This window comes from Salvelinus namaycush, chromosome 19, assembly GCF_016432855.1.
Source record: "Salvelinus namaycush isolate Seneca chromosome 19, SaNama_1.0, whole genome shotgun sequence".
NCBI classification, from domain to species: domain Eukaryota; kingdom Metazoa; phylum Chordata; class Actinopteri; order Salmoniformes; family Salmonidae; genus Salvelinus; species Salvelinus namaycush.
Genome location: NC_052325.1, coordinates 32,429,320 through 32,569,816, shown reverse-complemented (window position 1 = coordinate 32,569,816; position 140,497 = coordinate 32,429,320). Strand labels below are relative to the sequence as shown.

The 140,497-nt window shown below is 43.9% G+C and overlaps 2 protein-coding genes across 3 annotated transcripts in view; one reads left to right on the top strand and one right to left on the bottom strand.

The window, feature by feature from the left end:
• Positions 1–16,170, bottom strand: part of dgkh (diacylglycerol kinase, eta) — a 79,102-nt gene extending 62,932 nt beyond the window's left edge. The window contains exon 1 of the mRNA XM_039014858.1: positions 15,887–16,170. Coding sequence (XP_038870786.1) covers positions 15,887–16,165 — 279 coding nt within the window. The 5' untranslated portion in view covers positions 16,166–16,170. The remainder of the gene's footprint in view (positions 1–15,886) is intronic.
• Positions 16,171–22,795: 6,625 nt separating this feature from the next.
• vwa8 (von Willebrand factor A domain containing 8) lies at positions 22,796–114,844 on the top strand. 2 transcript variants are annotated; one of them, XM_039014856.1, is made up of 46 exons: positions 22,916–23,054; positions 23,503–23,580; positions 23,722–23,852; positions 25,169–25,279; positions 33,837–34,004; positions 34,103–34,267; positions 34,397–34,446; positions 34,650–34,758; positions 38,099–38,203; positions 38,388–38,531; positions 42,690–42,824; positions 43,152–43,229; positions 46,760–46,920; positions 51,682–51,795; positions 57,723–57,891; positions 58,080–58,157; positions 58,235–58,350; positions 58,503–58,600; positions 58,724–58,830; positions 59,724–59,795; positions 60,677–60,753; positions 64,457–64,532; positions 67,316–67,451; positions 68,010–68,129; positions 68,656–68,861; positions 70,948–71,099; positions 73,994–74,102; positions 74,437–74,575; positions 74,747–74,934; positions 75,872–75,994; positions 76,234–76,298; positions 76,386–76,511; positions 78,484–78,593; positions 78,958–79,109; positions 80,279–80,483; positions 80,634–80,715; positions 82,802–83,006; positions 91,082–91,190; positions 91,302–91,458; positions 103,109–103,217; positions 104,531–104,656; positions 105,484–105,642; positions 110,913–111,011; positions 111,479–111,717; positions 113,125–113,235; positions 114,568–114,844. In XM_039014856.1, the coding sequence occupies exons 1-45, from the start codon at positions 22,916–22,918 to the stop codon at positions 113,231–113,233; spliced, it is 5,706 nt and encodes a 1,901-aa protein (XP_038870784.1). In that variant the 3' UTR covers positions 113,234–113,235; positions 114,568–114,844. The 2 variants fall into 2 exon arrangements, with proteins under 2 accessions (XP_038870785.1, XP_038870784.1); XM_039014857.1 differs by lacking the exon at positions 110,913–111,011 and having other exon boundaries at positions 22,796–23,054; positions 113,125–114,844.
• Positions 114,845–140,497: the final 25,653 nt, after the last annotated feature.

Here is a 140,497-nt window from a genome sequence, read left to right as displayed (position 1 = left end):
AGCCCCTGAGCCCCAGATTTTTAGTTCCGACAGTAAACATAGGGCCCTATAAAATCAGAGTTGCTGAAAACACGGACAGAATCACGGAATCCAGACATTAAAACGGCATTCAACAATTTAAAAAAACATATTGAACTTAGTAGGACATTTAAAAAGTGTGATATTGAAAGTGAAAACCTGAAAAACCTGGAAAAAAACCTGAAACCTGGAAAAACAAAACAAGAGGAGACGGAATTAGGGGAAAAACGGGCTCTATAAACACACACACACACACACACACAACACACATGGAAACGCTGGGTGAAGAACAGCACTCTGGGGGCACACAGGGGAGGGGGCACACACACAGGGAGGCCTATTTTTAGCAGAGGAAATGTTCTCTCTGAAGGGAGAATTACAAACAGAGATGGAGGTTTGGAGCTGACATCCTGCCTGTCCACCAGCTGTGTCAACCTAAACACAGCACTCCATCCGACACACTGTCTCGCTCAGGACATACAGCCTTGGCTACGGCTAACTCAATGGCTCACTAACGTCATACAGCCTGGCTACGGCTAACTCACTGTCTTGCAAACTAACACAGCCTGGCTGTAGCTAACTCACTGTTTCGCTAACTAACACAGACTGGCTGTAGCTAACTCACTGTCTCGCTAACTAACACAAGCCTGGCTGTAGCTAACTTACTGTCTTGCTAACGACACACAGACAACGGCTAACAACACATACCCTCGCTATCACTAACTGCACGTTTTGTAAAGGACAGTATTTTGAGCAAATGACTTAAAAATGACTGATTTCCAGTAAATCAGTAATATTCCAGTAATACATAAAGAAACTCTGCGAACATTGGCAATGTGACCAGAGTTGAGCAAGGTTCTGATCCTAGATCTGTGGTTAAGGGTAGCTTCTACTTCTAGCCCATGCAGAGAGGCCCCAAGCCAAACACTGGCCACTCGGCTTGACTGTTTACATGCTTCAAATATTAATTCTCTCCCTTTATGTAGCAGAGTTAAAAGCCTAAATACCTCAACTGGATTAAGGTGAAATACCGCATTACGGACTACCGTATAAGGCAACCGTTGCTCGCCTGTGACGACTATCAAAGAACCAGCGCGTAAGGATTGAAATACCGAGGGACAGGCATGGCGTATGAAGTCATAGCCTTGTTATAGAACCACTAGGGGAGGTAAGTAGGTGGGCAAGTAATGTCTGCACTGGAAACTTCCTTTACAATGGGACTGAGGTAGGTAGGTAGGTAGGTAGGTCGGTCGGTCGGTCGGTCTTAACCGAAAAAGGGGTCTTGTCACTTCTGGTAAATGTGCTACACACACACAGACAATGGTCCTGACACTACATGAAGTAGCGTTTCTCCTCTCATAATGCGCTCAAATCACTCATCTAAAGGTCAGAGCAGGTCTACACAGATGAGCTCACTGTCCAATCAGCAGGCTGCATGGCTAATCCAATCAGAGACCGAGAGACATCATGAGAGCCACATGACCAAGAAAGAGGATAGGAGCATGAGGGTATAACTACCAGAACCACAGTACGATGACTACACGTTTAGAGTGCAAAGTTACAAACACCACTGTTTACACATTATACGTTGTGTAACATACTATACTTACTTGACTATAAATATTGGACAAGGCTGAAACAAGCTTTGCAGACCAGCTTGTACGTATTCTTCTACTATGAAAAGAGGCCAGAGTGGAGATGGGGATGCAAGACGGCTGCAAAAGTCCCTCATAATAAAGTCAGAAGTATAACTTTTATGCCAGGCGAGAGAAAAAGTAGCTTTGCTCCAGTTTGCTGTTCTATTTTCTAGTTTGTCCCTCTTTGGCCCCCATAGTTCCTCTCCTTGTCTCCATCTCCTTCCTGTGGCCAACTGGGCCAGAAGCAATCTATTATTAGCCTGTTCCTCTGCTACACACACACACACACACACACACACACACACACACACACACACACACACACACACACACACACACACACACACACACACACACACACACACACACGTTCCCCTGTTACTGGGGAGGGCAGGGCTGCCAGACAGAACTGAACTAACCTTACCACCAAGTAATGTACACGCACACACCTCTCCCTGGCCTGAATATTGAAACACACAATGGACAAAGGCTGAGCTCCAATGAGTCCAGCAGCTGTGCTGTGGGGATAAGAGCGGAGCAGGCAGGAGTTCCCTGAAAGGGTAAATGAAAAGAACAGGCCTGCATCCTGTCCCTGAGGATATCATATCCAGCCTCTAGTCTGCTTGCTACACTGCTACAGTTAGGACATAAACCAGCTCCGAACACCAGCCATATCCCCCTAGCCACAAGCCTGCTACAGGGCCACAAACCAGCTCCTATAGCTCCTAACGTCATGCCTCTTTTTAGAGGATAACCATATCCCTGAGCCCTCTGCCCTATTCAGTACCACACACATCAGTATTAGCCCTGTGTCTCTACTGTAAAAGGACTCTACTGTAAAACTGAGCTTAACAGCCATCGAGGTATATCTGATAAGCACCGGACATATATCTGATAAGCACCGGACATATATCTGATAAGCACCGGACATATATCTGATAACCACCGGACATATATCTGATAAGCACCGGACATATATCTGATAAGCACCGGACATATATCTGATAAGCACCGGACATATATCTGATAAGCACCGGACATATATCTGATAAGCACCGGACATATAACTCTGCTGCTTCTAACCTAACAGAATCCAGGGGGCTGGACAGAGATAACATGCGTGCACACACACATACACACACCATCCAAAAGGCTACAAGGGAACACATTCTGATTCTAAATTGGTCTCAGAGGTCAATTTATGGCCATGCTAAAAAAGGACAGTTCCATATGGTAGTGCTAGGTCTAAGAAGGGAGCTGTTTGGGATTCTAGTACAATAGTCCAGTTCAATGGACAGGTAGTGACATAGAATGATGAATGATTTTTTCAGGTTCAGAAAATCAGTCACTGAGCATTGTAGCTCGGATCCAAATACACAGTAGGCTACACTTCAATTCCTCCATTCATAAAAAGCCAAAAGGTTGTTTTTGAGCCGACCAGAGTCTGTATAACGAGACAGTTTTTCTGAAGGCCTGAGCTATGTCTTCATGGGGACACATGTTTCTGCTTTAGGCCTGTCAAAACCAGATGTAGGGAAAGGGGTTACCTGGTAAGTTGCACAACTGAATGCATTCAACCAACATGTGTCTTCAGCATTTAACCCAACCCCTCCGGATCAGAGAGGTGGAGGGGGCTGCCTTAAACGACATCAACAGCACCCAGTTGTTGTTGGGGGTTAACTGCCTTGCTCAAGGGGAGAACAGCAGATTTTCCCACCTTGTCGGCTCAGGGATTCAAACCAGCAACCTTTCAGTTACTGGCCCAATGCTCTTAACCGCTAGGCTACCTGCCAATTATAGTGGCCTTCTCTAAGAATAATGTAGCAAATTCACACAACATAGCTGGTTCGGCACATCTTCACGTCCAACTCTGTAAACCCTGGTTCAACCCTACAACAGAAGACGAGACAAGACAAAACTAGAAAGTTGTATAATTGTGTGTTGTAGAACAGCTGACTGGAGACCAGGCATTCAGATCAAGTTGACGAGACGCACAGTTGCGACCGTTTCCACGGTAACGGTGCTTCTTTCAATGACGTGATGAAACTTTGAAACAAAGTTGTCCCTTGTAGTAAGGTATTGTAGCAAACGAGTTTCATGAATGAACCAGAAACACTATACACTTTCTGACTTGTCAGAGAAACATCAGCAAGCTAGGCTAGCTACAGTATTACTGCTGCAAAACAGCTATCTAGCGTCTGCTTGGCTAGTTAGCAAGCTGCTTGTCTGAACACAGAACGTCAGTGAACTGTTCTCTGATTGGCTAAAGTGTCGCGTCTTCTCCCGCTCCCCCTCTCCGGCGCTCAACGGAGGATCCTGAGAAGACACCGTCAGGACCAGCAGGGGGAGTGGGCCCGATTCCTTCCCTGGGCGGAATACACTCAGAATTCATTGCGTCACTCCTCCACGCGACTCCCTTCCAGTGTGTTCTGGGTTATCAGCCAGCACTGGCTCCGTGGACCCCGAGCCAGACCGAAGCTCCTGCGGTGAGTGGTTCAGGCGCGCAGAAGAGGTCTGGAACAATGTTCTTAATTACTCCCTTGATTACTCACCCTTTATATCAGGCCTGGGCAACTCCAGGCCTGGGGGCCTGATTGGTGTCACACTTTTGCCCCAGCCCCAGCTAACACACCTGACTCCAATAATCAACTAGTATTGATCTTCAGTTAAAAATTAGTTTAAATCAGGTGTGTTTGCTAAGGATGGGGGGAAAGTGTGACACCAATCAGGCCCCCGAGGACTGGAATTGCCCAGGCCTGCTTTATATGGTACTCTTCTGTTAGTAGTCTTCAGGTATTATTGTTTATAGTTCCATGTAAATTATTATTAAACTCAATAACTGAACTTGTTTCCTGACTCCCTGCGCCTACGTTACATAAAGGACCTGTCTCATCGCAAGTCTTCAACTAAGATTTGAAATGTTGAATTTTGGAAACTCCAGGACTGTTCAGATCAAGCAAACTTTGTTCTAAAAGTCCTTAAGACCATTGTGAGTCTCGTCTCTTGTATCTGAACTGGGCTTTATACTCTTTTACAAAAACACACACCCCTTAGGGGAAAAAACACATGAATTTCTCATGTTATCACGTGATTTAATGTGAAGTTAATGTGACAACATCTGACAAATGTTTATTTCAATTTTTTATCAAAATGCTTTTTTTTGGCAGAAATGCCTTTTATATTTGATGTGCCTTAATAACAAATGTGTATGCCATCTGTAAATACAAATACAACTGTTAAATTACAAGATTAGTTGGTTTAGCCATGGAAAAATATTTTTTATCTGGTCACTTTCTGTTTACCTGAAATGTTTCCTTATTGTAGCCTATTACTTTTAGTCTTAATCTTTACCACACTACATGACCTTCAGCACATGACCTCACACACAACCTCAGGAGGCTGAAAAAATGTGTCTTGTCACTGAAAACCCTCACTAACTTTTACAGGTGCACAATCGAGGGCATCCTGTCGGGCCCACTACCGCAGGGTTCTCCAGAGGGTGGTACGGTCTGCATAACGCATCACCGGGGGCAAACTACCTGCCCTCCAGGACACCTACAACACCCAATGTCACAGGAAGGCAAAAAAGATAATCTAGGACAATAACCACCCGAGCCACTGCCTGTTTACCCCGCTTCCATGCAGAAGGCGAGGTCAGTACAGGTGCATCAAAGCTGGGACAGAGAGATTGAAAAACAGCTTCTATCTCAAGGCCACCAGATTGTTAAATAGCCATCACTAACACAGAGAGGCAGCTGCCTACCTACAGACTTGATATCATTGGCCACTTTAATGAATGGAACACTAGTCACTTTAATAATGTCACTTTAATAATGCCACTTTAATAATGTTTACATATCTCGCATTACTTATCTCATATATATATATATACTGTATACTGTATCCTACACTATCTATTCTATACTATCTATTGCATCTTAGCCGCTCTGTCACTGCTCATCCATATATTTTATATTTATATATTCTTATCCCATTCCTTTACTAGATTGTGTGTATTAGGTTTTGTTGTGGAATTGTTAGATATTACCTGTTAGATACGGCTGCACTGTCGGATCCAGAAGCATAAGCATTTCGCTACACTCACAACAACATCTGCTAACCATGTGTATGTGACCAATAAAATTTGATTTGACTCCTTAAAGAGATAGGTGGGGCTAAGGCTTAAGAGGGTGTGAACAATGCTGAATGGGTGTAGACAAAAGAGCTCTTCAGTAGGTGTACCAAAATATTCAAGGGCCATTTTTCTGGAAAAGTTGGGTTACAACTTTCATAGCAAAATTACTTTCCTATTGTTCCTCAAATGCAGTGTATGATATACCATTTTGTCTCTACTTTCATCCAATGTAAAAAAAATAATAATGTTTTTATTTTGCTACATAATACCGAATCAAGGCGGTCTGTCACATATGTGTATGAAGATACCTTATGTGTACCTTTGACCTTTTTATACACCAGGGAAGAACACTGTACCATAACGCAGTTATGCCTCCGACACTGCCAAAACACCAGCTATGCAGGTGTCGGCTATTGCGTGTTTACACTTGCTCTGATTGAATCTAGGCCTTAATGTCAAGTGTCCCTGAGCACTGCTACTTTTTCGTTGGTGATAATCGCACAATTATTGACTTGATTCTGGGAAAGTGCAGAAATGTATTCTTCCCAATAAATCCGTGGTCGGTCTCTGTCATGGTGATAGACCTAGTGGCAAAGCAGGATATTCAGGTTACTGGCGTCCAAGAGGTTGTGAGTTCAAATCCCAGGTGTGGTTGTATCTCAAGTGTGCTAACCAATGTTGAGTTAAAGTCCAGTCAATTCAGAAAGTAGATCATATTTTTCAGCATTGAAAATAATTGGATGTAGAATTGGATTTCCTGTCTATTTCCTGAATACAGTTTGTTGTTGTATATTTACTTTCAAAATACAGTTCAGCTGTAGAAATACATTAAAATGTATTCCAATATTTTCACTGCAACTCAGTAGCTGTTAACTTACTATAAAATAATAAGTGCATCTAAACTATACTTAAATTAAATGCAATTACAAGTAAGGCATGCCAAGTTAATTTGCAGGATGGACCAAAAAGTAACCTACCCAAGTGCATTGCAATTGACAGTAAATATATAGCAAAACACTAATACAGTATCCTATTACTGTAGAATTGTACCGTAAAATGCCAAAAATATTACACAAAATTAACAGCAATTGCTAACAGTGTAGTTTCATGTTATCACATGTTGAACCACATGATTTCACATTGTGGAAAATTACACGATTTGAAAACGTGTTTTTGGAACATTTCACATGATAAAATTCACATGACATGTCATATTCTTTTTGGCAAGACAGCATCAGATACATGGGCTACACATACTATGACAGAGGGTCGCTGTTTCGCTCTCTCGGATACTTTCTCCGGTGAGATTGATGAGTCTTGCTATCGGTGTGGGTCTTGGTCAAAATCATCAATATATTCAGAGATTCTGAATTTATGGGGGGGCCACTGGGGTTTCCAATCAGATTTCAGGGGGGGGGGGGGGGGGGGGGGGCGATTGGTGGCACCTTAATTGGGGAGGACTGGCTCGTGGAATTGGCTAGGGCGAAATAAGTTGAATGGTATCAAATAAATCAAACACATGGTTTCTTTGTGTTTGATGCCATTCCATTCGCTCTGTTCCAGACATTATTATTATATCCCCTCAGCAGCCTCCACTGGTGGCCACCCTGTGCCACCCCCTGGACACGCCACTGCTCTAGATTAAAAAAATAGACCTATCAGTGAAACCTTAAACTGAGGCCTTGGAGGGCGGTGGGGATTACACCTCGTCAGCGGTTGCTGGCTAATTTTCCTGTCTCTAACGACAGTGTATCGTTGTGTGTGAGGGGGAGGCAGAACAGAACACAGGCTTAGAATTACCTCCCTCCAGCAGAGGATGCTGGAGAAGGGCGGGAGAGGAAAAAAAACACAAAAAAAACAGCAAGCGACTGCACAGAGGAATGCTCGCAAGAGGAGAAGGAAGGAGAGAGAAGGGGCGGCGAAGGGGAGGAGAGACGCACTAACAACCTAATGTGTTTAGGTTGTTACTATCTCTAAAAGACGGTTTTGTCTCTACAATACAGACCTCTCTTAGCACCAGCACGCACACACAGGATGACTAGGAAATAGATGTGAATAAAGACCGGTCAGTGTCACCGAGGCCCAGACACTCCCTCTCTCTCTGTGCTTTCAATTACCAACGGTCAGCATGTATTACGACTCACACACACACACATTGTAAAGATTCAGCTCACTGAGCTCAGTTCACCCATCACAAACTGCCAGGAATTTTGTGTTTTGTGACAGTTGTTTCTAGGTTTGTCTGCTTAAGGCAGGGATTTTTGGATTGGAAACACACACATAAACACACACACAGTCATGGACATCTGAGTGACAGACACTTAGTTTTCCAATGGCAGTATCAGGTTCCCTTCATGCATGGACCATTAGTGCTTACAGAACAGGGACAATAAGGCAGCCCCCCGCACCTCTCTGATTCAGAGGGGTTGGGTTAAATGTGGAATACACCTTTCAGTTGAATGCATTCAGTTGTACAAATGACTAGGTATCCCTCTTTCCCTTTCCTTTCCCATCCACTCTCAGACTTTCAGGATAAGAAAGACTACAGTATACTTCTCATTATATTATAATCATCAAGTTCATCTCACTGTAATTATATAAATCAAATCAAATGTTATTTGTCACATGCACAGAATACAACAGGTGTAGTAGACCTTACAGTGAAATGCTTACTTACAAGCCCTTAACCAACAATGCAGTTTTAAGAAAAATAAGTGTTAAGTAATAAAATAAGTAAGTAAAAATAAATAAATACATAGAAAAATAACAAATAATTAAAGAGCAGCAGTAAAATAACAGTAGCGAGGCTATTTACACAGGGTACCGGTACAGAGTCAATGTGCAGGGGGCACTGGTTAGTCGAGGTAATTGAGGTAATATGTACATGTAGCTAGAGCTAAATACCAATCAGTGTTATTTACTCATGTTGATATTTTACTATTCCAGACATAACAAACTCTCAAAAACTATTGTTTAGATATCCAATGTAATAATAACCGACAGCTCTTAATGGGAATCAGATGCTCACATCCAGAGTCAATGGTAGTGTTAGCACAATTCTACAACGAGTAAGGTAGATCTGGTGGATGAAGAGCGAGCTGTTACTTCTCGCCCTCTGTCCCTCTCTCTCTTTCTCCATGTCAGTGGTGGACTCAAATCAAATCAAAGTGTATTGGTCATGTACACAGTTTAGCAGATTTTATAGCGGGTGCAGTGAAATGATTGTGTTACTAGCTCCTAACAGTAGAGGAAAATGTCAAACAAGTACACAAATAATTAATCATCAAAAACTAGAAACAAGAAATCAAGAATGTCAGAATGATATCCAATTAACAACCCAAATAACACTGTATCAGTAATCCAAATTCAATTTATGCTTACATAAACCAAACAGATATAATAAGAATGATATGTACAGCAGTAGATGTATTACAGTGAACTCTGTTAAGAATCTAGTATATAAATATGCATCTAACCAACTAACCAACGCATCTAACAGACTCAGCCCCAGGTGATGTGATGTGCTGTCCAGTTTTTGTGTGTGTGTGTGTGTGTGTCTGTAGGTGCGTGTGTTCGCCTGTGTTCTGGGCTTCTTTCCCTGTGCCTGTTAGATATCTTGTTGTCATGACACCAATCCAGAATCCGACCTACAGTTGGCAAAAAAAAAACTTGAATAAACTAAGCACAAACAGGCACTTTCACAGATCACTAGCTATAAGTACAACTCAGTTAGAAGCAAAAACCCTAGACAGTAAGTCCAAGTTGGTTAGATGTACGTAGTCTTTGCAACACCAGAGACGTGGGTCATATACTGAGGAACCATGGTCTTACTAACTTAACTTACTAACTGTATAGTACCTACTATGTACAGTACTTACTATAGGCTACTTATAGTATGGTGATTTGAATAATAGCATCTGCTAAAGCTAAATTACCATATTATCATTAGCTGGGTGAAACCTGGTAATTACTGTCTATAACACACGGCAGAACAGAACACCCATGGTACAATGTCTCTTGGCCTACCGAGGTCTTCCTCAGGCAGCGTTGCCATGGCGCCAGCCAATCAGGGGACAGGGATGTGGTAGTAGTCCTGGGCAACCAGAGAGATGGTGGGAGGAGAGGGGCAGAATCTCCTCAGACAGAGATGCAGGCAGTGAGCAAATACACACACACACACACACACACACACACACACACACACACACACACACACACACACACACACACACACACACACACACACACACACACACACACACACACACACACACACACTGCATCCATGGGTTGAGCAAACAACCAGATTCGGAACAACAATCAGAGCCAGCGTGCTGCTCCATTAATTCCCTTCTGTGCACACACACACACACACACACACACACACACACACACACACACACACACACACACACACACAAACCATCTACTGCCCTGGGAGTGGGACACACGCAGGTAGACAGAGATATATACAGGTCACTCATTCAGTCTCTCTCTCTCTCTCTCACACTCTCATCTGCCCATCTCTGACCATTTCTCTAGCTATTGTAAACATTCAAACTACATTCCACACACCATGTATACATCACACACACACAAACACACACACACACACCTTAAAATATAACAAAAAACCCTAAATTATATTTTTTCAACTTGAAATTTGATTACTTTTCCTAGAGTGACCCCAACATTAGAAAAAGTGAAACATCGCCTTTCTTCATATTTCCATGAAAGCTGTACACCACCAGGGTGCAAAGATTGTCTTAGGGTCATTTTTGACCCAGCAGTTAGAAAATCATTTACACACCACAAAAACCACAAAGACACACACACACACACACACAAAAGGAGAAATTGAAATTGTGTGCTACTGATTGAACTCAGACAAAACTAAAATGTTATTGTGCATGTGCAGCATCTCTCCTCCACGACCCCACACATGACTCAAGTTCACAGACAAAATGAAAACAATTTCAGACAAAATGAACAACATTTCAGACAAAATAAAAATTTCTTGAAAGCATTGTTTACTAATGGGGAATGCAGTCAGAGGCTATAAAGGTGCTGCAGATGACAGTCCCCCCAGTTCTTTCTTTGTTGAAGCCATGAGTGCATGGTTCATAGCCCAAAAGGTCTAGGATCTGATTTTTTCAGATGTCCAGGAGGAACAAGAGAGCAATGATTTAGAAGAGGAGGAGGTATCTGAAGAAGAAGATGGGGAAGAATACAACCCAGAGCAAGATGCATCATCTTCAGATGAAGAAGAAATTCCCCAAGCTGAAAGAGAGACATTTTTGTTAAAGAACAGCAAAATAACATGGTCCTCGTCACTATATGACAACCAGGGCAGGAAGGCAGCACAACATGTCATAAGGAGGCTATGATTTGATAACCGTGAGTCAAGACCTGCAGGACGTGTGAGAGACAAACTCTCTAAGAGAGGTCTGGGAGAAGTGGGTGGAGCGTCTGCCATCCATGTACAACCCTGGGCCTGAAGTAACAGTGGATGAGCAACTGGTTCCATTCAGTGGTACATTTTTATTTTCATACCTGTAATGTAAGTGATTTTCACTGTTCATTTTATTATGTATCGCTGTAATATCATTGATTTATGTGATTGTTTTCTGTGACACTGATACTAATTACTGATAGTAATCTCTTTTGTCAAAAGGTTGCTGTCCTTTCCAGCAGTATATGCCCAGCAAGCCAGCAAAGTATGGCATCAAGATATGGGTGGCCTGTGACGCACAATCCAGCTAAGCTTGGAAGATGCAAGTCTACACAGCAAAGCCGACCAGCGGAGGCCCGGAGAAGAACCAGGGGATGTGGGTTGTGCTTGATGTGACAGATGGACTGAGGGTGCACAATGTCATGTGTGACAATTTCTTCACCTCTTATGAACTCAGCCAGCAGCTCCTGAAGAGGAAGATCACCATGGTTGGCACAGTTAGAAAGAACAAGCCTGAGCTCCCCCTGCACTCCTCGCAACAAGGGAGAGAGAGGCCTTCTCATCAAACTTTGCCTTCACCCCCACCACCACTCTAGTTTCTAACCTCACAAAAAGGAACAAGAATGTGGTCCTCCTGAGCACACTGCACAAAACGGCTGAGATCAGTGATCGTGAGGACAGGAAGCCAGCCATCATCTTGGACTACAACCACAACAAAGGAGGTGTGGACAACCTGGACAAGGTGATTCGAACTTACAGCTGCAGGAGGATGACTGTCCGCTGGCCCCTGGTCATCTTCCATAACATCATTGATGTGTCCTCATAAAATGCCTTCGTGATATTGAACAAGATCAACCCTACCTGGATGCCTGATAAGCAGAATAAGAGGAGGGTGTTCCTGGAGCAGCTGGGAAAAGCACTTGTAACCCCACACATTCAAAGAAGGGAGCGCCTCCCCTGCACAGCAGCCTCTACAGCACTTGTGAAAGCAGTTCAGGGGGCTGAATCTTGTGCGGATCCACTTGAGGCTGCAGCTGGGGCAGGCAAAAAGAGGAGATGCCAATTCTGCCCCCGAAAGAAGGACTGTAAAACAAATACTATGTGCTGCACATGTGAGAAATACACCTGCAATGTCCATGCACACACACTTGCATACTGTCCTACATGTGCTAATTAGAGTTGATTGATTTATGTTCTTCACGTTTTTGTTTTGTATCTATTATCTTATTTTATAATTATTTATTGTTGTTGTCAATGGTTAAACAAATGGGAGAAGACTAGTATTTTGTAGTTGAATTCCTCATTGTACAGTATATAAGAATATATCACTATGTTGCCAAAAAAGTTCAAGACTGTGATTGTTTCCCTTGAATAAAATCCATTAAAAACTACTTTCTGCAGATTTCTGCTACTTTCTTAGGCTATACAAGTGCTATCTCTTTCTAAAAAATTGTTTACACCTATGCACCTTTTTTTTGTCACAAAAAACCCTGACAAACTTTTACAGATGCACAATCGAGAGCATCCTGTCGGGCTGTATCACCGCCTGGTACGGCAACTGCTCCACCCACAACTGTAAGGCTCTCCAGAGGGTAGTGAGGTCTGCACAACGCATCACTGGGGGCAAACTACCTGCCCTCCAGGACACCTACACCACCCGATGTCACAGGAAGGCCGAAAAGATCATCAAGGACAACAACCACCCGAGCCACTGCCTGTTCACCCCGCTATCATCCAGAAGGCGAGGTCAGTACAGGTGCATCAAAGTTGGGACCGAGAGACTGAAAAACAGCTTCTATCTCAAGGCCATCAGACTGTTAAACAGCCATCACTAACATTGAGTGGCTGCTGCCAACATACTGACTCAAATCTCTAGCCACTTTAATAATTAAAAATTGGATGTAATAAATGTATCACTAGTCACTTTAAACAATGCCACTTTATATAATGTTTACATACCCTACATTACTCATCTCATATGTATATACTGTACTCTATACCATCTACTGCATCTTGCCTATGCCGTTCGGCCATCGCTCATCCATATATTTATATGTACATATTCTTATTCATTCCTTTACACTTGTGTGTAAAAGGTAGTTGTTGTGAAATTGTTAGATTACATGTTAGATATTACTGCATGGTCGGAACTAGAAGCACAAGCATTTCGCGACACTCGCATGAACATCTGCTAACCATGTGTATGTGACCAATCAAATTTGATTTGATTTGATGCAGTACCTTTAGCAATAATAATAAAAATAACAAACCTCTACTTTAGTAAAGAAAACAATTATGATCCACTGTTTAAATGCAGTCTTTCTGCATTGTGAAGAGAGAAAACCCAGATATTCACAAAGTTTGTGATGAATGACAGGTTGTTTCTTTATGTAAAATAGATTTGGGGTTTAAAATTAAATTAATCTGCTTTATTTTATGGGTTTAGTGAAGGCGGGTAATTTTTTACCCTTAGGACAAGGGGAGTATACAGAATGTTAAGACTACACAAGGGTTAAAACGTTAGCTAATATGGTGACGACGATGTAGGCTGTGTGTAGCGGATAGCGAACATGATATGAAGGAAATATTTTTTTGCCTGGTCACAGACAGCTGATGTGTTGTGCACTGAAGTCAACAAGCGAAGGGAAAAGGTGAAGAGGAGAGCACGTAGATGTGAGAAGGAATTATCCAACGATCAAAAGGACCATGCTGTTTGTATGTGGCTGTTATGAAAGTTACCTGTGTTTGCGTGTGATCAGGGGTGTATTCATTCCACTGATTCTGTTGAAAAACGTTCTCAAATGGAAGTAAACGGAACGAAACGGGGATAAACATACCTGAATTTGTCCAATAGAAACTCTAATGATTACATCCTAGATCATCTAGATGCAAGCAAGATTGTGCAAGGCGGTATTGAACGTGTCAATGTCTGTCACCTTGATTACTCCAATTTTTCTCAACCTATGCACCTACGTCATAAACTTTCATTCATTGACTAGGTTGTGGCAACCTCATGATGGTTAGAGGGAAAATTTGAGTTTTTTTTAGCCTAAATCTACTGATGTTACATTGAGCTGGGTGAATGGATATGAATGACAGTCATCCAATATGCTGTAATAGAAATAAGGCCATGTTCATAAAAACAAAACAAAAATATTCTCTCATCTTAAACGGCACCAACCGCCACTGGTTCTACCACCACAAAACACCTTAGCTATATCTACAATTAGGTAGTGAACACTTGTTCATGAAAAAAAGTCTATATTAGCTACAGGTTTATAATTTTTGTTAAGATTAACTCTGACTCTTTTGAGGATAAAAGGGGGTTCAGTGGACTATGTCATCTTGGTAACATTTTAGAATGTTAGGACAGCATATTGTAGCCAAACTTCTTTTTAACTATCCTATGCGAGTTATAAGACAGATCAGTGGCCTAATGTTTACAGAACACAATATAGACAGACATCAATCTCTATAATACAATATATTTTCAACTCTAGCTGCAATATGGTGTGCTGTTCCTTTTTTGATATCTGTTTTCTCACTGGTTTCATTGCTCATATTTGATGATAAGATTTCCTTTTCATCTTTCTTTCATCTCTGTCTATTTTTCTTAATTCTTTACCTAGTGCTATTATACTGTCCCTTTTGTAGCCTAATGTTTGTAAACATTAGGCTACATTTGTTTACTATACTGTATGTAAAGCTACTACACCAGAGTTATTCTAAGGTCATTATAGTGAAGGGAACCCTGCACACTGTGTGTAACCTAAATGCATATAAACATTCCTTGAAGCACAACGTTTCGGTACTGTACATACAGTGGCCCTCATTTATCAAACAAACAATTTCACGCTCTTTTCTACAATCTTTTGGTAAATAAGGCCCAGCGTGCAGGAGTTTCTTCAACGATTCAACTTGAGACTCCTACGCACCTATGACAAGACGTTGGCCTACTTCAAGTGTTTGTTCTATTGTCAGGTAGGTATATAACCATAACAAAGCCCTATTCCCCAGCCCAGTGGGCCCTTATCACTTAAATATAAACACCTACTTTAATAATGAAGGTGGGGTGGAGTAGACCTGTCAATAACTGAGTGGCTCTTTTCTGCTTTTGCTTATTTGTAGGTTATCATGTAGTGTCAGTTTGAGTTGTTTCATGAAAAAAGTTCAGCTTTATAAAGCTTCCAATAAATAATTTGTATTTCTACAATGTGAAAGAAAATGGTTATAAGCTATTCACATCTATTTGAACACATGTACAGAATGGGGGTAGGCTATAATAGCAGAGTTCCTGATATCTCAAAACAAGTAGGCTGCCTGTAGAGCAAAGAACACTGGCTTTCCACAGCTCACAATGCTTTCCACATATTTTTTTTCAATATATATATTTTTGCGAATCTATTTTATTCTATGGTCAAATGTTGCATAAAATTACAAGGTATGACAGTCAGAATCATGTGCTGGTTGTCAAGGTGGGTGTCATTACCTTGTATTTGCTTCCATAAAAACAACATGGACTGGGCTACCGATACAATACTACAAAAAGACGCACAATACAAAATCGTGTCGCTTATTTTTCCAAAACAAGAATCAAGTCGAGACAGCGACCAAAAATAAAGACAGATAAGTGTATTTTCTTACCTTGCTTCTGAGCTGTCCGGAGGTCGACACTTTCCGGATGAGTTTCTGCGGGCCTTCTTGTTCTCCCTCGCTGTCTGAAGACTCATCCACGGCCCCGGAGCCCCCGACAGCCCCCACGACATGGGCATGGATCCCCGTTGTCGAATGGCCTTTCTCCGGCTCCTGTTGCGGGAAAGGATAAGACCAGTCCGGGTTAGTCTTCCCCCGGTCAGCCGCTCCCTTCCTCTCCGGGATGCGAGAGCTGGACAGTGGTTGGAAAGCGTCTTTCCTCGCCGTCATCTCGTCTCCCTTCTCAACCCTAATTAGCGCTGTAAGAACCGATATCTATATATCCAAGAACATACGTGCGCAGCTGTGCTCATGGGAACGTAGCATGTCTCGGTGCGGTGGGGGTTACTAGGGTAAAGCCTGGTTCAGGATGTGTTTGTGGTTCCATCTTACATGCTCAGACCAGACTGAGGCTAGAGACCGCCTAGGCTGCCTCCCTCACACACAGACGCACCAGCAACCAACAACTGGTGGACATGGAATAACCGGTGGACATCGCCATGGAATACCCTAGCGGCCGCAACATAAGCAGTCCAACTCATACTGTAACTATAACTGATTTCAAAATCCCTCTAAAAAATATGAGCAAATTGAACACGCAAACTATATGGGCAATGTTAACTGTAGGCCTATGTCTTTTGGGCTATAGGCAGGAAATAAAATGATATAGCAATAGCCTATTTTCCAGATTTTGACTAATGATATGTTATTAATTCTAAAAAGGCAATAAACAGTTAATAAACAGTTTGATATTGCACGGTTATAATAGGTCTACAGATTGTCAGAACACGTTCGACTCATGAAACAAAACTGATACAAATTAGCACTGGGGGTAGCCTATTCCTACTTTGAAAACGGAAAATGTAGCCTATGGGTAAAGGGTTACATTCTTGTGCTGATATAGCGATTGTATTGTAGAGAAACCATTCCATTGCTCAGGCTAAAGGTCACTTGATAGCCTACTTTGCGATAATGTAACAGGAGAAGCCGCAGTCTTACAAAATATGTGATCTAAAAACACCATCAAATAAATAGAATAGGCTATTGACATCGAAAGTGTCCGATTTAACAGTCGTCTATAATGTAGCTACGTGGATTAGGTTTGAACATAACATTGACCACTTGAATAGCAACTTCAGACAAAGACAACTAGCCTATAATCAGATACATTTTAGTTTTTCTAAAGACTAACTTTGTTAAACATCAATCTGACTGTTCTATTGTTTTCACAGCAAAAGACAATAGGTGTGGAGTTTTCAGAAAAGCAAAGACATTCGGTTCTCCAAAAACAATGACTGATCTGGATGGTGACAAGAAAATACTTAGAAATGATTCTAAAACGGGAGAAAAACGTCAGTCTTTAGTCTCGTAAACAAAAGGCATGACTAAGAAGACCACACTATCTTATTTCACTATAAATTATTTGGTAAAAGCTACTGACCAGTTCTTCCCATGCAGGGCTACGAGTATAATGGTATACATCTTCCATAGTCCCACTCAGTCCGCTCCGGGAAACCAGTCTAGAAATAGTATATGCAGATTAATGGATACAGCTGTCTGGTTACCGTAAAACCGGATATATATGGTTTGAGGTCCTGAACCAGGTAGGCCTCCTAGGCTATAATTCCGTGTTGCCTATGTAACAGGGTACCTATTACTCCACTCTACCACCTCCCCAAAAATCTTCTCTGCCGCTTCCCTCGCCGCTGGTTCAAGGGCTGAGCCTCGTCAACCACGTGATAAAGTCAAACCCGTATATGCCACCGAGGAGCACCGAGGGAGAACGGGGTACCTCCTCCCCAATCCTCTCTGCCTTTTGCATCGCCACTGGTTCAATAGGAGGGGGGTGACGCCATAAAAACGAAGACACTGCCTTAAACAATTTTGACAGAGTTCGGTTCACTCTCACCCATTACGAATAGAATGATTATGGATACACACAGTAGTTTAATATAAGCATTTTTCACAGAGGGTCGAAGAATGTTGAAGCATAGCAGGATTAATTTATGTATATTTACTTGTACACAATAGTCTCTAATGAGACAAAATAACAATATTTTAGGTATGTTTAGGTCTAGATATTTAATTAATTTTGAAAAATTATAGACTAACAATTAATTACAAAACAGAAATGTCTTAATGAATAAGTGGACCATCTTCCCTCAGCCTATACGAATTCAGAAGCAAAAATTGCTTTAACACAGTACCCCCTCTGCCTATAAGCAGATTGACTACACACTGCGTATAAGGCCCGCAGCCGCTAGGGGGGCCTCGACTGAGTTTAGGGGGTCTCAATTTACTTTTGGGAGTTAGAATAGTAGAACACAAAGGTTGCAATTGTCCATCACTGACAGTCAATTACCCATGTCAGCTAACATTTATAAATGTCTAGGTAAATTAGTCTAGCCAGCTATCCAAACCTTGTAGTAATCATGGCTGAATTAGGGCTACTGACCAGGCACGAAGGGCACGTGCCCAGGGGCCCTGACCTCCAGAGGGCCTCCACTGATTTTCTTTGTCACCCAGATATCTTATGAACATGGAATAGATCAAGGCAAAATATGTAGAATTACATGAAATCTGCTTTTAAACTGCAACATTTTCTCTCCACTCCTTGGCATGGGTCCTCAGATCCTCAAACACTTCTACAGCTGCACCATTGAGATCATCTTGACTGGCTGTATCACCGGTTGGTATGGCAACTGCCTGGCATCCAATCATAAGGCACTATAGAGGGTAGTGCGTACGGCCCAGTACATCAATGGGGCCGAGCTCCCTGCCATCCAGGACCTCTATACCAGGCGGTGTCAGAGGAAGGCCCTAAAAATTGTCAAAGACTCCAGCAACCCAAGTCAAACTGATCTCTCTGATACCGCACAGCAAGCGATACCGGAGCGCCAAGTCTGGGACCAAAAGGCTCATGAACAGCTTCTACCCCAAAGCCATAAGACTGCTGAACAGTTAATCAAATGGCTTTCTGGACTATTTACATTGACCACTTTTTTTAGCACAGACTTTCTTGCACTGGCTCTATGCACACTCATTGCACTCTACTCACACACTCACATATACTACGCTGACACTCCAACACACACATACACACACACACTACATACGCTCACACATAAAACACACACACACATCCACATTGACACATCTTTCATACTCTTCACATATGCTGCTACTACTCCGGTTTTTTATCTATCATGATTGCCCATATTACCTCAATTACCTCAACTACCTTGTACCCCTCACATTGACTCGGTACCGGTACTCATTGTATATAGCCTCGTTATTTTAATTTTATTGTGTTACTATTTCCTTTTTTTTTTTTACGAATTGTTTTTACTTTTTAACTCTGCATTGTTGGAAAAGCATTTCAAAGTGAAGTCTACACCTGTTGTATGCGGCACATATGACAAATATAATGGGTTTTGATTCAGCAAAAGGTGTAGAATTCCTGGAAATTATCTTTAAAATTTCATTTTTTTCTCCCGCCCCATACCAAGATGTAGGTTGACATTTATTGTCATGAATCAGGTGTGTGCCTTTCCAAATCATGTCCAATCAATTGAATTTACCACAGGTGCTCCAATCAAGTTGTAGAAACATCTCAAGGAAGATCAATGGAAACAGGAATTTCAAGGGTCTGAATACTTATGTAAATAAGGTATTTCTGTTTTTTTTTTAATACATTTGCAAAAAATTCTAAAAACTTGTTTTCACATTGTCATTATGGGGTATTGTGTGTAGATTGCAAAGGATTTTTTTCTATTTAATACTTTTTAGAATAAGGCTGTAATGTAACAAAATGTGGAAAAAGTCAAGGGATCTGAATACTTTCCGAAGGCACTGTATATATACATTCTAGTCATACTTTATCAAAAGCCTTTTCAAAATCTGCTATGAAGACCTGGCCTGGTTTCTTTGATGTTTCATAGTGTTTTATTGTTTTAAGTAATTGTCATATATTATATGTCTGATCAGAATGAACAATATCTGGTAAAACCTTATAATTCTATGCACTATGCATTTCGCCAGGATTTGTGCTTCACAACATTGAAATATAAGAGGCCTCCAGTTTTTTAAATGGATTTTATATTTACCACCCGGGTCCTGTTTCAGTAGTAGTGAAATCAGACCTTCTTGCTGAGTACCTGATAGTCTACCATTTTTATAGGAGAAGTTCAAACATGCTAATACTAGATCTTTGAGTACATAAAGACACGTCTGATATCAAATCAAATCAAATCAAAGTTTATTTGTCACGTGCGCCGAATACAACAGGTGTAGACCTTACAGTGAAATGCTTACTTACAGGCTCTAAACAATAGTGCAAAAAATGTATTAGGTGAACAATAGGTAAGTAAAGAAATAAAACAACAGTTAAAAGACAGGCTATATACAGTAGCGAGGCTATAAAAGTAGCGAGGCTACTTACAGACACCGGTTAGTCAGGCTGATTGAGGTAGTATGTACATGTAGATATGGTTAAAGTGACTATGCATATATGATGAACAGAGAGTAGCAGTAGCGTAAAAAAGGGGTTGGCGGGTGGTGGGTGGCGGGACACAATGCAGATAGCCCTGTTAGCCAATGTGCGGGAGCACTGGTTGGTCGGTCCAATTGAGGTAGTATGTACATGAATGTAGAACATGCATATGTGATAAACAGAGAGTAGCAGCAGCGTAAAAAGAGGGGTTGGGATGGGGGGGTTGGGGGGGGAACACAATGCAAATAGTCCATGTAGCCAGTTGATTACCTGTTGAGGAGTCTTATGGCTTGGGGGTAAAAACTGTTGAGAAGCCTTTTTGTCCTAGACTTGGCACCCCGGTACCGCTTGCCATGTGGTAGTAGAGAGAACAGTCTACAACATTCCACAATCATCTCCTTAGTCTTGGTTACGTTGAGGGATAGGTTGTTATTCTGGCACCACCCGGCCAGGTCTCTGACCTCCTCCCTATAGGCTGTCTCGTCGTTGTCGGTGATTGGGCCTACCACTGTTGTGTCGTCTGCAAACTTGATGATGGTGTTGGAGTCGTGCCTGGCCATGCAGTCGTGGGTGAACAGGGAGTACATGAGGGGACTGAGCACGCACCCCTGGGGAGCTCCAGTGTTGAGGATCAGCGTGGCAGATGTGTTGCTACCTTCCCTCACCACCCGGGGGCGGCCCGTCAGGAAGTCCAGGATCCAGTTGCAGAGGGAGGTGTTTAGTCCTAGGATCCTTAGCTTAGTGATGAGCTTTGAGGGCCCTATGGTGTTGAATGCTGAGCTGTAGTCAATGAATAGCATTCTCACATAAGTGTTCCTTTTGTCCAGGTGGGAAAGGGCAGTGCAATAGAGTTTGCATCATCTGTGGATCTGTTTGGGCGGTATGCAACTTGGAGTGGGTCTAGGGTTTCTGGAATAATGGTGTTGATGTGAGCCATTACCAACCTTTCAATGCACTGTCTGTAATAGTTTGCAAGCCCTGCCACATGATATACCTGTACTTGAATGTTTGTTTTCTAAAACTTTCATCATGTTGTCTCCATGGCAGGAGTTGCGAGGGGCGAATAGCAGGATGTCCAAGAACTGGGTGCGTTTTCAATGTATATTTTCAGTTTAGATTAAATTTAACGCTCAGCCTATTTGAAATTGAATTATGGTTTAATGAACATTTTTTATAATGCATTATACTACAATAATATTAATGTTGAAAATGTCTATCAATTTCCAGACTCACCATCTCTTGCAATATTCCAGGTTCAAGGTGAAGCTAAGACTACATCACCTCTCTGTCCTCTACCATGCATTAGATTTGTGTTTGTGATGTAGTGCTAGAGAAGTGTGGCCAAGGCCAAGGCAAGCTACAGGTCACTTATTTTGTTGAGTTCATCTTGTAGTAAGTTTGCCTCTCTGGGCATAGGCCCTAAAGTTCTGCAGTTATTTGAAGTCATCTTTATTTGATGTTTCAACTTATTTTACTATTCATATTTATTGTACAATGTTCCTGCAAACCTTTTCGCCCTGTTTCTCACTGGAGCTCGAAGAGAAAATAAAAGCAACCCAAACTTGTATCAAATCAAATTTTACTTGTCACATGCGCCGAATACAACAGGTGTTCACCTTACTGTGAAATGCTTACTTACAAGCCCTTAACCAACAATGCAGTTCAAGAAATAGAGTTAAGAAAATATTTACTAAATAAACTAAAGTGAAAAACGAAATAAAAAGAACACAATAAAATGACATGACAATAACGAGGCTATTAACAGGGGGTACAGGTTAGTTAAGGTAATTTGTACATGTAGGTAGGGGTAAAGTGACTATGCATAGATAATAAACAGCAAGTAGCAGCATTGCAAAAACAAGGGGGGGCATTTGTAAATAGTCCGGGTGGCCATTTGATTTGTTTAGTTGTTCAGCAGCCTCATAGCTTGGGGGTAGAAGCTGTTAAGGAGCCTTTTGGACCTAGACATGGCGCTCCGGTACCGCTTGCCGTTCAGTAGCAGAGAGAACAATCTATGACTTTGATGACAATTTTTTAGGCCTTCCTCTGACACCGCCTAGTACATATGTCCTGAATGTCAGGAAGCTTGGCCCCCGTGATGTACGCACTATGATTCCTGGAGGCACAACTCTTTCCTTCAGCTTAGGCCCTAGGTCTCTTTCTTTTTACACAATTTCTTACACTATTACGATTTTTGCCCTATCTGTGCTTTTACTTACAGTCCACGTTCATTACATGCTAATAGGCGGAGATACTAGTTTACTGTGAAATTAGGACCTAGGTAGTTGAAGTGGTAGATGTGATTCCACTACGGAAGACATTTCACACGGACGCATTTTGTTCATCATTTATTATCTTCCGCCATTTGAAAGGGTGTCGGCGTAGCTACATTATGAAACCAGCATGAGGGAATGTAGCTAACTGCTAAATAACAGTCAAAACGGTGCTGTATTTTTGGATTCTGACTTCGATAACTTCAGTATTTCACCATGCATTCGCAGATCCTGTGCAAAGGCACGGCTGCGGCTGTGGCTGCGAGGAGAATGCGTAATATTTTAGGTCCTGTCCTGGGCAAAGGCGGCTGGACATGGAATACTCATGAGGTCAAACTCCTCAACACATCGGCAGGTGACTGACCCTAGCTAACGTTAATAGTAACACTACAGGCTATTATCATAGTGTTCAACTATTGTTTTTGAGCCTAAAACCCCACTTTTGTCGTCTTTAAATGTATATTTAAAGTGTGCTGATGTAACAGGCTAGCAAGTTAGCTAGCTAGCCACACCATGGAAGTAACTAGATTGTTAGCTAGCTGTCACCTGTCACCTACATTTCGTATGTTGCTGGTAGTTAGCTAGCTAAGTGTTTTACAACTACTGTAATCCAAGCTATCAGATTACACTGTCACATTCACATAACATGGCACACTTCCCTAAACAAATCATCCCTAGTTAACGTTAGGCCTTCTCCTATTGGTTTTCACTTATGTGGCATTGGTTCCTGCAAACGTTGTATTCGTTTTTTGTGTGGCATCAATCACTGTATTGTACACAATCTTTTTTCTTCTGTGTGTCAGGTGACACAGTGAAGATAGGGGAGATCTCCTACCAGCTCAAAACACCCAGGAACCCAGAGCTAGTGCCCATCAATCACAGTATGTAGCACCAGTGATCTGCTCTACCTTCAATGGAATTTATTTCTGTGTGTGTGTTGTGTATGTGAGAGAGAAAGAGCGAGAGAATGAATGAGACAGTGAGTTTGTTTGCTTGTCCTTCCTTGTGTCTGTGTGTGATAGTGTCAGAGACCCTACCCCAGACTGTGGTCCAGCACCTGCGTTGGATCATGCAGAAGGATCTGTTGGGTCAGGATGTGTTCCTCATCGGACCCCCTGGACCCCTACGACGATCCATCGCCATGAAGTACCTGGTGAAAACAAACACACACACTCACTCTACTAGTCCACTGCGCAATCAAATCACATTTTAATTGTCACATTCTTCATAAGCAACAGGTGTAGAATAACAGTGCTTACGGGGCCTTCCCAACAATGCAGAATACAATAAAAAATATAATAATAGAAAAAGGAATTGTAACACTTATTACACAATGAGCAATGATAGCGAGTCGATGTGCAGGGTTACGAGGACATTGAGTTAGATATGTACATATACAGTTGAAGTCGGAAGTTTACATACACTTAGGTTGGAGTCATTAAAACTCGTTTTTCAACCAATCCACAAATTTCTTGTTAACAAACTATAGTTTTGGCAAGTCGGTTAGGACATCTACTTTGTGCATGACACAAGTACTTTTTCCAACAATTGTTTGGTCGCAAATGGGTCTTCCAAATAGACAATGACCCCAAGCATACTTCCAAAGTTGTGGCAAAATGGCTTAAGGACAACAAAGTCAAGGTATTGGAGTGGCCATCACAAAGCCCTGACCTCAATCCCATAGAAAATGTGGACAGAACTGAAAAAAGCGTGTGCGTGCTAGGAGACCTACAAACCTGACTCAGTTACACCATGCTCTGTCAGGAGGAATGGGCCAAAATTCACCCAACTTATTGTGGGAAGCTTGTGGAAGGCTACCTGAACGTTTTGACCCAAGTTAAACAATTTAAATGCAATGCTACCAAATACTAATTGAGTGTATGTAAACTTCTGACCCACTGGGAATGTGATGAAAGAAATAAAAGCTGAAATAAATCATTCTCTCTACTATTATTCTGACATTTCACATTCTTAAAATAAATTGACTAACTGACAGGACATTTTTACTTGGATTAAATGTCAGGAATTGTGAAAAACTGAGTTTAAATGTGTTTGGCTAAGGTGTATGTAAACTTCTGACTTCAACTGTAGGTAGGGGTAAAGTGACTAGGCAACAGGATAGATAATAGACAGTAACAGCAGCTTATGTGATGAGTGTGGAAGTGTGTAAGTGCCGCTCTTTATCCATGCTGAAGCCTATCTAGGGAGTGGTGCTGTATTACAGGAGTTGCCAAACCTTAGTGAATTTCCAAAACCTATGTTCAACAGTAGCATAGCGCTATAGTTACTATTAATAGTAATTTTAGTTACTATTACAATGCAATAAACTATCAAAAGCTGTGTGATAAATAATTACTATTAGTACAAGTATACACTGTAAAGCATTATTGAGTGTTTTCAAAGTGTTATGGAGTACTCTAGTATTAGGAAGTGTTCTGAAGTTTTGTGTTGACTTCCCTGATTGGTTAGGAGCTGACTAAGAGGGAGGTGGAGTATGTAGCTCTGTCCAGAGACACTACAGAGACAGATCTCAAACAAAGAAGAGAGATACGATCTGGAACAGCCTTTTACATAGACCAGGTGAGTACCGTTCATATGTCCGTCAGCCCATCCATCCGTCAATCTATCCGTATGCACTATATAGCTATCAATGTGAACTTCTGAAAAGGTGTTTTAAAACATTGGTCAGATATGTCAGTGGTGTGAACATTAAGACGTTTTGTATTTTGTCATTGCAGCTACATGCTGATGGTTATATGCTTTCTTGTTAAAAACAGCACTAATTTGTTGGTTTCCAATGAGAGCACCTCATTGATCAAAGCTCCACTCTCCAGCAGCACCAACTAACAATCCTATGTACTGGTTAGATAAGCTGCTGTCAATATAAAGACCCCTTTCCTGGTTGGTTTATTTGTGGCTTGGTACTACACTTGGGCTGGGAATTGCCAGGGACCACACGATACTATATCATGATGCTTAGGTGCCTATACGATATGTATTGCAATTCTATATGTATCACGATTTATCACAATTCTATATGTATTGCGATTCGATACTGCTATTTTATAGCGATTCGATGTTCCAAACATATTGCTCACTATGTCTGCTGCAGAGGGTCAAAAGAGAGCCATAATATAAAAGTTTTGATCAGTCATTGAAATAAAAGTGCTGAAAACATGTTCGCTCACCATTTTAAAAATAAGTTTGAGGCCAAGTTATAGGAGGAGAAATACCAACGTTTTGGTGCAGGTACAGCCGACTAGCGCTAGCCAACCTTAATAACTGCCTTTTTAGAGAATCGATACTTGTTGTCATAGAATCAATATAATATTGCAATACTCTACTGTATCGATTTTCCCTCCATCCCTATTCTACACTAACCATCTAATGATCAGTGAGATCCACCAGGACACAGTCCATTCTGTGAGCTGGTGAGCTAGCTAGCTGATACATCTGCGATCACAAAGCAGTATCAATGATTTGGCCAGCTAACATTCCTCAATATTTAAAAATAACTTAAATTCTATCCAATCTTTATGAAATATGATGTGGACATGTTATTACTGACTTATCACCAATGTTCCCGCTAAGCTGTGCTCAGGCGCGTAGCTCCCCAGGACTGCCACGCAGAAGAAATATCAGCCCGCGCAGAGAAGCACAAGATTGAACTTCACCCAACTTTCTAGTTTTCCCCCTTAGTTAACACTATCAACGTTTCCCTTTACTGTGGGAACTGTGATTGAATCAACACAATATTAGCCACTTTCAATGCAACATACTGAAACAGAAAAAACTATGCAGCACTTAGTATGCAAAACTATCTATGCAAGAGTTTTTGTTGTAGGCAGAACGCATCAGAGTAGGATTCTATTGCATTTACACACACGACTCAGCCCATACTCTACTCAGACCGGCACGGCATAACCAATCAGAGCTGCAGTGGGCCTATATGCAAATAGACCATTGCCATATATGGATCTATGCCATTCACTTTGAACTGGACTGTGTTTACAGCATGAGCGGTCGTAAAATGTTATGGAATGCATTTTCTCCATTGTTTTTGATGGTAGGCCACTCTGGTAGGCCTACATTATGATCAAGTAGGCTACTGTAACTTAAAGCGGGTACAGCCTCAGTGTTCACAGTAAACGCGCAACGTTCAAGTTTGCGCTCAGCAGACCTGAAATTTGCTCAGTTCAAATTATATATTTTTAGGCTAAACCAATGCATGTCCCTTATTATTTAAAAAAAGATGAATGTAATTATATCTCTCAACCTGACCCAAATAAGATGATGGTTCAATGAGTTCGATAAGAGGATGCATATAGACTTCAAGGCTTGACATTAACACTTGTCCGGGAAAAAATCCTTTGAGTTTTTAGTAAATGTAAAAAATATCTAGACAAAAATTATACGGAATAATTTATATATTCATATTTATAATAAAATAGTAATCATTTATAATAACAATAATCAGGATGTTGTGTCCAATGGGGTAAATGCAGATGGACGAACTCCATGCTGTTATTTAACCCATTTCTGGAGGTGGAAATTATATTTCAGATGGTGTCAGCATAATTTTATTTTCATGAATTTTGGAGTAGAATGTTCTTTTAAAAAGACACCAGAATTGAACTTCTGTCTTTCTACATAAAAATTCTCACGGGAAAGACGCCCTAAGCAATGGGACTGGAATTGGTCAAACTCAAATGTACAAAATTATCCTCTTTCACTAAAAGCATGATGGTCATGACTTTCTTACATGAAAGGGGAGGTTAACTTGGCCCCAGACAATCGCCCCTGCTGAGGCGCAGTTGATGAACAGGTGCCTTATTAAACCAATGCTACATAGGCCTACTTCGGTTGTAAAACCGTCTCTCCAGCGCTTAATATTGGGAACTGAGAAATAAATCTGACCTTTGGAAAGCTGGGATTCATATCTTAGTTAGTTATCTTGCTTTGAAGTAGCCTACTTTAGCCATTTGATCCCTGATTTATTGAATGAGGAATTATTTTACAAAGAAATAAAAAGTATATGGTTGTAATTGTGACGTTTTATAGGATATGAAGGGTGGCCAACCATCCTCCAGGAGAGGATTAAAGGGGCAGTGTTGTATTTTGAGACCAGCTTGAATATGCAAAAATGCCAATAGAAAGAGGGTAGCCTACATTTTAATGATAATAATACATTTTATTTTGTAAAGTGGTTCCTTGCATCATACAAAACAATTTTCAGTTACCTTTTTGGCCCATTTGTGTCACAGACCTTTTTTGGGGGGGAACACGTGACAATCAAAAGTGGCAAAACATGTTAATGTCAATCCCTGTAGACACTCATCCACTGGTCTCTACTCTGCCTAGAAACAGTCAGCTGCGTCACCATGGAGACAGGGTGTTAATAAACTGCAGTGATTCCCCCAGGGGGAAGCCCTCAGATCATCCCCTCCCTAGGGTTCAGATGATAGACCCTAGATGATTGATCCTAGGGCCATTCAATCAGGGAAAACATCATCCATCCTGCACTTCAATAATTCATTTTTGCGGCCTACTTTATTCAACTAGACAATATGGTAAATGTATAATTTGCTGCAAGGATCAAATTGCTGCAAGGATCAAATTGCTGCAGGAAGAGGCAGAGCAATGTTGCTTTTGGCCTACTCCTCTCCTCCTCCTCTTCTTCCAATGAAAACAAAGCAACCAGGATTAGTGTTTCCACCTCCTCTCCTCCCCCGCTTCCACACTGGCCACCATCCATCCCACCAAAGAGAAAACAGGTGTCCATTGTTCCCATGGCAACAGGTGCTGAATAGCTGCACCATTATGGATTGAGCTAATGACAAATTTGTCATTTACTTCAGCAATGGCTGTTTTGGCTAGATTTGTTCATGTGTGTGTGTGTGTGTGTGTGTGTGGATCGGGATGCATGAAACTGGTTTTCTGTCAGGATTGGGTACTAGCAGAAGGGTGTGTTGACAAGAGCATCAGTGTATTCCTGTGGGCCTTGCGCTCATTTGGAGACCTATATTCAGGCTTTGTGTGTCAACCCATCTGCTCTCCTCTCCTCTTCCCTCTCTTCTCTCACTAATAGACTCCTCCAATTCAACATCCTTGTAGTCAGCATCTAATATAGATCCAGGGCTGGAAATAATCACTGTCCTCAGAGATATTTCTGCCACAGAAATCCTTCGGCGGGCCGCATAAGCATTTTATTGGGCCCAATCGGTGTTTTCTTAGTGTTATTTTTTAAAATATATTTCCGGCATAAAAACGCTTTAAGGTATGTAGAAAAGATAATGGACTAATATTTTTTTTATAATATAATCTTTGAGAACTAACAATCACCAAAATAAAAACTAGACAGTCAAGGAGAATTGAAAATTCCCAAAATAATGAATTTAGCAGTATTGATTTTATTATGTTTGAGCAAAATAACACAGCATTAGCCATGACAAAATGGCAAAATGTATTTATATAGCCCTTCGTACATCAGCTGATATCTCAAAGTGCTGTATAGAAACCCAGCCTAAAACCCCAAACAGCAAGCAATGCAGGTGTAGAAGCACGGTGGCTAGGAAAAACTCCCTAGAAAGGCCAAAACCTAGGAAGAAACCTAGAGAGGAACCAGGCTATGAGGGGTGGCCAGTCCTCTTCTGGCTGTGCCGGGTGGAGATTATAACAGAACATGGCCAAGATGTTCAAATGTTCATAAATGACCAGCATGGTCAAATAATAATAATCACAGTAGTTGTCGAGGGTGCAGCAAGTCAGCACCTCAGGAGTAAATGTCAGTTGGCTTTTCATAGCCGATCATTAAGAGTATCTCTACCGCTCCTGCGGTCTCTAGAGAGTTGAAAACAGCAGGTCTGGGACAGGTAGCACGTTCGGTGAACAGGTCAAGGTTCCATAGCCGTAGGCAGAACAGTTGAAACTGGAGCAGCAGCATGGCCAGGTGGACTGGGGACAGCAAGGAGTCATCATGCCAGGTAGTCCTGAGGCATGGTCCTAGGGCTCAGGTCCTCCGAGAGAGAGAAAGAAAGAGAGAAAGAAAGAAAGAGAATTAGAGAGAGCATACTTAAATTCACACAGGACACCGGATAAGACAGGAGAAGTACTCCAGATATAACAAACTGACCCTAGCCCCCTGACACATAAACTACTGCAGCATAAATACTGGAGGCTGAGACAGGAGGGGTCAGGAGACACTGTGGCCCCATCCGATGACACCCCCGGACAGGGCCAAACAGGAAGGATATAACCCCACCCACTTTGCCAAAGCACAGCCCCCACAACACTAGATTGATACCTTCAACCACCAACTTACCATCCTGAGACAAGGCAGAGTATAGCCCACAAAGATCTCCGCCACGGCACAACCCAAGGGGGGGCGCCAACCCAGACAGGAAGATCACGTCAGTGACTCAACCCACTCAAGTGACGCACCCCTCCTAGGGACGGCATGAAAGAGCACCAGTAAGCCAGTGACTCAGCCCCTGTAATAGGGTTAGAGGCAGAGAATCCCAGTGGAGAGAGGGGAACCGTCCAGGCAGAGACAGCAAGGGCGGTTTGTTGCTCCAGAGCCTTTCCGTTCACCTTCACACTCCTGGGCCAGACTACACTCAATCATATGACCCACTGAAGAGATGAGTCTTCAGTAAAGACTTAAAGGTTGAGACCGAGTCTGCGTCTCTCACATGGGTAGGCAGACCATTCCATAAAAATGGAGATCTATTGGAGAAAGCCCTGCCCTGCTGTTTGCTTAGAAATTCTAGGGACAATTAGGAGGCCTGCGTCTTGTGACCGTAGCGTACGTGTAGGTATGTATGGCAGGACCAACTCGGAAAGATAGGTAGGAGCAAGCCCATGTAACGCTTTGTAGGTTAGCAGTAAAACCTTGAAATCAGCCCTTGCCTTAACAGGAAGCCAGTGTAGGGAGGCTAGCACTGGAGTAATATGGTCAAATTTTGGGGTTCTAGTCAGGAGTCTAGCAGCCGTGTTTAGCACTAACTGAAGTTTATTTAGTGCTTTATCCGGGTAGCTGGAAAGTAGAGCATTGCAGTAGTCTAACCTAGAAGTAACAAAAGCATGGATACATTTTTCTGCATAATGTTTGGACAGAAAATTTCTGCTTTTTGCAATGTTACGTAGATGGAAAAAAGCTGTCCTTGAAACAGTCTTGATATGTTCGTCAAAAGAGATCAGGGTTCAGAGTAACGCCGAGGTCCTTCACAGTTTTATTTGAGACGACTTTACAACCATCAAGATTAATTGTCAGATTCAACAGAAGATCTCTTTGTTTCTTGGGACCTAGAACAAGCATCTTTGTTTTGTCCGAGTTTAAAAGTAGAAAGTTTGCAGCCATCCACTTATGTCTGAAACACAGGCTTCTAGTGAGGGCAATTTTGGGGCTTCACCATGTTTCATTGAAATGTACAGCTGTGTGTCATCCGCATAACAGTGAAAGTTAACATTATGTTTTCGAATGACATCCCCAAGAGGTAAAATATATAGTGAAATCAATAGTGGTCCTAAAACGGAACCTTGAACACCGAAATTTACAGTTGATTTGTCTTGGAACAAACCATTCACAGAGACAAACTGATATCTTTCCGACAGATAAGATCTAAACCAGGCCAGAACTTGTCCGTGTAGACCAATTTGGGTTTCCAATCTCTCCAAAAGAATGTGGTGATCGATGGTATCAAAGGCAGCACTAAGGTCTAGTAGCACGAGGACAGATGCAGAGCCTCGGTCTGACGCCATTAAAAGGTCATTTACCACCTTCACAAGTGCAGTCTCAGTGCTCAGGATAATAGCTTTAAAACGGCAATATTTTATCTTAGCTCCATGGCAGAATATGTCCAATCACAGGAAATTTGTTTTAAAACTGCAAAAATATCTCTTGGAAGAGGGCCTCCCGAGTGGCGCAGCGGTCTAAGGCGTTACTACAGACCCGGGTTCATTCCCAGGCTGTGCCACAACCGTCCCATAGGACGGTGCACAATTGGCCCAGCGTTGTTCGGGTTAGGGGAGGGTTTGGCCGGGGGGGCTTTACTTGGCTCATCGCGCCCAAGCCAGTCCTTGTGGAGGGCCGGGTGCCTGTAGGCTGTTCACGGTCGCCAGTTGAACGGTGTTTCCTCTGACACATTGGTGTGCTGGCGGGTGTTAAGGAGCGTGGTTAGGCGGGACATGTTTCGCAGGATGCGTGACTCCACTTTCGCCTCTCCCGAGCCCGTTGGGGAGTTACAGCGATGAGACAAGATCGTAATTGAAATTAGGACATTTTTGGAAATGTGGAATTGCAGGAAATTGCCTTAAAATTGCTAACATTTCTCTACACCACCAAGATGGGGGCCTCTCAAATGTTCTCTAAAATTCAGCTGCGCCACATACCTCGCCCCCTGCCATGCCAACCACCTAAGTCCCTTTTTGATCCAATAAAAATCCTGGTCCTTTGGAATCAGGTCCAACTCTAATTATATTAAACATCCTCCAACCCAGGAGGCTAGTCAATCTGCAAATAGACGTCATTACAGTGATTGGAATCTCACCTTCAATAATGACCTAGTTGGACCAATGAATGCCCTAGCCTTGTGCTTTAGCTTATTCTATGGCATGACAACAGGAACGGAGTGTTATTGAGTGCTACCGTACCATACAGGTAACTGCCAAAATAATGGAAACACTTAGTAAATGAGGGATACAAAGTGTATTGAAAGCAGGTGCTTCCACACTGGTGTGGTTTCTGAGTTAATTGAGTATTTAACATCCCATCATGCTTAGGGTCATGTATAAAAATGCTGAGCTAGCCATTATTTTGGCTACCATGGCTATACTCCCATAGGATGAAAATGCCCCCATCCACAAGGCATAAGTGGTTACTGAATGTTTTGATGAGCATGAAAATGAAGTAAACCATATGCCATGGCTGTCTCAGTCACCAGATCTCAAACCAATTGAACACTTATGGGAGATTCTGGAGCGGTGCCTGAGACAAAAGTTTTCCACCACCATCAACAAAACACCAAATTATGGAATTTCTTGTGGAAGAATGGTGTCGCAACCCTCCAATAGAGTTCCAGACACTGGTAGAATCTATGCCAAGGTACATTGAAGCTGTTCTGGCTCGAGGTGGCCCAACACCCTAGTAAGACACTTTATTTCGGAGTTTCCTTTATTTGGGCGGTTACCTGTAGCTATCAAGTCAACTACAACTACTAGCTAGCCGGTTCTCTTGCCTCTTTTCTCCAGCTTCCAGGCCATATCCAACGCAAGGCAACAGTCCCATTGCTCTGTGGGGTTCTTATTATAAAAAGCCAGAGAAAGTATTTTGAGGGATGTTTTTCTTTCTCTTCCAACCATATCGTCCTCTTCTGTATCCAACCCAAACCCAGCACAACACACACACAACACACACACACGCACACACACATAAGGCCTGCTTATGGTTTTGCGTCCTCTTGCCATCCTGCGTCACTCCACATTTCTACCAATTATCTGATTACAGTGTCCTCTGGGCTGAAAATGGACCAATGGTTTATATATAGTCGTCTGGTTCCAGCTATAGTTTTTATGGTTGCTCTTCCCAGAGACCCGGGCCGTGTACATGTAAACCTAATTATATGGCAACATTGCTCTGTGGTCGGCCCAGATGGCTAAGGTTTCTTGCCTTTGACGTCAGAGCTGTTTGATTTGCCTACACACACACACACACACACACGGATGCACACACACTCACACAGTTTATCTTCTTAACACAATAGACCTATCACACGTCTGGTTAGGGTAGAATATAGCCTGTGTTAAAATAGACTATTTTGACCCAGAAGGACATTCTTAGGAAAGCATTATGGTAGGTCTGTGTTGTTCAACGAAGCGGGGCAGTTTGACTATAAGGGTAAACTTTTACGTAGTAATGTCGATATTGGAACATGGGTTGGGAAGGACAAGCAGAGGTAGTAGTGCTTGCAGATACACAGGGATTCAGGGAACAGTCCTGTTAGCCTGATGTGTGTCAATCAACTCATCAACAAAGCAGTCAATCGATCAACCAATAAAACCAATCAGTTCCTCACATGTAATTTGCGTAGTTTTACAGTGTCTAGTTTATGTGTAATGTATAACTAAAGTTGTATTGCAGTGTGCGGTGCGGGCGGCGACAGAGGGCAGGATCCTGGTTCTAGAGGGGCTGGAGAAAGCGGAGAGGAACGTTCTCCCGGTTCTGAACAACCTGCTGGAGAACCGAGAGATGCAGCTGGAGGACGGACGCTTCCTCATGTCCTACCAGCGCTACGACAAACTACTGACGGTGAGACCTGTGTGTGTGTGTCAGCTGTGTGTGGGTGCATTGAGCCATGTGTGCTGCTCCAGCGTAAAAGGCAGTTGATTTAACCTTGTCCCCTGCAGGAGCACACCAAAGAGGAGCTGGATGCGTGGCAGATTGTGCGTGTGAGCGAGGACTTCCGGGTCATTGCCCTGGGACTTCCTGTCCCCCGGTACAAAGGCAACCCCTTGGACCCGCCCCTCCGATCCCGCTTCCAAGCGAGAGACATCTACTACCTACCCTTCAAGGTTAGAGCAATGATCCCAGATCAACGAGCCTATCCTATGGGCTATATTAATTACCGATGTGGGTAAGAAGGAGAAACACTTTGAAGCACCAGTGTCGTGTTTGATTACTTCATATTTGTTTTCTCTTAGGATCAGTTGGAAATCCTGTACGTTGTTGGACCAAACGTGCCTGCCGAGAGGTAAAGACACACACACACACACACACACACACACACACACACACACACACACACACACACACACACACACACACACACACACACACACACACACACACACACACACACACACACACACACACACAAATGCTGTACAACTTTGAACAGAGTTAAAATTTCGTAATAGCCTAATACGTGTGCTGTGTTGTCTCTTTGTATCTCAGGGTATCCCAGCTTCTGTCGTTTGCCACCACTCTCTGTTCCCAGGAGTCATCCAACCTGGGTCTGCCTGATTTCCCTGTGGACAACCTGCCTCCTGCTCTCACAGTACTGGTAAGACCGATGGAGGGAGGGAGGGATGAGAGAAGCATGAAGGAGTGGGAGGAGAGGAGTGAGGGTGTAGGGCTAGCCTTGGTCTGCCTGACTTCTCTGTGGACAACCCGCCTCCTGCTCTTCCAGTACTTTTGAGAAACGTCTGGAGGGAAAATGGATGTAGAGGTGAGAGACAAGGGAGTGAGGACATAGAGCTGCTTGACAGATATCCTTAGTATAGGTCTACTCCTCCACGTTATTAAGAGTCAATTCACCCACAATCAATCAATTAGACAATAAGTCAACCAACTTATCAATCAATTAATTAGTCAATATACAGTACCAGTCAACACACCTATTCTTTCAAAGGTTTTTCTTTATTCTTACTATTTTCTCCATTGTGGAATAATACTGAAGACATCAAAACAATAACACATATGGAATCATGTAGTAACCAAAAAAGTGTTAAACAAATATACACTGCTCAAAAAAATAAAGGGAACACAAAAATAACACATCCTAGATCTGAATGAATTAAATATTCTTATTAAATACTTTTTTCTTTACATAGTTGAATGTACTGACAACAAAATCACACAAAAATGATCAATGGAAATCAAATTTATCAACCCATGGAGGTCTGGATTTGGAGTCACACTCAAAATTAAAGTGGAAAACCACACTACAGGCTGATCCAACTTTGATGTAATGTCCTTAAAACAAGTCAAAATGAGGCTCAGTAGTGTGTGTGGCCTCCACGTGCCTGTATGACCTCCCTACAACGCCTGGGCATGCTCCTGATGAGGTGGCGGATGGTCTCCTGAGGGATCTCCTCCCAGACCTGGACTAAAGCATCCGCCAACTCCTGGACAGTCTGTGGTGCAACATGGCGTTGGTGGATGGAGCGAGACATGATGTCCCAGATGTGCTCAATTGGATTCAGGTCTGGGGAACGGGCGGGCCAGTCCATAGCATCAATGCCTTCCTCTTGCAGGAACTGCTGACACACTCCAGCCACATGAGATCTAGCATTGTCTTGCATTAGGAGGAACCCAGGGCCAACCGCACCAGCATATGGTCTCACAAGGGGTCTGAGGATCTCATCTCGGTACCTAATGGCAGTCAAGCTACCTCTGGCGAGCACATGGAGGGCTGTGCGGCCCCCCCAAATAAATGCCACCCCACACCATGACTGACCCACCGCCAAACCGGTCATGCTGGAGGATGTTGCAGGCAGCAGAACGTTCTCCACGGCATCTCCAGACTCTGTCACGTCTGTCACATGTGCTCAGTGTGAACCTGCTTTCATCTGTGAAGAGCACAGGGCGCCAGTGGCGAATTTGCCAATCTTGGTGTTCCCTGGCAAATGCCAAACGTCCTGCACGGTGTTGGGCTGTAAGCACAACCCCCACCTGTGGACGTCGGGCCCTCATACCACCCTCATGGAGTCCGTTTCTGACCGTTTGAGCAGACACATGCACATTTGTGGCCTGCTGGAGGTCATTTTGCAGGGCTCTGGCAGTGCTCCTCCTGCTCCTCCTTGCACAAAGGCGGAGGTAGCGGTCCTGGTGCTGGGTTGTTGCCCTCCTACGGCCTCCTCCACGTCTCCTGATGTACTGGCCTGTCTCCTGGTAGCGCCTCCATGCTCTGGACACTACGCTGACAGACACAGCAAACCTTCTTGCCACAGCTCGCATTGATGTGCCATCCTGGATGAGCTGCACTACCTGAGCCACTTGTGTGGGTTGTAGACTCCGTCTCATGCTACCACTAGAGTGAAAGTGGTCTGTGGTCTGTGGTCACCACCTGCAGAACCACTCCTTTATTGGGGGTGTCTTGCTAATTGCCTGTAATTTCCACCTGTTGTCTATTCCATTTGCACAACAGCATGTGAAATTTATTGTCAATCAGTGTTGCTTCCTAAGTGGACAGTTTGATTTCACAGAAGTGTGATTGACTTGGAGTTACATTGTGTTGTTTAAGTGTTCCCTTTATTTTTTTGAGCAGTGTATTTTATATTTGAGATTCTTCAAAGTAGCCACCCTGATCCTTGATGACAGCTTTGCACACTATTGGCATTCTCTCAACCAGCTTCACCATATGCTGAGCACTTGTTGGCTGCTTTTCCTTCACTCTGCGGTCCAACTCATCCCAAACCATCTCGAATGGTTTGAGGTCGGGTGATTGTGGAGGCCAGGTCATCTGATGCAGCACTCCATCACTCTCCTTCTTGGTCAAATAGCCCTTACACGGCCTGGAGGTGTGTTGGGTCACTGTCCTGTTGAAAACAAATGATAGTCCCATTAAGCGCAAACCAGATGGGATGGCGTATCGCTGCAGAATGCTGTGGTAGCCATGCTGGTTAAGTGTCCCTTGAATTCTAAATAAATCCCTGACATTGTCACCAGCAAAGCACCGTCACACCTCCTCCTCCATGCTTCACAGTGGGAACCACACATGCGGAGATCATCCGTTCACCTACTCTACGTCTCACAAAGACATAGCTGTTGGAACCAAAAATCTCAAATTTGGACTCATCAGACCAAAGGACAGATTTCAACCAGTTTAATGTCCATTGCTTGTGTTTCTTGGCCCAAGCAAGTCTCTTCTTATTATTGGTGTCCTTTAGTGGTGGTTTCTTTGCAGCAATTCGACCATGAAGGCCTGATTCACACAGTCTCCTCTGAATAATATGAGATGTGAATGTTGAGATGTGTCTTACTTTAACTCTGTGAAGCATTTATTTGGGCTGCAATTTGAGGTTTAGTTAACTCTAATGAACGTATCCTCTGCAGCATAGGTAACTCTGGGTCTTCCTTTCCTGTTGCGGTCCTCATGAGAGACAATTTCATCATAGCGCTTGATGGTTTTTGCGACTGCACTTGCAGAAACTTTCAAAGTTCTTTCCATAATACGGACTTGGTCTTTTACCAAATAGGGCTATCTTCTGTATAACACCCCTACCTTGTCACAACACAACTGATTGGCTCAAACGCATTAAGAAGGAAATAAATTCCACAAATGAACTTTTAACAAGGCACACCTGCTAATTGAAATGCATTCCAGGTGACTACCTCATGAAGCTGGTTGAGAGAATGCCAAGAGTGTGCAAAGCTGTCATCAATGCAAAGGGTGGCTACTTTGAAGAACCTCAAATATAAAATGGATTTTGATTTGTTAAACACTTAATTCCATATGTGTTATTTCATAGTTTTGATGTCTTCAGTATTATTCTACAATGTAGAAAATAGTGCAAATTGAAGAAAAACCCTTGGATGAGTAGGTGTGTCCAAACCTTTGACTGGTACTGTATATTCCGTTTCAACCAACCAACCCTTTCCCTGTCCCTGTGTGCTTCCAGGAGCAGTTTCCCATGCTGTCGTCCCAGCAGCTAGTGCAGAGGCTCTACCCCTACCAAGCCATGTTGGGGAAGGAGGGCTGCACCTCCGTGGAGGGGGTTCTTAGTGTAAGAACACACATGGACAGGCATGGACAGTTACACAGACATGCACGTGCACACACACACACACACACACACACACACACACACACACACACACACACACACACACACACACACACACACACACACACACACACACACACACACACACACACACACACAGCTGACTGTTGTCGTCTCTCTCCAGAGGTTTGAGTTGCTGGACGCGTGTCAGCAGCCGGCTTCCAGTGCTGTCCTGATGGTGGCGCCAGCGAGCACAGAGCAGCCCGGCGAGGCGGGAGCCCAGGCTGACGTCACGATCCGCATCACAGACAAGGACATCACCTTCCAGGTAACACAACCCCTTTGTGATTGTGGACCATTCTGTAGAGAAAGCTGACTACTGGGGCAGTGTGGGGTTTGGAGGAATGACATACCAGAGTTGAAAGAGATGTTCTGGTCCACAGCCATCTACTAGACGGTATATGGCTTTTGTCCTCAGTTCTAAGTCGCCTGGTCAATGAGAATGGTGGCGTTATCTGCAGTTCTTTGAAAGCTCTTATTTGTTCTGTGTTTGAACTCTCATGTGGGACGCTGGAAGTGTGTGTGTTTGATCTTCTGTGAGGCCCCATATCTGCCGGATTATGAGAGAAAGGGAAGTACGTAATATGGATTAAAGATGGTGTGTGTTGATGTGTAACAAAATGGTGATATCTGGTTGTTTTTCTACCCCTCTGCAAAACATGACTTAGTACTTGGTGGCAAAACCCTTGTTGGCAATCACAGAGGTCAGATGTTTCTTGTAGTTGGCCACCAGGTTTGCACACATCTCAGGAGGGATTTTGTCCCACTCCTCTTTGCAGCTCTTCTCCAAGTCATTAAGGTTTCAAGGCTGACGTTGGCAACTCGAACCTTCAGCTCCCTCCACAGATTTTCAATGGGATTAAGGTCTGGAGACTGGCTAGGTCACTCCAGGACCTTAATGTGCTTCTTCTTGAGCCACTCATTTGTTGCCTTGGCCGTGTGTTTTGGGTCATTGTCATGCTGGAATACCCATCCACGACCCATTTTCAATGCCCTAGCTGAGGGAAGGAGGTTCTCACCCAAGATTTGACGGTACACGGCCCCGTCCATCGTCCCTTTGATGCGGTGAAGTTGTCCTGTCCCCTTAGCAGAAAAACACCCCCAAAGCATAATGTTTCCACCTCCATGTTTGACGGTGGGGATGGTGTTCTTGGGGTCATAGGCAGCATTCCTCCTCCTCCAAACACGGCGAGTTGAGTTGATACCAAAGAGCTCAATTTTGGTCTCATCTGACCACAACACGTTCACCCAGCTGTCCTCTGAATCCTTCAGATGTTCATTGGCAAACTTCAGACGGGCATGTATATGTGCTTTCTTGAGCAGGGGGACCTTGCGGGCGCTGCAGGATATCAGTCCTTCACGGCGTATTGTGTTACCAATTGTTTTCTTGGTGACTATGGTCCCAGCTGCCTTGAGATCATTGACAAGTGTAGTTCTGGGCTGATTCCTCACCGTTCTCATGATCATGATTGCAACTCCACGAGGTGAGATCTAGCATGGAGCCCCAGGCCGAGGGAGATTGACAGTTTTTTTGTGTTTCTTCCATTTGCGAATAATCGCACCAACTGTTGTCACCTTCTCACCAAGCTGCTTGGCTATGGTCTTGTAGCCCATTCCAGCCTTGTGTAGGTCTACAATCTTGTCCCTGACATCCTTGGAGAGCTTTTTGGTCTTGGCCATGGTGGAGAGTTTGGAATCTGATTGAGTGATTGCTTCTGTGGACAGGTGTCTTTTAAACAGGTAACACGCTGAGATTAGGAGCACTCCCTTTAAGAGTGTGCTCCTAATCTCAGCTCGTTACCTGTATAAAAGACACCTGGGAGCCAGAAATCTTTCTGATTGAGAGGGGGTCAAATACTTATTTCCCTCATTAAAATGCAAATAAATTTATAACATTTTTGACATGTGTTTTTCTGGATTTTTTGGTTGTTGTTCTGTCTCTCACTGTTCAAATAAACCTACCATTAAAATGATAGACTGATCATTTCTTTGTCAGTTGGCAAACGTACAAAATCAGCAGGAGATCAAATACTTTTTCCCCTCACTGTATGTATGTATGTATGTATGTATGTATGTATGTATGTATGTATGTATGTATGTATGTATGTATGTATGTATGTATGTATGTATGTATGTATGTATGTATGTATGTATGTGTGGCAAGAAAAAGTATGTCAACCCTTTTGGAATCACCTGGATTTCTGCATAAATTGGTCATCAAATTTGATCTGATCTTCATCTAAGTCACAACAATAGACAAACACAGTCTGCTTAAACTAATAACACAGAAATTATTGTATTTGTCTTGTCTATATTGAATACACCATTTAAACATTCACAGTGTAGGTTGGGAAAAGTATGTGAACCCTGAGGCTAATGACTCAGGAGTCAGCTAACCTGGAGTCCAATCAATGAGACGAGATTGGAGCTGTTGGTTAGAGCTGCCCTGTCCTATAAAAAAACACTCACAAAATTTGAGTTTGCTATTCACAAGAAGCATTGCCTGATGTTAACCATGCCTCGAACAGAAGAGATTTCAGAAGACCTACGATTAAGAATTGTTGACTTGCATAAAGCTGGAAAGGGTTACACAAGTATCTCTAAAAGCCTTGATGTTCATCAGTCCACAGTAAGACAAATTGTCTATAAATGGAGAAAGTTCAGCGCTGTTGCTACTCTCCCTAGGAGTGGCCGCCTTGCAAAGATGAATGCAAGAGCACAGCGCAGAATGCTCAATGAGGATAAGAATAATCCTAGAGTGTGAGCTAAGGACTCACAGAAATCTCTGGAACATGCTAACATCTCTGTTGACCAGTCTACGATACGTTAAATACTAACAAGAATGGTGTTCATGGGAGGACACCACGGAAGAAGCCACTGCTGTCCAAAAAAAACATTGCTGCACGTCTGAAGTTTGCAAAAGTGCACCTGGATGTTCAACAGCGCTACTGGCAAAATATTCTGTGGACAGATGAAACTACAGTTGAGTTGTTTGGAAGGAACACACAACACTATGTGTGGAGGAAAAAGGCACAGCACAGCACATCAACTTCAAAACCTCATCCCAACTGTAAAGTATGGTGGAGGGAGCATGGTTTGGAGCTGCTTTGCTGCCTCAGGGCCTGGACAGCTTGCTATTATTGACGGAAAAATGAATTCCCAAGTTTATCAAGACATTTTGCAGGAGAATGTTAGGCTATCTGTCCGCCAATTGAAGCTCAACAGAAGTTGGGTGATGCAACAGGACAACAACCCAAAACACAGAAGTAAATCAACAACAGAATGGCTTGAACAGAAGAAAATACGCCTTCCGGAATGACCCAGTCAGAGTCCTGACCTCAACCCGATTGAGATGCTGTGGCATGACCTCAAGAGAGCGGTTCACACAAGACATCCCAAGAATATTGCTGAACTGAAAGAGTTTTGTAAAGATGAATGGTCCAAAATTCCTCCTGACCGTTGTGCAGGTCTGATCCGCAACTACAGAAAATGTTAGGTTGAGGTTATTGCTGCCAAAGGAGGGTCAACCAGTTATTAAATCCAAGGGTTCACATATTCTTTCCACCCTGCACTGTGAATGTTTACACAGTGTATTCAATAAAGACAGGAAAACGTATAATTGTGTGTTATTAGTTTAAGCAGACTGTTTGTCTATTGTTGTGACCTAGATGAAGATCAGATCAAATTTTATGACCAATTTATGCAGAAATCCAGATATTTCCAAAGGGTTACACATACTTTTTCTTGCCACTGTGTTTGTGTGTATATATATATCTATATCTCTCGGTATCTCTCAAATTCAGTATGCTTTAATGGCATGAATTACAAGGTCAGTGTTGCCAAAGCGAAGTTAAACACATAAAAATGATAAAAACGGCCTCCCGGGTGGCGCAGTGGTCTAGGGCACTGCATCGCAGTGCTAACTGCGCCACCAGAGTCTCTGGGTTCGCGCCCAGGCTCTGTCGCAGCCGGCCGCGACCGGGAGGTCCGTGGGGCGACGCACAATTGGGCTAGCGTCGTCCGGGTTAGGGTGGGTTTGGCCGGTAGGGATATCCTTGTCTCATCGCGCTCCAGCGACTCCTGTGGCGGGCCGGGCGCAGTGCGTGCTAACCAAGGGGGCCAGGTGCACGGTGTTTCCTCCGACACATTGGTGCGGCTGGCTTCCGGGTTGGAGGCGCGCTGTGTTAAAGAAGCAGTGCGGCTTGGTTGGGTTGTGCTTCGGAGGACGCATGGCTTTCGACCTTCGTCTCTCCCGAGCCCGTACGGGAGTTGTAGCGATGAGACAAGATAGTAATTACTAGCGATTGGATACCACGAAAATTGGGGAGAAAAGGGGATAAAAAATAAAAATAAAAAAAATAAAAAAAATGATAAAAACAACATCGACATCAATAAGAATATTAGCTGTAATACTCTCTGATTACAGGTCCCAGCAGGCACCAAGGCACCCCGCCCCCCCAACAGTAACCCGGCGTTCATCAGCACCCCGAGCCACGCCCAGCTCCTGGCTGAGATGGTGCAGTCACACCTAGTCAAAGACATGTGCCTTATAGGTGCTAAGGTACACACACACTGCTGCTATATACTATTTATTCACCTGCTTGACCAAGACACTACTTAATTTATATTTGTAAATACAGTCATTCTTGACATAGTACATTCATTATCTATACTGTATATCCTATTGTGTCCACATCAGGCTATTACTCTGCATACTATACCTCTTCTATTACTTGTTATTTTTTACGTGACAAACATAAATTGATTGGGTTGTTTTATTTGACACATGCACGCTAGCCTCCATCTAAGATGCTTAGTTACGTTTAATGTGTGTTGGTTTGCTTTTGCTACTTGGACAACATTATGACCAAGTCTTGTATGTTTTCAGGGTTGTGGCAAGTCAGTGGTTGCCAAAGAGTTTGCTGAGATGCTGGGTTACAACATGGAGCCTGTAATGCTCTATCAGGTAGGAATACAGTACCTCCCAGCTCTCCATTTGGAGGCTGTGTGCCTGTGTGCCTGTGTGTCTGTGTGTGCCTGTGTGTCTGTGTGTGTCTGTGTGTGCCTGTGTGTCTGTGTGCCTGTGTGTCTGTGTGTGTCTGTGTGTGCCTGTATGTCTGTGTGTGTCTGTGTGTCTGTGTGCCTGTGTGTGCCTGTGTGTGCCTGTGTGTCTGTGTGTGCCTGTGTGTCTGTGTGTGCCTGTGTGTCTGTGGTGCCTGTGTGTCTGTGGTGTCTGTGTGTGTCTGTGTGTGCCTGTGTGTGTCTGTGTGTCTGTGTGTGCCTGTGTGTGCCTGTATGTCTGTGTGTGTCTGTGTGTCTGTGTGTGTCTGTGTGTGCCTGTATGTCTGTGTGTGCCTGTGTGCCTGTGTGCCTGTGTGTCTGTGTGTGCCTGTGTGTGCCTGTGTGTGCCTGTATGTCTGTGTGTGTCTGTGTGTGCCTGTATGTCTGTGTGTGCCTGTATGTCTGTGTGTGTCTGTGTGCCTGTGTGTGCCTGTGTGCCTGTGTGTGCCTGTGTGTCTGTGTGTGCCTGTGTGTCTGTGTGTGCCTGTGTGTCTGTGGTGCCTGTGTGTCTGTGGTGCCTGTGTGTCTGTGGTGCCTGTGTGTCTGTGGTGCCTGTGTGTCTGTGTGTGCCTGTGTGCCTGTGTGCCTGTGTGTCTGTGTGTGTCTGTGTGTCTGTGTGTGTCTGTGTGTGTCTGTGTGTGCCTTTGTGTCTGTGTGTCTGTGTGTGCCTGTGTGTCTGTGTGTGTGCCTGTGTGCCTGTGTGTCTGTGTGTGCCTGTGTATGCCTGTGTGTCTGTGTGTGCCTGTGTGTGCATGTGTGTGCCTGTGTGTCTGTGTGTGTCTGTGTGTGCCTGTGTGTCTGTGTGTGTGCGTGTGTGTGCCTGTGTGCCTGTGTGTCTGTGTGTGCCTGTGTATGCCTGTGTGTCTGTGTGTGCCTGTGTGTGCCTGTGTGTGCATGTGTGTGCCTGTGTGTCTGTGTGTGCATGTGTGTGCCTGTGTGTGCCTGTGTGTGCCTGTGTGTGTCTGTGTGTGCCTGTGTGTCTGTGTGTGCCTGTGTGTCTCTGTGTGTCTGTGTGTGCCTGTGTGTCTGTGTGTGCCTGTGTGTGCCTGTGTGCCTGTGTGTCTGTGTGTCTGTGTGCCTGTGTGTCTGTGTGCCTATGTGTCTGTGTGTGCCTGTGTGCCTGTGTGCCTGTGTGCCTGTGTGTCTGTGTGTGCCTGTGTGTCTGTGTGTGTCTGTGTGTGCCTGTGTGTCTGTGTGCCTGTGTGTCTGTGTGTGTCTGTGTGTGCCTGTATGTCTGTGTGTGTCTGTGTGTCTGTGTGCCTGTGTGCCTGTGTGTGCCTGTGTGTCTGTGTGTGCCTGTGTGTCTGTGTGTGCCTGTGTGTCTGTGGTGCCTGTGTGTCTGTGGTGTCTGTGTGTGTCTGTGTGTGCCTGTGTGTCTGTGTGTGCCTGTGTGTGTCTGTGTGTCTGTGTGTGCCTGTGTGTGCCTGTATGTCTGTGTGTGTCTGTGTGTCTGTGTGTGTCTGTGTGTGCCTGTATGTCTGTGTGTGCCTGTGTGCCTGTGTGCCTGTGTGTCTGTGTGTGTCTGTGTGTGCCTGTGTGTGCCTGTGTGTGCCTGTATGTCTGTGTGTGTCTGTGTGTGCCTGTATGTCTGTGTGTGCCTGTATGTCTGTGTGTGTCTGTGTGCCTGTGTGTGCCTGTGTGCCTGTGTGTGCCTGTGTGTCTGTGTGTGCCTGTGTGTCTGTGGTGCCTGTGTGTCTGTGGTGCCTGTGTGTCTGTGTGTGCCTGTGTGTCTGTGTGTGCCTGTGTGCCTGTGTGCCTGTGTGTCTGTGTGTGTCTGTGTGTCTGTGTGTGTCTGTGTGTGTCTGTGTGTGCCTTTGTGTCTGTGTGTCTGTGTGTGCCTGTGTGTCTGTGTGTGTGCCTGTGTGCCTGTGTGTCTGTGTGTGCCTGTGTATGCCTGTGTGTCTGTGTGTGCCTGTGTGTGCATGTGTGTGCCTGTGTGTCTGTGTGTGTCTGTGTGTGCCTGTGTGTCTGTGTGTGTGTGTGTGCGTGTGTGTGCCTGTGTGCCTGTGTGTCTGTGTGTGCCTGTGTATGCCTGTGTGTCTGTGTGTGCCTGTGTGTGCATGTGTGTGCCTGTGTGTCTGTGTGTGCATGTGTGTGCCTGTGTGTGCCTGTGTGTGCCTGTGTGTGTCTGTGTGTGTCTGTGTGTGCCTGTGTGTCTGTGTGTGCCTGTGTGTCTCTGTGTGTCTGTGTGTGCCTGTGTGTCTGTGTGTGCCTGTGTGTGCCTGTGTGTGCCTGTGTGCCTGTGTGTCTGTGTGTCTGTGTGCCTGTGTGTCTGTGTGCCTATGTGTCTGTGTGTGCCTGTGTGCCTGTGTGCCTGTGTGCCTGTGTGCCTGTGTGTCTGTGTGTGCCTGTGTGTCTGTGTGTGCCTGTGTGTCTGTGTGTGCCTGTGTGTGCCTGTGTGCCTGTGTGTGCCTGTGTGTCTGTGTGTGTCTGTGTGTGCCTGTGTGTCTGTGTGTGTCTGTGTGTGCCTGTGTGCCTGTGTGTCTGTGTGTGCCTGTGTGCCTGTGGGTGTCTGTGTGTGCCTGTGTGTCTGTGTGTGCCTGTGTATCTGTGTGTGTCTGTGTGTGCCTGTGTGCCTGTGTGTGCCTGTGTGTCTGTGTGTGTCTGTGTGTCTGTGTGTGTCTGTGTGTGCCTGTGTGTCTGTGTGCCTGTGTGTGTCTGTGTGCCTGTGTGTCTGTGTGCCTGTGTGCCTGTGTGTCTGTGTGTCTGTGTGTGTCTGTGTGTGTCTGTGTGTCTGTGTGCCTGTGTGTGTCTGTGTGCCTGTGTGTCTGTGTGTGTCTGTGTGTCTGTGTGCCTGTGTGCCTGTGTGTCTGTGTGTGCCTGTGTGCCTGTGTGTCTGTGTGCCTGTGTGTCTGTGTGTGTCTGTGTGTGCCTGTGTGTGCCTGTGTGTGCCTGTGTGCCTGTGTGTCTGTGTGCTGGAGAAAACAACCCCTTGGTTGAGGTTCAGTGGCCCAGAGCTGCATCACTGAGATGCCACATCTTCCTCTTGTCAAAAGACAACTGAATACATTATGTTCAACGGTCAGATAATGGAGTGTTGATTGAATAAATGATTGTCATGCTTTATTCCACATTGATGGACTTGATAACTGACTGAGAGAGAAGGATGTCTTTCTCAGACTACACACACACACACACACACACACACACACACACGCTGTTGTCCCTTCCATAGCAGACACACGGTAATGGGTCACTCATGGCTCTGTCCCAGGGGTTAATGTACTGTATTTCACAGGAGCACGTTCCTCACATAACTCACTGTGCTGTGTGCCATGTGTGTGAAAGCAAATGTTTTCTTAGTGAGAGAGAGAGAGATTGTGTGTGTTACAAACAGTATGTGGCTTATAGGTTGTCGGGATCTGTGTGTTTGTGAGACAGTGGCTATGATTACAACACATCTCATCTCTCTCTCTCTTTGTCACCTGTCTATAGGACATGACAGCAAGGGACCTGTTACAGCAGCGCTACACGTTAGCTAATGGAGACACAGCGTGGAGACCCTCTCCCCTGGTCACTGCTGCCCTGGAGGGCAAGCTACTGCTGCTGGACGGCATACACCGGGTTAACCTGGGAACCCTGTCTGTACTCTCCAGGTACATAGTCACTTACACGCAGTGGCAGGCACACACACACACACACATGCAGACAGGAACACGTGCACACTCTCACATATAGCATATCATCTACTAATAGCATGTCTACTGTATTACAGCTTAATGGCCACTGTGACTGGTCCTAGATCAGTCATCCGCTAATATAGAGGTCTTCAACCTTTTCTTGTCTAGGGACCCCCTCCCAGGCAAACCGGTGAACCAGGGACCCCCATCATATGTTGACAAAAACGTTTTTTCATCAGGTGAATGATAATGGCAAGGAGAAGTAATCAACATTTTAAAAGGAATAGATTTGGTGGTTAGTTTTTCATTATTTTGACCTACCCACATTATAATTGGAAAAGCAGGTGTGAACTCAACATACCCTATTAGCTAGAAAGGTAACGCCAAACCAGGGTTTCCATTAGGAAATTGTGGCTCTGAACATTTGACCGGCAGTATTTTAATTTACTGTACATTTGAGAAATGTATCGGAACCACATGCATTGGGTGCGTAACCTGATTGGGTCGTCCACCCACGGTGCTCAGAATGACAGAAACCACATTCAGATTATGGTAGTTCATATTTACAGAACATGCAAGGGACCGCAACAATGTACCTGATGCGCACTTTGAAGTTAGAATAACTGTCCTCATTTCCTTTTCCTCAACTAACAAGACAAGTAACGAACAGCAAAATCACTAACCTATGTCTACTATCCCCCATAGAAGGAAAGTTGACATATTGTATTGGTCAGCTTGTGGAGAAAGAAACAGCCAATTCCTAACAGACTCTGGAACAGTTGTGGGATGGTTGAGCCCAAATGCATACGATCAGTAGGCCTAAGCTACATAAAGATGTTTTTTTTAAAGCAATGAGTCTGATGCAACAGAACAGAACGTTTAGCTTAAAGTGTAAATAAACTATTATTTCTTCACATTATAAGAGCAGCAATGCGCATAAGGCGGTAGGCTACGTAATGGGAAAACACCATTGGGAAGAAAGAGGGGAGCTCTAATATGCAACAACTAGCATGGGTTGCTAATATGACTAGGATTGTGCCTTTGGCTGCTGGACAATGAAATCATTTGATATAAAATAATTGCCCCACGGATATGGTCGAGTTTGGCTAGGTTACTTTGAAGTGAGGTAGGCATGTAGTAAAGCATTCAGGTTTCAAACAATGAAGTTTATGTTTTCAAAATGCATACTGCCTCCAGCTCCTTGCAAAGTGGTGTGTGACTCGCTGATGCAGCCTTCCTTCTGTTGCCAATGTATTTGCTGTTTGAGTTGCTGTAGCATCAACTCTTGTGCTGTCTGACAGACTTTCTGCTCAAAGGCTCTGTATGCTGTAATTTAATTCCATAAAATTATGCAAATTCATCTGTAGACCGATAAGCATGACAAGTCAAATGTATTTACATCGACTGGTATTTCCATCAATGAATAGGCTAAAAAGAATTATTTTGCAATGGGATGTTTCTTCTCCTGGACAATTGGCCAGCTCAAATTTGATTTATCTACTTTTCAACAACAACAAAAATTGCGGCCAAAAGCTGGCTAATGGAAACCCTGCTCCAAACACATATTAGCTAAGAGCAGCTGTTTTAGCACGGTTAAAGGCCCAGTGCAGTCAAAAACATGATTTACCTGTGTTTTATATATACTGAGTTTACACATTAAGGACACCTGCTCTTTTTAAAAAAAAAATTATTTAACCTTTATTTAACTAGGCAAGTCAGTTAAGAATAAATTCTTATTTACAATGACGGCCTATCGGGGAACAGTGGGTTAACTGCCTTGTTCAAGGGCAGATCAACAGATTTTTACCTTGTCAGCTCAGGGATTCAATCCAGCAACCTTTCGGTTACCGGCCCAACGCTCTAACCACCTGCCTCCCCTTTTCTTACCAGGTGTATCCAGGTGAAAGCTATGATCCCTTATTGATGTCACTTGTTAAATCCACTTTAGTCAGTGTAGATGAAGGGGAGGAAACAGGTTAAAGAAGGATTTTTAAGCCTTGAGACAATTGAGACATGGATTGTGTATGTGTACCATTCAGAGGATGAATGGACAAGGCAAAATATTTAAGTGCCTTTGAACGGGGTATGGTAGAAGGTGCCAGGCGCACCGGTTTGTCTCAAGAACTGCAACGCTGCTGAGTTTTTCACACAACAGTTTCCTGTGTGTATCAAGAATGGTCCACCACCCAAAGGACATCCAGCCAACTTGACATAACTGTGGGAAGCATTGGAGTAAACATGGGCCAGCATCCCTGTGGAACGCTTTCAACTCCTAGTTTAGTACATGCCCCGACGATTTGAGGCTGTTCTAAGGGGGGAGGGTTGCAACTCAATATTAGTAAGATGTCCTTAATGTTTTGTGTGCTTAGTGTATATTTCCACACTGAGTTTGGAATAATACTGTGAAATTGAGAAAATTATGATAATGCCCTTTTATTGTAAGAACTGTTAGAAAAGACCGCCTGAAATTTCAGCCTGTTTTGGTGGGATGGAGTTTTGGCCATCCATGGTGACATCACCATGCGGTAAATTAGTTAATAGACCAATAAGAAAGACAGTTCCAAACCTCTCTGCCAATAACAGCACATTTTCAGTTTCCTCCTCCCGACTCAGACAATCCCAGTCAGTCCTAGCAAAATTTTTGCTTGAGAAATTGCTCTTTGCTAAGAACCAATTGTTGTTGCTTTTTGACCATTTTCATGATTAACCATCACAGTAAGGTACTTAATTGTTACCCAATAAATTATTTGATATTGAACTAAAAACAGCTGCTTTGGACCATTTTTAAATAAAGGTTAGTCATGTGTGGCCAAAATGTATGTAACGCTTTATTTAGATAGTCCATCTGTAGATTCTCTGCAGACGTTCAGTTACATTTCAACTATCTACTAATCCTGGCCCTAGCCCTAACCTTAGCCTTTATCCTAACCCCAACCTTAACCTTTATCCTAACCCCAACCTTTATCCTAACCCCACCCTTAACCTTTATCCTAACCCCAACCTTTATCCTAACCCCAACCTTAACCTTTATCCTAACCCCAACCTTAACCTTTATCCTAACCCCAACCTTAACCTTTATCCTAACCCCAACCTTTATCCTAACCCCACCCTTAACCTTTATCCTAACCCCAACCTTAACCTTTATCCTAACCCCAACCTTAACCTTTATCCTAACCCCAACCTTTATCCTAACCCCAACCTTAACCTTTATCCTAACCCCAACCTTTATCCTAACCCCAACCTTAGCCTTTATCCTAACCCCAACCTTAACCTTTTTCCTAACCCCAACCTCTATCCTAACCCCAACCTTAACCTTTATCCTAACCCCAACCTTTATCCTAACCCCAACCTTAGCCTTTATCCTAACCCCAACCTTAACCTTTATCCTAACCCCAACCTTTATCCTAACCCCAACCTTAACCTTTATCCTAACCCCACCCTTAACCTTTATCCTAACCCCACCCTTAACCTTTATCCTAACCCCACCCTTAACCTTTATCCTAACCCCACCCTTAACCTTTATCCTAACCCCAACCTTAACCTTTATCCTAACCCCAACCTTTATCCTAACCCCAACCTTAACCTTTATCCTAACCCCAACCTTTATCCTAACCCCACCCTTAACCTTTATCCTAACCCCACCCTTAACCTTTATCCTAACCCCACCCTTAACCTTTATCCTAACCCCAACCTTAACCTTTATCCTAACCCAAAACTTAACCCTTAAGTTTACCGTATGCTGCCCAGTCAAAACAGTTTGAGCATATAGTATGTTATTTTGTGATGTTTTGTTAGTTTTGGTGTTTTGCAGGGTTTTTTCTCCGGCTCTTCCAGCACACACATTTTTTTGGCCCCTTCGTTGGTGATTTGTAGGGACTATAAAAAAAATACTGCACCAAACATCTTAGTTAGATGTAAAATTGCGCGACTAAGACCTCTGCAAAAATGTCTAAATTAATGACAGATGTCTTCATTTATCTTAGATTGATTCTGACTATTTAGGGAAGTGTTTTTGTGTTAATGCCTACGCCTAGCTGAGTTCTGCTAAAAGCAAACCCGAACCTATGTATGCGGACGCCTTTACCCTAGCCCTAACTCTAACCTTAACCCTTATCCTAGCCCTAACCTTAACCCTAACTCTAGCCCTAACTCTAACCCTAATCCTTATGCGAACCCTAACCGTAACCTTAGCAAGCAGTTGCTTATCAACAAATAGTTTGTTTAGAGTATCTACAGATGGACTTTCCAAATAAAGTGTGACCAAATGAATGTCCAAGTCAAGAAAGCTTACCAGCAGCCAGGGGGATTTGCAGCAGGTGCTGTTTCAAAGCCTATGTCAGATACTCCAGGGAGTGTAAATTACTCAATATTTGAGAAATAAAGTTGACATCATTATAAAGATATTCTCCTCTTTTCTTTTCTACTGTGGGTGTGTTGTTGCTAGCGATATTCATAAAAACGTTGGGGGGGCAAAATGCACAAATTGTTTTAAATATTCTTTTTATTTTCTGGGGGTCCGCGTGTCCTCGGTTGAATTTTTTTTGGCCCCTTCGTTGGTTGAATACCCATGCACTAATACTATGTCTACTGTATTACAGGTTACTGGTCACTGTGGCTGGTCCTAGATCAGTCATCCATTAATACTATATCTAGTTTGTCCAATGTGTTACAGGTTACTGGCCACTGTGACTGGTCCTGTATCAATCACCTACTAATACTATGTCTACTGTAATGTAGGTTACTCCATGACAGAGAGCTGTCTCTGTATGACGGGTCCAGACTGCTGAGGTGGGACAGATACCAGGCACTCAAGGAAGAGCTACAGCTTACAGACGAACAGCTACACGAAAGGTACACACACATACACGCAAGTAGGAACACATATTCCGAGGCATGTATGTTCGCTAGAGCTGGTGCCAAAGTGTCACACCAGTGCTGCCCTGGGGAGCAACCTGTTCACCCATTATCTCCAGCTATGCAACTTCCTGTTTGCCAGTCTGTGGCATCATTTTGTGTGCTGCGTTTTTGGCCAGGTCTCTTGGAAAATAGATTTGTAATGAGTCTAACCTGGTAAAATAAATAAATCAAATAATAACTGCCGTTTCTCTTTCGATCTCCCTGTGGCAGCCTGGTCTCATAGATTAGACGTAACATAGTAAAAGTAAATCCAGGACACTCAAATTAGTACGGTGTGTTTCGTTTGGTATGGTTACATAAGACAGATGGGTACTTAAGGCAAAAACGAAAGGAGGGTGGATGGGTGGGTTTATAACGCGAACGTGTGCTTGTTTTTGTTTCCAATGACTCATTCTTACCTGTTTCCTTTCATTAAGGTGAACCCAATGGTTGCGTTTTCGAATCTCATTACGGACAACTTTTGCATTTGAGCTAATTAGCAACTTTTCAACTACACTGAACAAAAATATAAACGCAACATGTAAAGTGTTGGTCCCATGTTTCATGAGCTGAAATAAAAGATCCCAGAAATGTTCCATACCCACAAAATCTTATTTCTCTAAAATTGTGGACACAAATTTGTTTTCGTCCCTGTTAGTAAGCATTTCAAGTGTGGCATTTCAAAATGCTGATTAAACAGCATGATCATTACACAGGTGCACCTTGTGCTGAGCACAATAAAATGCCACCGCAGACCACGTGTGACCACGCCAGACCAGGACCTCCACATCTGGCTTCTTCACCTGCAGGATTGTCTGAGACCAGCCAAATGGACAGCTGATGAAACTGGGTGGGTTTGCATAACCAAAGAATTTCTGCACAAACTGTCAGAAACTGTCTCAGGGATGCTCATCTGCGAGCTCCTCACCAGGGTGTTGACCTGACTGCAGTTTGGTGTGGTAACCGACTTTAGTTGACAACTGCTCACCTTCGATGGCCACTGGCAAGCTGGAGAAGTGTGCTCTTCACAGACGAATCCCGGTTTCAGCTGTACTGGGCAGATAGCAGACAGCGTGTATGGCGTTGTGTGGGCGAGCGGTTTGCCTATGTCAACATTGTGAACAGAGTGCCCCTTGGATGTGGTGGTGTTATGGTATGGGCAGGCATAAGCTACAGACAACCAACACAATTGCATTTTATCGATGGCAATTTGAATGCACAGAGATACCGTGACGAGATCCTGAGGCCCATGATCGTGCCATTCATCCGCCACCATCACCTCATGTTTCAGCATGATAATATATGGCCCCATGTTGCAAGGATCTGTGCACAATTCCTGGAAGCTGAAAACGTCCCAGTTCTTCCATGGACTTCATACTTACCAGACATATCACCCATTGAGCATGTTTGGGATGCACTGGATTGACGATTTCCACCAATATACAGCAACTTCGCAAAGCCATTGAAGAGGTGTGGGACAACATTCCACAGGCCACAATCAACAGCCTGATCAACTCTATGCAAAGGAGATGTGTCGCGCTGCATGAGGCAAATGGTGGTCATGCCAGATACTGACCGGTTTTCTGATCCACGCCCCCAAATGTTTTTAAAGGTATCAGTCACCAATAGATGCATATCTGTATTCTTATCCATAGATTAGGGCCTAATTTATTTATTTCTATTGACTGATTTCCTTATATGAACTGTAACTCAGTAAATACTTTGAAGTTGTTGCATGTTGCGTTTATATTTTTGTTCAGTGTACTTACTAGCATGTTAGCTCACCCTAACCTTAACCCTTTCAGCTAACCCTGCTCCTAACCCTAAGCTTAACCTAACTTTTAACCCTAACCCCTAGCCTTGCTAACATTAGTGTTAGCCACCTATCCAACATTAGCCACAATAAATTGGAATTTGTACATTTGCAAATATGTAACATATTGTACGTTTTTGAAATTTGTAATGTATAGTGCCTTCAGAAAGTATTCACACCCCTTGATTCTTTCCAAATGTTCTTGTGTTACAGCCTGAATTTAAAATTGATAACATTGAGATGTGTCTCTGCCCTAACACAATCAACCCATAATGTCAAAGTGCAATTATGTTTTTAGAAATCCTTACTACTTGATTAAAAATGAAAAGCTGAAATGTCTTGAATCAATAAGTATTCAACTCCTATGTTATGTCAAGCCTAAATAAGTTCAAGAGGAAAACATTTCTTAACAAGTCCGCCTGGGGCGGCAGGTAGCCTAGCGGTTAGAGCGTTGGGCCAAAGTTTGGTGGATCGAATCCCCGAGCTGACAAGGTAAAACTCTGTCGTTCTGCCCCTGAACAAGGCAGTTAACCCACTGTTCCTAGGCCGTCATTGTAAATAAGAATTTGTTCTTAACTGACTTGCCTAGTTAAATAAAGGTTAAATAAAATAAAAAAATAAGTTGCATGGACTCACTCTGTGTGCAATAATAGTGTCTAACCTTATTTTTTATTGGCTACCTCATGTCTGTACCCCACACATTCAATTATCTGTAAAGTCCCTCAGTCGAGCAGGGAATTTCAAATATAGATTCAACCACAAAGACTAGGGAGGTTTTCCAATGCCTCGCAAAGAAGGGTAGATGGGGAAATAAAATAAAAAAGCAGACATTGAATATCCCTTTAAGCATGGTGACGTTATTAATTACACTTTGGATGGTGTATCAATACACCGTCACTACAAAGATACTGGCGTCCTTCCTAACTCAGTTTCCGGAGAGGAAGGAAACTGCTCAGGAATTTCACAATGAGGCCAATGCTGACTTTAATACAGTTAAGAGTTTAATGGCTGTGATAAGAGAGAACTGAGGATGGATCAACAACATTGTAGTTACTCCACAATACTAACCAAAATTGCAGAGTGTAAAGAAGGAAGCCTGTACATAATAAAAAATTATCCAAAACATGCATCCTGTTTGCAATAAGGCACCTAAGTAAAACTGAACAAACAAATTGGCAAAGAAATGAACTTTATGCATTAGGTTTAGGGCAAAACCAACACTCACAGCTGTAATTGCTGCCAAAGGTGATTCTAACATGTATTGACTCGGGTGTGAATACTTATGTAAATTAGATATTTCTGTATTTCATTTTAAATAAATTGCAAAAATGTCTAAAAACATGTTTCTACTTTGTCATTATGGGGTTTTGTGTAAAGATGGGTGAGAAAAAAACACATATTTTATCCATTTTGAATTCAGGCTGTAACACAACAAAATGTGGAATAAGTCAAGGGGTATGAATACTTTCTGAAGGGACTGTATCGTACGAATTGCAATTTGTAACATATTATACGAAATGGATGATGGACATCCACAAATTACTACATATCATACGAAACATAACATGACAGTGTGTCACGAATTTATGTACAGAATAATATGAAATGCTCTGAGACCAGGTTGCCTGTGGAGATGGCAGTTCTGCTTGTAATGTGTTGTGATGGTGGCTGTATGTGTGTGATGAAGGGATACAACACCCTATCATGTTAATTAGCGTGCCATCCATTTAGATATTACAGTGTGTGTGTGTGTGTGTGCAATTTTTTATTTTATTTTACAATGACTCATCCTTCCTGTGGTTAGTCATTCAATAATACCTCCTCTCAGGTGTCATACCACACACACAGACTTTCAGGTGTCAGACAGAACAGTGAAGTTATGGGCTGTGTAATGTCGGGTGTTGATTAAGCCTCATTATTAACCCTACGAGGTTCGGAGTCTGCTGGTTTTCTGTTCTACCTGATCATTAATTGCACACCTGGTATTCCAGGTGTAAATCAGTCCCCGATTAGAGGGGCACAATTTTAAAAATGCGGTGGAACTGAATTTGAGGTCCAGAGTTGAGTTTGAGGGATCTAGGGACATGAGCTATGAGTTACGGTTTGACAGACACACACACACACACACACACACACACACACACACCACTGACACACACCTCAGGACGTGACCTTGCAGCCAGAGGCAGGTCAGTCAGTAGACAGTGTAGCAGTGGAGGCTGCTGAGGGGAGGATGGCTCATAATAATGACTTGAACAGAGCGAATGGAATGGCATCAAACACATGGAAACCATTCCTCTAGTTCCGCTCCAGCCATTACCACGAGCCCATCCTCCCAAATTAAGGTCCCACCAACCTCCTGTGCAGTGTAGTATTTAAATATCTGTGTTAGCGTCAGAAGTGAAAACCCTGACAATGACTGCTTTCATCTCCACCACCATAACAGGAAATTAGTAGGAGAGAAGGGGGAGGGATTAAAAGAGAGAGAGAAAGAGAGCGGGGGAGAGATATAGAGGAATAGAACTAGGATAGAGGAATGTGGTGGAGAGAGGGGGAGGGAGAGAGAGCGGGGGAGAGATATAGAGGAATAGAACGAGGATAGAGGAATGTAGTGGAGAGAGAGGGGGATATTTTTGACAATGTTTGTCTGCTGACTGTTGGCAGGACAACTCTTTCTGTTTATCTGCCTTTCACCCTCTCATTTAACTCTGTATTGTTTCCACCTTCTCTTCCTTATCACAAATGTCCGATTTTACATCATCCAACAGACAACATTTAAGCATAGGAACTATGTGATAGAATGACTACAATTTCTCCGTAAATGTTCCCTTTAATAGGTTTCTTCTCCAGATAGAAATGTAGTCCATCGGTCGGGATTCAGGGTTGTTTCGTTGGGAATTTGAGTGAACAAAATGTGTGTGCTTTTGCGTGTGTGTGTGTGTGTTTGAGCTCCACCTAGGCTGGCAGGAAGGATGTTTGTGGTAGAGCGTCTGGGCTGAAATTAAATCACTTCCCCTTTGTTTTTGCGGCTCAGACGTGTGTGTGTGTGTTGTGTGTTGTGTGTTGTGTGTGTGTGTGTGTGTGTATCCTGAGTTTCCCGCGGCTCACACTCTTGATGTGATTCCACCCAGGACTATGGGCCAGGGCCACTATACAGTTACAGTATGTGTAGTAACACTAGAGTTACCATAATTGCAGACAAAAAGTCACTACTACAGTACTATTACTATTACTACAGTACTATTACTACAGTAGTATTACTATTGCTACGGTACTATTGCTACAGTACTATTACTATTACCACAGTACTATTACTACAGTACCATTACTACAGTACTATTACTACAGTACTATTACTATCGCCACAGTGATATTACTACAGTATTATCACTACGGTACTATCACTATTACTACACTACTATTACTACAGTACTATTACTATTACTACAGTACTGTTACCACAGTACTATTACTATTACTTCAGTACTGTTGCTATTACCACAGTACTATTACTACAGCACTATTACTACAGTATTATTACTATTACTACAGTACTATTACTACAGTGCTACTACTATTACCGCTGTACTATTACTGCAGTACTATTACTACAGCGCTATTACTATTACTATTACTGCAGTACTATTACTGCAGTACTATTACTATTACTGCAGTACTATTACTACAGTACTATTACTATTACTGCAGTACTATTACTACAGTGCTACTACTATTACCGCTGTACTATTACTGCAGTACTATTACTACAGCGCTATTACTATTACTATTACTGCAGTACTATTACTGCAGTACTATTACTATTACTGCAGTACTATTACTACAGTACTATTACTATTACTGCAGTACTATTACTACAGTGCTATTACTAATACTGCAGTACTATTACTACAGTACTATATGACCTGTGGTTTTTACTGACTACATACCTTGACTAAGGAAAACCCCATGCTATAAAATAGTACTGTAAACAAGTATTTCTGGACAACAAAAAATGTATATGTCGTGATTCACACTCGGTACAAGCTCTAAAATGTGTGTGTGTTTCCAGGTCCATCTTCCCCGTCCACCCTTCGTTTCGTGTGTTGGCCCTGGCAGAGCCCCCTGTGGCGGGCAGCAGTGGTCAGCAGTGGTTGGGTCCTGAACTACTCACCATGTTCATGTTCCACAACATCCAGCCTCTGGCACGGGCACAGGAGACCAGCCTCATACAGTGCTTGGTGAGACGCCCACTCACACACACACACACACACACACACACACACACACACACACACACACACACACACACACACACACACACACACACACACACACACACATATCCAACATATTGATTCAGTCATCTGTTTCCTTCATATCATCCTCCATTCATTCTCTCTCTTTGTCTCTCTTTCTTTCTCTCCAGACTCCCAACGTTCCGAAGGAAGCAGTGGAGCAGCTCCTCCACCTCACACACAACCTCCGACAGACCAACGACCCTACTGTAAGTGTGCGTGTGTGCGTGTGTGTGTGCGTGCGTGCTAGTGAGTATGTGTACTAAACTGCCTGCTGTGTGTCCAGGCCCAGTCTCTAGCGTCGTCCCTGTCCACCAGACAGCTGTTGAGGATCTGTCGTCGTCTCTCTCAGTATCCAGAGGAGAGCATCGCTCACGCTGTCAACAAAGCATGTCTGTCCAGGTACACAGAAGCGCACGCACACACACACACGGACTGATTTGTTAGACAAATGTTGATTGAACTATTCCTTGAACTGTACGTTGCTTGGGATTAAATTGTCTGATTTAATAACCTTGTTATAATTTGCAATAATATGCTTTATGTTTGATTAGGTTTCTACCCAGCCTGGCTCGTTCCTCTCTACAGAAGGGCCTGGCTAACTGCTCTATACAGGACACACAGCCTGATGCTGAGGCACATGAGCACAGCTGTAAGACACACACACACACACACACACACACACACACACACACACACACACACACGCACACACACACACCACACACACAAACATGTATAATCTATTTCACCCCTCCCCCCTCTCTCCATCCAGGCACTGTAAAGGATGGTGTGTTGACCATAGGCAGCGTGTCAGCTCCCGTCTATAATGCTGGGGAGAAGATGAAGGTGCCTGACGTGCTCTTCTACGACAACGCACAAGTAATGGCCTCCACACACACACACACACAAACACTGATTGTAGTTGTATCAAGCCCCTGGACTGAGGGGTTCTGACTCCTCTCTAGAATACTGAGTGGGACTGCCCCAGATCTATCCATCTCTCTCTCCTTCCCGTCTATCTTTTTTTCATGCTCCCCCACACTTTTCTCTCGCTCTCTCGCTCTCGCTCTCTCTCTCTCTCTCCTCTCTAGCTCTTTGTCGGTTCTCTCTCTCTCTCTCCTCTCTAGCTCTTTGTCGGTTCTCTCTCTCTCTCTCCTCTCTAGCTCTTTGTCAGTTCTCTCTCCCTCTCCCTCTCTCTCCTCTCTAGCTCTTTGTCGGTTCTCTCTCACTCTCCCTCTCTCTCTCTCCTCTCTCTCTCTCTCTAGCTCTTTGTCGGTTCCCTTTCTCTCTCTCCTCTCTAGCTCTTTGTCGGTTCTCTCTCATGTCTCTGTCGCGTCTCTTTCTTGCTCTTGCTCTATATCTGTCTTTCATCCCTCTCACGCCTCCTTCTCTCTCACTCCCTCCTTTCTCTCATTCCCTCCTTACTTTTCAGCGCCGAGAAAGAGTGAGCTAGAGAGAGGGATGGAAAGAAGAGGGTGAGAGATGATGTTCCTGCCTGCCCCACTTCTGAAGAACCTGCTCTCTGTCCTTTTTTGAGAGTAGAAAGGGAGAGAGGAGTAGAGGGGATGGAGATTGAGGGAAAGCAGTGTTTAAATGAGGCCAGTTCATTGGACACCTCACCCCTACTATCTAGTGTCTTGAACTGTCAATCAAACTACTGAACACCTCACCCCTACTAATGTCTTGAACTGTCAATCAAACTACTAAACAAATGTAACATAATTTACCCTGGATTCATTCTAAACTTAAACTGTCTTTCTCTCCCTCTACAGCATATGATGGTGATGGAGGACATGCTGAAAGACTTCCTGCTGGGAGAGCACCTCCTATTGGTAGGAAATCAGGTGAGTTACAGGGCCAAAGACCAATCACAGCTTTTGCATGATTGAAATGGCCATTTAAAAATGGCTTTGGCTGCAATCCAAAGAGAGCAGTTGGCTCCTGACCCATCATTAGGGAACCACTTTATTGAGCGATCAATTAAAACCAATCGATAGCCATAGCCAAACTCAGTTAGGTCCATTGACAGCCGTGAAGAGAACTGCATAGAGTTGCATATAGAGAGATCTTAATACAGTGCTGGGCCTGTATTTGAAAGGTATGCCCTGTCTGGGTAATCTCATTCATTATGATCTGAAGGAAAAACTGATCTTAAATCAACATTCCTACTCTGAAACTGTTTTGATCACAGGTCACTGTGAAGTAGGTCACAGTAGACAGCTGTGGGTGACTGATTACAGGGACTTTATGACCCCGTCTCTGTCTGTCCCCATGGGCCATCCATCCTCCACCCTTCAGCTCTGTCAGCATGGACACTCCGTCCGCCGCCCACACTCCCTCCGTAGTGGACATCATGTGCCCTCTGAAGGGCCCTAGGGTGTTAGGGGAGGGAGGGAAGGAGTGGGCGAGCTTGGGAATAGAGCCGTCTCACAGGCACACAGCACACGCTCTGGGCCTCAACAGATATTTTAGACATGTTGGAGTCAACTGCAAGACTGATGGTTAGGAGTTGTGACAGGGATGTTCTTTAACAATAACTGGATGTGAAATACTCCTCTTTAGATGAGTTCCCTTGGAAGTGTGTGAAGAGAAATTAACTCAGTCCTGTATTAAGAATGATGAAACGTACATTATTTCGGGCACTTTATACATGAAATATGTGCTGACTTTATTGCGTTAATATTATACTGTATATTGAATACAATATTTGTGTGCTTACTCACAGGGAGTGGGAAAGAATAAGATTGTGGACAGGTTCCTCCATCTTCTCAACAGGCCCAGAGAATACCTGCAGCTCCACAGGTGAGAGGTTGAAGGTCAGAGTGTGTGTACCTGCGTGTGTTTGGCGAGGGGTACAACGACCCTATCCCACTATCCAGGATTGTTTTCGAGTGTGGGTATATTCTTGCCATCTGTAAACTGCATCCCTTTTCTAATGGACCATCATGGAGTTTTAGCTGACACACATGTGGTCGTGTTATGTCAAATTGAGTGCATTTGCGCACAATTGAATCACCCAACATTTAAATTTTTAGCATAACAACCAAGCAAATAAGATTCCCATCCTAAATAGCGGGAGTGTTTTCCACAGCTAAATACGACTTGTCTTGTATATGTGACAAACAAGTCATTTATGTATTTTTAACAACCCGAGAAAAGGGTATCTGTGAAAAGCAGAGTGTGGGTAGCACTCTCTGTCGCTGCTCTCCCTTGGCTCTGCCTCTATCTGAGGATGTTACAGACTATTTTGGTCCCGGAGAAATCAGGACAGCAGTGTTCAGGCCAAGGGGACTACAATAGAGCTGTTAGATAGAACACACACCTATAGGTCTTTCTCTTTTTTCCCCCTTTCTTAAAAAGAAATATTTACATTTTTTTCCTTTTTTTATTTTCACTACAGATACAAACATATACATATGAACCACAGCTTACAGACCCATACAAACAAAGACTACATCTCATCTGCCCAGACTCGCATGCTCACATTCCTAGTGCCAACATTCTTTTTTGCCACAATCATTCGATTTTTCCATTTTGTTAAGGATGGCGGATTGTTTGATTTCCACGTTTTAGTATATATTTTTTCAACATGAGAAGAGAATCGTCCACCCAATTGGGTATCTCCCTACACCCCCATATGCCATGTCTTGAAATATGCAGACAGACGGATTAAAAGTAAGTTTACATTGTAATACTTCTGACTGCCAACTTTCGAGCTTTGCCCATTCGTTTTGCACTTAAGACATGACTCTGCCGTTATGCTGTAGAATTTGTGATTTAAAAAAATCTTGTATAATAAATGCTATACAGTGCATTTGGAAAGTATTCAGACCCCTTCACTTACCACATTTTGTTACGTTACAACCTCCCACAGTTGACAGTGCATGTCAGAGCAAAAACCAAGCCATGAGGTCCAATTCTAAGGAATTGTCAGTAGAGCTCCGAGACAGAATTGTGTCGAGGCAAAGATCTGGGGAAGGGTACCAAAACATTTCTGCAGCATTGAGTTCCCCTGTAGAGATGGGAGAACCTTCCAGAGGGACAACCATCTCTGCAGCACTCCACCAATCAGGCCTTTATGGTTGTATGGCTTGGAGTTGATGAAACCTGCTCCAGAGCGCTCAGGACCTCAGACTGCGGCAAAGGTTCACTTTCCAACAGGACAACGACCCTAAGCACACAGCCAAGACAACGCAGGAGTGGCTTCGGGACGTCTTTGAATGTCCTTGAGTGGCCCAGCCAGAGTCCGGACTTGAACCCGATCAAACATCTCTGAAGAGACCTGAAAATAGCTGTGCAGCGTCGCTCCCCATCTAACCTGACAGAGCTTGAGAGGATCTGCAGAGAAGAATGGGAGAAACTCCCCAAATACAGGTGTGCCAAGCTTGTAGCGCAATACCCAAGGAGACTCGAGGCTGTAACCACTGCCAAAGGGGCTTCAACAAAGTACTGAGTAAAGGGTCTGAATAGTTATGTAAATGTGATATTTCAGTTTTTTATTCTTAATACATTTGCAAAAAATTCGAAAAACCTGTTTTTAATTCGTCATTATGGGGTATTGTGTGTAGATTGAGGGAAGAAACTATTGAATCCATTTTAGAATAAGTTTGTAACGTGGAAAAAGTCAAGGGGTCTGAATACTTTCCGAATGCACTGTTTATGCTGGATTAAGTGTACATTTTAAGTGTACATTAGTTATGCTCTCCCTCCATCATGTGCCAACATCAGTTCTTTTTAAGTTTTGGTTCAAATATGTATATGTTTTTTCTAAGAGATTGGAAGCTGGATAGGCTCTCTGCAAGGTTTTGTATATCTTCCCTATCAAATGAAAGATTGTTTCATAAGGTTGCTTTTTAGGGAGTGATATTGTTTCTTGTAGAATACGTTTAATTTTCATCCATATTGTTATAGTGCTCTTACCGATGAAGTTGTAAATGTTCTTAGCTTTATCCTTTGACAATAGACACGTAAAAAGATTTTGGGGATGAGCATTCACATCTTCAATATGCACAAGTGCTTCTCAGGGGCTTCTATAATTAGCCCGCTACGTCACCTTGATAGAAACAGAACATTGGTTGCGGCTGGCCTGATTTCAGACCACACACATTGATATTAGTTATTGATGTAAGTTAGCGATGTGCTCTCATGCCAAGTATAGCCTTCAGGTGGTTCAACATGGAAAATATATCAAACAAGGTTGCCCTGATGGGGTACGCAAACACTTGTATCCAATCTGAATGACAGTAAGTGCATCGAGGTAAGGAAGATAAAACAAACCAGAAAACACCTTAATCACAGGTAGAGTCTTCACAACAGAATGATCCTTGGTAGAATAACACATGAACCGTTATGTATTGAAAACGAGAGCATTTAGTTCCACACAGCGTGATAACATGAAGAAAGCTACATTTGTAAAAGATTCTGTAAATCAGGTCGCGGTAGCTTCAGTGTTAGACCACCTACAACATGGTTATTCATATAGACACACTTGTAGAAAGGCTGTTTCAACAGAGGCTCTGAATAGGATTGTAGTTTACCTGGCAGTGATATAGAGAGAACACAGGCACGTGTCAAAGAATATATACACGCACACACACACGCACTGCTCTCTCAGTTACAAAGAGACAGGAGACCGGTCTCACTATGCTCATCATGTGAAAACATCCATAGGTGTGACAGTCAAAGGATCAGTCTATTATATATAGCACTGGGACAGTCAGACAGATAGACAATAAGGTCAGGGGTCCCCTAGTAATCATTCTGCTTGACTGGACAGCAGCAATCACACAATAGCCTAGTCTAGAGATAAGATGCAACCATCAAGCTAGACTTCAGTTTCCAGGGGAGAGACAGGAGTTCAGTTGATGGCTTTTCCTTTGTAATCTCCTCAGCTCCCACTCCTGTGCTTTGCAGAGCAATTTGACTGTAGGCAAGGTTTTACCCTTCTGTCTTACATGAGTGAGGTGGGGGAAAAACTGCAGTTTACGTGTACGTTTAGTTTTCATGTCAGATTCCTCCCCTCGCGGAGTGTCTCTAATTACTGAGAGAAAGTAGAGGTTGTCTGGTGAAAGTCGTCTGAAAGACAGAAGCAGACAGGGACAGGGCTGAATGTAGATGTGACCTAGTTAGCTACTATAGCTGTGTGTGTGGGTGGCCTGGTTAGCACTAGCTAATTTTAGACCAAAATCATGGCTTTGGGGAGGCAGCCTGTCATGAAGTGTACTGAGATGAGTGTGTGGGTGTTGGCATGTGTGTATGTTTGCGCACGCATGTGTGTGTGGGTGCGTCCACTGAGCGGTGTCTCAAAAAGATGATTGAGAAGCAGCCTGTCCATGAAACAAAACCGGGGCATGCTGTATAGGTCACACATTGACAGTGAGCAGACTCATGTGTTTTTGATCTTAAATGGAAACTGGCCTGGATGGGGAGAACCGTTCCATCTCTTCTACGTTTGTTATTGACTGTAAAGTGTGTAACCCACCCTTCCGTCCTCTCCCCTTTCCAGGGACACTACAGTTCAGACCCTGACCCTACAGCCTTCTGTTAGAGATGGAATTATCATATACGAGGACTCACCGCTGGTCAGTATGACTTCTCTCTCTCAAATCCAGTATGCTTTAATTGCATGAATGCCAAGGTCAATGTTGCCAAAGGGAAGTGATACAAAAACAACAGTAAGAATAGTAGCTATAATACTAATGGAATACTAATGGAAAAAAAGTGTGTAAATACTGTATATACACTGAATATACAAAACATTAGGAACACCTGCTGTTTCCATGACAGAATGACCAGATGAATCCAGGTGAAAGCTATCATCCCTTATTGATGTCCCTTGTTAAATCCACTTCAGTCAGTGTAGATGAAGGGGAGGAGACAGGTTAAAGAAGGATTTTCAAGCCTTGAGACAGTTGAGACATGGACTGTGAATGTGTGCCAGTCAGAGGGTGAAAGGGCAAGGCTAAATATTTGAAGTGCCTTTGAACGGGGTATGGTAGTAGGTGCCAGGTGCAAAGGTTTGTGTCAAGAACTGCAATGCTGCTAGGGTTTTCACGCTCAACAGTTTCCCGTGTGTATCAAGAATGGTCCACCACCCAAAGAACATCGAGCCAATGCTTGACACAACTGTGGAAAGCATTGGAGTCAACATGGGCCAGAGTCCATGCCCCGACGACTTGAGGCTCTTTTCAGGGCAAATGGGGGGTAGTGCAATTCTATTAGGAAGCTTTTCTTATTGTTTTGTACACTCAGTATATTATATTATACAGTCAGTACACTCAGTATATTATATTATACATTCAGTACACTCAGTATATTATATTATACATTCAGTACACTCAGTATATTATACATTCAGTACACTCAGTGTGTTATATTATACATTCAGTACACTCAGTGTATTATATTATACATTCAGTACACTCAGTGTATTATATTATACATTCAGTACACTCAGTATATTATATTATACATTCAGTACACTCAGTATATTATACATTCAGTACACTCAGTGTGTTATATTATACATTCAGTACACTCAGTGTGTTATATTATACATTCAGTACACTCAGTATATTATATTATACATTCAGTACACTCAGTATATTATACTTTCAGTACACTCAGTATATTATATTATACATTCAGTACACTCAGTGTGTTATATTATACATTCAGTACACTCAGTATATTATATTATACATTCAGTACACTCAGTGTGTTATATTATACTTTCAGTACACTCAGTATATTATATTATACATTCAGTACACTCAGTATATTATATTATACATTCAGTACACTCAGTATATTATACATTCAGTACACGCAGTGTATTATACATTCAGTACACTCAGTATATTATACATTCAGTACACTCAGTATATTATATTATACATTCAGTACACTCAGTATATTATATTATACATTCAGTACACTCAGCATATTATACATTCAGTACACTTAGTACACTTTCATACTAATGCAATTTCTCAGAGAAGCAGATTTTGTTTAAAAAGTAATAATTACAGTAAAATAAATATTTTGACACCCCTGTTTTCAGTACTCCAGCACCCTACCCTTGTGAGAATAATGACACTGAGCCTTTTTCTAAAATGTTTTATGAGCTTGGAGAACATGTTGGGAGGGATTTTAGACCATTCCTCCATACAGAATCTTTCCAGATCCTTGATATCTGTCGTCTGCTCTTATGGACTGGCCTCTTCAATTCAAACCACAGGTTTTCAATGGGGTTCAAGTCCGGAGACTCAGCTGGCCATTGCAAAATGTTGATTTTGTGGTCATCTAACCATTTTCTTTATGGATTTTGGTATGTGCTTGTGGTTATTGTCTTGCTGGAAGATCCACTTGCGGCCAAGTGTTTTTGGCTAAAATGTTTTGGTACTTGGTAAAGTTCACGATGCCGTTGACCTTAACAAGGACCACAGGACCAGTGGAAGCAAAATAGCCCAGTAACATCAAAGATGCACCACCATATTTTACCGTAAATATGAGGTACTTTTCTGCATATGCTTCTGTTTTTTGTCTCCAAACCCACCACTGGTGTGCGTGGCCAAAGAGCTCTATTTTCATGTCACAAATAAATATCCAACACAGAAATGTTATAATGTTCAACGATCAGAATCTAATTAAACTTTTTTTTTTTATGAAGGTGGTACTTATATTGTCTATTACTTATAATACATGGAGAAAATAATACATTTAATGTTTCCTCCTTTAGCTTGTGGCAAGCTGTGACATACTGTGCTGCTAACTCTATAACATCAGACCTTTCCCCCAAAAGTATACACAGTTTATTTTTGTTTGATTGTTCTGTGAATGTAGAACTTTTCATTTTGAATTTGGGGAAGAAGGACTCCTTAATTAATATATATTTGGGGCAGGTGATTAGAAAGTGTTCTTCAATTTCTATCTCTCTTGGCCCACAGTGATGACATAGTCTGTCCTCTCTGTTCAACCATGTTTTTTGGTGTGTCCTGTCAGTTGCCAGTCTATGATCACTACTTCTGTATTTGGTTCAGGTTTTTATTTGTTTGGCGTCTTTTACACGGGTTAAGTATTCAGCTGAAGGCTTTTTCCCCCCAATGTTTGGTAGCATTCCCGTCTTCCTCTGACCTTTGGCCTCACTCCGGTAATAGTCGATGTATGTGTTCTAGTTATTCACCTCCAGCTGTGAACATTTTACTCTTGGGGCTAGATCACTTGTTCATTTCAATCTTGTGTTTCTGGGTTTTGTTAAGTGTTGCTCTCCATCTCTCTCCCTTACTCTCTCTCTCTCTCCATCTCTCTCTCTCTCCTACTCCCTTTAACACTCAATTATGGTATTTACACACTCTGTGTGTAGGTGAAAGCTGTGAAGATGGGCCACATCCTAGTGATAGACGAGGCAGACAAAGCCCCCACTAACGTCACCTGTATACTGAAGACCCTGGTGGAGAGTGGAGAGATGATCCTCGCAGACGGACGCAGGATCGTCTCTGGTACACACACACACACACACACACACACACACACACACACACACACACACACACACACACACACACACACACACACACACACACACACACACACACACACACACACAGACACACACACTCACATGGAGTGCCAGACACACAAACACAGTATTGTTTACATTCCTCTGTGAGGCTAGACTATTCAGCATAGTGACAGTCTATTAGGTACGTTTAGTTAGAAGTGGAAAGTAAAACCAAGCGTAAACAGCCTACGACTCTAAGTCTACTGGTACCTGTCCATAAAGGCTTTTATGCTAACCCCTGTGAGTGGCTTGGATGGCCCTGGATTGTATATCATAGATCTGTTTATCTTTGTTGTCATTCTATCTTCTATTTATCCCTTCAATTATCCCCCCGTCTCTAAAGAGTACCTGGGACACTTCTTTGTCACCTGCCTAAACCACTCTTTGTTCTGGCTGAAGAGAGTGTGCTCGTGCGAGCATGTGTGCGCGTGATTGTGAGTGTGCGTGTGTCTGTGCATGTGTGTTTTGTACTTACAGTGTGTTGTGTCCTCATTAGACCCATTAGAAGCAGAGAGGAGACCTAACACCATAGCCATGCACCCAGACTTCAGGATGCTGGTCCTGGCTAACAGACCTGGCTTCCCCTTCTTGGGAAACGACTTCTTTGGCTCACTGGGTAAGACTCAGCTTTTGCAGTAACACTTTATGTACCTACATAAGGACTTCATAACACATTCATAAGCCATAGTGGATAGCATTTGTATGTCTCTGTGTCCAGTCTGACAGAATTTAGCGGTAGTTTCGTGAGCCAATGCTAACTATCGTTAGTGCAATGGCTGGAAGTCTGAGCATCTACTAGCATGCTAGTCACTGCGTTAGCGCTAGTTATCAACTTCCTTCAAACTGCTCGCAGAGACGAAAACATGGTATCCACAAGTTCATCTGACTATGGGGAAGTAGATTAACGGCCTCATTGCCAAAATCCCAAAGTATTCCTTAAAGAGCGGCAACACTTTAGTCAAACGGTCTCTACATAAGGACTTGGAAAACACATTCGTAAGCCATACATAACACGTTCATAAGTAGCACATAAGCATTTACGAATTGCCTGGTTAAAAAAACCACCAAATTGATGTTCTCAGCAGCTATGTCACGGTCACTTATACGGCACATTGACATATGTTGACATAACCATATTACAGGTGACATCTTCAGCTGCCACGCGGTGGACAACCCCAAGCCGCAGGCGGAGTTTGCCATGCTGAAGCAGTACGGGCCAGCGGTTCCCGACGCCACCCTGCACAAGCTGGTGGCAGCCTTCGGAGAGCTACGTGCCATGGCAGACCAGGGCACCATCACCTACCCCTACTCCACCAGGGAGGTGGTCAATATAGTCAAACATCTGCAGGTATGCTACAGACACACACACACATACAAACACATATACTCGTGCCAGAACAGTGGTTTGATGCTTTAGTGGGTCACAGAGTTCTTTTATGAATAGTTAATAATGTAGTGTTTAATTCATGGGGGGAATGTCCTAAGGGTGTCCTTGTGTCTGAGTGACCATGTTACCCACCGCCGGATAACTCCCACTTCCATGACCTCAGCCTGCCTGGAGAGAAACATGCATGCGTACACTAAAGAGACCGACATATACTGTATACAGAAAGTATTCAGACCCCTTGACTTTTTCCACATTACAGCCTTATTCTATTTTTTTTTTTTTTTTTTTTACATTTCTCTCTCTACACACAATACCTCATAATGACAAAGCAAAAATAGGTTTTTGAAAATGTTTGCATATTTATAATAATAATAAAAAAATGGAAATATCTAATTTACATAAGTAATCAGACCCTTTACTCAGTACGTTGTTGAAGCACCTTTGGCAGCGGTTACATCTTCGAGTCTTCTTGGGTATGACGCTACAAGCTTGGCACACCTGTATTTGGGGAGTTTCTCCCATTGTTCTCTGCAGATCCTCTCAAGCTCTGTCAGGTTAGATGGGGAGCGTCGCTGCACAGCTATTTTCAGGTTTCTCCAGAGATGTTCAATCGGGTTTAAGTCCGGGCTCTGGCTGGGCCACTCAAGGACATTCAAAGACTTGTCCCGAAGCCACTCCTGCGTTGTCTTGGCTTGTGTGCTTAGGGTCGTTGTCCTGTTGGAGGGTGAACCTTCGACCCAGTCTGAAGACCTGAGCTCTCTGGATGTAGTTTTCATCAAGAATCTCTCTGTGCTTTGCTCCGTTCATCTTTGCCTGGATCCTGACTAGTCTCCCAGTCCCTGCTGCTGAAAAACATCCCCACAGCATGATGCTACCACCACCATGCTTCACTGTAGGGATGGTGCCAGGTTTCCTCCAGACGTGACGCTTGGCATTCAGGCCAAAGAGTTCAATCTAGGTTTAATCAGACCAGAGAATCTTGTTTCTCATGGTCTGAGAGTCCTTTAGGTGCCTTTTGGGAAACACCTCCCTGACAAAGGCCCTTCTCCCAGCTCTTCAAGAGTCTTGGTGGTTCCAAACTTTTTCCATTTAATAATGATGAATGCCTCTGTGTTCTTTGACCTTCAATGCTACAGAAATGTGTTGGTACCATTCCCCAGATCTGTGCCTCGACACAATCCTGTCTCTGAGCTCTACGGACAATTCCGTCGACCTCATGGCTTGGTTTTTGCTCTGACATGCACTGTCAACTGTGGGACCTTATATAGACAGGTGTGTGCCTTTCCAAAACATGTCCATTCTATTGATTTTGCCACAGGTGGACTCCAATCAAGTTGTAGAAACATCTCAAGGATGATCAATGGAAACAGGATGCACTTGAGCTCAATTTCAAGTTTCATAGTAAAGAGTCTGAATACTTATGTAAATAAGGTATTTCTGTTTTTTAATTCTTAATACGTTTGCAACAATTTCTAAAAACCTGTTTTCGCTTTGTCATTATGGGGTATTGTATATAGGTTGATGAGGACAATTTTTTAAGTTTAATCTCATTTTAGAGTATGGCTGTAAGGTAACAAAATGTGGAAAAGGTGAAGGGGTCTGAATACTTTCAGAACTCACCGTATAGGCCAAGCTTGTCCAGTGGCCTGATGTGTGCAGTGGTGAGGGGTGAGAGAGTAGAACGCTCAGAGAGGCTCTTTTGGTACATCACCAGTATGTTTACATTGACTAACCATCTCCCTCATCCAGACGGCTGCTGCATATGACATGCTTCTATTTTTACCTCTCGTATCATTAATCATCGGGGCACAGAGGAGAGGGGATGCGCGCTTGTGTGATTTTCAGTAAGTCCCCATGGCAACACAGAAAGTGAAGTTAGTGTAGGGATAGTTAGCAGGGAAAGTAGGGAGGTAAGAAGAGAGTGATGAGCTGTGTATTGTCCTCACACTGACCCTGCTGGTTACACTTACACTACTGCTGGGTGTTTATTCTCTCTCTCGCCATTGCTCTCCCCCTTCTTTCTCTCCCCCTGTCACTCACCATACAGAGATTCCCAGATGAGGGTTTGGCCAACGTGGTGCGGAACGTCTTTGACTTTGACTCGTACAACAAGGACACGCGGGAGGTACTGATCGAAGCGCTGCACAAGCACGGCATTCCCATCGGAGCCAAGCCCAGCAGCGTCCACCTAGCCAAGGAGTAAGACCGCCGTGACCACCGGAGAATCACACACACACAAACACACACACACACACACACACACACACACACACACACACACACACACACACACACACACACACACACACACACACCCTGGCCTCTAGCATACACTGGCACCCTGAGCCGTTATACATAGAAAGAGGGAGAGAGGACAGAAAGAAGTGTGTACGGTCACATGAGATGGGCATTGAGTTGTGGTCAAACACTCTGACTGTGACACAGTGTGCCTTGCTACGGTGAGGCTTGTTCAATAGGCCACTAAAAAGACACTAATTGGACAAGCCACTTGCTGCTAGCTGTTTGATAAGATTAATACCCCCCCCAGACATGACCATGTACTGACAGTGTACCTCCCCCAGGTCAGTGAGGATAGCATGGATAGTCCGTTTACTTTTCCCTACACACGTCTGGTATCGTAGATTAGTAACAGCCTACTGTGGCTCGCAAGCATAACCACTCACTACTGGCCACCGTTGATGGTCGGTTATACAGTATGTATATACTGTTATGTATCTACCTATACGGTTGTACAGTTGTGTGTGTTACTTAGCCTTTTTTATATATTAGAATGTTTTAGGTATGAATGTATGCTGTTTTTACCATCTCAATATTCCGATTAAATGAAGTATTTCCTAATTTCATTAGAAAGACAGGTAAGGATTAATTTAAGATTATATTCCACCTCATCATATATGTATAGATTTTAATAAAGGAAAATATTTGTTTCTTCTGTCTCCTGTTTTTCATTAAAAACCCTGTTTTTGTGAAGTTTTCTTTTATAATCCTCAAGTAGAACAATCTTGAGGGCCAAACAGGGAAGAAACAAGTATTTTCCTTCCATGATGAGTCTTTATGAGTCTAGATTGGTATGACATGATTATGTTTAATAGACTAGGTTAGATGTGCTATTACTAAGGCTGTCTAGTAAGGCAACCTGATTCCTAGCATGGCAACTTAACACCAAACATGTGTACCATGGTTGGATTCAATTCAGAATTGAATTGAGAATGCATCTAAATTCATATTCAATTCTTGAATTGTAATTGAAGTATACAGAATTGCAATTTGAATTAAATTAAATATAATTTAATTTGGTGAAATTCAATGAAATTCAAACGCCTCATTTTTGGTGTAGTCTATACAAATATACATATTGTACAAAAAACATCAAGCATGTTGTTATATACATGCATTTAAAATATTGTTGAAACAATTGATTTTCAGGACAAACTCTTAAAATGAATGATCAAGGGAAACAAAACCTGTATGCAAATATTCAAAGTTATTATATTTCATTAAACACTTTCCAGAATGCATTAGTTTGACACTCAAGTTGACCCTGAGGCCTTCAAAAAGAAGCCAAACAAATTAAATGGTTGGTGGAAATATAATAGGCTATTCTAAGCACGAAGGTTAAAAGAGTAAATGAACATTGTTTCCAGAGAAAAGTGATATATTCTTTGGTATCTGGAAGTGTGACCTGTCCGATTCAATGAAACTCATGTTCTATGACTGAGTGAAATTTCTTTGAATTGCACTGAATTCAATTCTAGTTCCTATCATTCAAATTCTGCATCCTGTGGGGTGGGGCTAATTCAATTCCAATTTATATTCATGAGTTGATTGGGAGTCAATTCCAAAATGTCATTGAGCCCAACCCTGGTGTGTACCGCATTGTCCTATTCAATTTCCAATATGTATTAAATAGAAATGCTTTGGTCACAATCTAAAATGGGATTTAGCCAATACACGGAATAACCTTCCACAATCTGTTTTGCCCAGTTGTATCAAAGTAAATATCTCTACTCTTTGAACTCGAGCAGTCCAAATTGGGCCAAACCGTTACTAGACACGTTGTATAATTCGTTCAGAATTTCTATTTTTAGGGTGATTTCTATTGAGTTGGACAGTTCCTGGTGGTTTGGTATATTGTGGTGTTGTTTCTTACATCCCACCTGCGACCTATTACACCGTGGCCGGTGGCCTAAACCCAGCAGTGAGTCATGGGAAAGTGTGGGTTTCCATAGAAGATCTGGACAGACACAACAAGGGAGGTCAGCCAGATACACACCCAGATACATACACACAGTATTTATACACAGACCACACAAAATGCTATTTATTCACAGACCACACAAAACGCTAAACTTATTGATATCCCCTAGTCTGTATTTTCAGATTAGTGCAGATGAGGGAGAGAAGACGATGAACGTTTGATTGAAATGCACCCCATATCTTTTTACTCAAATCCCATACGATATGGCCTCACGATTGGCGCAGTGGTCTAAGGCAATGCATCGCAGTGCTAGCTGTGCCACTAGAGATTCTGGGTCCAGGCTCTGTCGCAGCCGGCCGCGACCGGGAGACCCATGGGCCGGCGCACAATTAGGGGAGGGTTTGGCTGGCAGGGATGTCCTTGTGCCGTTGCGCACTAGTGACTCCTGTGGCGGGCCGGGCACAGTGCACGCTGACACTGTCGCCAGGTGTACGGTGTTTCCTCTGACACATTGGTGCGGCTGGCTTCCGGGTTAAGTGGGCATTGTGTCAAGAAGCAGTACGGCTGGTTGGGTTGTGTTTCGGAGGACGCACGGCTCTCGACCTTCGCCTCTCCCGAGTCCGTACGGGAGTTGCAGCAACGAGACAAGACTCTAACTACCAATTGGATACCATGAACTTGGGGAGAAAAAGGGGTAAATTTAATCCCATACGATACTGCACTTACCCTATATACATGTAGTGCACTTAGTTTTAGTCAGTCCTAGAGCCCTATTTGTACTTGAGATGTATCCTAAGAGTCCTTCGCACCTTTCTGATAGTGCTGTGTGTGGTTGTCATGGTAATGCCCTGTGACCTCTCCCCCTCCCTCCTAGGCTTCCCCTCCCAGAGGTCAGGATGTCTGGCTACTGGACCACCAACCAGGAGGGGAACGCCCGGCGCAAACTGCTCTGCCCTACCGAGACGCACCCCATCGATATAAAGGTAATAACACACACACACACACACACACACACACATTTTAAAGGTACTAACACACACACACATTTTAAAGGTACTAACACACACACGCATTTTAAAGGTACTAACACACACACACATTTTAAAGGTACTAACACATACACACATTTTAAAGGTACTAACACACACACACATTTTAAAGGTACTAACACACACACACATTTTAAAGGTACTAACACACACACACATTTTAAAGGTACTAACACACACACACACAGTTTATGAAGTGCATAGGGGCTAGAGGTTTCTAGACAGGGCCGTCATTTTGCGTCCTTGACTTTGTGCACTGTGTTTGTAGGGGCCAGTGTTTCTACGTGTGCAGGGCTACCCCTGTGAGAGGCAGGAGTCCAGAGCTCTGAGCTTCACCGAAGAGAAAGCTACCTGGCAGATCCCCATGAGCGAGGTCAACATCATCTGTGACGTAACCACCAACAACGGTAGGAGATACATACACATGCCACACGCATGCATTTAAACACACCTCACACACACACATCGCAAACTATGTGGCTACATGTAACCCAGTGTGTCTGCACGCAACGAGAGGACAAGAGTACACAACAGCCCCCACCTCCTCCACACACTAACACACTAACTTCCTGTTTCAGATGCGATCTACATGGCTACGTGTAACCCGGTGTGCCTGTTTGCAATGAAGGAGAGCGGAGACACAGTCCAGTGTATGGAGCTGTATGATGTCTTCCCCAGGACCATCAGTGGAGTCTGGCAGCCCTTTGTGACTGTCGCTGCCCTGGGCAGCCCACTGGAGGGACAGGTGGTGCTACATGAGGAACAGGTAGGGGAGACCTCAGAGACGCACACACCCACCTCATATAGCTCCAGACTATGAGAGATTACTTAAAACGGCTAAATATGCACATACCGTGCACTCTTTCATAACCCAAATTATTATACAGCTTTTACGTATTAGGAGGGAAGAAATAGCCTTTGTTTTGGAGAGGACAGGAAAACAGAAATAGAGAGAGAAAGTGAGTGATTGTATATAATTTCTCCTGTCCAAACAAATAGAACTCCAGATATCATAACAGAGGTTATGCAGAGGTCATGGCTCTCTCAGGGGAGAAAAAAATAAAACAAGAAAGAAATGTTTTTAATGGAACACTGTCAGCTAGCCAGAACACACACGCATGCATGCATACACACAGACGTGCGCACATACACACACGCACACACACTCCAGCACCAACTCCCAAAGAGTGACAGTTGGTTTCTATACATATATATATATCTCAGAGTTCAAAGAGCTAGGCCATAAGGAAGCTATTACAGTATGGTAGAGGGAGGGTTAGTCCTGGGATAGCTGTTCCCCTGCCCCTTGGCTTTCCCCATAAAAAGTGAACTGAAGATTTAGCAGTGTGCGTCATGAATAAAAGCCTTGGCTTAGCTGAGCGAGACACTCTTACACGCACGCAGACACGCATGCACAGCGACTACTGACTGTAGTGGAAGATTAACACTGGATAGTGGCGCCCTCTGGTGACTGGGGTGTGAAGGGTGGAATGAATCTATGGTGCTTTAATGTCCGTCAAGAGGAGACCGCTCATCGCAGTGCTAGCGGTGCCACAGACAAAATGCTTGGTCCTTCCAGATGTAGCCTACCTGCATAACACAGCTTAGTCCTGCAGATCACTGTGGCCTGATTCTCCCCCAACTGCTCTTTCTAACCAAGTACGCTCTCTCTCTCTCTTTCTCTCTCTCTCTCTCTCTCTCAGAGTAACACAGTATTACATCTAGACGTATTAACAGGAGCGGTGAGGAGACTCATTCTGTCACAGGAGCCAGAACAGCCCGCCCCTAAAGCTTCCAGTTGGTGGAGCAGCAGCAAGGAGGCACAGGTCTCATACCCACTGAAACTCCATTCGGCCATCTGACCACTTCCTTTATACCACTTGTACAACAAAATCCACAAAATAAAGTCATACATGATATGCCACATACACAAGATACAGTATGTCATACATGCGTAGAGGTTTTTTTGTGAATATTCTCTTTAACAGAACATTGACTCGAGACAACGAAACAGGTTGTCACCTGTGTACTGTACACTACGTAATCCAGAATGTTTTTTTTTTAGGGAGGTCATAAGATGTGCCGGGAGTTTGCCTACAAGAACTGGCTCCTGTTCTACAAGGAGGGCGGGTAAGCTCAGCTCATTGCTACACTACCTCCTTCCCCTTTGCTTTTTCAAACTGTAAAGTGAAGTGTGTCCCTCCTGTGTTGCTGTAGTAACCAGTTGGATGTGCTGGATGTGCTGGAGGGCCGGGTTCACACCATCTCCCTCCCCATCAACCTCAGCAAGGTATTTCTGGTGGCAGAGGATCGCTGGCTACTGGTGGAGAGCAACACCAACAAGTAATTAATCCTCTACCCGCCTCTCCTTTACCTTGCTCTTCTCCTTTACTCTGCTCCTCTCCTTTACTCTGCTCCTCTCCTTTACTCTGCTCCTCTCCTTTACTCTGCTCCTCTCCTTCACTCAGCTCCTCTCCTTTACTCTGCTCCTCTCCTTTACTCTGCTCCTCTCCTTTACTCTGTTCCTCTCCTCTCCTTTACTCTGCTCCTCTCCTTTACTCTGCTCCTTTCCTCTGCTCCTCTCCTTTACTCTGCTCCTTTCCTCTGCTCCTCTCCTTTACTCTGCTCCTCTCCTCTCCTTTACTGTGCTCCTTTCCTCTCCTTTACTCTGTTCCTCTCCTCTCCTTTACTCTGCTCCTTTCCTCTCCTTTACTCTGTTCCTCTCCTCTCCTTTACTCTGCTCCTTTCCTCTCCTTTCCTCTGCTCCTCTCCTTTACTCTGCTCCTCTCCTTTACTCTGCTCCTCTCCTTTACTCTGCTCCTCTCCTTTACTCTGCTCCTCTCCTTTCCTCTGCTCCTCTCCTTTACTCTGCTCCTCTCCTTTACTCTGCTCCTCTCCTTTACTCTGCTCCTCTCCTTTACTCTGCTCCTCTCCTCTCCTTTACTCTGCTCCTCTCCTTTACTCTGCTGCTCTCCTCTCCTTTACTCTGCTCCTCTCCTTTACTCTGCTCCTCTCCTTTACTCTGCTCCTCTCCTTTACTCTGCTCCTCTCCTTTACTCTGCTCCTCTCCTTTACTCTGCTCCTCTCCTTCACTCAGCTCCTCTCCTTTACTCTGCTCCTCTCCTTTACTCTGCTCCTCTCCTTTACTCTGTTCCTCTCCTCTCCTTTACTCTGCTCCTCTCCTTTACTCTGCTCCTTTCCTCTGCTCCTCTCCTTTACTCTGCTCCTTTCCTCTGCTCCTCTCCTTTACTCTGCTCCTCTCCTCTCCTTTACTGTGCTCCTTTCCTCTCCTTTACTCTGTTCCTCTCCTCTCCTTTACTCTGCTCCTTTCCTCTCCTTTACTCTGTTCCTCTCCTCTCCTTTCCTCTGCTCCTTTCCTCTCCTTTCCTCTGCTCCTCTCCTTTACTCTGCTCCTCTCCTTTACTCTGCTCCTCTCCTTTACTCTGCTCCTCTCCTTTACTCTGCTCCTCTCCTTTCCTCTGCTCCTCTCCTTTACTCTGCTCCTCTCCTCTCCTTTACTCTGCTCCTCTCCTTTACTCTGCTCCTCTCCTTTCCTCTGCTCCTCTCCTTTACTCTGCTCCTCTCCTTTACTCTGCTCCTCTCCTTTACTCTGCTCCTCTCCTTTACTCTGCTCCTCTCCTTTCCTCTGCTCCTCTCCTTTACTCTGCTCCTCTCCTTTACTCTGCTCCTCTCCTTTACTCTGCTCCTCTCCTTTACTCTGCTCCTCTCCTCTCCTTTCCTCTGCTCCTCTCCTTTCCTCTGCTCCTCTCCTTTCCTCTGCTCCTCTCCTTTCCTCTGCTCCTCTCCTTTACTCTGCTCCTCTCCTTTACTCTGCTCCTCTCCTTTACTCTGCTCCTCTCCTTTACTCTGCTCCTCTCCTTTACTCTGCTCCTCTCCTCTCCTTCACTCTGCTCCTCTCCTTTACTCTGCTCCTCTCCTTTGGGGCGGCAGGTAGCCTAGTGGTTAGATCGTTGGGCCTAACCGAAAGGTTGCTGGATCGAATCCCCGAGCTGACACGGTAAAAATCTGTCGTTCTGCCCCTGAACAAGGCAGTTAACCCACTGTTCCCCGGTAGGCTGTCATTGTAAATAAGAATGTGTTCTTAACTGACTTGCCTAGTTAAATAAAGGTTAAATAAAGGTTAAAAAAAAGTAATTACCTGCTCCTCTACTCTGCTCTTCTATTCTCCCTCATTCACCTCTCTTCTTTCCTCTTTTCATCTTTTCTCTTCTCTTCTCATTTCTTCTCTTCTCCTCTGCTCTTCTTCTATCTTCATTCATCGGGGGGGGGGGCTCGGGGGGTGTTTTGTTTACAGGAAGTTCCTGCTGACCAAACCCATGCACATGGGAGCAGAAGACTCTGGGGTGTGTCAGCTACATAGCATCAGTGAGGATGGCGTCAGCACCGGCCATGGAGCCAGCTCAGGTAACACAACAGAGCACTCAACATATAAGGACATGAGTCATTTAATGTCCCTGACACTATGTCCATACCCATCCTCAACTTTCTTTCTCCTCCCCATCTCTCTTCCTCACTCTTCTCACCTCTCGCTTTTCTTCTTTCTTCACCCCCCCCCATCTCCCTTTCTTACCCCATCTACCCCCACCTGCCCATATAAATCTATATCTCTGTCTGCCTCCTTTTCCCTACCTCGTTCCCTCTCTCTCTCCCTCCTTTCCTCTCTCTCTCTGCTTCCCTCATTTCCTCTCTCTTTCTCCCCCCTGCCTCTCTCCCTCTGTCCCTCCCTCTCTCTTTCTTCCTCCCTCTCTCTCCCCCCTCTGTCTCTCAGATGAGATGTGTGTACCCCAGACAGTGGGTAGTGACCAGCTGCCTAATGAGAACCTGAGTGCAGCCCTGGGTCAGAAGATAGTCTCTCCCAACCGACTCCTCTCTGACACCTCCTCCTACGCACGCATCATAGTGGGCTTCCCTGACCTCATGGTGAGAGACCAGTGTATAATGATCAATTACTTTTTATTATAGCTATCAAGACTTTTTGATGAGAAATATCTTGACTTTTGGTTAGAGAGGTACAAAAGTATCTATATCCACAGTAAAACGAGTCCTATATCGACATAACCTGAAAGGCCGCTCAGCAAGGAAGAAGCAACTGCTCCAAAACCGCCATAAAAAAGCCAGACTACGGTTTGCAACTGCACTTGTGGACAAAGATCGTACTTTTTGGAGAAATGTCCTCTAGTCTGATGAAACAAAAATAGAACAGTTTGGCCATAATGACCATCGTTATGTTTGGAGGAAAAGGGGGGAGGCTTGCAAGCCGAAGAACACCATCCCAAACGTGAAGCACGGGGGTGGCAGCATCATGTTGTGGGGATGCTTTGCTGCAGGAGGGACTGGTGCACTTCACAAAATAGATGGCATCATGAGGATGGAAAATTATGTGGATATATTGAAGCAACATCCCAAGACATCAGTCAGGAAGTTAAAGCTTCATCGCAAATGGGTCTTCCAAATGGACAATGAGTCCAAGCATACTTCCAAAGTTGTGGCAAAATGGCTTAAGGACAACAAAGTCAAGGTATTGGAGTGGCCATCACAAAGCCCTGACCTCAATCCCATAGAAAATGTGTGGGCAGAACTGAAAAAGCGTGTGCGAGCAAGAAGGCCTACAAACCTGACTCAGTTACACCATGCTCTGTCAGGAGGAATGGACCAAAATGCACCCAACGTATTGTGGGAAGCTTGTGGAAGGCTACGCAAAACATTTGACCCAAGTTAAACCATTTAAAGGCAATGCTACCAAATACTAATTGAGTGTATGTAAACTTCTGACCCACTGGGAATGTGATGAAAGAAATTAAAGCTGAAATAAATAATTCTCTCTACTATTATTCTGACATTTCACATTCTTAAAATAAAGTGGTGATTCTAACTGACCTAAAACAGGGAATTTTTACTGGGATTAAATGTCAGGAATTGTGAAAAACTGAGTTTAAATGTTTTTGGCTAAGGTGTATGTATACTTCTGACTTCAACTGTAAATCCTTTTAATAAGAGATATCATGACATTTGATTAAAGATGTCATGACTTTTCGATTAGAGGTATGAAGTTAGAATCGCTTTGTTGTTTCTCTCTCCCTGCACTGTAGTCTCCTAATGAGGTGTACAGCTTTAAGAGAGATGTGGACCTATCAGAGATGAGTGGCGGGGACTCGGGAGGTCAAATGTTCTCCCGGGGCGGGCTGAAGTCCAGCGTGGCCAAACGGACCAACTGTGTCAGTCTGCTGTCGGCCAATCAGGTGGTCCGGGCCCTACCACCTGGACAGGTGCCCCTAAAAGATATCTTCCCCCCAGGTCAGAGCCTCACTGTACAATAGCATAGCTGACTTTGGTGTAGAGACACCCGAGTCTGATTCGTACCCTTAACCTGGGATACTCAATCATTTGTTTGTTTGTTTGTGCGTGCGTGCGTGGGTGAGTGTTTTTAACGTGTGTGTCACACAGACGTCACACCCCCGATGACCGCTGCCTACCTGGAGGTGACTGACCTGAACTCTAAGAAGCTGAAGTATATTCCTGTCCCAAGGTATATCTGGACTCTGATAGCACACTAACCCAAATCCACCCACATATAGCCCCTACCTCCCTATACACATACAGTGCATTTGGAAAGTATTCAGACCCCTTGACTTTTTCCACATGTTGTTAGGTTACAGCTTTATTCTAAAATGTATTAAATCTACACGCAATGCCCCATAATGACAAAGCAAAAACAGGTTTTTAAAAATGTTTGCAAAAAAAAAACTATTATCACATTTACATAAGTATTCAGGTCCTTTACTCAGTACTTTGTTGAAGCACCTTTGGCAGCAATTACATTCTTGAGTCTTCTTGGGTATGACGCTACAAGTTTGGCACACCTGTATTTGGGGAGTTTCTTCCATTCTTCTCTGCAGATCCTCTCAAGTTCTGTCAGGTTGGATGGGGAGCGTTGCTGCACAGGTGTCACCAGAGATGTTCGATTGGGTTCAAGTCCGAGCTCTGGCTGGGCCACTCAAGGACATTCAGAGACTTGTCCCGAAGCCACTCCTGCATTGTCTTGACTGTGTGCTTAGGATCGTTGTCCTGTTGTCCAGACTGAGCGCTCTGGAGCAGGTTTTCATCAAGTATATTTCTGTACTTTGCTCTGTTCATCTTTGCCTCGATTCTGATTAGTCTCCCAGTTCCTGCCTCTGAAAAACATTCCCACAGCATGATACTGCCACCACCATGCTTCACCTTAGGGATGGTGCCAGGTTTCCTCTAGACGTGACACTTGGTATTCTGGTGAAAGAGTTGAATCTTGGTTTCATCAGACCAGAGAATCTTGTTTCTCATGGTCTGAGAGTCTTTAGGTGCCTTTTGGCAAACTCCAAGCGGGCCGTCATGTGCCATTTACTGAGGAGTGGCTTCCGTCTGGCCAGTCTACCATAAAGGCCTGATTGGTGGAGTGCTGCAGAAATGGTTGTCCTTCTGGAAGTTTCTACTGTTTTCAACGAGGAACTCTAGAGCTCTATCAGAGTGACCATCGGGTTCTTGGGCACCTCCCTGACCAAGGCCCTTCTTCCCCGATTGCTCAGTTTGGCTGGGTGCCCAGCTCTAGGAAGAGTCTTGGTGGTTCCAAACTTCTTTCATTTAAGAATGATGGAGTCCACTCTGTTCTTGGGGACCTTCAGTGCTGCATAAATTGTATGGTACCATTCCCCAGATCTGAGCCTCGACACAATCTTGTCTTGGAGCTCTACGGACAATTCCTTCGACCTCATGGCTTGGTTTTTGCTCTGACATGCACTGTCAACTGTGGGACCTTATATAGACAGGTGTGTGCTTTTCTAAATCATGTCGAATAAATTAAATTTACCACAGGTGGTCTGAATACTTATGTAAATAATAATAATATATATATTTTTTTTTATACATTTGCAAAACTTTCTCAGAACCTGTTTTCGCTTTGTCATTATGGGGTATAGTGTGTAGATTGCTGAGGATTTGTGTTTATTTAATCCATTTTAGAATAGGGTTGTGAATGTAGCAAAATGTGGAAAAAGTCAAGGGATCTGAATGCTTTCCAAAGGCACTGTATGTGGATCTGAAAGGATTGGATAGGTATAAGCAATATGGTAAGAATTCCACTTACTCTGTCAGAGGTTAAGGTTGAGCTACGTGTGTTGCTAAGTAACCAGGAAGTGACTGCCCCTCAGCCTTGTTGTTTTTAAACTTTTTTATTTAAAAAAAAAAATGGTTTTCAGTGAGCGCAATGTTCTTCATGTGAAAAAACTTCAGAAAAACTTCAAAGACGAATATAATTGTATATATCTTAAATGACCGCTTAAGTAATTTAATGAATTTGATTATATAATCGTGAAGCCTGTTCAAAACAGTGCTGTATGGGGGAAGCATAAGGAAGTAAAGCGGAAGTGGCCTTCACTTTCACAGAGTATACCTATCCAATCCCTTCTGATCTACGCAAGTGTCTCGGGGCTAGAGTGGATTTGGGATTGGGAGTAGTTGAAATTTGAAAGAATACTGTGTCTGAACACACCATCCTCTGATTGGTTTACTAGAACTCTCTCATCGGATTGGTTCGTTGTCTCGCACCCTCTCTCTAATTGGTTGTTTCATCTGATTGACAGGTCTCTGAGTGTCTCTCCTTACACAACGTGGATTTCAAAGGTGTCCGACTCTGACGTGCTATTGGCCGGTCTGGGTTCGGGGGGCGTGGTCACGGTGGATATGGGCGGGTATGTGCGGCTCTGGGAGACAGGATTGGAGAATCTGCAGCGCTCCCTGCTGGAATGGAGGACCATGATTGGCTCAGAGGACGGCAGGCCCATACAGGTAGGACCGGGATTGGTTTAGTGAGGTTAAATGTTATGAACTTGTAGATATTTAGAAATATAATGACTAGAGTTGACTTTAAGATTGTACAGATCCTGTTAAATGTGGCAGTAGTAGCCTGTATCTGTGTCCTTCAAAGTTCTGGAAAGTAATACGGCAGCCTACATCCTGTAGTCCCTATTGTCACCATCGTGAGGCAATGTTGTGTCACAAATATTCACCCTTATACACTGAGTGTACAGCCTCAATTCATCTGGCCCATGTTGACTCCAATGCTTCCCACAGTTGTGTCAAGTTGGCTCGATGTCCTTTGGGTGGTGGTCCATTCTTGAAACTGTTGAGTGTGAAAAACCCAGCAGCGTTGCAGTTCTTGACACAAACCGGTGCGCCTGGCAACTATTACTATACCCTGTTCAAAGGCACTTAAATCTTTTGTCTTGCCCATTCACCCTCTGAATGGCACACTTACACAATCCATGTCTCAATTGTCTCAAGGCTTAAAAATCCTTCTTTAATCTGTCTCCTCCCCTTCATCTACACTGATTGAAGTGGATTTAACAAGTGACATCAATAAGGGATCATAGTGTTCACCTGGATTCACCTGGTCAGTCTATGTCATGGAAAGAGCAGCTGTTCTTAATTGTGTACACTCAGTGTAGCGTGTTGCTGAACCACCAACAGTCCTGGAGTCTGCAACGCTGTGTGGAACACTAGTTAGAGAGCTCTGAGGAAAATGTCTACTTTCTCTCTCACATTCCTCCAGTTGTAGTCTTTGTGAATGAGAGACAGGTCATCACTGGTCTTTCTTTGTTAATGGGTATAATGTAAAGTATGTTAAGTATAATTGTAGCACTGATGTAATGGAGTTGACCCTAGCTAGGGGTTATTGTGTGATGTAATGGAATTGACCTGAGCTAGGGGTCATTGTGTGATGTAATGGAGTTGACCCGAGCTAGGGGTCATTGTGTGATGTAATGGAGTTGACCCGAGCTAGGGGTCATTGTGTGATGTGATGGAGTTGACCCGAGCTAGGGGACATTGTGTGACGTGATGGAGTTGACCCTAGCTAGGGGACATTGTGTGATGTAATGGAGTTGACCCTAGCTTGGGGTCATTGTGTGATGTAATGGAGTTGACCCTAGCTAGGGGTCATTGTGTGATGTGATGGAGTTGACCCTAGCTAGGGGTCATTGTGTGATGTGATGGAGTCGACCCTAGTTAGGGGTCATTGTGTGATGTGATGGAGTTGACCTGGCTTGGGTGGTGAGTATTGTCAGGGACGCAGTGGCAGGTACTGTGCAGTGTGTATGACATGGTTATGTCATAGACTTGAGTCAAAGACAAGTCAAATACTTTTTGTACAATTGGATCGTACCAAAAGTGGAAACCTCGTCGTATGGTCTTGAAGGCTGGAGTGAATGCACAATCGCACACCTGATTAATTAATGACCAGGTAATGAAGAGCACTAGTCCAGACTTATGTTTGCTAATGCAATCGAAATAGATACAGAGTTTCTCTCAGGTCACAGGTGCACGCACACACACACACACACAAACAGGGCCCCTCTGATGTGAGAGCCCCTCTCTCAGGCTCGATTCCTCCATCTATGGGTGTTCTTTGATGGCCACCTTGAGCACACACAGCATGGCCCTTCAAACATACTCTCTCCCTATGCTCTCTCTCTCTGAAAACGCTGTAAGCTTACCTTCACACTCACACTACTAATAAGGCCCCTGAAAACCCTTACACACATACCTACACACACTGACTCACTAAGCCTTCTGAAAGTGCACACACACATGCAGCCTCACTATACTTGAGGCTCACTATGCCGTCTGCAAACAGCAGGCCTCCTCTTAAACATGGCTGTTTGAGTTTCTCTGTAATATGGCTGAGAGGTATTTTATCTGTCTACACACATGAAAACTCTCTTCCCCTGTGCTTACTCAAACACATTTTTCTATAACATGGCTACACACACATTCACACACACTATCAAATGTTTCTGGCCGAAACATACACACTCACAGTCACACACACACAGTCACACACACAGTCACACACACAGTCACACACACACACACACACACACACACACACACACACACACACACACACACACACACACACACACACACACACACACACACACACACACACACACACACAGCTGGAGTGAATGTGAGCCCTGTGTCCCTACAAACCAGGATCAGGACGTCCTGGATTAGAGCCACAAATCTGAACTCTAACCTTTAACCCTCTCCGGTCACAATGACAATATCTGTCCAATGACCACATAGCTGTGGAACTCTATAGCTACCAGCTCAGGTTCAAATGGCCATTTTAACAAGGCTAACTAAAAGGGAAAAGGAAGTGAAGTAACATGATCAGACACTGTTAATACTGTATAAGAGATTCTATGAATTGACTACAGTTATCAATGGATGGCCGCCATATCAGTGGCTGCTAGTTGGTATGAGGACAAAGGCTGACATTCCACAGCTTTGATGTATAGGTGCCGAGAGACAGATACTTGCGCACACAGACACACACACACAGATAAACAGTGTTTAATTAGGGAAGAGCACTGCTGTTTTTCATTGATGGAGGAGAGATAGATGCGGTGAAGAGGTCAATGGAACACAGACCGTGAGGCATAAAGTATTACAAGCCCTAGAAATATCCAAAGGACGAACAATGAGACACTTTTTATTATGAGACCAAGCGAGATGGGTATGGTTACTGTGGGAACATGTAGGTTTGAGCTACTATGATGTCATTGTTGAACTTTACCTGCGTCGGTGTTTTTTGGGGTGTTTGGGTATATTTGGCTGTTTTCACTGCACAGCATTTAGAAATGGTCCCTTTTCAGGTTTAAAAGAAGTCTGCTACATGCTAACTCCTGTTCGTATAAGCTGGTAGCATAGTTAGCATATAGAAATCAGTCATGGTAGTCAAAGTAGTTTTGAACTGTAATGCAGTTGATTGGTGATGACATGAACATGTGTTGGGGTTGACATCCATACACGCATTATACTCTGATTTCTACCTCAACATAGTATGAAATATACATATAAGCAATCTGCCGATGTGCCCTTGAGCAAGGCATTTAACCCTAATTGCTACTGTAAGTCGCTCTGGATAAAAACTCCTTATTTTATCCAAATGTAAAATGTCAAATTAACAATAGCCAAAATGTAGGCACATTTTGCTAGGGGGCACTGAGGAGATTGGGGATCTTTTCCCCCACGACATCTTTCCCCCACGCGTTTCCATGGCACTTCCATTGTTTTGGTCAAGTTCCATTGACCTCTTTGCCGTATCTATAGCTCACTATGACCTCATAATGGCCCTATTGTGTGTATGTGTTCTCTGAAGCATCTGCTGCTCATGTCCAACCACGCCGTAGTGAAGATGGTGTGCTGTCTCTTTCGGACATTTCTTCGTTACACCATTCCTGAAATCACCCATCAACACACACACTTACATACATCAACACTATACCGGACAATGATATCTGTACTGATCTTATGTTCTCGCTACAGTTCTGCTTGGCCAAGCCAGTCACACACTCACTCACTCTCACTCACTCTCACTCACTCACTCACTCACTCACTCACTCACTCACTCACTCACTCACTCACTCACTCACTCACTCACTCACTCACTCACTCACTCACTCACTCACTCACACACACACACACACACACACACACACACACACACACACACACACACACACACACACACAGAGACAGAGAAAGACTCTCAACACCCACCCTTAGCAAGGAATTCCCCCATGCCAGGGATGTTGACTGGATACTGGCGACGAATGGAATTCGACCATCCCTCCCTCTCCTCAGAGATCCCAGTCATTTCAATGTAGAACAAAATGGTTTCACCCAGTAGTCTCTATAGGAGTAAACAGAGGGGTTAAAGGGTTGTTTGCTGTTGCTTATTAACCTTTCTCTAATCTGTTAGTCAAACACACCATACCTGGCAGGGGAGAGGACATACACAAGCAACCTATGGATAAGGCAACATCCTTACTGGCTAATACACACGTGCTACCGAAATGTCTATATCTTAAATGTTTCTTAGCTTGTGCTGGCACTGCATTTTGGTAGGAATGCTATAGTGTAGGTTTGGTACAGGTCCAGATGGATCAGATATATTTTGGGCCGGTACCACCTGTGAGGCTGTCTTGGGCTCTCTCTCTTTCGCTTGGCCAGCGGGTAATGTGAGCAGTTGAAGTGAGGGGAAGTGACCAGACACACACTGCAGCTGTGGCCCAGTACCCTACTGATTCACGCCTTACTCGCAGCAGCGGGGAGCCGGAATGGAGACACGTGTCAGCCTCTACAGGCACACACAACCCAAGACGGAGACTCATGCACCATCAGTCGCCCTTATACGGGTGCTAGTGATTTACTGTATGGCGTCTATAAATCACGCATGTCACTTGTTTACTGACACTGGTGACTCAACATGAGTCATGCTCGGACACATTTTTTACTGACACTCATGAGCCAGAATGGAGTCCCAGTCAGTCTCCCTTTACAGGTGCTGATGCATCAAAATGGAGACACGTGTTCGCCAACTTTCACCTCTTCACCTCTTCCTCTGAAGGTTTCCTCTGAAGTCTAGTTCCTCTGAAGTCTAGTTCCTCTGAAGGTTTCCTCTGAAGGTTTCCTCTGAAGTCTAGTTCCTCTGAAGTCTAGTTCCTCTGAATGTTTCCTCTGAAGTCTAGTTCCTCTGAAGGTTTCCTCTGAATGTTTCCTCTGAATGTTTCCTCTGAAGTTTTCCTCTGAAGTTTTCCTCTGAAGGTTTCCTCTGAATGTTTCCTCTGAAGTCTAGTTCCTCTGAAGGTTTCCTCTGAAGGTTTCCTCTGAATGTTTCCTCTGAATGTTTCCTCTGAAGTCTAGTTCCTCTGAAGTCTAGTTCCTCTGAAGTCTAGTTCCTCTGAAGTCTAGTTCCTCTGAAGGTTTCCTCTGAAGGTTTCCTCTGAATGTTTCCTCTGAAGTCTAGTTCCTCTGAAGGTTTCCGCTGAAGGTTTCCTCTGAATGTTTCCTCTGAATGTTTCCTCTGAAGTCTAGTTCCTCTGAAGTCTAGTTCCTCTGAAGTCTAGTTCCTCTGAAGTCTAGTTCCTCTGAAGGTTTCCTCTGAAGGTTTCCTCTGAATGTTTCCTCTGAAGTCTAGTTCCTCTGAAGGTTTCCGCTGAAGGTTTCCACTGAAGGTTTCCACTGAAGGTTTCCTCTGAAGGTTTCCTCTGAATGTTTCCTCTGAGGTCTAGTTCCTCTGAAGGTTTCCGCTGAAGGTTTCCTCTGAAGGTTTCCGCTGAAGGTTTCCACTGAAGGTTTCCTCTGAAGGTTTCCTCTGAAGGTTTCCGCTGAAGGTTTCCTCTGAAGGTTTCCACTGAAGGTTTCCTCTGAAGGTTTCCTCTGAAGGTTTCCGCTGAAGGTTTCCTCTGAAGGTTTCCGCTGAAGGTTTCCGCTGAAGGTTTCCGCTGAAGGTTTTCCTTTCACACTGCCACCTCTAGCTTTTTATGGGTTTAGGGTCGGGTTGCTTGAAAGCACTTTGTGATAAATGTGTCTTGCAAAAATACATTGAAAATGTACCTTGCCAAAGAAACTGGGGACCTGATGGCACAAACTTCCTGGGTGAAGGACAAATAGCCACATGATGAATATGAACTGTGTGTGTGTGTGTGTGTGTGTGTGTGTGTGTGTGTGTGTGTGTGTGTGTGTGTGTGTGTGTGTGTGTGTGTGTGTGTGTGTGTGTGTGTGTGTGTGTGTGTGTGTGTGTGTGTGTGTGTGTGTACACGTACACGTGTGTGGCACACAATGCATCCATCTCCATGTATGGGAGCAGGTATGCAGGTCTGCTACAACCATGTGAGTGCGCGCACACACACACACACACACACACACACTCTCTCTCTCTCTCTCTCTCTCTCTCTCCTCTCTCTCTCTCTCTCTCTCTCTCCTCTCTCTCTCTCCTCTCTCTCTCTCTCTCTCTCTCTCTCTCTCTCTCCTCTCTCTCTCTCTCTCTCTCTCTCTCTCTCTCTCTCCTCTCTCTCTCTCTCTCTCTCTCTCTCTCTCTCTCTCTCCTCTCTCTCTCTCTCCTCTCTCTCTCTCTCTCTCTCTCTCTCTCTCTCTCTCTCTCTCTCTCTCTCTCTCTCTCTCTCTCTCTCTCTCTCCCTCCTTCTTTCTTTTTCTTCCCCCCCCCCCCTGCAGTTGTCTATACGCACACTCCTGTGTCTCGCTCCCTCTTCCAGTTCTCTGCTGCCAGTGACTGGAACGAATTGCTATTTGAGCAGTTAACCGATCACTGCAGCTGTACATAACCCATCTGTAAATAGCCCATCCAATCTACCTACCTCATCCCGTACTGTTTTTATTTACTTTTCTGCTCTTTTGCATACCAGTATCTCTACTTGCACATCATCATCTGCTCATCTATCAATCCAGTGTTAATCTGCTAAACTGTAATTACTTCGCTACTCTGGCCTATTTATTGCCTTACCTCCTCACGCCATTGGCACACACTGTATATAGACTTTCTTTTTTTTCTATTGTGTTATTGACTATACGCTTGTTTATTCCATGTGTAACTCTGTTGTTGTTTGTGTCGAACCTGTTCTCAACTGGCCTACCTGGTTAAATAAAGGTGAAATAAAATAAAAATATCAGGCTTAGCTGTATATATAGAGATCAGCCTATAGACTGAACCAAGGGCTCAGCCCACAGGGCTCTGCTAGAAAGTGTGTCACATTGTAGAGCCTCTACCCCACAGCAGACTCCATGTAGCTGGATATTTCATGTCATATTGGCAGTCATAATATATGCAATTTAGCAAGCGCTTTTATCCAAAGCGACGTACAGTCGTGCCGGCACACATTTTACGTACGGTGGTCCCGGGAATCGAACCCACTATCCTGGCGTTGCAAGCGCCAGGCTCCACCAACCTGAGGTAGACATTCAGACTCCTTGTACACAGAATGACAGGGTCGGAACTTGATGCCATAGGGACAGTTGAGAAGGTGGGGTCCGGCCAGGGGAATGTTCCTCTCAGATTAGGCTGAATTAACACATTCAACGGCTCACTCCATGATACAGCAAAAAACACTACAACAACATCAAAACACATCACAAACACAAAGGGGAGTAACAGTCAAATCTTCACTTATTCAAGGAAAACTTTGTGTCAGATTATATGAGAACATTTTAGTTGGACACATCAGGGGTCAAATTGCTCTAAGATTCTGAGTTGAATCCACATCTTAGTCCGTGTCATGGTGCCTGGCTTCCAAGACTGTGATCTTGACTTAGCCAGAGTGTATGTGTGATCTTGGCAGAGAGGAGAGTGTGAATAAGAGAGAGTATGTGAGCAGTGCACAAGTGTGTGTGTGTGTGGGATCTTGGCTGAGAGAGTGTCACTGAGCGGGAACTCAAATGCTAGGGGCCCTGACCTCTCTCCTGCTCCCCCTCTCTCCGCTGGATGGATACAGAGCCTGATCTGTCCATCCTGTCTTCAGTGAAAGAGAAGAGAGAGAAATTGCACATTCTCTCCATATCTAGCTGAATGAAAGAGAGTACTCTGAGATGTGGAGCTGTGTGTTGCTGTGTACTGCATACTGATAGAGCTCTGGTGGAAAACGTCTACAGCTGAAGAGGGTTTGGGATCGTTTTTTTTTTTTCACCGGCCATAAGAGTACTCTTCCCCCTCTCTCATTCTCGCTCCTTCTCTTCAATACCCCTTCTCTGTCTCTCTGTCTCTCTCCCTCTCTGTCTCTCTGTCTCTCTGTCTCTCTGTCTCTCTCCCTCTCTGTCTCTCTCCCTCTCTGTCTCTCTCCCTCTGTCTCTTTCTCTCTCCCTGTCTCTCTCCCTGTCTCTCTTTCTCTCTCTGTCTCTCTTTCTCTCTCTTTCTCTCTCTGTCTCTCTCTCTGTCTCTCAGATCATTTGTAGAAACAATAAAGGACTACTAATTAACTGAAATACAAACTGACATCTCCTTTCTTCTTTTCCCTCTCCTCCTCTACCTCTCTCTCTCTGTCGCTCTCTCTCTCTCTCAGATTACCGTCCAGAGGGACAGTGGTCTGGATGTGACGGCCCCCAAACACGGCAAGGTAGACCCCAAAAACGCCCCCCATGTAGGGGGCAATCAGTGGGCCGGGGGTACAGGTGGGTCGACACTTTGGGTCAGATGATAGTAATAACAGGCAATAAAATGTGCAATAAAATGTGTGTGTTTCCGTGCGTCTGTGATGTGTAATACTTCTGTTTGTCCTGTAGGGGGCAGAGACACAGCTGGCCTAGGTGGCAAAGGGGGACCCTACCGTTTAGATGCGGGTCACAAGGTGCACCAGTTGTCCAAGGCTGAGATTGATGCTATCCCTGAGGATGTCCGCAGAGCAGCCAGAGAGATGGGAGAGAAGGCCTTCAAAGCCAGGTGTGTGTGTGTGTGTGTGTGTGTGTGTGTGTGCGCGCGCACGCGCGTGGGTGGGTGTCGGTAAACCTTTGCCTGTGCCTCTGTGATGCACAGTGTGTGTAACTGATAGGCCAAGTATAAAGGAGAGCTCCAGTAGGGCTTTATGTTTGGACACCCAGAGGGGCTCCTCCTGAACAGCTATCCCTGGTATGTGGCTCTAACCTGGGCTAGGATGGAACGGAGCTGGGGCCTGGATGAATGCTGCGATTGATCCTCCTGGCAAAGGGTCTGGATGGTTGTGTGTGTGTGTGTGTGTTCAGGATATGGGGTTGAGAGGACACAACTTTCAACAGCAATGAAGGCTCCCTCTGTTCTCTTCCTCTACTTTCTCTGCTTTTTCCCCCCTTTTTCTCATCTCTTTTTCGGTGCCCCTGCTCCAACACTGGCCGCTTTTACCCTAACCTGCTCTCTCTCTCTCTCTCTCTGGCTCTCTCTCTCTCTCTCTCCCTCTCTCGTTCTCTCCCTCCCTCTCCCTGCCTTTCTCCCTCTCTCCCCGTGTCCTTCTCTCTCCCTCCCTCTCTCGTTCTCCCTATAGTGTCAGTGACAGGCCTAGTGTAAGCCATGTTGTTACATGCTGATAGTCACGTTCCAAATAGCTGTGACAGTAGAACCATTTCTCCATACTAGATCATCACTCATGACTAGGGTTGCAAAATACAATAAATTCCCTGCAATATTCCCTACAATTCCCTACAATAAATTCCCTGGTTTTCTGAAATCCTGGTTGGAGATTTCCCGGAATCAGGAGGGAATAAGTGGGATTTCTTTAAGACCAGGGATTTAATTGAAAGCAACATGTGAAGACGAGTTTTCTCGGTGCTCAGATCCAGGGCGAACAATTTACTATTAACACTTGACCAACACCTCCCCCACCGTGTTAATTTTGTAACATTTCATTGGCTAAGGTGGAGTCAATATCCACTGACCTATCCACACAAATATCTATTCTCACAACCGAGGTCAACATAAAGATCGACTCCGTTAATGAAGACTTGGCGAGACACGACACCCGTCTGAATAGCCTGGAAGAAGGCGCCAATATTTACTCCGACAAAATGGTGACACTGGAAGAGCGAGTCACCCGGCTATCATCAGATGTCGTCAAACTCACTTCCAAAGATGAGGACCTCGAGAACAGACAGCGTATATATACAGTTCAAGTCGGAAGTTTACATACACTTAGGTTGGGGGGGAAAAGGCCATGGTGGTGAAGTAAATACAAAATAGCAAGTAAAACACTGGAATGGTTGATTTGCAGTGGAAGAATGTGCAAAGTAGAGATAGAAATAATGGGGTGCAAAGGAGCAAAATAAATAAATACAGTAGGGAAAGAGGTAGTTGTTTGGGCTAAATTATAGATGGGCTATGTACAGGTGCAGTAATCTATGAACTGCTCTGGCAGCTGGTGCTTAAAGCTAGTGGGGGAGATAAGTGTTTCCAGTTTCAGAGATTTTTGTAGTTCGTTCCAGTCAATGGCAGCAGAGAACTGGAAGGAGAGGCGGCCAAAGGAAGAGTTGATTTTGGGGGTGACCAGAGATATATACCTGCTGGAGCGCGTGCTACAGGGTGGGTGCTGCTATGGTGACCAGCGAGCTGAGATAAGGGGGGACTTTACCTAGCAGGGTCTTGTAGATGACCTGGAGCCAGTGGGTTTGGCGACGAGTATGAAGCGAGGGCCAGCCAACGAGAGTGTACAGGTCGCAGTGGTGGGTAGTATATGGGGCTTTGGTGACAAAATGGATGGCACTGTGATAGACTACATCCAATTTATTGAGTAGGGTATTGGAGGCTATTTTGTAAATGACATCACCGAAGTCGAGGATTGGTAGGATGGTCAGTTTTACAAGGGTATGTTTGGCAGCATGAGTGAAGGATGCTTTGTTGCGGAATAGGAAGCCAATTCTAGATTTAACTTTGGATTGGAGATGTTTGATGTGAGTCTGGAAGGAGAGTTTACAGTCTAACCAGACACCTAGGTATTTGTAGTTGTCCACATATTCTAAGTCAGAGCTGTCCAGAGTAGTGATGTTGGACATGCGGGCAGGTGCAGGCAGCGATCGGTTGAAGCATGCATTTAGTTTTACTTGTATTTAAGAGCAATTGGAGGCCACGGAAGGAGAGTTGTATGGCATTGAAGCTCGCCTGGAGGGTAGTTAACACAGTGTCCAAAGAAGGGCCAGAAGTATACAGAATGGTGTCGTCTGCGTAGAGTTGGATCAGAGACTCACTAGCAGCAAGAGCGACATCATTGATGTATACAGAGAAGAGAGTCGGTCCAAGAATTGAACCCTGTGGCACCCCCATAGAGACTGCCAGAGGCCCGGGCAACAGACCCTCCGATTTGACACACTGAACTCTATCAGAGAAGTAGTTGGTGAACCAGGCGAGGCAATCATTTGAGAAACCAAGGCTGTCGAGTCTGCCGATGAGGATGTGGTGATTGACAGTCGAAAGCCTTGGCCAGGTCAATGAATACGGCTGCACAGTATTGTTTCTTATCGATGGCGGTTAAGATATCGTTTAGGACCTTGAGCGTGGCTGAGGTGCACCCATGACCAGCTCTGAAACCAGATTGCATAGCGGAGAAGGTATGGTGGGATTCGAAATGGTCGGCAATCTGTTTGTTGACTTGGCTTTCGAAGACCTTAGAAAGGCAGGGTAGGATAGATATAGGTCTGTAGCAGTTTGGGTCAAGAGTGTCCCCCCCTTTGAAGAGGGGGATGACCACAGCTGCTTTCCAATCTTTGGGAATCTCAGAAGCCACGAAAGAGAGGTTGAACAGGCTAGTAATAGGGGTGGCAACAATTTCAGCAGATAATTTTAGAAAGAAAGGGTCCAGATTATCTAGCCCGGTTGATTTGTAGGGGTCCAGATTTTGCAGCTCTTTCAGAACATCAGCTGACTGGATTTGGGGGAAGGAGAAATGGGGAAGGTTTGGGCGAGTAGCTGTGGGGGGTGCAGTGCTGTTGACCGGGGTAGGGGTAGCCAGGTGGAAAGCATGGCCAGCTGTAGAAAAATGCTTATTGAAATTCTCAATTATAGTGGATTTGTCGGTGGTGACAGTGTTTCCTATCTTCAGTGCAGTGGGCAGCTGGGAGGAGATGTTCTTATTCTCCATGGACTTTACAGTGTCCCAGAACTTTTTTGAGTTTGTGTTGCAGGAAGCAAATTTCTGCTTGAAAAAGCTAGCCTTGGCTTTTCTAACTGCCTGTGTATATTGGTTTCTAGCTTCCCTGAAAAGTTGCATATCACGGGGGCTGTTCGATGCTAATGCAGAACGCCATAGGATGTTTTTGTGTTGGTTAAGGGCAGTCAGGTCTGGAGAGAACCAAGGGCTATATCTGTTCCTGGTTCTAAATTTCTTGAATGGGGCATGCTTATTTAAGATGGCGAGGAAGGCATTTAAAAAAAATAACCAGGCATCCTCTACTGACGGGATGAGATCAATATCCTTCCAGGATACCCCGGCCAGGTCGATTAGAAAGGCCTGCTCGCTGAAGTGTTTCAGGGAGCGTTTGACAGTGATGAGTGGAGGTCGTTTGACCGCTGACCCATTACGGATGCAGGCAATGAGGCAGTGATCGCTGAGATCTTGGTTGAAAACAGCAGAGGTGTATTTAGAGGGCAGGTTGGTTAGGATGATATCTATGAGGGTGCCCGTGTTTACGGCTTTGGGGAGGTACCTGGTAGGTTCATTGATAATTTGTGTGAGATTGAGGGCATCAAGCTTAGATTGTAGGATGGCTGGGGTGTTAAGCATGTTCCAGTTTAGGTCGCCTAGCAGCACGAGCTCTGAAGATAGATGGGGGGCAATCAGTTCACATATGGTGTCCAGAGCACAGCTGGGGGCAGAGGGTGGTCTATGTGGCTAAGGTGTATGTAAACTTCCGACTTGTATGTATGTGTGTGTGTGTGTATATATATATATATATATTTTTTTTTTTTTTTTTTGATACACTGCCGATTTTGCAGGTTTTCCTACTTACAAAGCATGTAGAGTTCTGTAATTTTTATCATAGGTACACTTCAACTGTGAGAGACGGAATCTAAAACAAAAATCCAGAAAATCACATTGTATGATTTTTAAGTAATTAATTTGCATTTTATTGCATGACATAAGTATTTGATCACCTACCAACCAGTAAGAATTCCGGCTCTCACAGACCTGTTAGTTTTTCTTTAAGAAGCCCTCCTGTTCTCCACTCATTACCTGTATTAACTGCACCTGTTTGAACTCGTTACCTGTATAAAAGACACCTGGCCACACACTCAATCAAACAGACTCCAACCTCTCCACAATGGCCAAGACCAGAGAGCTGTGTAAGGCCATCAGGGATAAAATTGTAGACCTGCACAAGGCTGGGATGGGCTACAGGACAATAGGCAAGCAGCTTGGTGAGAAGGCAACAACTGTTGGCGTAATTATTAGAAAATGGAAGAAGTTCAAGATGACGGTCAATCACCCTCGGTCTGGGGCTCCATGCAAGATCTCACCTCGTGGGGCATCAATGATCATGAGGAAGGTGAGGGATCAGCCCAGAACTAGAAAGCTGGGACCACAGTCTCAAAGAAAACCATTAGTAACACACTACGCCGTCATGGATTAAAATCCTGCAGCGCACGCAAGGTCCCCCTGCTCAAGCCAGCGCATGTCCAGGCCCGTCTGAAGTTTGCCAATGACCATCTGTATGATCCAGAGGAGGAATGGGAGAAGGTCATGTGGTCTGATGAGACAAAAATAGAGCTTTTTGGTCTAAACTCCACTCGCCGTGTTTGGAGGAAGAAGAAGGATGAGTACAACCCCAAGAACACCATCCCAACCGTTAAGCATGGAGGTGAAAACATCATTCTTTGGGGATGCTTTTCTGCAAAGGGGACAGGACGACTGCACCGTATTGAGGGGAGGATGGATGGGGCCATGTATTGCGAGATCTTGGCCAACAACCTCCTTCCCTCAGTAAGAGCATTGAAGAGGGCAACTAAGGAGTGGCTCCGTAAGAAGCATCTCAAGGTCCTGGAGTGGCCTAGCCAGTCTCCAGACCTGAACCCAATAGAACATCTTTGGAGGGAGCTGAAAGTCCGTATTGCCCAGCGACAGCCCCAGATCGTACTAACATTCATTTCTGATTACTATGACTATGACAAATTCACATAATCTAGGCTCCACATGCTCTATCAGCTGGAACGTGAAAGGAATTAACCAGGTGGTCAAGCTTAGCCGAGTGTATGCTCGTCTTAAGTCTTTAAGTCCAGACATTGTTTTTCTCCAAGAGACCCATCTCCGGTCCAGCGACCAGCGACCATGATAAACTAAAGAGAGGATGGGTAGAACAAATATTTCACTCCAACTTCGGTGCTAAGGCCAGAGGGGCAGCCATCCTTATCAGAAAAGGCACCCAGTTTGTCTCCTCCAAAGTAATTTCAGATACTAATGGCAGATATATTATAGTGATGGGGAAATTGTTTAGCACATGGGTTATTCTGGCTAACCTCTATGGTCCTAATTGGGATGATGCAACAATTCATCAACAACTCATCGCAACAATTCCCGACCTTAACTCTCATCATTTGATATTGGGCGGAGATTTCAATTGTGTATTACATCCAAGTCTAAACAGATCCAGACCGAAGCCCAACAATGTGACTTTTTCCTGCTGGACAATAGAATTCTTCCTTTTGTAAGTAACAGCTAATATACAGCATCGTTTTCTCAGACCATAGCCCTGTCCAGCTAGATATCCGCTTTCCGGACATGTACTGTGTCACAACACGTGTGGCGACTTGACCCACTACTACTATACAGGACAGTTGCATATTCAAACACATCTATTGCTAGCTGGTTTGTATGCTGTTGTATCGAAAATGTATTGTACAATCTGCAATGTTTGAATTTCCAACTTTAATTACTGAACAAGTAATTACATTATTGCCACCAGCCAGCAGTCTAAATGGCAGCATTGTGAGACCGTGTATAGCTTCCTGAAATGTTCGGCTTAACGTGAGAAAATTCCGACCAAATAGGCCTCCCAATAAACATTTATCCATCAGCTAAAGTAAAGCTATAAGCTACATGGCACCACAGAAAGCCCATCATCGATTCGATGGGCAGCCGCATAGACATGTCGCAATTTCAGCACCATGGTCAGCGATCGGTAGTCTATACTTGGTGAGTGGCTGTCTGGCTGACGCATTAAAAAAATATAGATATTTTAGGGGGGAGGGGTATCCAGAGAAACTGTGTTACGCCAGTGGCTAAGATGCAGAGAGTCAGTGCAGGTGGTTAGTCCAGTTCAAGTGTTCAGCAGTCTGATGTCTTGTAGTTAGAAACGGTCTCTGTAATTTCTATATATATATATCTATATAGATATATATATCTATCTATATAACTCTTTAATTTCTCTTAAACCATTATATGGTCTGTCTACTAGAAACTCATGGAAAATAAGGACACAGATATAAAAAATGTATACTATATAAATTACCCAAGTTACCATAGATTGCCATTGATTACCGGTTAATAATCCAAATGACTGATGATTCCGGTAACTTTGGTCAACTTTTACCGGTAGCTTTGCAACCTAAGTGAGCCACACCCTGGGTTCTTGTTGTTGTCCTGAAAAAGTATTCAGTATTCTGTCCAGTATTCAGTTTTTTTCACCCCCCTTTTTGGCCATAGCTGGGGATAGCTGTTCTCTGTCTGGTCTGTGGAACGTTCTGGAGGAAGTAACCGTGGCTGCTGGAGAGTCACACAGGAATGTGTAGAGGGAACCATATCACCACTGGACTGCATAATGCTATGTGCCGTGTGAGAGTATGGGACTGTTGTGCAATATTGATTGTGTACCTTAAATAAAACTAACCAAATCCTGCGAGGAAATAGCAACAGTTTACATTCAAATCAAATTGTATTGGTCACATACACATGGTTAGCAGATGTTAATGCGAGTGTAGCAAAATGCTTGTGCTTCTAGTTCTGACAGTGCAGTAATATCTAACAAGTAATCTAACAATTCCACAACTACCTAATACACACAAATCTAAAGGGGTGAATGAGAATATGTACATATAAATATATAGATGAGCGATGGCCGAGCGGCATAGGCAAGGTGCAATAGATGGTATAAATTACAGTATATTCATATGATATAAGTAATGTAAGATATGTAAACATTATTAAAGTGGCATTATTTAAAGTAGCATTGTTTAAAGTGACTCGTGATCCATTTATTAAAGTGGCCAGTGATTTGGTCTCAATGTAGGCAGCAGCCTCTCTGATTTAGTGATTGCTGTTTAACAGTCTGATTGCCTTGAGATAGAAGCTGTTTATCAGTCTCTCCGTCCCAGCTTTGATGCACCTGTACTGACCTCGCCTTCTGGATGATAGCGGGGTGAACAGGCAGTGGCTCTGGTGGTTGTTGTCCTTGATGATCTTTTTGGCCTTCCTGTGACATCGGGTGCTGTAGGTGTCATGGAGGGCAGGTAGTTTGCCCCCGTGATGCGTTGCGCAAACCGCACCACCCTTTGGAGAGCCTTGCGGTTGAGGGCGGGTCAGTTGCCGTACCAGGCTGTGATACAGGATGCTCTCGATTGTGCATCTGTAAAAGTTTGTCAGGGTTTTGGGTGACAAGCCAAATTTCTTCAGCCCCCTGAGGTTGAAGAGGCGCTGTTGCGCCTTCTTCACCACACTGTCTGTGTGGGTGGACCATTTCAGTTTGTCTGTAATGTGTATGTCGGGGAACTTGAAACTTTCCACCTTCTCCACTACTGTCCCGTCGATGTGGATAGGGGGGTGCTCCCTCTGCTGTTTCCTGAAGTCCACGATCATCTCCTTTGTTTTGTTGACATTGAGGGAGAGGTTGTTTTCCTGACACCACACTCCGAGTGCCCTCGCCTCCTCCCTGTAGGCTGTCTCGTCGCTGTTGGTAATCAAGCCCACTACTGTTGTGTTGTCTGCAAACTTGATGATTGAGTTGGAGGTGTGCATGGCCATGCAGTTGTGGGTGAACAGGGAGTACAGGAGGGGCTGAGCACGCACCCTTGTGGGGCCCCAGTGTTGAGGGTTAGCGAAATGGAGATGTTGTTTCCTACCTTCAGCACCTGGGGGCGGACCGTCAGAAAGTCCAGGACCCCGTTACACAGGGCAGGGTTGAGACCCAGGGCCTCCAGCTTGATGATGAGCTTGGAGGTTACTATGGTGTTGAAAATGTGCAGTCCTTGTTAGCGGGTCGGGGGGCACAGTTCTTGTTAGCGGGCCCGACGGTGGCACTATATTACCCTCAAACCAGGCAAAGAAGGTGTATAGTTTGTCTGGAAGAGTGACGTCGGTGTCCGAGAAGTGGCTGGTTTTCTTTTTGTAGTCCGTGATTAACTGTAGACCCTGCCACATACATCTTGTGTCTGAGCCGTTGAATTGAGACTCCACTTTGTCCCTGTACCAACAATTTTGCATGTTTGATTGCCTTGTGGAGGGAATAACTACACTGTTTATATTCTGCCATATTTCCAGACCTCTTTCCATGGTTAAATGTGGTGGTTCGCGCTTTCAGTTTTGAGCGAATGCCGCCATCCATCCACGGTTTCTGGTTAGGGTAGGTTTTAATAGTCACAGTGGGTACAACATCTCCTATGCACTTCCTTATAAACTCTGCTGGTGTCTGCTTGAGGGGGAATGTACACAGCTGTGATGATAACTGACGAGAATTCTCTTGGGAGGTAATATGGCCGGCATTTGATTGTAAGGAATTCTAGGTCGGGTGAGCAGAAGGACTTGAGTTCCTGTATGTTGTTATGATTACACCATGAGTCGTTAATCATGAAGCATACACCCCCGCCCTTCCTCTTCCCAGAGAGGTGTTTATCTCGGTCTGCACGATGCATGGAGAAGCCCAGTGGCTGAGCCGATTCCGACAACATATCCCAAGAGAGCCATGTTTCTGTGAAACAGAGAACGTTACAATCTCTAATGTCTCTCTGGAAGGCAACCCTTGCTCAAATTTCGTCTACCTTGTTGTCAAGAGACTGGACATTGGCTAGTAGTATACTCGGTAGTGGTGGAAGATGTGCACGTCTAAGGAGTCTGAGCAGGAGGCCGCTCCTTCTGCCCCTTCTGCGGCGCTGTTGTTTTGGGTCGGCTTCTGGGATTAGATCTGTTGTCCTGGGTGGTGGTCCAAACAAAGGATCCGCTCCGGGAAAGTCATATTCCTGGTCGTACTGTTGGTAAGTTGACCTTGCTCTTATATCCAATAGTTCTTCCCGGTTGTATGTAATAAGACTTAAGATTTCCTGGGGTAACAATGTAAGAAATAATACATAAAATACTGCATAGTTTCCTAAGGACTCGGAAGAGAGGCGACCATCTGTCGGCTCCATTTTGTCATACTTGTATATAAAGACGACATCTGGCCCTAGGAAGATTGAATTCTAGGCTGCAGTGAGGGCAGATTGAAGCTGAATGCTAAGCTAGCAGTGAGGGCAGAAGTTAGCTTTTTTTACAACTAAATCTCTATTTTTGATGTAAATGGCATGTTATAGAAGGGTCCAGACACTTTTTTAGCAATTTCACTTGTTTTTGAGAAACTTACCCTAACCAGCGATTCACTTCCTCATCCTCAATGTGCAGTACGGGGATCTGAAAAAACATTAACAAAATGCTCCAAAAACACCCAAATATGTCCTTTTAGAAATGGAAATGCTCTCCGCATAGTGATGCAGGTCTTTAGATGTTGTACACAATGTGTCATTCCAAACATTCTATTTTGTGCGACTCGAGCTGTTTCCCCTATCTAACTGTTCCATTCTCCGTGTAGCCTGCTGCTAGAATGGACGGAGCGATATTGCTTGTGTCGTAACAAAATGGAATATAGCGTTGCTGATAAAGTTCTGAAGGACACAGTTTTATGTGTACAACATCTAAAGACCTGCATCACTGTACTGAGAGTGTTTCTGTTTTTTTTAATGACATTTTATTTATTTTATTTTTTTAGCATTTGTTCATGTTTTTTCAGATCCCCGTACTGCATAACAAGGATGAGAAAGTGAATCGCTGGTTGAGTTAAGTTTCTCAAAAACAAGTTAAATCACAAAAGTGTCTGGACCCTTCTATAACATGCCATTTACATCAAAAATAGAGATTTGGTCATTAAAAAGCAAAATTCTCCTTTAATGCCAGGCTAGCAGTGAGAGCAGATTGAAGCTGAATGTTTGGCTAGCAGTGAGAGCAGATTGAAGCTGAATGTTTGGCTAGCAGTGAGAGCAGATTGAAGCTGAATGTTTGGCTAGCAGTGAGAGAAGATTGAAGCTGAATGTTTGGCTAGCAGTGAGAGCAGATTGAAGCTGAATGTTTGGCTAGCAGTGAGAGCAGATTGAAGCTGAATGTTTGGCTAGCAGTGAGAGCAGATTGAAGCTGAATGTTTGGCTAGCAGTGAGAGCAGATTGAAGCTGAATGTTTGGCTAGCAGTGAGAGCAGATTGAAGCAGAATGTTTGGCTAGCAGTGAGAGCAGATTGAAGCTGAATGTTTGGCTAGCAGTGAGGGCAGATTGAAGCTGAATGTTTGGCTAGCAGTGAGAGCAGATTGAAGCTGAATGTTTGGCTAGCAGTGAGAGCAGATTGAAGCTGAATGTTTGGCTAGCAGTGAGGGCAGATTGAAGCTGAATGTTTGGCTAGCAGTGAGGGCAGATTGAAGCTGAATGTTAGGCTTGTAGTAAGGGCAGATTGTAGCTGAATGTGCACATCTGTCCCAGCAAGCAGGCTGGGTCTCTCTGTACCCTCTAAACTACGTAGTTGCCAGTGATATGGATTTGACCCGTGGGTTAGCAGTGTGTTTGAAACTGTGATACGTGATAGGACAGAGTCAGGCTGATCGCATGGCTGATTCACACTCAGCCGCAATACCACCTTCTGAAAACACACACACCACACACCATCTTGTCACGCTCTGGTTCTCAGCTAAGACTTCAAACACCTCATAGACAATACCCCAGCAGGCATTCAGGGAGATAGCTGGTCTCATATCTGCCTTCCCCTATTTACCTGGATTAGACGTGTGTGCGTGTGTGCGTGTGTGCGTGCGCGCTCCATGGTGGAAAAGGATTAAATCTGCCAGTCAACACAGAGATTTAGATATGCTACCCTTACCTGGAGGGTACAACACACCTGCCCTGGGCTACACAGGTGTGTGTGTGTATGCTTGCGTGGATTGCTAACGTGTGTGAGGATCAGGGGCTGGCAGCACTCCAGTCAGGCATCAGTCAGCCCACCTGCTCTCACACACACACACACACACACACACACACACACACACACACACACACACACACACACACACACACACACACACACACACACACACACACACACGCGCGCGCCTCCCACTGGCCCTTATTAAACAGGACTGGCCCTTCTCCTTTGCTCCTCGGGTGTGCTGAACTCATGGAAACATCCCTTATACACTTCTCACACACTCTAACATGCTTGTCAACACCCATTACCTTTAATTTAGGATGAATGTTGTACACATTGCCTCTGATCTCGGTTGTATTTTTCCTTTTAGAATAATGGCAACAGTGGCTCACTGTTTCTTTCTCTCCCTCTCTCCCTCTCTTCTTTCCCCAGGCTGAAGGAGATAGACATGAGTGAATATGATGCATCTACATACGAGCGTTTCTCTGGAAACGTCAGAAGACAGGTCCAGTCTCTGCGCATCATTCTGGACAGCTTACAGGTAACAACACACACGATATGTCCCAGAATACTGTTCCCATGTTGGTAATACCAGTCCTCAGTGGGTTAGAACTAGTGCAAACTGTGCGCACCTTGGGTGGGAAATAGGTAGAGAATCAGACTGCATTAACGTTTTTGGTGACATTAAGATAGCCACCATGTGACATGAGCACAGTCACCCCATACTGTATGTGTGAAAATAATAGGAAGGAGTGGGCGCTGGCCCCAACGGACACTCTGATTGGTTGTCCAGATGAGGGCCCCTGGACAAGGGGTATGGCCAAATCTCAGGAATGTGATTCTGTCTTTTTATCTTTTCCTAGGAGAGGTGGGTAGCTGTACGTGTGTAATTGTGTTTGTGTGTATGGGTGTGAGAAGAGTGGGATTTTTTTTGGTACTTGACAATGATTACAGTGTATGAGGCCAAGCGCTATGATGCTCCAGGGTTGGGTGTGTGTGTGTGTGTGTGTGTGTAAACATTTTACTATACTTGTGAGTACCAAAAGTCCTCACAAGAATAGTAAAGCAACAAAAAAAGTGAGGACATTTTTCCAGTCCGCACTTGTAAAAAGTCTATTTTAGGCGTTTGGGTTAGAATTAGGGTTAAGGTTAGGGAAAATCTGATTTTGAATTGTTGGTCCCCAAAAAGTCCTCACAAGTATATATAGTGCATGCGTGCACTCCACGCCAGGTGGAGCTGGGGTGGGCTGGGCTGGACTAGGATGTTGTGGGCTTGGGGTGTGCATAGGCTACATACATGTATTATGTGATATCTCATAATGTATCTCTTATCTCTGTGTGTGTGTGTGTGTGCGTGTGTGTGTGTGTGTGCGTGCGTGCGCTCAACTGTGTAGTAGTATTAGCTGATAACATCCTCTACTGTGTCTGCTAGAGCTTGTCAAGTCTGTGTAGAATCTAAAGTACATGTGTGAACAGTGACCCGTCCTGCTGTTACATGTTATGGACCGTTTAGGAAATGATCTACCCCTATTCAATATCACCTTTTTCTGGCTATCATACTTAATCAGTCTTTCTTTGTTTGCACTGTCAAATGCACAGAGAACATTTTGCATTTGTGGAGGTTTTTAAGTCATCTCCTAAACATAACTGAGGGTCAGTTTCCCAAACGCAGACTAAGCCTCTTCCTGGACTAAAAACACTTTCAAAGATCCTCCATGCTTTTCAGGAGTAGGCTTAATTTGAGTTCAGGATACTGGCCCCTAGATTGTTCTGATTGTTTGGGAATTAGTCTATCCCTATCAGAGTTGATTAGTGGGGGATATGTTGACAGTGTTTCTCTGTCTGTGTCCCCAGGCCAAAGGTAAGGAGCGTCAGTGGTTGAAGAATCAGTCACTGGGAGAGCTGGACGATGCTAAGATCATAGACGGACTGACGGGAGAGAAGGCTATCTACAAACGCAGAGGAGAGCTGGATCCAGAGGTGGGTGGGTGGATGGGTTTGGGCGGGCGGGCGTTGTTGGACTCCTGTTGTGTGTGTGATTATTATAATTGCAAATCTATGGTCTCGATCACACACATTCTCGCACACTAACTAGGCATTAACAACACACACAATGTTCCCACACTAAGACATCCCAACCATACGCACGTGCACCCAAACAAACACATACTCATGGAACAAAATACACATGTTTTAATCTCATTTAGCTCCAAGTGTTGAATATTTTTGGTCGGTCTAGAGAGGACAGCCGTCTATGGTAACATAATGAAAGAGAAACAAAAGAAAATGTTTCTCCCACTATTAAATCAGTTATTTCTAGGTGATGTGATTGAGCAATGCCATTTTCCAAAGATGTCCACATGAAGTTATCTGAATGAAAGGGTTTCCCCTAGCGTTTGTTTGCTGATGTTAAGAAGAGTGATTAAGATAATGTACCTCAGCTTGTCTCTGTGAAAAGAATATTGTAGTAGGGATTCTCACATAAAACATAGTTTTTTGTTTAGAATATTATTCTGTTCCAGTTCTATACAGTAGCAGTTCCCCTGTAATATTCCATCCTACAGGGAAGTGTGTGTATAATTAAGCTATAAGGCACCTCGGGGGTTTATGGTATATGGCCAATATACCACGGCTAAGGGCTGTTCTTAAGCACGACGCAACGCGGAGTGCCTGGATACAGGGCTTAGCCGGGGCTTATACCATGGCTTTTGGCCAATCAGCATTCAGGGCTCGAACCACCCAGTTTATAATATCTGTTTAACCCTCTGTGTTCTGTTTCGTGTGTTCGTCTGTGTGTGTGTGTATAGCTGGGCAGCCCGCAGCAGAAGCCAAAGCGTCTGCGTGTGTTAGCTGACGTGTCAGGGAGCATGTACCGTTTCAACGGGGTGGACGGCAGGCTGGAGAGATCCATGGAAGCTGTGTGTATGGTGATGGAAGCCCTGGAGAGCTACGAACAGAAGATCAAGGTGAGACACACACACACGCAGTAGTTGCCCATCGGTACAAAACTAGGATCAGCTTTGATAACATCTTCTAGTGGCTGTGTTGATGACACATTGACAGACAGGATATGTGTTGGTTTGTCCAGACTGCAATATCAGTGAAATATATATATATATATATATATATATAGAGAGAGAGAGAGAGAGAGAGAGAGAGAGAGAGAGAGAGAGAGAGAGAGAGAGAGAGAGAGAGAGAGAGAGAGAGAGAGAGAGAGAGAGAGAGAGAGAGAGAGAGAGAGAGAGAGAGAGAGAGAGAGAGAGAGAGAGAGAGAGAGAGAGAGAGAGAGAGAGAGAGAGAGAGAGAGAGAGAGAGAGAGAGAGAGAGAGAGAGAGAGAGAGAGAGAGAGAGAGAGAGTCCGTGTCAGACGTGTGTGAGGAGGGGTGGAGTGGCAGACTTCATGGCCCCACAGCGTTCTCCTCTACACCACCTGACCTACCTCTCACATATCAGTGTTACACACACGTGCGTTACCCGCCTGCATCTGAAAACGCGCACACACCTGTGCTCTACACTCTGACAGGTGCCACCTGCTCATACACATCTAAGATAAGACGTGCGTACACAGACACACATACTAACACACGCCAGCCTGTATGCAAGTTCTAAAAGAGAGGACACTAGATGACTTCAGTGTTGTATTCCAGAGCATCATAAGGTCATGTTTAGAAGAAGCTAAGGCCATATTTAGTCAACACATACATGCATAAACACACACACACAGGACCATGCACACACCTTTCAGGGGGCAGGTGCTCAAAATAAAAAAGGGCACCCACTTGACTGCCTCTGTAGAGAAAATTGTAACATTTTTGACCATAGGCCTATTTATTTCTGCAACAACACACTCATCACAAATGTGAAGCAAGCTAGTTACAGTGCCTCCTAAAGACATGATTGACATCGGGAAAAGAGGGTAGGCTGTCAGCTTATTTTTTATTAGCCTAGGGTCCGGGAAAAATGTGGCCTTTCATGCAATTCCACGTCATTTTACATGACTGTAGACTTTGACAGAATATTTTATTAATACCACACAAATATCGAAATGACAGACTACTTTGACACTGACAAACTGAGAATCTGAGATCAATAAAAACGACCTTGTCTTGAATCCATCAATACCCTAGGCCTAGGTGTGTGGAGACACACATATTGTACAATATGAGGAGGAAATGATGCTCAGCTCACTCTCCGGCGATGGCCAATGTGCTCGTGCCGAAAGCCTATATCTCGCTCTTGTTTTACTTTGTAAAACAATGTTCGCTCAATAGGCCTATTTAGAAGTTGATAAAATATTTTGGTTGCCTACAGCAGACAGATTAGAGTATTTCATTTTCAGCTGGAGCCATTTGCTTTCCAACCGGTGTTTTCCCACGATTGTGTTTGAAATATTGCGAAAGATGGTTTGTCATGCTGTTCACTGACAGATTTGCCGCTCGTTCCGGACTGTAGGCTATGTCTTCTTATTGGGCCCCACACAATAATGTTTTTTTGAAAGAAGCTATTAATCCTTCCTCTGTGGCTAAATTATAAGTCTACTCATAGTGTAGTAGGCTATTCTGAATTGTTTCATTTCTTTCTGAACAGACAGCAGTAATTCTGTAACTTTGACAAAGTATTGTATTTACATTCATCAGTGTTGCTGCAGAACCTCCACAACCCTTCCCGCTGCTATGATTTTATAAGGAAATAAATGATGAATTGCTTCTGCCGTAGGCTATCAGCCAACCAGACCAAATATTGATGATGTATATCAAGTGTTAACAAATGTTATGCTGCTGTCACAGTACTGTTGCTAGCTTGCTACACACACAGTGAGCACATCTCGCCATTCATTTATGGAATCCCGGGAGCACGCAATCTCGGTACAGGGCAGACTGAGAAAAAGGCACAACCAGGCGCATGTGAGCTCCATACAAGGCAGACCAATGGACGGGTTAGGGGGAAACAAACTTGACGATGTCGCGACGACTTGAGGGCAGTGGGTTCAGAACAACAATGACAAAAACTGTATACAAAAAAACACCCAAATGGGCACTTGGCGAGTGGGAGGGAAAAGGGGCAGGTGCTCGGGCACAGGTAGATCCCTATCTGTGCACGTGCCTGCACACACATACACACGTAACAGTGAGACACACATACAGTGCCTTGCAAAAGTATTCATCCCCCTTGGCGTTTTTCATATTTTGTTTCATTGGAGTCATCATGGGCCAGCATCTCTGTGGAACGCTTTTGACACTTTGTAGTGTCCACACCCCTACAAATTGAGAAAAAAGTTATAAATTATACAATTATACAACATTGAGGTCATTGAAAATTACAATTAAGTGCTTGAAAAAGTTCCTGAAAGTCCTTGACATTTGCTCACCAATGTCTGTATAAACCCTGCTTAAAGGATGTACAGTGCCTTGCAAAAGTATTCATCCCCCTTGGTGTTTTTCCTATTTGTTGCATTACAACCTGTAATTTACATTTATTTTTATTTGGCTTTCATGTAATGGACATACACAAAATAGTCCAAATTGGTGAAGTGAAATTTCTTTTAAAATTACTTGTTTCAAAAAATAAAAAAAACGGTAAAATGGTACGTGCATAGGTATTCACCCCCTTTGCTAGTAAGCCCCTAAATAAGATCTGGTGCAACCAATTACCTTCAGAAGTCACATAATTAGTTGAATAAAGTCCACCTGTGTGCAATCTAAGTGTCACATGATATGTCACATGATCTCAGTATATATACACACCTGTTCTGAAAGGCCCCAGTTTGCAACACCACTAAGCAAGGGGCACCACCAAGCAAGCGGCACCATGAAGACCAACAAGCTCTCCAAACAGGTCAGGGACAAAGTTGTGGAGAAGTACAGATCAGGGATGGGTTATAAAAAAATATCCCAAACTTTGAACATCCCACAAGCACCATTAAATCCATTATTAAAAAATGGAAAGAATATGGCACCATAACAAACCTGCCAAGAGAGGGCCACCCACCAAAACTCACAGACCAGGCAAGGAGGGCATTAATCATAGAGGAAACAAAGAGACCAAAGATAACCCTGAAGGAGCTGCAAAGCTCCACAGCGGAGATTGGAGTATCTGTCCATAGGACCACTTTAAGCCGTACACTCCACAGAGCTGGGCTTTACAGAAGAGTGGCCAGAAAAAAAGCTATTGCTTAAAGAAAAAAATAAGCAAACACATTTGGTGTTTGCCAAAAGGCATGTGGGAGACTCCCCAAACATATGGAAGAAGGTACTCTGGTCAGATTAGACTAAACTTTAGCTTTTTGGCCATCAAGGAAAACGCTGTCTGGCGCAAACCCAACACCTCACATCACCCCAAGAACACCATCCCCACAGTGAGGCATGGTGGTGGCATCATCATGTTGTGGGGGATGTTTTTTTATCGTCAGGGACTGGGAAACGGGTCAGAATTGAAGTAATGATGGCGCTAAATACAGGGAAATTCTTGAGAGAAACCTGTTTCAGTCTTCCAGAGATTTGACACTGGGACGGAGGTTCACCTTCCAGCAGGAAATTGACCCTAAGCATACTGCTATAGCAACACTCGAGTGGTTTAAGGGGAAACATTTAAATGTCTTGGAATGACCTAGTCAAAGCCCAGATCTCAATCCAATTGAGAATCTGTGGTATGACTTAAAGATTGCTGTACACCAGCGGAACCCATCCAACTTGAAGGAGCTGGAGCAGTTTTTCCTTGAAGAATGGGCAAAAATCCCAGTGGTTAGATGTGCCAAGCTTATAGAGACATGCCCCAAGAGACTTGCAGCTGTAATTGCTGCTGAAGGAGGCTTTACAAAGTTTTGACTTTGGGGGGTGAATAGTTATGCACGCTCAAGTTTTCAGTTTTTTTGTCTTATTTCTTGTTTGTTTCATAAGAAAAAATATTTTGCATCTTCAAAGCATGTTGTGTAAATCAAATTATACAACCCCCCCCCCACATAAATCTATTTTAATTCCAGGTTGTAAGGCAACAAAATAGGAAAAATACCAAGGGGGTGAATACTTTCGCAAGCCACTGTACCTCAGTCGGCAGCCGTACATGCCCTTATCAGGAGTGATGCCATGTGACACTAGATATGGGGTGTTCCACTGTAGGACACTTTATCTGACCCTGGGTTATGTGACAACTAGTTTATAAAAGAGTATTGATGGCACAAGTCTGTGACCAGGCGGACATACTGGGCTCTGGCAGAGACAGGATACCCTTGACCCTTCATAATGAGCCCTAACATCACTGGCTCATCAGGGCCAGTGGACCAACATAGCAGCAGGGGGAATGCTTGACTTACGAGACCTTTCCCAACAATTCAGAGTTAAAAAGTGAGCAAAGTTAGCAAAAAATGTAATAGTAACACAAAATAATAACAATAACGAGACTATATACAAGGAAAGGGGGATACCTAGTCAGTTGTCCAACTGAATGCATTCAACTGAAATGTGCCTTCCGCATTTAACCCAACCCCTCTGAATCAGAGAGGTGCGGGGAGTACCATAACCGAGTCAATGTGAAGGGGTACAAGGTAGTTGAAGTAATTGACGTAATTGAGGTAATATGTACATGTAAGTAGGTATAAAGTGACTAAGCAATCATGATAGAAAATAAACAGAGTAGCAGCAGCGTTGTGAAGGAGTGTGTGTGTGTGTGTGTGTGTGTGTGTGTGTGTGTGTGTGTGTGTGTGTGTGTGTGTGTGTGTGTGTGTGTGTGTGTGTGTGTGTGTGTGTGTGTGTGTGTGTGTGTGTGTGTGTGTGTGTGTGTGTGTGTTGGAGTGTCAGTGTAGTATGTGTGGGTAGAGTCCAGCGAGTGTGCATAGAGCCGGTGCAAGAGAGTCCGTGCAACAACAAAAAGGAGGGTCAAAGAAAACAGTCAGGGTGGCCATTTGATGAACTGTTCAGCAGTCTTATGGCTTGGGGGTAGAAGCTGTTCAGGAGCCTTTTGGTCCGCCGTGCGGTAGCAGAGACAACAGTCTTTGACTTGGGTGGCTGGACTCTTTACCATTTTTTAGGGCCCTACTCTGACACCGCCTGGTATAGAGGTTCTGGATGGTGCGGTACGCACTACCCTCTGTACCTCTGTAGTGCCTTGCGGTCGGATGCCAACCAGTTGCAGCCCCGCTTGGTATGCTGTCAAATGCCGTCAATGGTGCAGCTGTAGAACTTGCTACGTATAGGTCGTAAGTTATTTTACCTCCTCCTCCCCCTTTCTCTCTTTTCTCCAGTATGACATTGTGGGTCATTCTGGTGATGGTTATGACATAGAGCTGGTCAGAACAGACAAGGTCCCCAAGAACAACAAACAGAGACTGAAGGTCCTCAAGGTACGGACCCAACTCCACTTCACTCAACCTCACATTACCCTCCTCAACCCCACACTACCCCACTGACTCTACCTCACTCTGCCACTACCCCAATCAACCTCACACTACCCCACTCAACCTCACTCTACCTCACACCACCCCACTCAACCTCACACTACCCCAATTAACGTCACTCTACCCCACTCTACCTCACACTACCCCACTCAACCTCACACTACCCCACTCAACCTCACACTACCCCACTCAACCTCACTCTACCCCACACTACCCTACTCTACCTCACACTACCCCACTCTATATCGCAATACCCCACTCAACCTCACTCTACCCTACTCTATATCTCACTTTACCCCACTCAACCTCATTCTATCTATTTTACCTATTCTACCCTACTCTACCAATTCTCGTCTCCTGTCCTCTCTTCCCCTGTGTGTGTGTCCTCACCTCTCTCTCTCTGCCCCCTCCAGAACATGCATGCCCACTCTCAGTTTTGTATGAGTGGAGACTACACCCTGGAGAGCACTGAGGCTGGCATCAGGGAGCTGGCACGCGAGGAAGCTGACGAGCGCTTTGTGGTGGTGTTGAGCGATGCCAACCTGGAGCGCTACGGCATCACGCCCGAACGCTTTGCCCGCGCCCTGACCTCCGACCCCCAGGTCAACGCCTTTGCCATCTTCATCGGCTCGCTGGGCGACCAGGCCGACAGGTGAGAAGATGGAGGTGGGGGGTAGTGTGCATGTCAAGACGTGATGATTGTTTATCGTAACAGGTGGCTCAAGTGAGTAGGCTCCTACATCAAACACTTCCTGGAGGAGAGAACAGTATAGTTTGATCAGTACTTTAGCCTACCCACACAGTGTGCTGCCTGCTGCTCAGTAGTCCTTTGTAGTGTTTGTTCTCAATGAAATCCCAGTTTAAAGAGATTCTAAATGCAGGACCAAGAAGGATGTGCTCTCTTAAACCTAATTATCCTTCTCTCTCTGTCCCGAACACATACACACGCACAGTGTTGTCTGGCCTGTGTTATGGCTTGTATGGTTGGCGTCGCGTGTCCTTTGAAGTCTGAATTGTGTGGGCCATATTGTTTGTCGTTCTGTCCCGGCCTCAGGCTAGAGAATGTCTATGAGTGGCTTTAACCTCCGTCTCAGTCTCTCTGTGGTCTCTCTATAGCTTAGAACCCAGTTAGAGAGAGAGAGGGAGGGAGCAAGGGGGAGAGAAGACAGAGAGTTATATGTGGCAGTATATTCCTCCCTGTCTCTGTGGTGTCTCTAAGCTGGTCACTGCCATGACCTAAAAAGCAGTGATCATCATGACATAATGACTGGAATAAAATAGAAAAGAAAGAGGGAAGGGGGAGGGAGGGAGGGAGGGAGGGAGGGAGGGAGGGAGGGAGGGAGGGAGGGAGGGAGGGAGGGAGGGAGGGAGGGAGGGAGGGAGGGAGAGAGAGAGAGAGAGAGAGAGAGAGAGAGAGAGAGAGAGAGAGAGAGAGAGAGAGAGAGAGAGAGAGAGAGAGAGAGAGAGAGAGAGAGAGAGAGAGAGAGAGAGAGAGAGAGAGAGAGAGAGAGAGAGAGAGAGAGAGAGAGAGAGAGAGAGAGAGAGAGAGAGAGAGAGAGAGAGAGAGAGAGAGAGAGAGAGAGAGAGAGAGAGAATCTTACTGACTTTGCCCACCACATCTCCCTCTTCCCAGTTCTGCCTGTCAATGACAACTATTGTCTCGCATTCATTCATTGGCTCATGGAAACATCTGGAACATTTGTCCTCGGAAAGTGGGGTTTCTTTCTCATTGGAGTATCCACATTCAGCTACTGAACACACTGGGTTGAATCTTGCCATCTATTTCTGTTCAGACATTTGACAGTAGAAGGTCACTATCGCTCTCGCTCTTCTCTCTCTCTTCCTTTTTGTCATTTTTCTCCTCTCTCTCTCTCTCTCTCTCTCTCTCTCTCTCTCTCTCTCTCTCTCTCTCTCTTCCTTTTTGTCATTTTTCTCCTCTCTCTCTCTCTCTCTCTCTCTCTCTCTCTTCCTTTTTGTCATTTTTCTCCTCTCTCTCTCTCTCTCTCTCTCTCTCTCTCTCTCTCTCTGTCTCTGTCTCTGTCTTTGTCTCTCTCTCCAGGCTCCAGAGAACGTTGCCGGCTGGGCGGTCCTTCGTTGCCATGGACACCAAGCACATCCCTCAGATCCTGCAACAGATCTTCACCTCCACCATGCTGTCCAGTACCTGAGAGTGAGACATCATTTCTAGCTTATCAGGACAGTGTGTGAAGTATAATGATAATGGCCTTCAGATGATTGTGTACAGGACTACAGGGCCACACAGTGAATGGGCTATCAGTACTATCCATTAGAATGTCCTACTGACATAAATTTGTATGTTGTTTTTTTATGTATGATTTTATGAATGCCTGTTATGTAGGGCGGCACGTAGCCTAGCGGTTAAGAGTGTTGGGCCAGGAACCGAAAGGTTAGGTGAAAAATATGCCCATGTGCCCTTGAGCAAGGCACTTAACCCTAATTACTTGTGTAAGTTGCTCTGGATGAGAGCGTCTGTTAAATGACTCAAATGTAAATATATGAATGTTGAGTTGTGTTTTGCCACAGCTCATAACCCTGCGCTATAACTTTACATTGAAGTGACATTACAGTGACATAAGAGTGACATTGCTGCTAATTAACATTTCTTAGGCCCCTAGACTAAGGTGAAGACAGTGAGGTCCAGGGTGTTGTTTTAGGGTGTTTTGGGCAGATGCTGGTGCCCTTGGACACACAAACACACACACACACACAGTCGTTGTTTGTCCAGTGTCGGTCGGAGGTGAACTTGAGAGAGCATCTCTGTTTTTGGACTTCCTTTGTCTTGTGGCCTTTGACCTGACACACACACACAGAGACACACACGGGGTGTCCAGCACTCACTTGGCTCCTGTGGAATGTCGGGACTGTGAGGGGGGGGGGGGGATTTCCCATCTGACTGCACACGCTCAGTTAAATGTTGAGCAACACCTTCATCTCTGTGTGTGTGTGTGTGTGTGTGTGTCTGTCTGTCTGTGTGTGTGTGTGTGTGTGTGTGTGTGTGTGTGTGTGTGTGTGTGTGTGTGTGTGTGTGTGTGTTCCTGTGCTCTATCTATATCAACAAGCACTGCTCATTCCCTTCCTGACCACCAGACCTTATGACACTCACTGCTCTTCTCAGCCCCCCCAGGAATCTGAGCTTTCATTACAGGACCCCCACCCACACAAACACTGGCACACACACATAGTGATGTGTGTTGCTGGGGAAAAGTGTATGATTAATAGAAGCTCTTGGAGGACGCAGAGAAATTCTATAGAGGGGATGGAGGAACAGGAGGGAAGGGGGAAACAACTACTGAGAAAGAGAGAGGTATCATTGGTCATTTCTCCGAAGTTTGCCTCACCAGTGTTGGGCAGCACAGTGCACACGTGGAAACTCCTTATCTCTTCACTCAGTAGCTTGACCTCTCTCTCTTTCTCGTTCCCTGGCGTGATGGAGGATTAGTGCCCTGTTTCCACTCTGACTCTGTTGCTCTCTCTCTCGTAGGTTGGTTGTTGGTGGGTGTGTTCTGCTATCTGTGTGTTGGATGTGTCTGATTAGATTGACTACAGACCTACCTGAAGTGGCATGATTGAACTGTGGCCTGTCTAAACACTTCTGTATATCAGATCTCTTCCATTATGATTCTAGTAATTCCTGACATCGCTGGTGTGTTTGATCCATCTGTTTCATGCTGTTTGTTGATTTGTTTGTCATTGATTATAATGGAATAAAATGGTGTAAATATGTACAAAGTTGGAATAAACTCATAAATGATCAGTCATGTCCTGTTTTTGTTTTTGGCTTTGGTGGGTAATGTGTCATGGTTGAACCCAATTGTGCTAGTGAAGACCATTAGCCCTGTTCTGAGAATCTGAAGGAGTTCCTGGAATGCTTCCACGACAGTGTGTGTGTGTGTGTGTGTGTGTGTGTGTGTGTGTGTGTGTGTGTGTGTGTGTGTGTGTGTGTGTGTGTGTGTGTGTGTGTGTGTGTGTGTGTGTGTGTGTGTGTGTGTGTGTGTGTGCGCGCCAACTGTTTTTGGATCTTTTTGTATTTTCTTTTCTGGTCACTGTTACAATCCTTGTTAGCCAAGTACAAGAAAACCCTTGTCTCCACTTAGGGTAACCCAGCTTCCCCTGCCTCAGGCCAAGGCTTACCCCATCCACTCTCTGCTTCTGGAATTAAGATAGATCTAGGATCAGATCACCCTACCCCCAATCATAACTAACCATTAACGGGGTCAACATAAATCTGACTCTGAATCAGTGGTTAGGGTGATTCACAGGGGAGTAATCTCCCTGGAGTGTGTTGTTTGTAATGACATGGTCCTGTCTGCTTCCTTTACAAGCTGTTTGATTGACCCACTGTTTATCAACCTTCCTGGTGGAACAATGACAAATTGACTTTCAATGACTAGGATACACACACACGCTATGATAGTAATACACCTGGACCTGCTGTTTTCACCCCTCTCCCAGACTGTAATGGAGAGAGAAGTCGTCTAGACGTGTGGGATGTTCTGTGAGTCAATCGCTGATAGCTGTGTTTGTTTGTGTATGAGATGCCATTCAGACAACTGTTTAGGTCTTTAGGGACTTCCCCAGAACACACGTCACAGGGTTCCGTGTCTGAGGACTGTCATATTCTATTCAGTCTCTCAGAGCCATAGACACAACAGTGAACACACTGGAATACAGCCAGTTCCAATGACAGAACAACTCGGATCACTTAACACTCGTAGGTTGTAGTGGAGTTGCTCTTCGATAGTGTGACTATTTGACCTGAATCTGTTCTAGAACTGGAACAGTTGGTTAGTTACATAGTCTGACCTCTGTTGTTGTGAGCTCTCTATGCTCCAGGGCTCAAATTACATTAATCAGTACAGTCCTGGAACACGCACACACAATGTGACCTGTCTTTTATGGACTATACACTGGTGTGAACGTGCAGTGCCATTGAACAGGAATCAGGATTGATTGGTTGGGTGTTAATTGATTGATCACTGGTTACCATAGGATAGGAGAGCTAGATTGACAGTTAATGTCTCACATATTTCCTGATGGTAATGAGGCTCCCGAGTGGTGCAGCGGTCTAAGGCACCGCGACTCAGTGCAAGAGGCGTCACTACAGTTCCTGATTCGAATCCAGGCTGTATCACATCCGGCCGTGATTGGGAGTCCCATAGGGCGGCCCAGCATCGTCCGGTTTTGGCCGGCGTAGGCCGTCATTGTAAATAAGAATGTGTTCTTAACTGACTTGCCTAGTTAAATAAAAGTTAAACACCCCAAAAAATGTGTAAACCAGGGGAACAGGAAGCTCGTAATGGAGAGGAAGTGATGATGTCAAACAATAACACATGCCAGGGCACAGAGGTGCAGGCACGGGATTCTGGGAAAACCTTTGTGAAAACACTTCTAATGCAGATACACAACACACACACACACGCAGAGACCCATAAAGGCTTTCACTGCCCTGCAGTTGTGAACACAGACAGGAGACAGGGCAACTTTATTACTGATCATTGCACACACACACACACACACACATGCACAGGCTGTGTAGACAGGAGGCAGCAGCCCCAGTGTTTTATGGCTGCTTCATTAGGCAGTAATGACAGCTCTGCTATAGTAGCCCTCACTAATCACCACAGGTGTTTGCTGCTGGGACCCCACCATGCAGACTGATGGATGGAAGGGGGGGCTATACACACACACACACAGCCTGTTGACACCTGGCACTGGCTGATGATCTCACATGTAGGTGGCTTGATGTCTGAAAGAGTCATTGAGATGTACAGTATACTTAATTGTGAGAATGCACACACACTTGCACACACACTTACACACACACACCAAGCCAGGTATGACACACAACCCACCTGCCTCTGACAGGCTCTCTTTGAGATCTTCACCTCACTGTGAAGTCACACACACAGACTGACAGAGAGAGACAGAGACCTTACAGTGCAGTCTGAGGAGAATCTAATGAACCACACTGTTGACAGACAGACTGGCCCAAAGACAGACAGACAGACTATTACTGACAGACTGCTGACAGACTGACCACCTTAGTAAGCAGATTATCAGATCAGGTTTCAGCACATCCCTCAGATCCCCTAACCTACCAACCATGTAGCCTACTGATGATATAACCCTATACCACCGATATAACAGGGAGCCAGATGTTACACTGGATGTATAAATCTGAGTCTGGTTGGAATTTCCACTCCCCACAAAATATGGTAGTGAGAGGAAGCCCAGTAGCCGGCAGTGGGAGAAGATGGAGCGAGTTGGAACTGGGCCAACGTTCTGCTGATTTTCTCATCGAAGAAAAGCCCGATCTCAACACAGTTTTCTGTTCCCTAAACTAGAATCTGTTCCAAACATAGGGTCACGTCTACAAAACTTTGTGCACTTTGCCAAGGTTTCTAAAACTTGCATTGTTTACAAGGAGTTTGAGGGCGAATTTAGTTATTGCACACGCACTTCACAGCGAAGGCGTTCACTAGAACGCGGCAATAGGATCTTGCTAGCTCGTGCTTGGCTCTGTCCACTTCCTTGCTTGTTCTGCCCACTATGCTTCATTATCCCCCGTTGAAAAAGACACAGATGGACTATCTTCGGGTAGTTATAAATATCTTTATCTATACTCTACTCAGATCTTTACCCTAACAACCATGTAGCCTACTGATGATGTAGCTCTATAATAAGCAGTCCTTCCTCCCAATAAGGAATCATGTTTTGAATAGTTTAAACTTCCTTCCCTCTCAACAGGACCTGAGTCCACCATGCAGTTATAGGTTCAGCAACGTGATTAACATACAGTATATATCACCCTATTGAAAAGTCATTGTCTGACCTGCTGTGGTTACTCAGTAACCTTGGTGGTTAGCAGACCTGGAACATACAAACCATTAGTGAGGAGAGGAGAAGGCACACACACACACACACAGAGTTTGACCCTGTAGCATTGTGTGTCTCTGTGTGCCATACTGCAGATTTATAAATGAAACATCATTACAGTATGTGTGATTTACCCAACCTTTACAGTGTGTATTGACTTATCGTACGCTGAACTTTAGTATAAGAGCGACTCAAACGGGATACATCCCTGGCTGTGACCCCACTCTCTCAGGGAGTTTAGATATGCAAGAAACACATTTCCATTTCACACCTCACACTCGTACAGGTTACCCACTTGTACCTGCAGTGAAACAGGACAAATATAAGCACCCCCTATTTGACCTTTGAAGTGCCTGTAGAAGTGTAGCTTATTGTTCCTGTTGTCGTACTGTCGATTACATCATCAAGAGGATGTGGTTTTCCCCTCTGTTTCTGGGGTTTCACCACCGTGTGAATTAAATCGGGCCGTTGTCCCTGACAACATCAAAACAACCTTATATCTCTGTGCAAAACTGTCCAGTTGTCATATACATGTCAGTTTCGTAATAGCCCAAAGTGACCATCTTAAAGTAGCAGATGGTAATATAGAGAAGTCCCTGACAACATGGCAACTGTTATTTTAACAAACAGTGTTACCATGTGTTGATAATACTTTGTCCTTGACAACATCAACATAGCTTGACATCTCTGCATGCTTGCATAGATTATTCTGTCATCACTAAGCATGCTGTTTTTGTAACATGTAGAGACCTACTCATCACATGGAGAGAAAAAAATGATCTTGCTTGAATAGACAAGTCTCTCATTCAGCGACTAAATATGAGAAGATTTCTATATTCAATGGTTTTCAGTCCTGTTGCCTTCACCAAGTGCCTAAGTTAATATTTTATAATACAAATGTCATTATTTATGACAATACATAACTTTTTTTGGACAATATCATACTTCGACAGCCTACTTTTAACCTAACACAGTGGTCTGAAACTCACATTGCCACATCAGCAAGTCACATTATTCTGGCAAAGTGTTATATAATTCCAATTGGAATCCAGCCGGAGTTAGGATAGCTAACAGTTGGAACTTTTAGTCACCAGCAACTGCAGTTAGAATGACTGACAAGGAAGGGAAGATTGATAAATGAGGCTACCTAAACCATCTAAACTGGAACAACCATGTCAATAACTGGTGAAATAAGTCCAACCACTTATAGATTGAATTACTTTAGAAAAATATATGTTATTTACCTTTGTGTATTATAAGATCAATTAATCAAGGTGCATGCAGAAACAGATATTAAAACAAGGTATTCTAATACGCAACCTGCAACAAAGCATGCTGGGAAATATGATAATGAGGCCCCTCCTATGCCACCACCATGCAGTGGTGATTGCACTGTGATTCAAATAACACTTCATTTATTCACCGCAGGTGGTTTCACTTTCAATCCCACTGGCGTTAACCCCACTAAAATCAACACTCAGATATAACACTCACAACACTTTTTCCTCAACACTGATATTTTAACACCCGCAAATTTGCTGTGTGCTGTAGCAAACTGTCTCAAATTGCGTGAGTATTATGTGTGCCAAACAGGTGCTGTTAAATTAAAATATGATTATATTTCTGACCATTTGGAACAGTGTAAACAACACTAAATACATTTTAACTGTACCAGAGAGTCTGTTCTAACGAGTAAAAAAAGTATATAAAGCCTTTATTACAGCAAAGACTAAAAACAGTTGCATGCATTTGTAAATTGCGGTTTATTTATTGTTTCGGCTTATTATTCAAAGCTCCCTCTGTTATTTAATTTAAAACTAAAATGCTTGATGGTATTTCAAAGCATGAATGATTCGAATGCTGTGTGATGACATTAACTAATGAATAACTGATTGATTGATATACAGTAGCCTATATATTGAAATATAGGCCTAAGTAAGTTACGGTATTAAGACAAAACAGGTCGTGCTCTTAGGCCAACAGCTCAATGGTGGTTATACAAGGCTACTACTATATGAAGCCTACTAATGATAAGAACATTTGGATATCAGAGCGACGGTAACTCACCAGCATTCACCAGCATTACGATTTTCCCGAATTGGATCCTTTGTTCGTTACCCCTCCCCTCCCCCCCAAGGCAATTGAACTCATCCCAGAGGCTGCTCAAGACGCTCCTGTGGAGAAGAGGTATTTTGAGAGGACTTCTAGTCCGACTAAGCAGGCCACCATCCACCGCTTCTGAGTATATTACTCGCTAATGTTCAGTCCCTGTACAATAAAGTAGACGAGCTCAGGGTGAGGATCTCCTTCCAGAGAGACATCAGAGACTGTAACATACACTGTTTCACAGAACCATGGCTCTCTCCGGATATACTGTCCCGGTTCATACAGCCAGCTGGGTTCTCAGTACATCGAGCAGACAGGAATAAAGAACTCTCCGGGAAGAAGAAAGGCGGTGGTGTATGTTTCATGATTAACTACTCATGGTGTGATTGTGATAACGTGAAGGAACTCGACCTAGAATACCTCACAATCAAATGCTGACCATATTACCTCCCAAGAGAATTCTCTTCGGTTATAGTCACAGCCGTGTATATTCCCCCTCAAGTCGATATCACAATGGCCCTCAAGGAACTACACTGGACTTTGTGCAAACTGGAAACCACATATCCTGAGGCCACATTTATTGTAGCTGGGGATTTTAACAAAGCAAATTTTAGGAAAACGCTACCGAAGTTCTATTAAAGCATTGCCTGTAAAACTCTCGACCATTGTTACTCCCCCTTCCGGGATGGCTACAATACCTTCCCCAGCCCTCGGTTCGGCAAATCAGATCACGGCTCCATTCTGCTCCTCCATTCCTATGGGCAGAAACTCAAACAGGAAGTATCCGTGCTAAGGTCTATTCAACGCTAGTCTGACCAATCGGAATCCATGCTTCAAGATTGTTTTGATCACACATACTGGGATATGTTCTTGGTAGCCTCTGAGAATAACATTGACGTATACACAGACACAGTGACTGAGTTCATCAGGAAGTGTATATTGGGAATGTTGTTCCCATTGTGAACTTCTTATGAACATTATATTTTTTATAAAAGTCTTATAAATATATATATTCTTTCTACAGCTTATCTGCGTACACCCAATATGTTCCCCCTGTTGATGATGCTTATTATACATTATGGTTGAACCAAAAGATTACATGAAATTGGCAACAATTAAACATATAAGTGAAATTAAATTAAACAATAATGTATGTTGATGATAATCATATGCTAATGATAACAATAGCCTAATATATTCAATATGCTGTAAACTATTCTCTTTTAACAGTTTCACTCAATTAATTATAATTAATATATGGCACACCCCTCACTATTGTCATTGGTTGCACTAATTGCACTGTTTTGTCTACATAACCTGGTTCAAGCATTCATGATATTACCCTGAAGAAGGCACAGTGATGCCGAAACGTTGGTGGTTTACCCAATAAATTACTGGGAATTTATATATGGGGTGTGCGACTCTCTTTTTTTATAGCTTACAGTTTATTCACTGTTGTCAGCACTTCTACACTAAATCATTTTCTCTGGGTGTGTGCCAGCTCATGCTTTTTATGGAACTGTGAATATTAAAACCTACCCAAACCAGAAACCGTGGATAGATGGCAGCATTCACGCAAAACTGAAAGCGAGGACCACCGCATTTAACCAAGGCACTGGGAATATGGTCGGTCCCGAACAAACATTGTAGTTATTCCCTCCGTAAGGCAATACAACAGGCAAAACGTCAGTACAGAGACCACGTAGAGTCACAATTCAACGGCTCAGACATAAGACTTATGTGGCAGGGTCTACAGGAAATCACGGAATACAAAAGGAAAACCAGCCACGTCGCGGACACCGACATCTTGCTCGCAGACAAGCTAAACATGTTCTTCGCCGCTTTTTTATTTAATTTTTTATTTCACATTTATTTAACCAGGTAGGCTTGTTGAGAACAAGTTCTCATTTACAACTGCGACCTGGCCAAGATAAAGCAAAGCAGTGCGACACAAACAACAACACAGAGTCAAACATACAGTCAATAACACAATAGAAAAAAAGTCTATATACAGTGTGTGCAAATGAGGTAAGATAAGGGAGGTAAGGCAATAAATAGGCCATAGTGGCAAAATAATTACAATTTAGCAATTAAACACTGGAGTGATAGATGTGCAGAAGATGAATGTGCAAGTAGAGATACTGGGGTGCAAAGGAGCAAAAATAAATAACAGTATGGGGATGAGGTAGTTGGATGGGCTATTTACAGATGAGCTATGTACAGGTGCAGTGATCTGTGAGCTGCTCTGACAGCTGGTGCTTAAAGTTAGTGAGGGAGATATGAGTCTCCAGCTTCAGTGATTTTTGCAATTTGGCCCAGTCATTGGCAGCAGAGAACTGGAAGGAAAGGCGGCCAAATGAGGAATTGGCTTTGGGGGTGACCAGTGTAATATACCTGCTGGAGTGCGTGCTACGGGTGGGTGCTGCTATGGTGACCAGTGAGCTGAGATAAGGTGGGGCTTTACCTAGCAAAGACTTATAGATGACCTGGAGCCAGTGGGTTTGGCGATGAATATGAAGCTAGGGCCAGCCAACGAGAGCATACGGGTCGCAGTGGTGGGTAGTATATGGGGCTTTGGTGACAAAACGGATGGCACTGTGATAGACTGCATCCAATTTGCTGAGTAGAGTGTTGGAGGCTATTTTGTAAATGACATCGTCGAAGTCATTGGCAGCAGAGAACTGGAAGGAGAGGCGGCCAAAGGAACAATTGGTTTTGAGGGTGACCAGAGAGATATACCTGCTGGAGCGCGTGCTACAGGTGGGTGCTGCTATGGTGACCAGCGAGCTGAGATAAGGGGGGACTTTACCTAGCAGCGTCTTGTAGATGACCTGGAGCCAGTGGGTTTGGCGACGAGTATGAAGCGAGGGCCAGCCAACGAGAGCGTACAGGTCACAGTGGTGGGTAGTATATGGGGCTTTGGTGCAAAATTTATTGAGTAGGGTATTGGAGGCTATTTTGTAAATGACATCGCCGAAGTCGAGGATCGATAGGATGGTCAGTTTTACAAGGGTATGTTTGGCAGCATGAGTGAAGGATACTTTGTTGCGGAATAGGAAGCCAATTCTAGATGTAATTTTGGATTGGAGATGCTAAATGTGAGTCTGGAAGGAGAGTTTACAGTCTAACCAGACACCAAGGTATTTGTAGTTGTCCACATATTCTAAGTCAGAACCGTCCACAGTAGTGATGCTGGACGGGCGGGCAGGTGCGCGCAGCGATCGGTTGAAGAGCATGCATTTAGTTTTACTTGCATTTAAGAAAAGTTGGAGGCCACGGAAGGAGAGTTGTATGGCATTGAAGCTCTTCTGGAGGTTAGTTAACACAGTGTCCAAAGAAGGGCCAGAAGTATACAGAATGGTGTCGTCTGCGTAGAGGTGGATCAGAGAATCACCAGCAGCAAGAGCGACATCATTGATGTATACAGAGAAAAGAGTCGGCCCGAGAATTGAACCCTGTGGCACCCCCATAGAGACTGCCAGAGGTCCGGACAACAGGCCCTCCGATTTGACACACTGAACTCTGAGTAGTTGGTGAATCAGGCGAGGCAGTTATTTGAGAAACCAAGGCTGTTGAGTCTGCCGATAAGAATGTGGTGATTGACAGAGTCGAAAGCCTTGGCCAGGTCGATGAATACAGCTGCACAGTATTGTCTCTTATCGATGGCGGTTATGATATTGTTTAGGACCTTGAGCGTGGCTGAGGTGCGCCCATAACCAGCTCGGAAACCAGATTGCATAGCGGAGAAGGTACGGTGTGCTTTGAAGAACACACATTGCCACCAACGCGGCCCGTTTCCAAGGACTGTGGGCTGTCGTTCTCCATGGCTTACGTGAGTAAGCCTCACAAGGCTGCCGGCCCAGAAAGCATCCCTAGCCGCGTCCTCAGAGCATGGCGTAGACCAGCTGGCTGGAGTGTTTACAAACATATTCAATCTCTCCCTATCCCAGTCTGCTGTCCCCACTTGCTTCAAGATGTCCACCATTGTTCCTGTACCCAAGAAAGCAAAGGTAACTGAACTAAATGACAAGAGCCCCGTAGCACTCATTTCTGACATCATGAAGTGCTTTGAGAGGCTAGTTAAGAATCATATCACCTCCGCCTTACCTGACATCCTAGACCCACTTCAATTTGCATACTGCCTCAATAGATCCACAGACGTTGCAATCGCCATCGCACTGCACACTACCCTATCCCATCTGGATAAGAGGAATATCTATGTCAGAATGGTGTTCATTGACTATAGCTCAGCCTTCAACACCATAGTACCCTCCAAGCTTATCATGGGTCTGAACCCCGCCCTGTGCAACTGGGTCATGGACTTCCTGACGGGCCGCCCCCATGTGGTGAAGGTAGGAAGCAAGAACTCCACTATGTTGATCCTGAACACAGGGGCCCCACAAGGGTGCGTGCTCAACCCCCTCCTGTACTCCCTGTTTACCAATGACTGCGTGGCCATGCACGCCTCCAACTTAATCATCAAGTTTGCAGACGTCACAATAGTAGTAGGCCTGATTAGCAACAATGATGAGACAGCCTACAAGGAGGAGGTGAGGAACCTGGCGGAGTGGTGCCAGGAAAATAACCTCTCCCTCAACGTCAACAAAACGAAGGAGCTGATCGTGGACTTCAGGAGACAGTAGAGGGAGCATGCCCCTATCCACATCGACGGGACCGCAGCGGAGAAGGTGAAAAGCTTCAAGTTCCTTGGCGTACACATCACTGACAATCTGAAATGGTCCACCCACACAGACAGTGTGGTGAAGAAGGCTCAGAAGCACCTCCTCAACCTCAGGAGGCTGAAGAAATTCGGCTTGGCCCCTAAGACACAAACTTTTACAGATGCACAATTGTACAATTGGGCTGTATCACCGCCTGGTATGGCAACTTCACCACCCGCAACCGCAGGGCTCTCCAGAGGGTGGTACAGTCTACCCAACGCATCACCGGGGGCACACTGCCAGCCCTCCAGGACACCTACAGCACCCAATGTCACAGGAAGGCCAAAAAAACATCAAGAACATCAACCACCCGAGCCATGGCCTGTTCACCCCACTATCATCCAGAAGGCGAGGTCAGTACAGGTGCCTCAAAGCTGGGACTAAGAGACTGAAAAACAGCTTCTATCTCAAGGCCATCAGACTGTTAAATAGCCATCATTAGCCGGCTACCACCCGGTAACTCAACCCTGCACCTTTGAGGCTCCTGCCCTATGTACATAGACATGGAATCACTGGTCACTTTAATAATGGTACACTAGTCACTTTAATCATGTTTACATACTGCTTTACTCATTTTCATATGTACAGTACAATTATTCAGACCCCTTCCCTTTTTCTACATTTTGTTACGTTACAGCCTTGTTCTGAAATGGATTCAATAATGTTTTCCCCTCATCAATCTACACACGATACAAAGCCAAAACAGGTTTTTATAAATTTGAGCAAATGTATAACACATAAAATAGAAATAGCTTATTTACATAAGTATTCAGACCTTTTGCTATGAGACTCGAAATTGAGTTTATGTGCATCCTGCTTCCATTGATCATCCTTGAGATGTTTCTACAACTTGATTGGAGTCCAACTGTGGTAAATGAAATTGATTGGACATGATTTGGAAAGCAATCACCTGTCTATATAAGGACCCACAGTTGATTGTGTATGTCAGAGCAAAAACCAAGCCATGAGGTCGAAGGAATTGTCCGTAGAGCTCCTAGACAGGATTGTGTCGAGGCACAGATCTGGAGAAGGGTACCAAAACATTTCTGCAGCGTTGAAGGTCCACAAGAACACAGGTGCCTCCATCATTCTTAAATGGAAGAAGTTTGCAACCACCAAGACTCTTCCTAGAGCTGGCTGCCCGGCCAAACTGAGCATTCGGGGGGAGAAGCGCCTTGGTCAAGGAGGTGACCAAGAACCCGATGGTCACTCTGACAGAGCTCCAGAGTTCCTCTGTGGAGATGGGGGAACCTTCCAGAAGGACAACCATCTCTTGCAGCACTCCACCAATCAGGCCTTTATGGTAGAGTGGCCAGACGGAAGCCATTCCTCAGTAAAAAGGCACATGACAGCCCGCTTGGAGTTTGCCGAAAGACACTAAAGGACTCTCAGACCATGAGAAAAAATATTCTCTGATCTGATGAAAGCAAGATTGAACTCTTTGGCCTGAATGCCAAGCGTCACGTCTGGAGGAAACCTGTCACCATCCCTACGGTGAAGCATGGTGGTGGCAGCATCATGCTGTGGGGATGTTTTTCAACGGCAGGGACTGGGAGATTAGTCAGGATCGAGGGAAAGATGAACGGAGCAAAGTACAGAGAGATACTTGATGAACCTGTTCAAGAGCGCTCAGATTGCGGCGAAGGTTCACCTTCCAACAGGACAACGACCCTAAGCACACAGCCAAGACAACGCAGGAGTGGCTTCGGGGCAAGTCTCTGAATGTCCATGAGTGGCCCAGCCAGAGCCTTGACTTGAACCCGAGTGAACATCTCTGGAGAGATCTGAAAATAGCTGTGCACCGACGCTCCCCATCCAAGATGACAGAGCTTGAGAGGATCTGCAGAGAAGAATAGGAGAAACTCAAAATACAGGTGTGCCAAGCTTGACGCGTCATACCCAAGAAGACTTGAGGCTATAATTGCTGCCAAAGATGCTTCAACAAAGTACTGAGTAAAGGGTTTGAATAGTTAATTTATTTGTATTTTTATATTTAACCTTTATTTAACCTTTATTTAACTAGGCAAGGCAGTTAAGAAGAAAGTCTTATTTACAATGATGGCCTACCCCAGCCAAACCCGGACGACGCTGGGATTTACTTATGTAAATCTTATATTCTTTTTTTTTTAATAAATTAGCAAACATTTCTAAAACGTATTTTTGCTTTGTCATTATGAGGTATTGTGTGTAGACTAATGAGGGGTTAAAACTATTTAATCCACTTTAGAATAAGGCTGTAACGTAACAAAATGTGGAAAAATTCAAGGGGTTTGAATACTTTCCAAATGCACTGTATACTGTATTCTACTGTATTTTAGTCAATGCGACATTGCTCGTCCTAATATTTATATATTTCTTAATTCCATTCTTTTAGTTTTAGATTTGTGTGTATTGTTGTGAATTGTTTGATACTACTGCACTGTTGGAGCTAGGAACACAAGCATTTCGCTACACCCACAATAACTGTTACGATTGTCGTTTGAATGAGGAGACCAAGGTGCAGCGTGGTAGGCGAACATCTTACTTTTATTCAAATGAACAACGAAAAACAACAAAATACAAAACGAACGTAAAGTTCTGCAGGCTACACAGCAACTATACAAAATCAAGATCCCACAAACTAAGGTGGGCAAAAGGCTGCCTAAGTATGACCACCAATCAGAGACAACGATAGACAGCTGCCTCTGATTGGGAACCATACCAGGTCAACAAAGAAATACAACATAGATTGCCCACCCTAGTCACACCCTGACCTAACCAAATAGAGAATAAAAAGGCTCTCTAAGGTCAGGGCGTGACAATAACATATTTTAAATATGTGTATGTGACCAATACAATTTGATTTGATAATGACATTATAATGATGATATTAATAATAATTGTACTAATAACAATAAGAAAGAGATCAATAAAAAGAAGGTTATGGGAGCGAGAGCTACATGCATATTATGTTAGATTACAATATCATTTTTCATTTTTTATAATTTTTCTACCCATTAGGAACAGTGTAAACAACACTCAATAAATTATAAGTATTACCAGAGAGGCTGTTTTAACAAGAAAAAATTGTAAAGCCTTTGTTACAGCATAGCAAAGATTAAACCAGACAAATTTGTGGAATTGTTTTATCCAACATTTTGCGGGTGCTTGAGGCTTGGTGCTCACGGAATCAGTATTATTAAACAAACAAACAGGCAACAGAAGAAGGATATGTGTTATTTCTGTAGATACAGTATATATGGATGATTTATAAAGCAATGCATATTAACAGTTAGGCTATTGATTATAGACCTAATTGTTCCGGACGACTGTGTGATCTCGCTCTCCATAGACAATGTGAGTAAGACCTATAAACAGGTTCAAATTCACAAGGCCATGGGGCCCGATGGATTAACAGGACGCGTACTCAGAGCATGTGCTGACCAGCTGGTAAGTGTCTTCACTGACATTTTCAACCTCTCACTGACCCAGTCGGTAATACCGACATATTTCAAGCAGGCCACCATAGTCCCTGTGCACAAGAATGCGAAGGTAACCTGTCTAAATGACTATCGCCACATAGCACTCACATCTGTAGCCATGAAATGCTTTGAAAGACTGGTCATGACTCACATCAACACCATCATCCCAGACACCTTGGGCCCACTCAAATTTGCATACCGTCCCAACAGATCCACATTTTACGTAATCTCTATTGCACTCCACTGCCCTCTCCCACCTTGACAAGAGGAACACCTATGTGAGAATGCTGTTCAGTGACTACAGCTCAGCATTAAACACCATAGGGCCCTCCAAGCTCATCACCAAGCTCAGGACCCTGGGACCGAACACCTCCCTCTGCAACTGAATCCTGGACTTCCTGACGGGCCACCCCCAGGTGGCGACTGCGTGGCTGCAGTGACCACCATAATTATGTTTGCTGATTATCCAACGTTGGTAGGCCTGATCATCGACGACGATGAGACAGCCTATAGGGAGAAGGTCAGTGACCTGGCAGTGTGGTGCCAGGACAACAACTTCTCCCTCAATGTCAGCAAGACAAAGGAGCTGATTGTGGACTACAGGAAATGGAGGGCCTAGCATGCCCCCATCCAGATCAACAGGGCTTTAGTGGTGTCCACATCACTAAGGAATTAACATGGCCCACACACACCAACACAGTCCTGAAGATAACACAACAACGCCTCTTCCCCCTCAGGAGTCTGAAAATATTTGTCATGGGCCCTCAGATCCTCAAAAAGTTCTACAGCTGCACCATTGAGAGAATCTTGACTGGCTGCATCACCGCTCGGTATGGCAACTGCAAGGCGCTGCAGAGGGTAGTGTGTACGGTCTAGTACATCACTGGGGTCGAGCTCCCTGCCATCAAGGACCTCTGTACCAGGCGCTGTCACAGGAAGGCCCTAAAAATTGTCAAAGACTCCAGGCACCCATGTCATAGACTGTTCTCCTCTGTTACTGCACTGCAAGCAGTACCGATGGACCAAGTCAACCAACAGGTCCCTGAACAGCTTCTACCCCTAAGCCCTAAGACTGCTAAACCAAATAGCACCCGGACTCTCTGCATTGACCCTCTTTTGCACTAACTCTTTTGACTCATCACATATCCTGCTGCTACTGTTTATTATCTATCCTGTTGCCTGATCACTTTACCCCTACCTATATGTACATATCTACCTCAATTACCTGGTACCCCAGCACATCGACTCGGTACTGGTACCCCATGTATATAGCAAATTGTTACTCATTGTGTATTTATCCTTGTGTTATTATTTTTCTATTATTTTTAAATGTTTCTCTCTGCATTGTTGGGAAGCATTACACTGTTAGTCTACACCTGTTGTTTACAAAGCATGTGACAAATAACATTTTATTTGATATGATTTGATTTGAACATTGCTGTTTATCTTGCTTGGATAGATAAGTATTTCAGTTACAAAAGATTAGAAGATTTCTATTTTAGTCCTCAACGACATCAAAACAGCATTACATGATAACCCACTTCTCATTTTACCTAGGGCTCTGCATAGCACTCTGGTCAAAGGTAGTGCACTATACAGGGAATAGGGTATCATTTAAGGGTGGATGCTTGTGTGTCTCTGTGTGCCATACTGCAGATTTATAAATGAAACATCCTTGAAGTATGCGTGATTTCCTTAACCTTATCGGTGTGTATTGACTTATCATATGCTGAACTTTAGTATAAGAATTAAGCAAACAGGATAAGTGAAGTGCCTGTAGAAGTGTAGCTTATTGTTCCTGTTGTCGTACTGTCGATTACATCAACCAGAGGATGTGGTTTGCCCTCGTGTTTCTGGGGCTCCTCCACTGTGTGGATTAGATAGGGTCGTTGTCCTTGACAACATCAAAACAACCTTATATCTCTGTGGACCTATATCTCTCAGTTGTCAGTTTCGTAGTAGCGCAAAGTGACAATCTTAAAGTGGCAGATGATGTAATGGATTGATAATAGAGACGTCCCTGACAATATGACAACTGTTATTTTAAACATCAGAACAAACAGTGTTACTATGTGTTGATAATACTTTGTCCTCGACAACATCAACATAGCTTGACATCTCTGCATGCTTGCGTTGATTAATCTGTCATCACTAAGCATGCTGTTTCTGTAACACGTAGAGACCTACTCATCACATGGAAAAAAACATTTCCAATATTAGTTTTGCAACAGGTTTTTACAACAGATCTCTCTGAAATGATGTGACGATAATAATCCTAGACAACACCATAACATTGTTATTTCTCAGCATGCTTGTATAGTGGTCTTTCTATAAACTAGGGTACCAGTGAGGATTTTCTATGCTGGACAACTTGTTACAGCTGGGAGGGGGGGGGGGGGGGGGGGGGGTCATAGCTACAGTATATTTATTCAAATTCAGGAGTTGATTTAAAACCTATGTTTAACCCTTTATCACGGTTGGTGTCTTGACCAATTTGTCCAAAATCATGAGACATAAAACATTACTTTTCTTTCCTTGCATTTATGGCAGTGTAAGTGTCCTTATATCACATACTAAGCATTAATCAGTTAAATTAGACGTTGAGCTTGAACCGTGTAAGAATCCTGGATCTAGTTGTTGGACAGTTGTTTTTATAGAGATCTCTGAAATGCAGTGTAACTACATAACATTTCTTGTCTCTTTATGTTACCGGGTGAGAACATTTTAATGGGCACACAAATCCAAAATAATAAATGTGATTTCAAAATCAAATCCGTCTGACTGAAAGATTCACCTTACCTTGCTACTTAAAACTTAAATCGATACTATCATTAACGTAGTTCTTCAATAATTGTTGGATATTCATTTGGTGTCCAGCTCATTAGTTATGCCATGATATTTTCACACATCATCATCTGATCCAGGAAGGAATTTTCTGAATAACAGTCAATTGACAAAGAGCTGTTGTGATAGTACATGCTAATGCAACAACAGCCAAATTGCTGAAAAAAAGGATTTTGCGAGGAATGGCCAGAATACTTTAGTGTCTCATTCATTACACCGTAAAGACAGTTGTGTCTGCATCCACATTGGCCCTAATATCCCTAGCGAATTGATGTTGATCACCTGTTGCTGTCCGCTTGATTTACAGCAGGGCCTCGTTCGACTTAACAGAGAACGCATCAAGATAATGTCTTCATGTTTTAATATGTTTTTGTGCCTTGGATTGGACAGTCTACTGTGCGCAATTGTGTAGGATCAGAGGTGATTTTAGTATGTACATTTTGGTGCGGCAAAAAAATATATATACGTTTTGATGCATGCCAGCAAAGCCCCTAAACAACACAACACAACACTAAGCAATACATTCATTGATCTATGACGGTTACAAGCGGTGCCCACAAACTGTTAAGGCCTACATAAAGCTGTCCCAACAGCAGAGCTTTATTTTCAGCACCATGGAGTGAATCCTTACCACTTCTACACCTGGTTATCAGCAGAGACTTGTCTGACCGAGAAACAGTTCATTCAGCATCATTTACTGCCTTTTAAAAAAACATAACTGATATGGCTGACTTGCTTAAACAAATGTGGTTTCTACCGACAATTGAGATGTACAAACTATGGCATAAGGGGACGACGAGCAGATGAGGCAATCTGTCATTTTGATGAAGACATTAATGAGCGAGCTAGGACTGACGTAGTCAATATAACTGTTTATTAGTAACTATTTACTATTGAGTCTCCTTGAATGGGCACTTCTAATGTAACTCTATTGCAGCACCCAAGGGGCTTGAATTTTCGAGCTCTCCCTGTAGATTTTGCGGTAACGTAGTGTCCCCATGAGTGACAGCACACTGAGACCATGTTTGTATGCAGCTTTATTAACTCAGTTATTATTATTTTTATTTTCATTGTGACATGTAATAATGCCAAAATATCATGCAAAACAGGCTCAAAAGCCCCACCTGCCCTGAACGAGGGGTCACCACTGTGTAGGAAAGACTATTGCGCAACAGCCAACGCTATTCCTATGAATTATTCTGGATAATGACAACAAATTAGATAGCCTAGTGGTAATGATCTGGTCATTTAAAAAAAAAACATGACAAATACATTTTGTTTTCCATGTTACACCTTTATTTTTACCAATACAAGGGGCTTGAAGTAGCCTACTTGAATTTGAATTTAGTGCTCAGAAATTCAAGTACTGGAATAGGCCTACCTTGAAAATCAGACATATCCTCAATTCGGTGATTGAAAAGGCCTTGTAAATATTGAAGCCAATTTATAAGTTCTCCTGTTCCGTTATAATTATCTGTGATTTCATTTTTGATCACTTTTTGTGAGAGATGTGGCCACTTTCGTTTGTTTCAATTGAACAATTGAACACCTTCAATTGAAGGTGATGCGCTACTCTGTTGCGGTAAAGCCACATGTGGTTATTATCAGAACGACAACATCTAATGTTGGTTTCAACTTGGCTTTTCATACAAATCCTTCCATTAAAAAAGGAACCTGTTTTTTGGTCACTTTCTCATTATAAAAACAGCGATAGTGAGGTTCAAAGTATGGTATGAACCCTGCTTGAAGGATGTACAGTCCTATACCTATGTTCTTGTATAGCTGGAGTTAGCATATATTAGCATATATTCACTTTTATACCTCTAAGTACACATGGGGATCTGCGTGAAAATCCTTTTTATTTCTGTTTAAAATCATTTTGATTTTCCTTATGTCACACATTGGCCCCATTAATTATTGAAAGACCCAAAGACCCAAGAAGATTTCTATAATAGTCTTCAACAACATTAAACCAGTGTTACATTAGTGTGCTCTCTACACTGAACATGGTGTTAGTAGTAAGCTACATGTATAACATCACACTCATCACATACCTGTAAGCATTGCATGATAAACCACTTCTCATTTGGCCTAGGGTTCTGCATAGCACTCTGGTCAAAGGTAGTGCACTATACTGGGAATAGAGTGTCATTTGAGACATAGTGACTAACTCTTTCTTCATGTAGTGTTGGAGAACACGTTTTGTCATAGCTACACGGTTGTCATAGCTACACACTGTAACTCACTCCACTCTCTGCTGGGTGTTGTGCACTAAATGTCTTACTGTCTGTGTGCAGACAAGGTGACACATCCCTGAGTGAGGTTACAATGTGTTGTGTTGGCAAACTGATGGGGTGGGGGCCACCAAATGTTTTTCCATGGGGCGGAGAGAAGATTTAGCATATTTGTAACTCATTTCATTCAATTCTACTTATTTTGCTATGTATCGGAGAGCAACATTTGCAGTTTAACAGCATTTTCCCAACAATTCTACACATTTTGCCATAGGGTGGAGAGAAATGTTTGCAGTGAGAGTGACTACCAAAATCATTAGGGCCCCCCTGGGTGGTAATTTGACTATGATTACTGCAAGTTTAGATAGCTGGCCTATAGCTTACCAATCAACAACAAAAAAACGTCAGTAACTGACATAACAAGAGAAATACTGCTGATGCACAACCAAATTGCACCTTGTGTATTCTACTATTCTGACTGGTAACAGTAAGTTGAGAACCCAACTGAGTTTTTTGTATTGATCCGCGGGCCTATAAAAGGAGGGCTGCGGGCTGCATTTGGCCAAAAATTGCCCATCCCTGCTGTACAGAGTTAAAGACACTCATCTGTTTAGCAGGTTCTTCCGTTCTGTTTTCCTCCTTTCTCCCCTTCCTCACAATTTCTTTCCTCCCTCTCTTTCTCTCTCACACCCCCATGTCCAGCTGGCCTGACCAAACTTCCCTCCCACCCTCCCTCGCTCACTTCCTCTCTCCCCAGCCAGCCTTGAGCTCCAGGACAGCCAGCTGTATTCCAGGTGTTCAATCAAGGATAGTGCTGACTGTGCTGTCTAATAGAAATCACTGTTCAATGCATTACTCTGATGTGATAACACAGGATTGCTCAGTCCTGTTCAGCCAGAAAGCCACGCAAACATGCTCCTCTATCTGCCTGCTTCCCTGTTTGTCTGTCTGTCTGTCTGTCTGTCTGTCTGTCTGTCTGTCTGTCTGTCTGTCTGTCTGTCTGTCTGTCTGTCTGTCTGTCTGTCTGTCTGTCTGTCTGTCTGTCTGTCTGTCTGTCTGTCTGTCTGTCTGTAATTCTTTGTCTCCCCCCAGGTGTGTGTGCAGCTTTTCAAATGGTTGAACATTGTTAGACAGTAGACAGCAACATATTTCACCCACTATAACATATCAACATCTACCTAAACCCCATAGAACACCTGTGGGATGAGCTGAAGAGGAGAGTGCACAAGCATGGACCTCAGAATCTGAAGGATCTGGCGAGATTATATGGAGGAATGGTCTCAGATCCCTTGCCACGTGTTTGCCAACCTCATTACGTATTATAGGAGAAGACTCAGAGCTGTTATCTTGGCAAAGGGAAGTTGCACAAAGTATTGAATGAAGGGGTGCCAATAATTGTGGCATACATATATTTGAGAAAAAAAAAAGTTTTATGATAAGAATGTATTTTTTCTTAAAATTATTTTACTTTAATCAAAGGTTCGATTTTTCTGAATATTTTGTATGAAAGACCAAGAGGATAAACAATAAAGACATTTTTACCAAGGGTGCCAATATTACTGGAAGACACTGTAGCTAGTTTAGCCTACTGAAACACCCTGTTCAAACAGAGGGATGCTATGTTAGCTATCTGGCTATGACTTTCCAACACAACACTGGAACTCTTCCAAGACAAAGTAAGCTTTTGGTATTCTAATTTATTGACACCGGGGTCTGCCGGTGTAACTGCTTACTGACTTTACACTAACATTACTGCATAATTGTAGCGGGTTTCCTAACTTGTTAGTTCTATTAGCTATGCTGACTATGACTATGGTGTTTGCAGGACATGTTGGCCCATGACTTCATCTAGGCCCTAACAACACCCGTGCCAATATATTCTCCAGACACCGGCTTAGCGGGCATTATCACTTAAATTAGCTGAAGTAAAGTCATAGCCAGTTAAATAATATTATCAGTTGTGATTAGAGGAGAGGAAGCCATGTGGCTTCTATAGATCTGATTATAGCCATAGAACCATTTCCAGGGAATGAAGGAAGGAGGAGGAAAGGAAAAACGTCTTCCCTTGTTTTTCCCAAAAACAGGTTCAGTTCAGCCCACTAAGCCTCAAGTGCACTTCCTGGTCACATGTGTGTGAAAGTTCATGACAAACGCACCCTGTAGCACACAAAATACACCCTCCGCATTTTCCAGTCCTGTGGTGTTTCTCTGGGAGGCAGTGTTTGGAGGAATGTGGACAGTGGGTATGACAAATAGAGATCAAAACACCACCATGCGTCTACCTCTGCTGGGGTTGCTGTAGTCCAGATTTTGGACTGAAATTAGGATCTGCACATATATTTCAAAATATGGCGAGGGCAGCTTTTACTTTTAGTTTTTAGACCAATTTTGATCTTTAGGTTCTTTTAGAAGATCTAGGTATTATGAGAAAATAAGAGCAAACTGTATTCTTCTAACACACAACACTGTCAGTGGCCTTAGTTCTTTTTTGACCTGTAATACAGATTGATAGATAGATTTAATCTGTCTATTCTGAGGGCTCTCCCCATGCAGCTTTCAGTATTGTGTTCTGGTGAGCTATAGATCTCTAACATCAACTCTATAGGATCATTGGCTTTCCATGACAAAAGCTGAGAATCCAACATGATCCTGGAACCTGCAGAGTCTTGTTCTGGTCCACGGAGAAGGAGGGAGGAAGGATGATGTTTCTGACAGCGACAGGCCTTTTCTTTTTTCTCTGTGTGTTAATATCGCGGAGGAGGAGAGGACAATCTATCAAGTTTTATTTGAATTGCAATTTACACCAGGGTGAAAACACAAACCAAATAAGGGGGTAATAATGTTTAACATGCACATTAGATTGAGCATACTTGATAAAGTGCAAACAAAACATAGTAAAAGGGGGATAGTAGAGAGTGTTCATTAGGCACCTTAATGCAAGACAACGGATTGAAACAGTGAGGGACTACCTGGACTTGTCCAATAAGAAACTTTGAATTTTTGTCTCTGTTGCAAAAGTCTTTATAAGGTTTTCCGTTACATGCCCTAATGACAGTGGTGGAAAAAGTACTAAATTGTCATACTTGAGTAAAAGTATAGATACCTTAATAGAAAGTAAAAGTGAAAGTCACCCAATAAACTACTACTTGAGTAAAAGTCTAAAAGTATTTGGTTCTAAATATGCTTAAGTATCAAAAGTACATGTGATTGCTAAAGTACAGACTACTTATGTAGTACTTTGAAGTATTTTTACTTAATTACTTTACACCACTGCCTAATGAATATGACCCAGGAGCAAGGAGATGCTTCAAATCGTATTTTCTTCGTGCCCAACACACACACAGAACTCTTGTCATTGTATGTTTTAATCAAAGCAGGTTCACACACCCATATCTCCTCTCTCCCTCTCTGTATTCATTTTTGTTTGCGAAATCACTTCACCGAACAACCATAAATCTGGTTTTATGGACGTGGTCACGCAGGAAACTACACCTTCTTGAAGAACACAAACACACACACATCAGTGACAAAAGACCCTAAACTCTCCCTCCTTTGTCTGAAAGAGAGACACCACTTGGCCTGTTTTCACTGACTGTGTTTGAGCAGCAATTAGACATGGTCATTTACACCCGTACTGCAGCTCTGTCAGGATGAAAGAGATGAAAGAGGCTCCTTGGGGTGCTCAGAGGGGTCGAAAGGGGGGTGAACTAGTGCCCATTCTCCAAACTTTAACAGACAATTTTTGGCATTGGGACATTAAATGGAGGGAGAACGGAGTGGAATGGAGTTCCATAACCTTGTGGTTTGGCTTAGTATTAGTAGTCATTACATGATGCTGCAAGACACATTGTTGCATGGAGTATTTCTCGTCCGCTACTTCCCTGATGCCAACATGGTGGCCATCACAATTCTAAAATCTCTGCTCCATATGGCCAAACTCTGCCTATCTTTGGCTCTGGTTATTGCTATTGACAGGTAGCAATTATCAGGGTTGTGCTAGTCTGTGAGCCATAAGGGATATGAGTGTGAGCAAAATGGACGAGTGGGACAGGGGGGCAGGGGTGTGATTGATAGAAGGGTGAGTGAAGGGTTAGGGGAGGGTGAGAAGAGGGTGAGGGGTTTATGGGGGAGAGTGTGGATAGGATTGGCAAGGGTTGCATGATGGTTCTATCTGCCAGCTTCATCAGCCAGTCACAACCCCCCCTCCTAATCTTGTAGTGATTACAGTGAATTAACAGCTTTCGAGACATTAGAGACACACCAGCAGACAGCAGGGCCAGCCATGCCAAAGCAAGACACTGTGCGTGCGTGCGTGCGTGCGTGCGTGCGTGCGTGGACATGTTTAACTATACTTCTGGGGACATTTTGTTAGTCCCCACAAGGTCAAATGCTATTTCTAGGGGGTTTAGGGTTAAGGTTAGAATTAGTGTTAGGGTTAGAATTAGGGTTAGGAGCTAAGGTTAGTTTTAGGGTTAGGATAAGGTTAGGTTTTTGGGTTAGAGTTAGGCTTAAGGTTAGGGTTAGGGTAAGGGTACAGTTTAGGGTTAGGTTAGGTTAGGTTTAGGGTTAGGGGTTAGGGAAAATTTGAATGGGACTGAATTGTATGTCCCCACAAGGATAGCTTCGCAAGACTGTGTGTGTGTATGCGTGCACGTCCGTGCGTGCGTGCACTAAACTGAGACCTTCCTTGCCTCTAGGGTCCAGGAGTTACAGAGACTCCAGTCACGCATGAACTAGGACTAAATGAAAGGGGCTTGATGCCAAAGTTAACAACGGCCAACACACCTCTTGAACTTGATGCCACAGGGATGGGGGAAAAGATGTGGGGGAGGGAGGGAGACCCACCTCCCTAACCTAGCCAGGAGGATGGTTGTTGGGGGAGATGGATAGACAGAAGAGGAAAGGGTAAAGAGATAAAATTAGTGAGAGGATCGGGAAGATGGGAGAGAAAGGGATGGTGCATGGAGTTGAAAGGATTGGAGAGAAGGGACCAAGCTGTTGTCCTTTTTATCTTGACATCTGTTAGAACTTCAGAATTAACGCTGATTCGTTCTGTCTGACCAAGTAGCTGTATGTCCCACAAAAATCTGTAGTTAAAAATAATCTCTTCAAATCTTTATTGAATTAGCACATTTAGGTCACAATTAGTGCCCTGTGCTTTGAAAAATGTAATTAGTAACCTAAAATATGCTCTTAAATTGACAGGAAATGTCAAACTCGCAAACAGAATTCACTTTAAAGCATGTTTGCATAAGTGACTTGGACAGACTCTCAGTAACCTTATTCACATTTCAACACTATTTTTATTTCTCACTTGAAAGGCACAGACAGTACCCAGCTAGCACAGTGGATCTGGGCCGATTCTGGCTGAGTCGGGGCACTCGGCTGAGAGTAAGACTCAGCAGACGTCATGTGGCCCCAGTATGTGACACGGTCACCAGGTGTATGGTGTTTCCTCCGACACAAAATGTTTTTTTGTGGATGGGTATAATTTGTATGTATAAAATGTATAATAGTAATATTTAAAATTACTAAATCGGGTAATTTTGTGTGCATTTATTAAAATTTGCATCGGGCTGCTTCTGGGGGATTCTGGTAAGATCCCTGCAAAATCGGCTGAATTCCGGTAGACGGAAACAGCCTGATGTAGTTGGGCCGATTCTGGCAGTCATTCATTTTGATTCCGGGCTGAGTCCGAAACCCGATTCCGGGACGATTCAATCAGTTCCGGCCCCCCAGAAGAGGGCCGCTTCTGGGCCGATTCCTCATCGCTAGCTGGGTAGTGAACAAAAGCTATTAGCTGAATTAGTCTAGCAAAAATTTTCACATCTCATTCGCATTACACACACATCACAACACATTTATCTGCCCTTGAAGAGATTACACAGCAATTTTACACTCACCAACGCTATTAACTCAATTACTGGGCTACATATTTCCCATTCTGTTGGGGGTTTGAATGTGGGGAACAGTTTGCTTTGACTTGTTTTTCACGTCTCTCTCGCCTTCTTTTTCACACTCGTTCTCTCACACTATCTCACACTCTCTCTCACCCACACCCTTGTCATTGTGTGAGTTGTAGACTTGGTTCTTTACCAGAAATGAAAGAGGCTGTCTGTTCTGCCGTAAGTGGAGTGGGGCTAGGAGCTGAGACTGTGGCGGTAAATACAGAGTTAAAAACACATGTGCAGAGGACATCTTCTCTTTCTGTGGCGGCAGGCCAATGGGCTGCTACATTTAGATGTAAACCAAGACCCCTTCATGTCACAGACTCTGGTCACTGATGTAAAATGCAAAACATGAGACGCCGACGAACGGTTAAAAGCAGTGGGTGGCCGTGGTGTGTTAGCGATCACCTGCTGGGTGTAGGCGAACGGTGCTGATTCAACATGTATAGTTGTCTCTTTCTGCCTCTCTTTGTCTCAATCTATATCTCTCTCTCCCTCTATCTCTCAGGTAAGCTGCATAATTGTATGTAGCGGGTTTCCTAACTTGTTAGTTCTATTAGCTATGCTGACTATGACTTTACTTTAGCTAATTTAAGTGATAAAGCCGGTGTTTGGAGGATGTATTGGCACGGGTGTTAGGCCCTAGATGAAGTCATGGGCCGGCAAACCGTGCCAATATGTCCTGCAAACACCATAGTCATAGTCAGCATAGCTAATAGAACTAACAAGTTAGTAAACCCGCTACAATTATGCAGTAATGTTAGTGTACAGACAGTAATTAGTTACACCGGCGGGCCCCGGAGGTAATAAATTAGTAATACCAAAAGCTTACTTTGTCTTGGAAGAGTTCCAGTGTTGTGTTGGATAGTCATAGCCAGATAGCTAACATAGCATCCCTCTGTTTGAACAGGGTGTTTCAGTAGGCTAAACTAGCTACAGTGTCTTCCAGTAATATTGGCACCCTTGGTAAAAATGTCTTTATTGTTTATCCTCTTGGTCTTTCATACAAAATATTCACAAAAATCTAACCTTTAATTAAAGTCAAATAAATTAAATAAAAAATACATTCTTGCCTCCCGGGTGGCGCAGTGGTCTAGGGCACTGCATCGCAGTGCTAGCTGCGCCACCAGAGTCTCTGGGTTCGCGCCCAGGCTCTGTCGCAGCCGGCCGCGACCGGGAGGTTCGTGGGGCGACGCACAATTGGCATAGCGTCGTCCGGGT

Bases quoted from the DNA above. Each gene is read 5' to 3' on its own strand.
- vwa8 (XM_039014856.1), top strand. From the start codon at position 22,916: ATGCATTCGCAGATCCTGTGCAAAGGCACGGCTGCGGCTGTGGCTGCG. The intron at 74,935-75,871 runs GTAGGGGAGACC...TCTCTCTCTCAG, and splicing joins TGGTGCTACATGAGGAACAG to AGTAACACAGTATTACATCT. The intron at 103,218-104,530 runs GTAACAACACAC...CTGTGTCCCCAG, and splicing joins TCATTCTGGACAGCTTACAG to GCCAAAGGTAAGGAGCGTCA.